The sequence below is a fragment of the Nycticebus coucang genome, chromosome 11 (genome assembly GCF_027406575.1).
Source record: "Nycticebus coucang isolate mNycCou1 chromosome 11, mNycCou1.pri, whole genome shotgun sequence".
Lineage (NCBI taxonomy): Eukaryota > Metazoa > Chordata > Mammalia > Primates > Lorisidae > Nycticebus > Nycticebus coucang.
Window position 1 is genome coordinate 26,376,545 of NC_069790.1, and position 121,896 is coordinate 26,498,440.

Consider the following 121,896-nt stretch of genomic DNA (forward strand, 5'->3'; position numbering starts at 1 on the left):
TACCTATGGTGCATCTTACAAGGGTACATGTGAAATTTACTAGGTGTAGAATATAAATGTCTTAACACAATAACTAAGAAAATGCTATGAAGGCTATGTTAACCAGTTTGATGAAAACATTTCAAATTGTATATAAAACCAGTACATTGTACCCCATGATTGCATTAATGTACACAGCTATGATTTAATAAATAAATAAATAGAAAAAAAAGTGTTCTAAGGGCAGAAAATGGCTATCACAAAGGCCCTGAAGTGGAAGAGTATGTTTGATGTCAAAGACAGAGTAAGATCAATGTTGCTGGAGTGAAATACACAAAAATGAAATGTTTGAGAGAAAATGTTAGAGAGACAGCATTGGACCAGATTGTATTAGACCTTGTAGAACATTTTAAAGACTTTGGAGAGTTTTAAGGAGAAGAGTCCTATGGAGTGAATATTATTCCCTCCTCCCCCAACAAATTCATGTGTTGAGGACTAAGTACAGCTGCATTTGAAAATAGTCTTAAAAACATAATTTAGCTTAAGCGAGGTCTTAAGGGTGGGACCCTAATCCAATGTGACTGACATCCTAATAAGAATAGGAAGATGTGCACACACAGAGAAAGGGCCCTGTGAGGACACAGGGAGAGTCAGCAACATGCAAGCTAAGGAGAGAGGCCAAGGTGCCTAGCTAGCACCTTGATCTTGGATTTACAGACTCCACAACCTTGAGAAAATAAATTCCATGTTTAAGCCAACTGACCTATAATATTTTTATGGCAACCCTAGCAAACTAATACAAGCAGTGACATGAGCTGACTTCCTCTCTCCTGTAGCCAGTCCTTTCCTGCCAGCCTTTCTCCTTCATCTTACCATATAATATCTTACTATTCTTCTGCCAGAATCTTCATCTCTCACATCCAGTGATTTTGGATTCCCTTGGAATAATCCAGACATGGATTTTGTTATTGTTGTTGTCTTCTTTTAACCTGGCATTTTTTAAAAATTTTGCAAAAAATTCTTTCATGTTTCTGGCATGGTTCTAACATAGTTCCCAGTACTATGGTATTTCTGCCCTCTTTTACATTTAAATAGCCATTTCACTGAGAACCTGCAAAAATGATCTTACCTAGATATGTTCAATTCTGCAACTCCCACGAAAGACTGAGGAGCAGACTTCCAAAATGAATATTGGCTATAGTAACATATTTGCTAAAGGTTTCTTGATGTAGCAAGGTTATGCATTTAGTCTTTCTAGTTTATGAAAATCTTCTAACCTACCTGGTAATGAAGCAGCAGACAAACAACATCTGGGCAGATATTTATCTTGTTAAGTTAAATATGCACCTGGTCCCTTAATTATCAACTGTAATTGACAACTTCATCATCGGAAAGTACTTTTCTGTCTGTGCCACAGTGGTGCAAGTAATTAGGTAATAATTAATGATTTTTTAAGTGCACTATTTCCTATGAGTTCAATTTTTACTGTAACTATATTTAAAGAGCAACAACTCTGTTTGTTTTACCTATATTGACAAATGTTAGAATGAATGAAAATTGCCGTGCTTATTAAGAGTATCTCCAAGGATCATCTATAATCACCGCTGACCTTTTCTCAACTCAATATACTGCTTGCTGTATTTACATTCAACCTCATCAAATAACCATAAAATGTAAGAGCTAATTATAGTGACCAACTGTATGTATAGGTACAAAGATGCTCATAACCATGTTGCATATTATAAGGAAATACATGTATATAAATAAAGAAAAGACAAACAATGGTAAAAGGTGAAAGATTTAGTAAAAGGAGAAAGAGAAAAGACCAACTTTGGGGAAATAAATTATGGTGTAATACTAAACAAAGTATTATGCAAAATCTGTAAATAATTTTGAAGGCTATATATGGATATTAAAATATTATTATACCAATAAAAAATAATACACAATTCTCTAATTTAATGAAATATATATTTTAATAAACAAATAATGAAGAAATAGGTGGCTTAGCTATGCCCAGAAGTAAAAATTATAACTCTGGATGGCAGTAAAATAAATGTTTTATTTTATTTATTTATTTATTCATCTATTTTTTTAACCAGGTTAAACTATTTTATTTATTTATTTATTTATTTATTTTTGGTTATTGTGCTAAGACATTTACTTCCCACATTTACTAAGTTTCACATATAACCTTGTAAGATGCACAGCAGGTATAATCCCACCAATCACCCTCTCTGTGCCCACCTCCCCAGTCCCACCCCTCCCATTCCCCCTTCCCCCTATTCTTAGGTTATAACTGGGTTATAGTTTTCATGTGAAAGCCATAAATTAGTTTCATAGTAGGGCTGAGTACCTTGGATATTTTTTCTTCCATTTTTGAGATACTTTACTAAGAAGAATATGTTCCAGCTCCATCCATATAAACATGAAAGAGATAAAGTCTCCATCTTTCTTTAAGGCTGCATAATATTCCATGGTGTACTTATACCACAATTTATTAATCCATTCGTGAATCGATGGGCACTTGGGCTTCTTTTATGACTTAGCAATTATGAATAGGGCTGCAATAAACATTCTGATACAAATATCATTGTTATGATGTGATTTTTGGTCTTCTAGGTATATACCAAGTAGAGGAATTATAAGATTGAATGGCATATCTATTTTTAGATTTCTAAGTGTTCTCCAAACATCTTTCCAAAAGGAATGTATTAATTTGCATTCCCATCCGCAGTGTAGAAGTGTTCCCTTTTCTCCACATCCACACCAACATCTTTTGTTTTGGGATTTTGTGATATAGGTTAATCTTACTGAAGTTAGATGATATCTCAAAGTAGTTTTGATTTGCATTTCTCTGATGATTAAAGATGATGAGCATTTTTTCATATGTCTGTAGGCCGCACACCTGTCTTCTTCAGAGAAGTTTCTCTTCAAGTCCCTTGCCCAGCCTGTGATGGGATCACTCATTCTTTTCTTCCGTATACGTTTGAGTTCTCTGTGGCTTCTGGTTATTAAACCTTTGTCGGACACATAACCTGCAAATATCTTCTCCCATTATGAGAGGTTTCTGCTTGCTTTACTTACTGTGTTCTTGGCTGTGCAGAAGCTTTTTAGTTTGATCCCGTCCCAGTAGTGTATTTTTGAAGCTGCTTCAATTGCCCAGGGGGTCTGCCTCATAAAATACTCGCCCAGACCATTTCTTCAAGGGTTTTCCCTGCACTCTCTTCCAGTATTTTTATAGTTTCATGTCTTAAGTTTAAATCTTTAATCCAGTAAGAGTCTATCTTAGTTAAAGGTGAAAGGCGTAGGTCCAGTTTCAGTCTTCTGCAAGTTGCCAGCCAGTTCACCCAGCACCATTTGTTGAATAGGGAATCTTTTCCCCACTGAATGTTTTTAATTGGCTTGTCAAAGATCAAATAATAGAAGTAGCTGGATTCATCTCTTGGTTCTCTATTCTGTTCCAGACATCTACTTCTCTGTTTTTGTGCCAGTACCATGCTGTTTTGATCACTATTGATTTGTAGTATAGTCTGAGGTCTGGTAGCATGATTCCTCCTGCTTTGTTTTTATTTCTGAGTAATGTCTTGGCTATTAAAGGTTTTTTTCTGATTCCATATAAAACTAAGTATTGTTTTTTCAAGATCTTTAAAGTATGACAGTGGAGCTTTAATAGGGATTGCATTAAAATTATATATTGCTTTGGGTAGTATGGACATTTTAACAATGTAGATTCTTCCTAGCCATGAGCATGGTATGGTTTTCCATTTGTTAACATTTTCAGCTATTTCTTTTCTTAGAGTTTCATAGTTCCCTTTATAGAGATCTTTCACGTCCTTTGTTAGATAAACTCCCAACTATTTCATCTTCTTTGGCACTACTGTGAATGGGATAGAGTCCTTAACTGTTTTTTCAGCTTGACTATTGTTGGTATATATAAAGGCGACCAATTTATGAATGTTGATTTTGTAACCTGAGATGCTGCTATATTTTTTGATCACTTCTAAGAGTTTTGTAGTAGAATCTCTGGTGTTTTCCAGATATACAATCATATCATCTGCGAAGAGCAAAAGTTTGATCTTTTCTGACCCTATATGGATACCCTTGATCACCTTTTCTTCCCTAATTGTGGTGGCTAAAACTTCCATTACAATGTTAAAGAGCAGTGGAGACAATGAACAGCCTTGTCTGGTTCCTGATCTGAGTGAAAATGATTTCAATTAACTCCATTCAATGTGATATTGGCTGTGGGTGTGCTGTGGATGGCCTCTATCAGTTTTTAAAAAGTCCCTTCTATACCCATTTTCTTAAGTGTTCTGATCATGAAGGCATGCTGGATATTATCAAAAGCTTTTTCTGCATCAATGGAGAGAATCATATGGTCTTTGTTTTTTAATTTGTTTATGTGCTGAATTATACTTATAGATTTACGGATATTGAACCAGCCTTGAGACCCTGTGATAAAACCAACTTGGTCATGATGTATAAATTGTTTGATGTGTTGCTGGATTCTGTTTGTTACGATCTTGTTGAATATTTTTGCATCTATATTCATTAGTGATATTGGTTTATAATTTTCTTTTCTTGTTGGGTCTTTTCCTGGTTTGGGGATCAGGGTGATGTTTGCTTCATAGAAAGTGTTGGGTAGTCTTCCTTCTTTTTCTACTTTTTGGAACAGGTTGAATAATATAGGTACTAATTCCTCTTTAAAGATTTGGTAGAATTCTGACGTGAAACCATCTGGTCCCGGGCTTTTCTTTTTAGTGAGGTTTTGTATGGTTGATGCTATTTCCGAACTTGATATGGGCCTGTTCAACATTTCCACTTGATTCTGGCTAAGTCTTGGAAGGTTACGTGCTTTCAAGTATTGGTCAATTTCCTTCAGATTTTCATATTTCTGAGAATAAAGTTTCTTGTAATATTCATTAAGGATTTTTTGAATTTCTGAAGAGTCTGTTGTATTTCATCTTTGTTGTTTCTGATTGATGAGATTAGAGAATTTACTCTTTTTTCTCCTGATTAGGTTGGCCAAAGGTTATCTATTTTATTGACCTTTTCAAAAAACCAACTTTTTGATTTATTGATCTGTTGTATAATTCTTTTGTTTTCAATTTCATTAATTCTGCTCTAATTTTGGTTATTTATTTTCTTCTATTGGGTTTGGGGTTGGAATGTTCTTCCTTTTCCAGTTGCTTGAGATGTCCCATTAAGTTGTTAACTTCCTCTCTTTCCATTCTCTTGAGGAAGGCTTGCAATGCTATAAATTTTCCTCTTAGAACTGCCTTTGCTGTATCCCATAGGTTCTGATAATTCGTGTCTTCTGTCGTTTTGTTTCAAAAGTTGGCAATTTTCTTCTTAATCTCATCTCTGACCCAGCTATCATTCAGCAGAAGGTTATTTAACTTCCATGTTTTTGTATGAGTATGCAGATTCCTGTTGTTACTGAGCTCAACTTTTATTCCATCATGGTCTGAGATGATGCAAGGAATAATTTCTATTTTTTTAAATTACTGAGGTTAGACTTGTGACCTAAGATGTGATTGATTTTGGTGTATGTTCCATGGGCTGGTGAGAAGTATGTGTATTCAGTTTTATTGGGATGAAATGTTCTGTAGATGTCTGCTAAATCCAAATGTTGGATGGTTAGGTTTAAATCTAAAATTTCTTTGCTCAGCTTCTTATTGGAGGATCATTCCAACACTGCCAAAGGAGTGTTGAAATCTCTGACTATTATGGAGCTGGAGAAAATCAAGTTGCTTATGTCTGTTAGAGTTTCTCTTATAAATTGAGGTGCATTCTGGTTGGGTGTATAGATATTAATAACTGAAATCTCATCATATTGAGTATTACCCTTAACAAATATGAAGTGACCATTCTTATCCATCCTTACATTTGTTAGTTTAAAGCCTATTATATCTGCAAACACAATTGCAACACCTGCTTCTTTCTGATTACCATTTGCCTGAAATATGGATGACCATCCTTTCACCCTGAGTCTGTATTTGTCTTTTAAGATAGGATGTGACTCTTGTATGCAACAAATATCTGGCCTGAGTTTTTGTATCCAGTCAGCTAACCTATGCGTCTTTAGAGGACAGTTTAAGCCATTCATATTAACGGAGAATATTGATAAGTCTGGTAAAATTTTGGGTATCACATTTTTCAAAAGTCCAGTGGACATTTTTAATCCTTTCACCAGTGTGAAAGTTGGAGTTTTATCAAAAGTTTCTGAGTGAGTTTACTTTTGTGGTAGAGGATTGGGTTGGTCATAATGGAGGATAGGTCTGAGAATATCCTGAAGAGCTGGTTTGGTTATGGCAAATTTCTTCAACATATGAATGTCATTAAAGTATTTAATTTCTCCATCATAAATAAAACTCAGTTTAGCTGGATATAGGATCCGGGGTTGAAAGTTTTTTTGCTTTAGGAGATTAAAAGTCAATGACCACCCTCTTCTGCTTGAAAAGTTTCAACAGAGAGATATGCAGTCATTCTAATATTTTTCCCTTTGTAGGTAATGGCTTTCTTACGTCTGGTTGCTTTGAGAATTTTCTCCTTCATATTAACTTAAGTGAAGTTAATTATGATATGCCTGGGGGATGTCTTATTGGGGTTGAGTCGTGCTGGGGTTCTGAAACTGTCTGCTATCTGAATTTCAGAATCTCTAGGCATGTCTGGAAAATTCCCTTTCATAATTTCATGGAGAAGGGCCTCTGTGCCTAGGGAGACCACTTCATCAGTTTCAGGGATTCCAATGAGGCGGATATTAGCCTTCTTTGAATTATCCCAGAGCTCTCTGAGAGAATAATTCATTTTTGCTCTCCATTTCTCTTCCTCTTTGGGAGTGTTCAAAGGCTTTGTCTTCAATGTCAGAAATTCTTTCTTCGGCTTGCTCTACTCTGTGATTGAGGGATTCTACTGTATTTTTCAGATCTTTGAAGGCTGCAAATTCTTGCTTCAGTGTGTCTCAATCTTTGGTGGTTTTGTCTTTAAATTTGTTAAATTCTTGAGACAATTTTTGAATTTCTCCTTGAATTCCTAATTCTGACTTTTGAATTGCTGCTCAAAGTTCTAATTCCAAATTTTCCTCTACTTTATTAACCTTGTTTGCACTCCAAATTCTGAATTCAATTTCTGACATCTTGGCCAGCTGTTTATGAATGGGATCTTCAGTTACATCTGCCATATCTTTCCTTGGGGGGGAGGGTGTTGATCTATTCTGGTTATTCATGTTACCAGAGTTTTTCCACTGATTCAGCCCCATGATTGTTTTACACCCTTTGATTTTGCCCCTGGAGCTTTGTCAAGGACCCATACAGTGCTATGGCCTGAGAAACTGGGGCCCTGTTCAGTGTGGTGGGGCTAAGTGGTTCTGTCTTGTTTTCAGCTGGTTTCTGTTCAACCCTAGTGAAACAGTTACTTTGGGTTGAAGTCTCAGCTGTGGGGAAATACCAGCAATTAAGTCAGTTGCCCACCACAGGCAACAATTGGAAAAGGAAAATCAAACCTTCCTACAACCACACACCCAGGGCACCACCTGAATAGTCCTCAGGCAATTGGCTCAGTTCAAAAGGTCCAAATCAATTGTCTCAGTCAGCACTTGTCTTGGGTTGGAGAGTTTAAGAGGTCTCTGGGAAGTGGATCACAGGGGTCTGGTGACTACTCTGATGTGGCTTGCTCCAGTGCTGCATGGAGTCTGGAGGAGCCACCCAGCCAATAGATCAGTCTGGGAAGGTTGATGCTTCCTTCCCCACCTTGCACCTCTGTCACACCCAGTCACTGATAGCCCTGCAGTTGGCTGAACCAGTTGCCTGTAGTGAACAGATACTCCAGGGGTTTGCACCTGCCTGCATCACAAGGAAATCTATTTTCGCTCATCCAGACCAGTGCACTCTGCTTATATCTAGCAGGAGGAGGTGAGACCTGACAACCTCGGGTGCTTGATGAAGGCTGGGGGGTGTTCACTCAGTTCCAGCCCCGCCCCTGATTGATGTTAGTGACAGAACAGAACAGAACAACTTTACAGGATTTTGTTTCTGTTCCTGCTAAATTCCCCTGCAGAAGAGAAGCTGTTTTGAGCTCCCAGAGCCTGAGCCTCAGGCCCTATCTTTGCTCCTGCAGGTTTCTATTCTGTTACCTGTCAGTTCTATCCTGTTGCCTTCCTTTGTCTATAGGCTGATGATCCCCTGAGGGCCATGTGTGTCTTAGGCTCAGTAAGCAGTCCTCTGGGTCAGCCCCGCTCTGGGAACTTCCTGGGTTTGTGAGTGGAGTGTGTTTCTAGTCCCTGCGCTCCACCCAGGTCAGTACTGCCTCAGCCCAATCCTTTACTCACGGGGCCTACATTTCCATCCCAGATCTGTTTGTGGTGGTTGCCGGCCTCTTCTGGTTGCCCAGGAAGACAGGGGGTGTGGCTTCAGAATATCCAGGAGTGAGCTGTATTGTTGCTAAAAGATGGCTGCTGCTCTGTGCCTCAGGGAACTGCTGCTCTGGTGTGGTTCCCTCTCAGCCAACCGTCCTCTCCTTGCTCCCATGCCCCAGAGTCAGCACTGACCAGCTGCAGTTTAGGCACTGTCCACACCCCTCAAAAAATCACCCAAGGATCTGGACTCCTGGGGGACAGGCCTCCAGACCTCAGAGTGAGAGTGGAGGGGAGTGCTGGGAGCTCAGATTTGCAGGTAGAGAATAAATACAGTTTTATGCCTGGCAGGAGAATGCCATGGCAAACTAGTAGGGGAGGTAGGTCCAGTTTTTAGAGGGTCTCTCCTGTGGAGTGTAGTGGGAGGACCTTTGAACTCTGCCCATTTGTTTGTGGGGCACTCTGAGCTGTTCTCATGGGAGAGGGGACTCCATCCTCTTGGTGATGGATTTTGTACCTTTTGTAGTATCCTTGTAGGTCAGCTCGCCTCAGCAGGGTTGACATGCATTCTTCAACCTTCTCTCTTGGTGCAGCTCAAATCCACCAGGTTACTTGCTAAATTTCTGTCCTTTAACTCTCATTCTGGATGGGAGCCTCTGTGGAAAGCTGGCTTCAGTCATCTTGTCTCCACCCCACATAAATGTTTTATTTTTTAAAATATTTTTATTTATATTTTTGAATAGGTAGAGCATGTTCACAATACAATATCCAAAAAATACAGAAGAATATGCATTGAAAATTTAATGTCCACCCTGGACCTGTCCCCTGGTGATTTTGTTTCATTTCCTAGAATTGGCTCTTCTAGAAATTAGTAATACCAGATTAATTTTTGTATATTCTTACAAACACAGTCTATACATTTATAAAAGTATGTGTGTGTATTCTTTTTTCACACAAATGGTAGCAGAAATATCGTACACATTGTTCTATACCTTGCTTTTTTTACACACTAACACTTGAAATATTTCCACATCATTACAAAGAAAGCTACCTAATTATTTTTATTTCCATAATGTTTCATTAAATGAATTTATCATAATTTATTTAACCATACTATATTTACTTCATTTCAGTCTTTTGCCATTTGAAATATTTATTCCTCCCAATAGCCAAAGCAATACATTCAAATTAAAAATGAGGTCAACTTTCTGTTACAAAGGTAGTATTATAAAGTTATGATTTCCCCATTCAGCTTCCTGGAAATATTAATAAAGTAAAAATAAGAGTGAGAAATATAAACACAGGAACCCTAAACCCTTTCTCTTTAGCAGTGGAAAAAAATAAAAATCTCACAGATGTCTATCCAGTTTACAGAAAAGAAAGATAGACAAGCTTATACACCAAAACCTGGGTCATAAATTTTCACCTCCCTTGATACAGAGCCCTGAATATTCTTCTACACAAGCGATATGGTTTGGATATTTGTTCCCTCCAAATCTCATGTTGAAATTTGATCCCCAGTGTTGAATGTGGGACCTAGTGAGAGGTGTTTGTGTCATGAGGGCAGATCCCTCATGAATGGCTTGATGCCTTGGCCAAAATAAAGAGTTATCACTTTATTAAGTCCTTACATAAGAGCTGGTTGTTTCAAAAAGTCTGGAACCATCTGTTCCTGCTCTTTATCCCTTTCTTGCCATGTGACACACCTGCTCTCCCTTTGCCTTCTGCCTTGGTTGGAAGCTCCCTGAAGCCCTCACCAGAAGTAGATGCTGGTACAATGCTTCTCATACCACCTGCAGAAACATGAGTTTAAAAAAAAACAAAACTTCTTTTCTTCATAAATTACCCAGTCTTGGGTATTTATTTTATAGCAACACAAAATGAACTAATACAACTATTTTTTTATAAGCAGTTGGTCTGGGAAATCTGTACATGCTTCAAAGATTTATTCTTCTGATAATGACAGTTTTAAACACTGTCCCACGAAAAAAAACAAAGAAATACTTGGTAATGTGTCTTTATAATGTGTATTTGAAAACTCTAGAGAGCAGTGATGAAGCAAGACAAGATCCTGAAGAGAAAGAATTTATAAAGAGGTGAACTTGGCAATAATTTCATCCTACTTTTCTGATCAAGGACTTTGATGATTCACAAGTAGTGGATAAGAGACAGAGAGGCTAAGCAAGGGTTTCTTACATTTTTATAAGACTTAAAGAAAATAATTGGAGAAGGCGTGGTAAACACCTCAGGATTTCAGCTAAGACTCCTAACTGACATACACCATAGAACTACTAATAAACCTGAAATAAACAATCCCTTACAAAGACTTAGCCCAGCTTCAAATAAACTCAATATCTTATTAGATGCTTGAACTAAAATTATTGTATCCTACCCAAATTGCCTACCAGAAGCAAAATAAGCCCTTTCTACACATGGATAAAACCATCCAGAGTATCTTAACAATATTTTTATGTTCAAAATAGAATTTATTTAAAAATTATTATTATTATATCAAAAATTAAACTACAAAATTTAGACTAAGAGAGAAAAAATAACAATCACAGACACACAGATAGTTCAATATTGGTTTTAGCAGACATAATCTACAAAATAAATTATTTTTACTGTTCCAGAAATTAAGTGAAAAGATAATATATTTCATTAGAGAACTGTAAATGATACCATAGGAAAAAATAGGAATTAATATAAGAAATTGATATTTAAAACTCAACAGATGTGTCTAATGTCAAGCCATAGGAATATACAAGGGCTGCTTGGAAAGTATCCAACCATGTAATATAAAAAATGGAGATATACAAGGCTGGATGTTTTCTGGACAAAGGCATCCAAAAAATGTACCTTTTCTCACTTTTTTTTTTTGAGACAGTCTCAAGTTTTTGCCCTGAGTAGAGTGCCGTGGCATCACAATTCATAGCAATCTCAAATTCTTGGGCGTAAGTGGTTCTCTTCCTTCAGCCTCCCAAGTAGCTGGGACTACAGGTGACCACCACAATGCCCAGCTATTTTTTTTTTTTATTGCAGTTGTCATTGCTGTTTTTGCTGGCCCAGACCAGGTTGGAACCTGCACACCTCCACATATGTGGCTGGTGCCCTACCCACTGAGCAGCAGGTGCCGCCTGTTTTTCTCACATTTTGATAAAGGAAAAGGGTGCATTAAAATTGCAACACTTGATATATACTAATAATGCTTGTTATCTTGTATCTTGTGTCTCTTGTAATTGCAGAAGTCAAGTGTCACCCTTCGTAGAGTGCTATAGCATCACAGCTCAAAACAACCTCGAACTCTTGGGTTAAAGAAATTCTCTTGATTCAGCCTCCTGAGTAACTGGAACTATTACCCACCACAATACTTGGCTATTTTTTTGTTGTTGTTGTAGTTATTGTTGTTTGGCAGGCCTGGGCCAGGTTCGAACCAGTCAGCCTTGGTGTATGAGACCAGTGCCCTAACCACTGAGCTATGGGCACTAAGTCAAGAGAATTGTGTTTTTAATACAGTTTTTTTCTTTCTTAAAATGTGTGTACATTTTTTTTGATCCTTAGTCTAGATTCATACGTGTGTGTAGAAAGAGAGAGATTATTATTAAACTAGTAATGAAAACAACATAAAATGTGAAGCATAAAATGAATGAGACATAGCAAAAAAGAAGTCTTTGTATAATTGTAGTCCAAGAAAGGATGCTGAAAAAGAATGGACTGAAGTAATACTTGAAAGTGATATCAGACAAAAATTCTCTAAAATTAACAAAAGACACCAAGCCACAGATTTAGAATCCAAATATATATATAATATTATATATTTAAAAAAAAAAAAAAAAACTAGGTTTATCATGGTAGAACTGCTGTGGCCCAGTGCATAGGGTGCTGGCTCCATATACTGAGGGAGGTGGGTTCAAACCCAGCCCCAGCCAAACTGCAACAAAAAAATAGCCAGGTGTTGTGGTGGGCACCTGTAGTCCCAGCTACTCGGGAGGCTGAGGCAAGAGAATCACCTAAGCCCAGGAGTTGGAGGTTGCTGTGAGCTGTGTGATGCTACCGCACTCTACTGAGGGCAATAAAGTGAGACTTTGTCTCTACAAAAAGAGACAGAGTATATATATACACAAAAGAAATGTGTTGAAAATAACAGAAGAGAAAGGAAATACTGTCTTCAAAAAAGCAAAATAAGAATTACAGCTTACTTCTCAGTGAAAATAATGGAATTCAGAAGACAATGGGATAACATCTTCAAAGTGCTGATAACTACTAAGCTAGTTTTCCCAGCAAAAACATCCATTAGAAATTTATAAAAAAGACATTTCAGACTATGGAAAACTAGAGCATTCAGCAGAAGCAGATCCACAATAAATAATTTGGCATCCAGTCCCTGAGCCTATGGAAAAGCCCCCCACCTGCTTGGCCTCGGCTCAACCCTCCAGGCCCCAAATGCCTGCTGTACATGATAAATATACACAATTTCTAATTTTCAATTCAAATCCATAAATAAATATTAAAATAAAAAAATAATAAAGAGAGGCAAAGGGAGGTTACACACACACCAGAGAAGATAATATGAAGATGAAGTCAGACACTGAAATGATGTGACTACGGTGGAAATACCGGCAGCCACCAGGATCTGAAAGAAGCAAGGAAATTATCTTTCCCCAGAGCCTCTGAAGAGAGAGCAGAAAAGCAATACCTTGATGTCAGCCACTGGTACTAATCTTGGAATCTGGCCTCTAATTCTGTGAAATAACAAATTTCTGTTGCTTGAGTCACCGAGTTTGTGAAAATTTATTACAGCAGCAATAAGAAACTAATACAATAGCAATGTGGAAAATTCTTTTCAATAGATGGTATGGGGTCAACTGAATAGCTATATGGAAAACAATAAACCTTGGTCTCAATTTCACGTCATATGGGATGTATTATTATTTGAGATGAATCAAAAACTTAAATGTAAATTACAAAAAAAAAAATATTAAAACGCTAACATAAGGGAAACATTTATGAACTTGGAGTAAACTAAGGACCATAAATAGTACTAACTGCCGAAGAAATGATTGAAAAGTTGGACTACACTAATATTTAAAACTTCTATTTATCAAAAGATTACATCAATAGAGTGAAATTGGAAACCATATAGAGTGGAAGATGTTATCAAATGAATATTGCTTCCAAGAGATTTGTATCTGGGAAATATTTTTTAAAAGAGCTCCAAATCAATGCTGGAAAGACTTTCAACTCAATAGAAGCATAGATAAAAGATTTGAGCAGGTACTTGACAAAAGAGAATATTCAAGTGTCAAAGTAAATGTATGAAAAGATATCCAATGGCACTATTCAATAGAGAAATGAGTATTAAAACTATATGCCACTGCATACTCAGGGATAGATAAAATTTAAAAGATTGATAATACTAAGTGTTGGTGAAGAAAAAAAGCACTTACAAATTTTGTATACTGCTGACTTGAGTGTGCATGTGTACAGACACTTTAGAATGATGTTTGCCACTATCTCCTAAAGTATAACATATGCATACTCTGTGGCCCAGGAATTCTACTTTTATGCATATGCTCAGCAGAAATATGTACATGTATACACACTAAAAGGCATGTGTAGAAATGTGACACTTCATTGGCCATTTTTTGTAATAGTCAAAAACTAGAAAAAACCTAAATATTCATCAACAATAGAATAGATTAATAAGTTGTGGTATATTTATAAAAAGAAATATTACCTAGCAATAAAAGCAAACAAACTATTTTTAGATGTAACATGGACCTGGTATATATAGTGTTGGGTAACATACACTAGACATAAAGAATATATACTATATAATTCTATATATAAATATCCAAAGTTTAAAAAGTCTATATGTTCAAAGTCATAGTAGTGCCTTCTTCTGGAGCGGAGAGAAAGGAAAGTTATTGCAAAAGAACATAGAAATGGTTTCTTAGGTGCTGGTAATATTCTTTTACATGAACTGAGTGGTGATCACATGACTATCATACTTGATCATATATACATTTGTGATTTATGTATTTTTCTATTGTGTTTGCTACATTTCAATAAATACTTTTTTAAAAAATAATAAAAATTACCAAGTTACAAAGGAATCAACAGAACAACTAAATATCTGAATAGAAAAAAAAGAATTTGAGGGGAAGGAAAAGCAGAGAGAGGGAAGGAAGGAGGGGGCAGGGCCTTGGTGTGTGCCACACCTTCTAGGGGCAAGACATGATTGCAAGAGGGACTTTACCTAACAAATGCAATCAGTGTAACCTGGCTTATTGTACCCTCAATGAATCCCCAACAATAAAATTTTTTTATCTCCTTACTCCACACATAAAAATTAATTTGAGGGATATCATAGACTTAAACACAAGGCAATAGGATTTGGAAGAAAATATGGGAGAATATCTTTGCAACTCTGAGTGGGCAAATATATCTTGGACAGGACAAAAAAGGACTAACCATTACCAAAAAAGAGGATAAATTGGACTTGGTCAAAATTTAAATTTTTCACTTTTAAAAGTACATTAAGAAAATGAATAGACAAGCCACAGACTGGTTACATATTTGTAGTACATATATCTGACAAAGGACTTGTATCTGGAATATGTAAAAAATATTATATAAATTACAGTAAAAAGATGAATGATTCAATTTTTAAATGGGCCAAAAGTTGAAAAGACACTTCATAAAGAAGATACAGGAATGAGTAATGGGCTCATGAAAATGTTCTCAACTGTATTTGTTATCAGGGAAGTGCAAATTAAAACTGTAGTAAGAAACTATTTTATACCAACTGGAATGGTTAATATCAAAAAAACTGACAACATAAAATGTTTACAAGTATGTGAAACAACTAGAAAGTTCATGCATTGCTGACAAAATAGTATTATTACTTTGGAGAACAGACTGGCACTTCCTAATGCAGTTAATCAATTATTGATATGGATAATAAATACAATATCTCTGCATTTTGCTGTAAGTTATTTACATTGCAATTAAAGAAAAACAAGAGTAGAATGAGGAGGAAGGGAGAATACACTATCATGAGAGAAGAGAATAAAGAAATACAAAAAAAAAAAAAAACAAAAAAAACAGCAGGAGAAGAGTACTCATCAGAAGAATCTTCTTTTCTAACCTTAATAGAAGGTAAGCAATACAAAGGCAGGAAATTTAGACTTATTCTTTGCTGTAATTCTCCATTCTATTACCTTATTTATGAATAACCGATCACATCCTTTCTTTATTTTCTTACTAGTTTGTAGAAGTACCTTATATAGTAAAGAAATGAGCCTATTACATAGTAAAATTTGTCATTTGAACTGCAAAATTTTTCTCACTTTAATGGCTGTTTCTCTGTTTATTATTTTTCTATACAGAAATGTATGGTTATTATGTTGTTACATTTATCTACATTTGCCATTATGAATGCTGGCTTCTGGTCATAATTAAAAATGATACTCCAAGAATGTAAAACGAAATTATTTCATAATTTTCTGTAGTTTTGTTACCTAAATATTTAATCTAATTTATTGCAGTGGAAAATGTGAAGCAATGATCCTCCACAGGAATACCCAACTGTCCCAATACTCTCCATTGCTTAATCCATCCCCAGCCCCCAGTAATTTGTAATACCTGATTTAAAATATACTAAATTTCTATACTCATTTGGGTTTATTTTTCACCTTCTGTGCTGTTGTATTATTGATTACTTTGTGAACAAGTACCATGCCATCTTAATTACTATATTTTTACATTTGTTGTCTTTTCTAGAAATTATTCTAGGTAAATAATGAAATCATCTGTAAATATTGATAATTTTACTTCTACCCATATGACTTTTATATTTATCATTTTTTTCTGTAAAATTTTATTAACTGACACCACTAAGAAATCAAAGAGCTGGGACCCTCCCACCTCTGGAACAGCTGCGCCTACCCATACCCCAGTAAGAGCTGCACTGGGACCCGCTACCCCACCTGCTGGGCCATCTCATTAGCTGCACAATCCCGCATCCTGCCTCCCATACCCTCCCTGCCTCCACACCCGCCTGCTCATCTGGCCAGAAACTTTGGTAGCCGCGTGCCCTCTGGAGCCCACCCTGCATCTGTGTGGAGCCTTTCTCCTGGCCAGAGACTGCTGGAGCCTTGGGCCCTCTGTGCCAAAGTCACTGGGCAACAGGCACTCCCACCCTGTTGCTGGATGCAGGGGTGTCACACTATGTAGCTGCTTCAACAACCAGAACTCCCTGGCTGGGGCAGCCCCAGAGGAACTACACAGGGTCACTCACTACAAAGATCCAGCAACAATAAAGAAATCCTGCTGGGATCTAATCTTGGAGAGACACCTCCCCAACTCTGAGGATGGCCAGAGGCAATGCTGAAAAATAATCATGAGCCGAAATCAAGGGAAAAACTCTGGCAATATGAATAATCAGAGTAGATCGATTCCCCCAAGGAACAATGGGGCAGACACAGCACAAGATCCCATGCACAAACAAATAGCTGAGATGTCAGAAATCAAATTCAGAATCTGGATAGCAAATAAGATAGAATTAGAATTCCAAGTAGTAACCCAAAAGATGTCTCAAGAATTCAATGAATTCAAAGACCAAATGACCAAAGATTTCGACACATTGAGACAAGAAGTTGCAGCCCTCAAAAATCTGAGAAACACAGTAGAATCCCTTAGTAACAGAATGGAACAAGCAGAAGAAAGGATTTCTGACATTGTAAGACAAAGCTTTTGAACGCTCCCAAACTCTCAAAGAGGAAGAGAAATGGACGGCAAAAACAGACCACTCTCTCAGAGAGCTCTGGGATAATTCAAAGAAAACCAATATTCATCTTACAGGGATCCCAGAAAGCGATGAAGTGGCTTCACAAGGCACAGAGTCTCTTCTCCATGAGATTATGAAAGAGAACTTTCCAGACATGCCAAGAGATTGTGAAATTCAAATAGCAGACAGTTTCAGAACTCCAGCATGACTTAACCCAAATAAGACATCCCCCAGACACATCATAATCTATTTTCATAAAGTTAATATGAAGGAGAAAATTCTGAAAGCAGCCAGATGAAAGAAAACCATCACCTAAAAAAGGAAGAATATTAGAATAACCGCAGATCTCTCTGCTGAAACTTTTTAAGCTAGAAGAGGATGGTCATTGACTTTTAATCTCCTAAAACAAAATAACTTTCAATCCAGGATCCTGCACCCAGCTAAACTGAGTTTCATTTATGATGGAGAAATAAAATACTTTAATGACATTCACATGTCGAAGAAATTTGCCACAACTAAACCAGATCTCCAGGATATTCTCAGACCTATCCTCCATAAAGACCAGCATAATCCTCCATCACAAAAGTAAACCCACCCAGAAATTTTTTATCAAATTCCTCCATAGTCGCAAAAGGATTAAAAAAGTCCACTGGACTCTTGATATGCTTATTAATACTCTCAATTAATGTGAATGGTTTCAATTGTCCTGTAAAGAGGCACAGGTTGGCTGAGTGGATACAAAAACTCAAGCCAGATATCTGCTGCATACAAGAATCACATCTTACATTAAAAGACAAATATAGACTCAAGGTGAAGGGATGGTCACCTATACTCCAGGTAAATGGAAAACAGAAAAAAGCAGGCGTTGCAATCCTATTTGCAGATGCAGTAGGCTTTAAACTAACCAAAATAGGGAAGGATAAGGATGGACGCTTCATATTTGTTAAAGGTAATACTCAATATAATGAGATTTCAATTATTAATATTTATGCACCCAACCAGAACGCACCTCATTTTATAAGAGAAACTCTTATAGACATGAGCAACTTGATTTCCTCCAGTTCCATACTAGTTGGAGATTTTAACACCCCTTTAGCAGTGCTGGATAGATCCTCCAAAAAGAAGCTAAGCAAAGAAATCTTAGATTTAAACTTAACCATTCAACATCTGGACTTAACAGACATCTACAGAACATTTCATCCCAACAAAACTGAATACACATTCTTCCCATCAGCCCATGGAACATACTCTAAAATCGACCACATCCTGGGCCACAAATCTAACCTCAGCAAATTTTAAAAAATAGAAATTATTCCTTGCATCTTCTCAGACCATCATGGAATAAAAGTTGAACTCAATAACAACAAGAATCTGCATACCCATACAAAAACAAGGAAGCTAAATAACCTTACGCTGAAGAATAGATGGGTTATAGATGAGATTAAGAAGGAAATCACCAAATTTTTGGAACAAAACAACAATCACGACATGAACTATCAGAGCCTCTGGGATAATTCAAAGGCAGTCCTAAGAGGGAAATTTATAGCACTGCAAGCCTTCCTCAAGAAAACGAAAAGAGAGGAAATTAATAACTGAATGGGACATCTCAAGCACCTGGAGAAGGAAGAACATTCCAACCCCAAACTCAGCAGAAGATAAGAAATAACCAAAATCAGAGCAGAATTAAATGAAATTGAAAACAAAAGAATTATACAACAGATCAGTAAATCCAAAAGTTGGTTTTTTGAAAAAAATCAATAAAATAGATAAACCTTTGGCCAACCTAACCAGGAAAAAAAAAGCAAAATATCTAATTTCATCAATCAGAAATGGCAAAGATGAAATAACAACAGACCCCTCAGAAATTCAAAAAATCCTTAACGAATACTACAAAAAACTCTACTCTCAGAAATATGAAAATCTGAAAGAAAGCAGCCAATACCTGGAAGTACACCACCTACCAAGACTTAGCCAGAATGAAGTGGAAATGTTGAACAGGCCTATATCAAGTGCTGAAATAGCATCAACTATACAAAATCTCCCTAAAAAGAAAAGCCCAGGACCAGATGGCTTTACATCAGAATTCTACCAAACCTTTAAAGAAGAACTAGTACCTATATTACTAAACCTCTTCCAAAATATAGAAAAAGAAGGAATACTACCCAACACATTCTATGAAGCAAACATCACCTTTATCACTAAACCAGGGAAAGACCCAACAAGAAAAGAAAATTATAGACCAATATCACTAATGAATATTGATGCAAAAATACTCAATAAGATCCTAACAAACAGAATCCAACAACAGATCAAAAAAATTATACACCATGACTAAGTGGGATTTATGCCAGTGACTCAAGGCTGGTTCAATATACGTAAATCTTTAAATGTAATTCAGCACACAAACAAACTAAAAAATAAGGACCATAAGATTCTTTCAATTGATGCAGAAAAAGCTTTTGATAATATCCAGCATCCCTTCATGATCAGAACACTTAAAAAAATTGGTATAGAAGGAACATTACTTAAATTAAGAGGCCATCTACAGCAAACCCACAGCCAATATTGTATTGAATGGAGTTAAATTGAAATCATTTCCACTTAGATCAGGAACCAGGCAAGGTTGCCCATTGTCTCCATTGCTCTTCAACATTGTAATGGAAGTTTTAGCCATTGCAATTAGGGAAGAAAAGGCGATCAATGGTATCCACATAGGGTCAGAAGAGATCAAACTTTCACTCTTTGCAGATGATATGATTGTATATCTGGAAAACACGGGGGATTCTACTACAAAACTTTTAGAAGTGATCAAGGAATACAGCAATGTCTCAGGCTACAAAATCAATACCTATAAATCTGTAGCCTTTATATATACCAACAATAACCAAGCTGAAAAAACAGTCAAGGACTCTATTCCTTTCACAGTAGTGCCAAAGAAGATGAAATATTTGGGAGTTTATCTAACAAAGGACGTGAAAGATCTCTACAAAGAGAACTATGAAACTTTAAGAAAAGAAATAGCTGTTAAGAAATTTACAGCTTTTCTTAACATCTTTAAGAAAAGATGTTAACAAATGGGAAAACATACCATGCTCATGGCTGGGAAGAATCAACATTGTTAAAATGTCTATACTACCCAAAGCAATATGTAATTTTAATTGTCATATTTTAAAGATCTTGAATAAATAATACTTCAATTTATATGGAATCAGAAAAAAACTCAAATAGCCAAAACATTACTCAGCAATAAAAACAAAGCTGGAGGAATCACGCTACCAGACCTGAGACTGTACTATAAATCGATAGTGATCAAAACAGCATGGTACCAGCACAAAAACAGAGGAGAATAGAGAACCAAGAGATGAATCCAGCTACTTACTGTTATTTGATCTTTGACAAGCCAATTAAAAACATTCAGTGGGGAAAAGATTCCCTATTTAACAAATGGTGCTGGGTGAACTGGCTGGTGATCTGTAAAAGAGTAAAACTGGACCCACACCTTTCACCATTAACTAAGACAGACTCTCACTGGATGAAAGATTTAAACTTAAGACATGAAAGTATACTTGAAGAAAGTGCAGGGAAAACGCTTGAAGGAAACAGCCTGGGTGAATATTCTATGAGGAGGAGTTCCTAGGAAATTGAAGCAGCTTCAAAAATACACTACTGGGACTGGATCAAACTAAAAAGCTTCTGCACAGCCAAGAACATAGTAAGTAAGGCAAGCAGACAGCCCTCAGAATGGGAGAAATATTTGCAGGTTATACCTCCGATAAAGGTTTAATAACCAGAATCCACAGAAAACTCAAATGTATTAGCAAGAAAAGAACAAGTGATCCCATCTCAGGGTGGGCAAAGGACTTGAAGAGAAACTTCTCTAAAGAAGAAAGATGCACAATCTACAGACACATGAAAAAAAGCTCATCATCCTTAATCATCAGAGAAATGCAAATCAAAACTACTTTGAGATATCACCTAACCCCAGAAAGAGTAGCCCACATAACAAAATCCTAGAACCAGAGATGTTGGCATGGATGTGGAGAAAAGGGCACACTTCTACACTGCTGGTGGGAATGCACACTAATACGTTCCTTTTGGAAGGATGTTTGCAGAATACTTAGAGATCTAAAAATAGACCTGCCATTCGATCCTATAATTTCTTTACTAGGTATATACCTAAAAGACCAAAAATCACAATACAACAAAGACATCTGTTCCAGAATGTTTATTGCAGCCCAATTCATAATTGCTAAGTCATGGAAGAAGCCCAAGTTCCCATTGACCCATGAATGGACAAGCAAACTGTGGTACATGTATCCATGGAATATTATGCAGCCTTAAAGAAAGATGGAGACTTTACCTCTTTCATGTTTACATGGATGGAGCTGGAACATATTCTTCTTAGCAAAGTATCTCAAGAATGGAAGGAAAAGTATCCAATGTACTCAGCCCTACTATGAAGCTAATTTATATCTTTCGTATGAAGGCTAAAACCCAACTATAGCACAAGACTATGAGGAAAGGGCCAAGGGAGGGGAGGGGAAGTGAGGGGGGAGGTTAAGATGAAGGGAGGGTAATGGGTGGGGCCACACCTACTGTGCATCTTAGAATGAGTACAGGAGAAACTTACTAAATGCAGAATACAAATGCCTACATACAGTAACTAAGAAAATGCCATGAAGGCTACATTGAACAGTTTGATGAGAATATTTCAGATTGTTTATGAAACCAGCACATTGTACCCCTTGATTGCACAAATGTACACAGCTATGATTTAACAATAAAAAATAAATAAATAAAATTTTATTAACTAACACTTTCTAAATAATGTTTTTTAAATGCCTGTTCTCTATTTTCATAGGAGAGTTCCTACTATTTTTCCATTAATCATGAAGCATTGTTTTGTGAAGATACAAATACATAATGTTTGTGTGTATTTCAACATGTTAATAAAGTGTTTTATTTTCTTTTAGTGGGATTTTTTTGATGAAGAATAAATTGTTGATTCTATCAAGATTTTTCACTTTTGATCTACTAGTAGGATTAATTAAATTATTATAATAAACTTCCTGAATCAGTCAGAGTTATCAAGAGAATAGAATCAATAGGGTTTGCGTGTGTGTGGTCTGACAATTAAGTTTGTGAACTTGCCACCATACATTAGCAGCACTATACAAACAACTCAGTAGGGTTTCATGACCTTGATATTTCAGTGCCTTACAGCTATGTTTGTGTCAGTGAGTAGCAGTGTCTTCCTGAACAGTGTTCTTTTTTTCTTTTAAGTAAATTTATTTTAGGTTATTGTGAGGGTTTGAACAACCAAGTCAAAATATTTGATTTTTTTAGGTATAATCCCTCTTGTGGTTATTTCCCACATACCAAAAGTATGCCAAACACCCACATCCCATGCCCAATCAGTGAGAGCATCCAACCTCCCCCCCCCTTGTTACCCCTCACAACCAAAGCAAATAGACAACCTTCAGAATGGGGAAAGATACTTGCATATGATAAATGGTACAAAAGCTTGATAATTAGGATCTACAAATTAATCAACAAAATAAAGAGCTAACAATCTCATGTATCACCTGGCAAGAGACATGAATAGAACCTTCTGTAAGGAAGATAGATGAATGGCTAACAAAAGTGAAAAAAATGCTAATCATCCCTAATCATCAGAAAAAATGCAGATCAAAACCACCCTGAGCTATCACCTAACCCCAGGAAGATTAGCCCACATCATAAAGCGCCAAAGCTGAAGATGCTGGCACCAAGTGGAGAAAGGGGAACACTTTAACACTGTTGGTGGCACTGTAATCTAATACAGCCTCGTTGGAAAGAAGTATGGAGAATCCTCAAAGATCTCAAAGGTAAATGATGCCTATTCTGTCACTAAATATTTATAAGGCACTGTAGGTCCCACCAATGGTTCTGAGTGCCCCTTACAATAAAGCCTCCAGTGGTCCTATTGGCTTCAGGAGGGAGCCCAAACTCCTAAGTGCAATCCTGTGGCCTCTACTCACATCTCCCATGACGCCTTCCCATTTTAATAACACTCTTCCACACAGCTCTTCAAAAAACCATGTTCTCCCTGCTGCTTTCTCTATCACAGGACTTCTCAAGCTCAGCACTATTAATATTTTAGGACTAAATAATTACTTGTTGGAGGAGACATCCTGGGCATTATAGGATGTTCAGTGGCATCCTTGACGTCTACCCAATAGATGCCAGAAGCAAACACCTGTCCCCTTCTGATTTGTAACCGAAATATCTATGGACACTGCCAATGTTGCCCCATGGGAACCACTACTCTATCCGGCATATTTTTATTCCTATCTGCCTAACTAACTTCAACTCATCCTTAAAATTCACTTGGATGTCTCTGCTGTGTCTCCACTGCCAATACCAGAGCTTGATAAACAAACTGGTGATCCAGCAAATGGCAGCATCATACAGCGCACGTGGAGAGGAGAGGGAGCGCTTGCCGCAAACACGTGGGGCAGCATCCTGGTACCAGGAAGGATAAGGGGTGAGAGTTGCGCAAGAAAACAGGCTGGGTTTTAGCTTCCAGAAATGAGCAGTTTAAAGGGTGTCGCAGGCGAAGATAGAACCAGAAAAAGAAGGGTGTATTGAGGTATGGGAGGCTGCCCAGAAAGGAGTCCGTTTCTGCAGAGATGGTTCCAGGTGCCTATACAACCTCCCGACGGCGGTGCTCAGGGCCTGGGCCTGGATGTGAGCGGAGGGGGCAGCTGCTGGGCCTTCCTGGCGCTAAACATCAGACCTGGAGGGGCCACCCAAAGTTCTCGCCCAAACCGCAAACTCCCTCTTCTGTCCGCATTCTACTGCCCCAAACCACACACACGTTTCCTGCATCTTCAAGATCGCGCAAAAACCGCTGCTGGAAGGACTCTAATTTTAAGTGGGATGAGAATAGGGTGAGAAGACAGAGAAGTGGGAGAGACGACCACGGTGGCAGAGAGGAGAGACTGTCTTCAGACCCCGGCCAGCCTCGCCCAGCGCCTGCGCAGTGAAGGAAAGCTCTGTAATCCGAAACGCTAGTGCCATCTCGTGGCGGATTCTTATAACTAGAGGACCCGTTTCCTGCTGGGAGGACCAAAGAGGGTAAAGGCAGCCTGGAGAAGAGGAATGGGGGGCTTCAGGAAGCAGGAAAGGAGACGAGGAGGAGTAGTGATTGGAAAGACAAACGTGAGCTGTTCTTCTGGGACCCAGGATGCATGCCTCCCACTCGGAACTGGGCACATGAACTGCGGTCACTGGCAGTCCTCCCTCTTCAGTGGCCCCTCTCACAGACGCTGGCTTCTCAGAGCCAGGTCCCTACCTGCAACGCTTCCCAGACCCCTGCATCTTTTTCTTTGCCTGATCAGAAGAGCCTTCAGGTCTAGTTGATGGTGCTCCTTGCTGTTATTTTCTCCTGATTATTAGCGATCTTTATTACCAGTACTTTGCTATATTATTTCTTCTTTGTAAATCCAACAAGCTTTTAATTAGAGAAGCAACCGGAAGAGATATTAAGCTACAGTAATGCGCCTGAAAACCCAGCACAGCTAAAAGAAAGATAATCTCATAGATAACAGCACTGTTGAAAATTAGGGGAACAGCTTCCAGGAAATAACTGGAAAATCCCAGAGAAGGTCAATTGTTGTTGCTTAATATTTGTAGTAAAGTATGGCACTTGATAATGCCGCTGCTTCTTATCTTCCTGGGAAGCAAATAATGAGAGATGGAATTTCCATCTTAGATTCAAATCGTGGTTCATTTTAAGCACCCTCCCCAGTCCTACAGCAATGAATTTAATGAAGGTTTGTCTTAGAAATAATTCCTTCACCATCAACTCCCAGAAGAGGGGTCTCTAGGATGCTTTTCTTTCTAAGGAATGTCACCAAAATGACCATAGCCCAAATGAAAACATAGGCACTGAAATATATTGTTTGCAAAAATGACCATGATTATTCTTATCTCTGTATGCTCTCCTTGAACCTGGGCTGCCTTTAACTTATTTGGTCCAATAAAATAGTAATGTGGAAGACATTTGTTAATTCTGAGCCTGGGCCTCAAGAAGCTTTGCATACTTCACTTCTTGGAACCCTGACAGCTGCTGAACAAACAACCCCAGGATGGTCTGGTAAAGGATGCAAGAAGGCATGGAGTAGGGAAAGTCATCCTAGTCAGGGGAACATCTGAGATAACTCAGCCAAGATCAGCCACATAAGAGGATCCAGAATAGCCACCCAGCTGATCCCAGCCCAAATAATCAATCTTCAGAACCATGAGCTAAGTAAATGATGGTTATTTTAAGACCCGAAATTTTGGTGGTGCCTTTTGACATAGTAGTAGATAACAATTATAAGCAATATGGCTAAATTGCATCTAGAAAATGTATACTTCCTAACTGACAGGGAAACTATGATGCAAGAGAAAGACCCACATTTGAGGGATAGGCCAGGTAGAATTAGGAAGATTGGGCATCATCAAAGGGCTCTTGATTTTCCTTTGGAATTATCTAACCCTAAAAGTCTGTTCAATCTTTATTACATTCTAGTTCAGTGGAGAGATAAAATTTTCATAAGCTATACTTTTAATTTTTACCTCACTTACCTAAATCTTCATTTATTTCACACCCCATTTGTTGTTAACAGCTGATTATTTTTACTGTAGATTTATTTCCACATCAATTTGTATTGTTGGCTACAATTAGACCAATTTTTGTTTCAATGTCTTTTTTCAATATGTTGCTCTTCTCTCCAAAATTCTTCAAAATCTCCCTATTTCTTACTGCACAACAATAGTCTCTGAAAACAGAATTAGAAAAAAATTAATAAAATGAACTTTATAGAAATGTAAAATGTCAGTTCTTCTAAACATACTATTAAGAAAATGACAAGCTACAAACTGGGGAAAATATTTGTAAACCACATATTAAAGGACTTGTATGAAGAATAAATTATTATATATATTCTTTTTTTTTAGAGACACAGTCTCACTTTGTCTCCCTCAATAGAGTACTGTGGCATCACAGCTCACAGCAACCTCCAGCTCTTGGGCTTAGGACCTTAGGTGATTCTCTCACCTCAGCCTCCTGAGTAGCTGGAACTACATTCTTTAACTTTTTAAAAAACAACTTTGTTGATACATAATTCATATAACAACCAATTCATCCATTTAAAATGTACAATTTAATCTTTTTTCATATATTCCCAGATATTTGCAACCATCACCACTGTCAATTTTAGAACATTTTCATCACCTCAAAAAGAAATTCCACACCCTTTAGTTATCATCATTCCATCCATCCTCCATTCTCCCTCCCTTAGCCCTAAGTAACCATGATTCTACTTTCTATATCTAAAGATTTCTCTGTTCTGAACATTTTATTAATATAAGTGTTGGGGGTCAGGAATCTCAATTCCCTCAACCCAGTTGACCTGGTTGGGTCAGTCAGCTGAACTAGAAAAGTTCAGCTTAGGCACAGTGGTAATTGAAAGCAAAAATGAATGGAAACAGAAAATAAAACTGGAGCAATACAGGCTACTTGAATAGAGAGCAAAAGTAACCTGGAGTGATTTTATTTAAGAACAAAGGGAAAGTTTAGAGCACTTCCAAAGAGAGTTGTAAGTCCCTCTTGTGATGGAGAAGAGGTGAGAGAAAGATGGAGGCACAGAGTCCATGAAGAGGTATGAATACCCTCTTTCTCTCTGTTTGAAATTGGTTGTAACTCTTTCATTGACCTCTCTGCACCTCCAAGCATTATTGCCCTTTACTATTGATCATTGATTATTGTCTCTTCCTATTGGTCTCTGGTTACCTAGGTTACCACACAGCCACATTCTTTTCCTTTTTTATTGGGGACAATTGCTGAGGGATGAATGTTCCTAGGGGCCCTCCAGACTTCCTTGTTCACCAGGCCAGGCTTTCCTCCCTTCCCTCTTGAAGCCCCTTTCTTTGTGTCCCTTCTCAATAAGAATGGGATTGTACATTAGCATAGTGTCTTTAAGGTTCATTCATGCTTTTGCATGTATCATTTACCTCATTTCTTTTTTCTGGTCAAATAATATTCCATCATATGACTATACCATATTTGTTTATCTGTTAGTCAGTTATTAGCATCTAGATTGTTTCCACCTTGAGACTATCAGGTACAATGCTGCTTGAAACATTCAAGTACAAGTTTTTTATCTTCCTACTTTCTTAAATAGGCATTTATACATATAAATTCTCCTCTGAGCTTTGCTTTAGCTGCACGTTATGAGTTTTGGTATGTAGGTCTTTATTTTCATTGATCTCAAGATAGTTTCTGACTTATCTTTGGTTTCTCCTTTGATCCATTGGCTTTTTAGGAGTATTACCACATGTCTGTAAGTCTCCCAGTTTTTTGTCTGCTATTGATTTTCCATTATGCTATCAAGCCACTTTGCTATTGATTTTCTGTTATGCTAATTTTATTGCATTGTGACTGAAGAGTGCACTTTGTATTACTTCTACTCTTTTGAATTATTGAGATTTATTTTATGGCCTACCACACGGTCTGTCCTGGGGAATATTTCATGTGCACTTGAGAATAGTGTATATTCTGTCCTTGGGTGGCATGTTTTATAGATGTTGTTAGGTCTAGTTGGCTTATAGTTTATTCAAGTCTTCTACTTTTTGCTGATCTATTTAGTTTTTCTATTCATTCTTGAAAGTGAGGCATTGAAGTATCCAACTGTTATTGCTGAATTTTTTATTTTTCCTTGCATTTCTGTCAGTTTTGCTTCATGTATTTTGGTGCTTTGGTGTTAGGTTCACATGTTTATAATTGCTATATCCTCCTAATGAACTAACCCTTATTTTTTTTACTTTTTTTATTTTATTAAATCATAGCTGTGTACATTAATGCAATCATGGGGTACAACATGCTGGTTTTATATACAATTTGAAATATTTTCATCGAAATAGTTAACATAGCCTTTATGGCATTTTCTTAGTTATTGTATTCAGACATTTATATCCTGCATTTAGTAAGTTTCACCTGTACCCTGGACTAACCCTTTTATTGGTGTAAAATGTCCCTCTTTCTTTCCATTTTGTCTGATATTAATATAGCCAGTTTAGCTGTTTTATGATTGATATTTGCATGATATACTTTTTCTTCTTTATTTTACTTTTAACCTACTTGTTTCTTAGAATCTAAAGTTAGAGCATGTTTTTTAGTCCAGCCTGACAATCTCTGCTTTTTGATTGGATCATTTAACTTTTTACTGCAAAATAAATACATATGGAAAAGCTAAACAAAAATTGTATAGCTTTAGTGAATTATTATAATGTAGAAACCCTTGGAGACAGCACACAAGTCAGGAAATAGAACTCCTAGGCCACTTCAGAAGCTTTGTCATGTGGCATCCCACTTTCCTGTTTCTGTCCCTAAAACTAACCACAATCCTGACTTTTATAATAATCACTCCCTTAATTTCTTTAAAATTTTATTATGGCAGTATATATCTATAGGCACTGTAGTTTGGCCTCTCCTATTTCTCTTTACTTTAGTAAGCTTCTTTATGAAAGTAATATGTTTTGATTCAAGCAGGCCTACCTGAAATAAGAGTGGAAACAGGATTCCACCTTATTAAGAAGGTCTTGAATTCAAGAATCAGAGAGTTGAAGGATTGCAGAAGTCAATTGGAGAAATTTGATTCAAGCTAAAACTTGTATGAATAAAGGCAGAAAGTGAAAACATGACAGGAAATAAGATTAGAGCCAGAGAGGAATCAAAAAAACGGGGGAAATGAGATATTCCCTTCCCATCTCCTGTTGTGTGCCAGAGATAATGTGTGTTGCTGTCACAGAGTGCCCAAAAATGAGGTCTGGGGCAAGCAAGAGATGGATCCTACTCTCCCCCTTCTATTGTGTAACCTTCAGAAGCAGAAGTCAGGAAAGTAGCCACCTATCTGAGACCTAGGATAAGGGAAGGATGCTGACTCAAGGACCACAATGCAACATGATTTCTGAAATTAGAAAGTAGAGCAGAGTTCCTGAGAATCAGATTGACAATCAGCTTTTTAGACAATCCCTAAAACTGGCAAATGGAGAGCTGGAATTATTTATCCCAGAAACTATCTCCTGGCTCCCCAAACAGTTCCAACAGGAAATAAGTTGCTGGTAGAAGAGAGTCCCCCTGAATCCTGCTCTCACATGAAACCACAGAGAGCAATGGATGAAGGAAATCCCTTCAGGGCCAAATGTAAGTTTGGTGAGCACTGGGCTAGGGAGGAAGTGAGCACAGAGGGCCACACCATCTTGAAACACCATCCTTTCAGGGCCGCGCCTGTGGCTCCATTGGTAAGGTGCTGGCCCCATATACTGAGGGTGGCAGGTTCAAACCTGGCCCCTGCCAAATTGCAACAAAAAAATAGCCAGGCCTAGTAGTGGGCACCTGTAGTCCCAGCTACTCAGGAGGCTGAGGCAAGAGAATCGCCTAAGCCCAGGAGTTGGAGGTTGCTGTGAGCTGTGTGATGCCACGGCACTCTACCGAGGGCAATAAAGTCAGACTCTGTCTCTACAAAAAAAAAAAAAAAAAAGAAGAAGAAGAAGAAAGAAACACCATCCTTTCCAGAAGCAGCTAAGAATATGTGCTGCCTGTGGTGTGCTCCTGTGCCCCATGGACAGTTTTTCTTAGCTGAGCCAGCCCAGCTCATATACAACCAGCTCCTGAGTTAAATTTGGGCTATCCAAAACTGGGAATGCTATGAAGGCACTGAGCTGGGGTGGGGACCCCATAGACTATCACAGGAGGTGGGGGAAGGATTTGTGGGATGAGTTCTGACAACCAAGTGAGGAAAAGTTAGGTATGCCCAGGAAATATCGATGTGTATTTAAAGACACTGGCCCAGAGAAATCTCTGTGTATTTAGAGCTCTGAGTAGCTGCTGTGCTGTCCTACAACATGGGCCCAAGAGCCATCATCAGAAATGGAGTCCTGGAGAATCAGAGAATAGGAACAATCCCTCAGCATGTATTGATAAGGCAAAGTCAGCTTAATAGGTCATCTTGAAACCACTGGCTCAGCAGAGTCAGAAAGCCACTGTTAACTTGGCCCTGTTCTTAAGTGCTATTAGCATAGCATGGAATCCTTCAAAAGGCTTCAGTGCTTTTCAAGGAGGGAAAAACTAGCCTCTAAGAGCAACTTCAGCAACTTGGGGGCATTTTTGACCATCACAACTGGGGCTGGGGTGTGACTGGCATTTACTGGGTAGGGACCAGGACAGTAGACATTCTGCAACATGGAGGTCAGGTCCACCCTATGAGCAATTGTCTCACATCTTGCACAACTTTCCAACATCACAACAGACCTTCATGTAGCCAAAAACATGTAGGTTTTTACTCAAAACCTGGACTAGGTAGGTTTTAAGGGTAGTTTCACATTTAAACCTAGACCAAGAATATAACTCTTGTTTATACTTAAGTAAAACATATTTGGGGCATCATTTCAAAATACATCGTGTTTTCTCAGTGATGTAACTTCTTTGTCCATTGAGGGAGGATTAAACTCTCTCTCCTGTCAAAAACTTTCCTGAGAGTTGTTCATATTTTTAGACAATCATGTCAGTGACCACAGCACTGCCATTGGTCTCTGAGTCCTTGGCACATCAGCAAGAGCTTACATTAGTAGCTGCTGTATTGAGGTGAAACGTGTAGATGTTAGTGGCCTCTGAGTGGAGGTTTTCTCCAGGTTCTTGGTGGCTGTTAGGAAAAGAATTTTGGGACACAGCACATAAGCAAGCAGTGACAACTTTTTTTAATTGAAAGTGAAGATACACTCCCAAGAAAGAGAGCAGGAAGGCTTGAAAAGAGGAGCTACAGTGGAGGAAGTGGTTTTAGGTCTTTTGAAGTCTTACTAATTGAAAGGAGGAATATTCAAGGGTAATGGGTTGGTTTATAGTAAGGATTTGGGTAGTAATTTCTAGAATTAGATTCCCTCTCATTTTTATGCTTTATGTGGTTGTCTCAGAACTATCATGGTGATTTCAAGGGTGGAAAATTTTTGAAACCACAATGTAAATGGTATTATAACTAGCTAAGGTGACAGAGATAGCTGACAAGCCAGTTAAAACTAGTGCATGCCTGCAGTTATCAGCCCTACTTGTTAGCATAGCAATCTGCAGCCCATGGGCCACATGTATTAATTTGAGGCCTGTTTTACTTATCTGTGGTGTCAGATATCACCAAAAGTATGCACAGACCTTTTTATTGATCATCAACTTTCATTAGTATTTGTGTATTTACCATATGGCCCAAGACAACTCTTAATTCTTCCAATGTGCAGCAAAAAAGAAAAAAAGGTATGAAGCCCCTGTGAGGATTATTTACTTTAACACCTGCACCCAATCTTTGAGTTCTTGCATTTGTCCTTCCACCTGTCTCTTGGTCTCCTACTCTAACATTGTCACAAGCATCTACTTCTTAATGTCTTCTGATATAAAAGATAGTTGTACCAAATCCACCTGGGTCCGTTTGCCCAGGTACAGTGGACAGCCAAACACCAAAGCATCAGGTTTTTGCAGTAAGATAAATTTTACTGTGAGTTGACTAGAAAGAAAGCAGGAGGAAATGGTCAAATCCATCTCTCAACTAGGAATTGGGTCAGGTTTCATAGGCATTGGGGTTCCTACACAGGCCTAGCTACCCCCGAAACCCAGGAGTTTCATTCAGTTAACCCACCAGCCTCTAAGCTGCAGAACTAGAAGACATTAAGAAGTAGGTGGTTGTGCTTGTTCTTTTTAACAGTGACTGCAAAGGCCAAAAGGCTTTGGGATAGAGGGAAGACGCTAGCCTGGCTTCTGGAGATCCTAAGGAGTGGGGGTGGAAGGTAGTGGGCTTTGTACAGGTGCCTGGAATACACTTATTTCCACTAGCTCCACTGGGTAACTCCTGTGTAAGGGCATTTTATTGTGCCCTCAGGGCCTAGCAAGATGCATAAAACACACCTGCCTCTGAGAGCTTACAGGCCGGAAAGAGGACACTTTTTTCCTAAGCCTGCAGGTCTTAGGTCTTAGGAAGATAGATTAAAGGGCGGTATGGCTCTAAGACATTGGCATGGAGAATGGAACTGGCAGAAGGATTCAACCCGGAGCTCCCACTCCCGTCCCTGGTGCCATCTGTCAGGTGGTCATAGGTATTCATTGCCAGCAATGGCAGGGACTTGTTTCCTGTCCCTTTACAGCATCCTTAGTCCTTTGGATGGCCTCTCTACTCTGAGTCCAGAGCCTAAATGAAATGCTCTAACACTTTGAAGGGAGGAAACACTTCAATGCATTTGGAAATCCCAGAGACTGTCCAAGATATAGGCTGTGGCAGTGCTTGGAAAACATTTAGTGGTTCCTGCCATGGTAAGAAGAGTGTCCACAGCAGAAACTCAATGGAACCTGACACTGACTGAAATTGTAACCATTGGAGGTAAAGAATTACAACTGTTGGGAGAAAGGTTCTAATAGTTATAACTGGATAAGTGGATCATCTGGTACGTGCTTGGAGGATTTTTGGCAAGAGGAGCTGCTGATGTTAACTGGTTGCCATATTTTATTTTCACTATTGAATTTAACTGAATTCATCCTATTGTCCATTGTTTGTTTCCTGTTTGTCCTTACCCACTAGAATATAAGTGCCAGTGATAACACCACTGTCATATGTGCTACTGCTTCTCCAAGACCTGGAAGAGTGCCTGGTTTATTGAAGGTGCTCAGTCAATATCTGTTTGTGAAAACAATAGATATCCCATATATGCCCGTCCCCAACCTGACCTTCAAGACAATTGCTCCCTGAACTTGAAACTGGACCTCATCTTTTCCAGGCACATATTTGATGACACAGGATTTTTGTAGCAACAGAGCCTGCCATGGAGATTCTTGAATAGGCAACTGGGGAGACCCGGGGGCAGGAGGGAGCGAGTCTTGAAAGAAGGGGTGGAGGGAGGAAGGAGCTGGGTGAGGATACTGTTTCCACAGAGACAGCCTCTCCCTGATCCAGCAGGAGGCGCTGGTAAGCACCACAGAGGCAAGGTGTCTGGGCAGTCTTACCTCTACACCTGTCAATCATTAGCTACAGGTCAAGCGGGAAGTGGGGGTTGTTACCCCTCCCCCAGCACCTGTCAGCAATTGTCAGTAAAAGGAGGCAGGTATAAGCCATTAGCAGCTCAGCCTAGAGCTGCTGAACAAGTGCAGGAAGCTAGCTCTAACAGCTTCTGCCAGGACACATTTCCCTGTTGTCTTCTTAGAGTATTTTATAACTTCCCTGCAAACAATAAAACAAGATGCTTATCTCTTTCACTTTTGTGTCCTCTTAAGCTTTGCATGCTCAATGAAAATCTGATAAATGAATGGATGGATGAGTATTGGCATTTACAATTAAGTGTGGAAATTATTAAACACATGTTCACTTTCTAAATGACACCAAAAGCATTTTTTTATATTTATGTGGCCCTGAGAAAATTGCAAATGTAAATATGTGCTTTATCAGTAGAAAATACAAACGATTAAACCGCAAAATTCTGTGTAGGTCACATTCTTTCTACAGACAATGTAAGATATTAAGTTTTTCCTCCCGATGTTAAATTATAGTAAATATTTTAATTTGTTCTTGCCCCGCATTATCTCATTTATGAGTCACTGTGTGGAAACAAGGCTTGTTGGCAGGAAAGTCCGGGTCTGGGAAGAGCTTCTGTGATGTCCTGAAGGGAGCTCGAGGCTGCCCGTGTTAACCAAGTGCCCAGCAGAGGGCAGTGCAGACCCACGCGCTGAATTTTGCGGTAAAGAAACTCAGGGGAACTTGATAGACATTTTGGCTACAGAGAGGGACCATTCTCAATTCCTAGACCTAGGGGGTCAGACTGAGTGGCAGTGCTTGTATCATGAACTGTTTTAAGTACTTCTTTGCTTGTGATGCAAATGAATGAGGAGGCAGTGCCCTTCCAGGGCACTCTTGCACTTCTGTGCTTCCCTGTCTGTGCTCTTCTGAGCCTGGCCCAGCCCCACCTCAGGCCCTGGTGTCTCCAGGAGGCTCCATGGAGCCTGGGTCTCACTAGGCCCACAGGGCATGCAGGTCTCACTTCAGAACTGAGCATGTGGTTCCAATCAGCCTGTCCTGTGGAGCCAAAGCCAGGATAGGGACCTCTTAAGAACCAGGGCTGGGTCTTTCCATCATTTTTGGTAGGCACTTGGGGGAGTATTTCCTTAAACTTGTTGAGAGATAGCACTCCTTACATCTTCAACCTAACTCTTTCCTCTATATCTCTTCCCTTCCAAAGGACAGATTCTTTTCCAGCAAAATTTTCTTACTTGGGGGCAAACAGGGGTTGCAAAATGATAGAGCCTTCTCCAGAAAGGGGTCTTCTGACCTCCACATCTTTGTTTCCAGGGCTTGTCTGTCAGGAGAACTCTACATGGTTTCTGCTATCTCAGGGCCCTAATCCAGATCAATCCTGGAGGCAACAGAAAACTCTCAATGGAGCCACCCCATCCCCACTCTAGCCCCAGGCTGGCTGCCAGTTCTTCCCCACTGAAAGGTAGAAGGAGTTAGGTCACAGGTGTTTTAATTAAACAAAGGTAAGTTGTACTGTGAGTTTACATCCTTGTTTCCTGTTTGATGGTTTATTTTCCTCTGTTAGAAAAGTTATTAGTAAGACCACCTTTTACCTACTTTGGCATTTTTCAGCCTGGTGCCCACAATGGAGCCATAGCATGAGCTTGGGTGAGGCCTGGGCTTTGGTGAGAGAGGCCACGTGGTTCCTAACAGCTGAGATAAATTAGGACTGCAAAATGGCCAGCTGGCTCCCTGTATTGCCATTATTAGGTGACTTCTAGGAGAATGAGTCCTGGGCCTCATGGGAAAAGCCAGTCTGGTTCCTACAATGCCAAAGTATGCCCTTATCAGTGTGGGGCAAGAGTTAATGAAAGTCTCTGTGAAAAAAACTTGCTTCTGATCTGTGAGAAACACTTAAGAGAGCCAGAGGCCACTTCTTGCGAACCATCCACTTTACTGCTACAAACTGACATAGTCCCTGGCTCTTCTGGGAGTCCTTTGAAATTAAAATTCTATTCTCCATGAGCTCTTGCAAACCACTCACTTTGCTGCTGAGAGCTGAGGGTATCAGGAATGTTTTCTTCAGGCTTTCCAATATTCTGTAATCCTCTACTTCCAGCTATTAAAATCCTTCATATTTGGAACATGAAGAATGGGTTCCCCTTTTTCTGACCAACGCCTGACTTTTGAAGGTTGACTTTCTTATAATAGCACTTTAATGTCCCCTCCCCAACCTATGCTCATCTGTCTTCTCCCTATGAAAGAGTTGGATGGCTTTTAAAATAGGTGTATTTGAAAAATATCTATAGGAATTTATAAAATGAAAATGCAGTCTTTGAAATAAAGCACTCAGATTGTTGAACAGTAAACTAGACAAGGCTGTTCATAAAAATAGCATATGGGAGGACATGGCTGTGAATATAACATAAAATGCAGCATTAGAAGGGGAAGGTTACAAAAAAAGAAAAAGGACAGTTAAGAGACATGGACAAATAAACACCATATATCTAATAGACATTTTAGAAGATGAAAATATAGAAAATGAGGCAGAAGCAATATTCAAATATACCTTGGTAAAGAATGTTGCAGAATTAAAAACCCAAATTGTCAGATTGGAGAAGCATATCATGTCCAAAGCAAGGTCAGAATGAAACTCTACAGTGGTGGTCCTCAGCCTTCCTAATGCCTCCTAATGCCTCCTAATGCCGTGACCCTTTAATACAGTTCCTCATGTTGTGGTGATCCCCAACCATAAAATTATTTTCATTGCTACTTCATAACTATAATTTTGCTACTGTTATGAATCATAATGTAAGTATCTGATATTCGATTTCACTGATATAAAGGGGTTGTGACCCACAGGTTGAGAACTGCTGCTCTAGAGCATCAATAGAAAGACCAAATCTTAAAACAACCAAGGAAGGGGAGAGAACCTCATATTATTTCTCTCTTTAAAACTGAAAAATGTCAGTAGCAATAATAGTGAAAATGCTGAAAGAAAATACCTTCCTAACTAGAATTATATATCCACTTTCTGAACATATATATCCACTTTCTGAAATTATATGTCCACTTTCTGAATTATATATCCACTTTCTAATCTATAAAGATTAAAAGGGCTCTTTTATATATAGAACTACTTTAAAAATATTAATTTCAGCAAAAAGGAAAGATTAGGAATCAAATATTATAAGAAATATATTGAAATAGTTTAATAAGCACTAACTGCAAAAAATGTATTTACTATATTTGGATTTTCAAATAAGCTATGTCTAAAATTAAGACAGCAATAACTGATTCTGGAAAGAGGAATCTTAAAGAAAAGTTAAACACAGATAAGTATATATCTTATTTAGGAGGAAGAAACAGGTATGATCAACTTTAATATTTTTTTGGAAAAATATAAAATTAGGTGTTATGTTAAGGTTATAAAGTTAAATGCTTAAACAAAAAGAATAAAACATATAGCTGGACACAGTGGCTCATGTTTATAATCCCAGCCCTTTGGGAAGCTAAGGCAGGAGGATTATTTAAGGCCAAAAGTTCAGGTCCAGCCTAGGTAATATAGCCACACCCCATCTTTATAAAAATATTTTAAAAATTAAAAAAAGAATAGAATGTACAATTTCCATATCAATAATATTTTTAAAAGGGAAGCTCAACATAATGGACGGCAAAATAAGAGGCAGGTGGTGATGGAACAAAGAAAATGCAAGGCATATAAAAAGTAAGATGAAAGAAATAAGCTCAAAATGTCAGCAGTCATAATAAATGTAAATGGACTAATTATGGCCATTTAAAGATGGGCCTTCAATTTGGATTAAAAGAAAATTTTCAACCATATGGTGATTTAGCCTAAGATATACCTAAAATACAAAGAAACAAAAAATTTGCAAGTGAATACATGAAAATAGACACATAATGTGTATGTTAAACAAAACAAAGCTGTTGCAGCTATATTACCATTAATCAAAATAGAATTTATGGCAAGAAAAGATAAGCATTAATAGAAACATAGTGAGACATCCCTTAGTAATAAGTAAAGTGCTATCTACCTCCCCTTCCACCAAAGGTTATCTACTTACAAACTTATGTTAAAAATTTCATACCTTAGAGTCCGGGTCTTCAACTTGTAAGTCCAGAAAAACTCTCACATGTACAAAAAGAAGATCTTTATAAGGCATTACTTGGAATAATTTCAAAATGGAAACTACCTATGTAGTTCTCCTTAAGGAGAACAATGGCTATCTCTAGCAAGTTCCTGTGATGTAATATTGTACAACAGTTAAAAAGGAATAATCTAGATCTGTATATACCAACATGGATAGATATCTAACACATAAGATTACTTAAGAAACAAATGCAGAATGGTATATCTAATATGATATCACTTGATGTAACCTTAAAAGTACATAGCCACATACCTGAACATTAATGGTTATTTAGTATAAAAAAAGAAATATAAATAGGAAGGTTACATGCTATGTTCCTGCCAGTGGATGCCTCTGGAAGGAGAGAGAATGAAATGGAAAAATATCACAATGCAAATGTCAAATTCTAACTGTAATGTTTTCTTTTCTTTAATAATAAATTAAAATATCTGAATCATGCATGATAGCACATTAATATTTGTTAATTCTTGGGTGGGCACGTGATGATTTGGCATATTGGTCGCTGTGCACTTATTTTAAAAATTCATAATGAAAGGATACCTTTTCTTTATCTTGACCATTCAAACAACTCTCCCACCCATCAACCCCTAGGAAAGTTTAGAAGTAGATTAACCTGTTGTCATTTGATCCAGTGAATCAAATGACAACATCAAAATGACAACATCAAAGAACCTGTTTGTCTTTTTATTCCCCTCTATCTTCCTTGTGTCTTGATTCATCTTCAAAGACCCCTGCCAGGTTCTGCAAACAGCTATTATTTTCCTCTCAGAATTGCAAATGGCTGTGGTACCTGCAAGCCTCACATTTCATGCCACATTCTCCAGGGGAAGAGAGAGGGTGGCTCCAATTCACTGCCTCATGAAAAAGCAAACTCTATTTCTCTAGAAATAGACTTCTCACATGGCTTGTGTGCCTCTCCCTGAACAGTCTACAGCCAGAGGAGTTTGCTAACCTGAACCCATCCCTCGGCTAGGAGCATTGGCAACTCTACCCAAATCTTGTGCTTGGTCACAAGGGAGCAGTTTTCATAAAATACAGTCAGGGAACTCTTGGTGGGAACTGTGAGCCATGGAGGTTGACATGGTAAATATTACAAATATTTACTTTATTGACCTGCTCTGGGAATTCCTTAATACCTTAATAACATTATCACACAATACCTGGTTGATTTCCTTTTTAGTTTTCTTTACCTATTAGGGCAATTCCTGACACCAGAATGTGCCCTCAGAGCCCTTATGACATAGTTCAGGACTAGTAGGAAAATGTGTCAATAGGCTGTTCAATCTACAGGCAAACTTGAATGCCTCATAGACATGGCATCATTGAAAACATGGACCTCTGAAGTTTCTGGATCTCTGCATAATTGTCTTAAGTCCCTTAAAACTGAGATTGGACTTCCTATGATGACAAGAAGATAAACTTGGGTCACATTCAGTGCTTGGTTTCCAAGCCCCTCATTCATTCGGACCTCAGAAATGTGTTCCAAAGGTCTTATGTTTTTGGAAAATTTTTTTAAAACTAATACATTTTCTCCTAATAGGTTAGTAATAAAATTTCTGCCCATTCTATCTACCCACATACTGGTTAGTATTAACTGCTATGAACATTTGGAGGCAAGAAGAAGTTAGAGATACATTCACTTTGGGTTCAGCGGATTATAAATTAGTGGTGTGCTATTGCTCCGTTATATAATTATATTATTACTAGCCAACCATAAATACCCCATTGTCCACTCAGCATTGTGTACAGTGAGAGAGGGTCAGAGATCATATCATATAATGAAATGATGAAACATCCTACAGAGCCTCGCAGTGTGTATAATCCTGGAGAAACAAAGTTGGACACAGATAGAGCCGAGTGCTAGTCTGTGAAAAAAAGTCTTCCAATCATCAGGTGTGTCAAATTTTAATTGGAGGACTCTGTTCTCATTGGTGATAAGTCCAAATGTTCAATAATAAAGCATGCATTTTGATTAACAATGTGACTAAATTTATGAATGTTTCAATAACATGTACAGAAAATGACATAAGAATTGTTGCCCCACCCCCCCAAAAAATCAAAGATCATGCAGCCAAAAAACAAAAAGTAAGGCAAAATGAATAAGAGAGCAATTAATAGTATGTTATTTTTCTGGATTTTTTAATCTATATGATAGTTGTCAACTTTCCTCATTCATTCTTTAAAAAAAAATTATACATAATTTTGAACATAAAATTTTGCATTTTTGTATTAAAGAAGATTCTCCCAGAAAACTGAATTTCATGCTCCATAAAACCTAGTTCTGCCCTTGGTAATATCAGATAAATAGGCCACACAGACTCTCAAATAGGTGCAGGGTCTTGGAACTGTCCATGGTGCTGGATCTGAAGTTCCCTTCGCTCTCTCCATGGTTCTTAGTGCACAAGCCAATAGATTGTGCTCAGAGATGAACAGGTGGGTTTCTCAACTGAAGTCATAGTTAATATCTTAAGGATGTATGTTTTGCCCAAAGAGAGAGTATCTTTTAAGAAGATACTTAAGAAGATGCCCAAAGGGAAAAGGTTGAGGAGATCATTACAGATGACTCACAAGTGTTAGGGACACCAAGAGTGTCAGCTCAAGGAAAACATGAGCTAAGCCATGCCTTAGTCTAGACCAGGGTCAGAGAGAAGGAGAATATAGTAGGCTGGAGGTGGGAGCTATGTGGGGTGGGAAGAGAGAAGATAGTGACTGAGAGGTGGTCCTGAGGATCCCTGAAGACCAGAAGAAAGGCCCTTCCTAGTGAGTTGGTGGAAGATCTGCAGACTAAAACAGGAGTGTCACTCCCAAATTCCTGCCTGAGAGTCTATATGAGTTGGAATATATAAACATGAAAGTTTTTTACAAGTCTGTCACCTGCTTCTCCGGCCTGGAATGAACATACGAGAGACTCCTTGGCGACTAAATTTGTTTCACACATAGAATTCATAATCTTGCATCCAGAATAGTGGGGTGGGACAGCACTGTGTTCACAGCAGAAGAACTATACCCACCCCCCACAAGGGGGCAGTTCAACAGAGTTGGGATGCTCATAGGCATCTAAATTGAATTTGTTTGATAATAACTGACAATCAGAATTTCAAGACTTCATTTCCCCCACACCCCAAAAAAGACTATGTCACTACTCTGAGCATTATCCAAATTAAAAGGGGACTAATTAAAAGATACCAAAGCATAGAATCCACTCAGGAAATATAGGCATGAGACAGCACAAAGCATGGAAGAAACTAGAAACGATACCCTCACCCCTTGAAATTTGATGAGTAGGAGTAAGCAGTTTCCTCAATTCTGATCAGGGGACTCTTCATTCTATGGTACAGGATAGAGAATACATGTCATACTTCATTCCCAAAATGGGACTTTTTATGAGGACAGCTATTCAACCTCTTGTTTTCCACAAGCCCAGTGGCTACTATGGGACTGCTCAAAGATTTGGGGCCTGGATGTTATAACACAAAATACTGTTTTCCAGTTAATTATCCCTTCTCTCTTTCCAAGTTTTTAATGTGTTTTGCATTGCCTGCCATGCAGTGAGGTATGGCCATGTGACTAAATGATGGCCAATGAGATGTAAGTGGATATAAGGCTTCTTAAAAGAGGATGACTAAAAGAGACATCTTTTTCCTTCTCCCACTTCCTCCAAGTCTAGTAACATACAGAATTTGAAGAGCCATCTTGGACTTTAAGGTGACCTTGAGACTGGAACACACCTGCTAAGGATGAAGGAGCAGAAACAAATTTAAGTCCTTAAGAGAGTCTATGAAGCTACAATACCAGCTCTGGATTATCTCTGGAGTTGCTATGAGAGAAAAAAAGTTTTTTATTTAACCCACTTTTTCTTCATTGGGGTTTTTCCCTCTGAACTCAATCCCAATTTATGTAGAGATGGTCTAATACTTTTATTGAGACTAAATGGACATCTATAGGCTGATTTCCTCGTGAATCTTTTTGGATCCTGTTTCTAAGACATTGGTCTGAGTGGAAAAGTAAATGAAAGCTTACATCACTAAAATCTATGATTATTCTCTGCCTCCTGGGAAGTTAGTCATTGCCCAGGCCCAAGGCTCACAAATAGGGACTGTGAAGCCCAGGGACTGTCCTCAGTTAGGACCCCTAAAGCAAGCAAGTTCTTAAACTTTTGCCTCCAGACCAGAGAAGACAGCCACTCCTAAGAACGTTTTATAAATGCAAATTGTCAAACCCTACCTCAGACCTATTGAATCAGGAATTCTATGGGTCCTGCAATCTGTGTTTTAATCATCCCTTAGGTGACTCTGGTGCAGGCTAAAGCTTAAGACGGATGGGGTTCCCAAGAGGAGGGACTCACAGTACCGGTAGAACAGGCCATCATCAGGAACAGCCAGAAATCAAGGCGTTCTTTTGAGGGGCTTGGGAGAAAAGAGGGCTTACCTCATCAACATTGGGTAGTAGTCAGAGGAGACAGAATTTACTCAATGCTCACATGGACAAAGTAGTTGGATGATCTTCAGTTGCCAAGAAATTCAAGCCTTTCAACTTTCTTCTGACTCTTTACATTTTCATCTTTCTAAACATGAAACACATGGAATCTCAATTGATGGTCACATCAATTAGAGTAATATTTTTCCAAACACTAGGGAACTCTTCTGTGGGAGATGCCAGCAGAGTCTGACACACAAGGAGATTAATTTTCAACTGTTGAGCATAGATTTTATTTTGGAAGCAGCTCAAGATAGCTGCTAAATAGGTCACATGACCTCTCCATGTAATCTCCTTTAGGATTGAAAGAAGAGGTGAGCTTGGAGAGGACAGAGCACGGGAAGCCTCAGAAAGTAGAACAAACCAGCCTCCATGCCAGGGAACCCCCCACTGGACATCTGGGAGCCTTTCATGAGTGACTAATCTGGCCTATCTGGTTGGAGGCTCACATTCCATCAGGTCAGGATTCACCTTTCCATTGACTTGACTTCTTCAGAGTGGCCCACATGACCAATAGAAGGAACTGGCTCTGCATTTACTGCAGACTGCAGGCCTGTTGTGGTGGGCATTTATTATACCCAGCATTTTTTAAAAACACTATTGTTATGTTTAGAAACTCTCCAGACTTGTGAGCCTGAATTCCCCTAAGTCGAATCCAGAAATGTCAATATCCAATTTCCTTCATATCTAGGACACAGCCAATCCAAGGGTGTCATGTAAGACTTTGATTTGGAAGTGAGTTAAAGGAAGAGGCCGCAGGTAGGATCCAATCTGTGGTGAGAATGGCAATAATGCTATCTACTTTCAGCAGTGGCAGTAATGGTGAGGTTGGGACCCTGCCATGAAAGAGATATCACTGTGGCTGGCAGTGGCAAGTGTTAGCAGTTCTGTCCTCAGTTCTGTAGCATAATATGGCTTCAGATACCTTTTCTGGTTTCTCCTTACAAGAATCCTATGACCTGCCCAATATTTTTTCCATAAATTTCTCTTCTGATTTATCAGCCAAAATTACCTTTTTTTTCTAACAACTAAACATTATGACTAATTACAAAAATGGACTGGAGTTGTGCAATCAACAGAACCTCAGGGAAATTAAACTTACCTTGAATTGGTTATCTGGTCTGGCAGGGATTGATGGCTCAGAATATCCAGAAGTAATGTCAATGGGCTGTAGTAGTCAAGCATGTGCCTGTGGCTACCTGGGAGGAAATGCTCCCTGCAGTGGAGGTTTTGGGATATCTGGTGGGTGATCCCTCTGAATAACGTGAAGCCTGGGGGATGAGCTGCTCCCATTTCTAGGAACCCAAGTCTTCCAAGTGATTGGGATTCCACTCAGGTTGTGTGGTTCTTGCACATCCTTTTGAGGCCAAGACTTTTCATTTACTTTGCCAAGTTTATTCCTAAGCTAACTATGGCCCATTCTCATATCTCTCCCCTTGGATCTAAAAGGCCACTGGACCACATAGACTGGATTACTCTGAGATGATCAGATTCAGATGGAGTTCTCTCCTCTTTCACCTCCTATTCTCCCTTCTCATTGCTTCTGCCAAGTTACAGCCACCAGGAAAAATGGTAACACATTTATTTATTGAGTAATCTACAACAGTTTGACATCCTTAAAATCTTGGACAAGATTGTGAGCACAGCATTAACAGAGGCAGCAGTAGCAGTGAGGTCTGGGGGGGCTGATCTTTACTGTGGGAGATGAAACCCAGGCAGTCCAGCCCCCTCCAGTGAGCTTGGAACTAAGTCAGGATGCCAGAGGCTACACCACTTCAGCCCCAACAGGGCAAAGCTACAAAAGATAGACATCAGACAAGACATATTGCTGAGAGCAGACACATCCCAGGACCTGGAGGTCAGGGAAGGAAGGAATGGGCAAACAGCCCATTTGAGGAATATCCCAAATCCTTGAAGGATTCCCAGGGAGTTGGCAAGGAAATGCTGACATCATCCACATCTCTTCACCCTAATCCCAACAGCAAACTGAATTTGATGAAGACAAAGCTGAAATTCTGCGTCAGTTAGTCTCTAGCCTCTTCCTTACCGCCAGTACTGGTAGTTTTACAACGTGGGCAAAGATTAACTCAGGAGGCCTTGAAGTAATAGATATACAGCAAAGAATACCTTTCAGGGGTCTTCACCCCAGTAAAGAGCCCAGATCCATGTAGTTTCCAAAACCTTTTCACACATAAGGGCATCTCACTTGAAACTCATCCCTGGCCTGTGGGGCTGATAGTGCAAATCCTGTTCTTCCTATTTCTCAGATTAGGAGGGAGAGGCCCAGAGAGGGAATCCCCTGGATCAGAGAGCAGGTCCTCCTCTGCCACACTGACCCCACTGTTTCTCCTACAGACTGGAGTCCTAAAGAACCTTTTCTAGCCAGAGCTTGTCTCCTGCACAAGGTGAAATGTTTACCACATGAATGCTTCGAGTGTCACATCCTAGCTCGTGTGCAGACTATGCACATATTTGCATGGCCACACCTTCATTCAGAACTATAAAACATACCAGATCCCAACATGGTGGCAGGCACCACGCTAGGCCCACCTGTTTTTTCAGCAGACTCTTGGGGAGGTTTGACCCACAAATTCTCAAGTTTTTTACCAGCTCTAGTATATGGGGAGTGAGTCAAGGTCAACAGCAGACTAGTAGACTTAGCCTCTTCCAGCTGACTTCCATGGTCCCAGTGTTCAAGCAGGAGTTTATGACAAAACACTCACTGCTTTCACTTTGAAGTGGCCCTGAAGTGGGGCATAGGTACTACTCAAAGAAAAAGAGAGGTTCTTTGAGCTTTCCCTTTCAGGAAGAGAGTCAGGGCAAGGAGGTGAGTCGGCACCCTTGGAAGATGATAATTTACGCAGGTGTATTTCAAGCCTTGGGCTGCTCTCCAGCTCCCTGGCCCTATTACCCAGAACACCCAATTTGAAGAGGGCGGGGTTAGAGGAATGACAGTGTCCCTGTAGGCCAGTCCATGCCCACTGAGATGGAGGGTGTGGCTTGACTTCATGTACGGCAGGTAAGCATAATGCCCACAGGGTGGGGCACCACAAAAAACTACTGAGCCACCTAAACCAAACACCCTTGTCCCCTCCCTGGCTCCCTGACAGCCTCCTCTGCAATCTGGGCTTAGAATCCCATTTCCCCCAGACTAGAGTCCCTCTCCTGGCACTGTCTGCCTACTTCATGACTAGATATCATGACGGGGAATAAGACTACTTCATCCCAAGGACAATTCAGCCTCCCATGGGTAACTTTTGTCCTTCATGATTGTACAGAGGAAGAAAAACTCAATTCCCAGGAGAGATCACCCCTACAGTTAGGGAACTGGCAGTCCTGCTCCTCCCCAGCCCCACTCTGCCTGGGCCTCCTAATCCCTCTTCACGTGACCCAGGTTCTTATCCTTGCTTGGTCCAGGCAAACACCACAATCCTGGGGCCCCTTCCAAGCAGACAGCTGGTGTTTAAACAGAGAATTCCAGAAGTGCATGGGGCTATATACAAATCATCTAGTCTTATTGCACATTTTATGGATTTGGAAACAGAGGGTCAGAGAGGGATGGGTTTTTCCTAGCCCTCATGCTACACCCCTCCCCACTTCCTGTGACTGTGAAGGTCAGAACCTTCTGGAACATTTTGCAAACATCAGGTACATATGCTCACAAGACTGGCAAAAATTCATTCCAAAGGAAAAACAAGCCAACCAACAAACTAGAACCCGGAACCTCTATGAGGATGCAGGCCCAGGGCTCAGAAAGCAGCACAGTGTGTGGGGTTCAGGATTGATTTTCTTTTTGTTGTTTGATGTCATCTCTAAAGTCTGTTTCTTCTTTCACAGTGAGCAGACCTGCCAGTAGGGTCAGTGAAGAGTGAATGGGGTCCATCCTTGGATGTGGAGGTGGCCACTGGAGGTGGCAGTCCTCCTCAGCCAGGTACACATGGCTGGGTCTACGTATCATGCCCAAGGCACCTATTCAAATGTCCGTGGCCTGACCCTTCCTTTCAGTCCACCAGCTTCCATGTGGTGTCCAAATGGAAGAGACAGAAGCTCTATTTCTAAGAAACGGAAAATAAATGGCCTTCCCTCCATATACACACCACTTACCCCAAAAAACTTTAGATGATGCTTACCCTTTTACCTGCCTTAGCTTTGAATTGCAAAATTACAGAGCCTGGAAAAATAGTGCCTCATCTCACAAATGGGGAATCTGGGGCCCACAACAGGGAGCACCATATCCACACTCAGCAGTCCGCACTCGCCTGGAGCAGACTCTAGGCTTTCTGAATTCTGGGGCTCTTTTTGAGCAGCTCAGGCCCCCAACAGTGTCCAAACTATGAAATGGCCAGGGACCACTTGTCTTGATAATAATGTACACCTGGCTCTCAGTGCCACACTCCATCATCTGTCTAAGTCACCAAATGTGCACAGGAAAGGGCGGGTAGCTCCTTTCTCCCTCTGTTTTTGCCAAAGACCCAGGGACTTACTTTATGGGCTGAGGACATGGGGCTCCTCTCTAAATTGCAGCAACTGGCACCCTCGCCAGTCACTCTGAAGGCCTCTCTAGAAGCATTTCCCCATGTCCATGAGGCCCCTTCCTCTTCACAGAACCAAGTGAAACAACATCCCAGTCCACCTAAATTCCCCAAGCATTTCAAAACACAATCATGTAACAAGTCTGCAAACACACCAGGAACTGAAATGAAATAAACTGGGCCTGCACAGGGCACTTCCTCCTCCCTCCCCAACATGGCACTGCCCTCTTTCACATTCTTAGGTGGTAGCTGTGCACTTGCAGCTGAAGGTCAGAACAGGTATTGGAAAGCACACCCCTTATAAGAGTCAGCTTCTGCTGGTGGGCGTGGTGGGTGTGGCTTCTCCACTGGACACCCTGGTGGCCCATGGTGACTCAAGGTGAAGGGCACAGAGGGAAGTCTTTGCAGAGGCCTCAGAAAGATTTCAATAGTTGAGTCCAAGCCCAAGGAACTGGTGTTTGGGGCTCTCCATCATCATGGGGAAGGGGAGTGCACCCTGGGCCTCAGATGGGAGGTGCTTCATGATTCACTGACTTCACAGGCAGACGGCTGGTTCATCCTAGTCATGGCTTTGACTTATGGAGAAATTGGGAGGGGGTGCTGAGGGGTTCTCTGTGGTGGGCGTGGTTAGAAAGCAGCTTGTCTGGGGGCATCTAGTGGTGGCAGGAGGGGCAGAAAGGAGGCCACAAGATAAGCCCTGCTTATCGTGAATTGGGGGTAAAATAATGGAGATGGTGAAGATCTTCCATGGGTCTCTCACACTTGTTCCATTTTCTGTCTTAATCACATCCACATTTCTGGCTCTCAGCTCTTCTTGGATCAAATGAAAAGCACCAGAACTTTTCCTGACCCACAGTCCCCCATCCAAACTGAAATCTTTGATTGGAAGAGCCTTCAAGCTAACACACTGCCCTGAGATCCAGAAGCTGAGCACCTGGACACCAAGATGGCAGGTGGGCACTGGGGAGCCACGGACTGGCCTGCCCTGAAGGGCACTTTGGCCACACACACTGGACCTCTGGTAGGCCTCAGGGACTGAGCCTAGACCTGAGAAGGGCCCTATGGTGGTATGCAGACCCAGGGAGGTAACTATCCAAAGTCAGACAATACAGGAGTAGGCACCTGTAGCCACCTGCCTTTGGGCAGGCACCACCCCGGCCTCCCAAAGCAAGGTCTCTCCAGCCTTAGCTCACAAGGCCTCACAGCTGGGGTCAGGCCATCACTGAGGCTGGCTGAGACACAGTGGGGTGGAGCCGAGGCCTGGTTTGAGGGGATCAGGGCACTGGGCCAAGGGGAACAGAATGGGACTTTCCCAAATTCGAGGAGTATTTACATGTCTGAGTCAGGACCCAGGGGACCAGTCTGATGGGGTATTGGGGGGGGGGCAGTACCAAGATGGGAGGGGCAATACAGTCTGCTCTTTCTCCTTCTCCCTCCCTGGAAAGCCAAGCTTCCAGCCCAGGACCCACCCAAGGGGAGAGAAGAGGCACAAACATGCGTGGGCCAGCACCTGCCCACAGCCCCAGCCTGTGGATGCAGGAGAGGAGGGGAGGGTGGCTCAGGTGGCCAGGTTGTCAGCCGGGAGGCCAGACATGCGGATCTGGGAGCTGCTCTTGCTCAGGATGGAGAGCTGGGTGCCCCCGTTCACCCCGCTGCTGGCCAGGGATGGGTGCCGGTGCTTGAAGTCCATGGCAAAGTAGCGGTTCACCTTCCAGCTCCGCCACTTCCGCTTGATCTCCGCCTGCACCTGCAGGGAGCAACTTAGACAGTCACTTCCGGGTGGACATCCTCTCCAGTCACCAGGCCTGGCCCTTTTCAGGCAGGAGCTGCCACATCTGGCAGTCCCCTGCCACAGCCTGCAGCCCTTGAGATTTCCAGAGGTGGCTTCTACCCGGCGTAGGCAAGAACAAGCCTGAGAAGCTGACCAGAACAGCCCTTTCCCACTCACTGGTCACTGAACAAGGCCTGCTAAGGGGACCCTATTGTCTTCAGGCCAGTGAGAGCCTAGTCCATCAATTCTATCAGGAAAAGAGTCCCACAGCATAGGCAGGTCAGCAGCAGAAGGACCCCACTTTCACAGCCCATGAACAGTGTACAGGAGAGTCACCTAGGGAGCTTTGAAAACTCCAGATGCCCAGACCATACCCCAGAACAAATGCATCAGTATCTTTGAGTAAGACCCAGACAGCCATAGTTTTTAAAGCTTCCCAGGTGATTACAACGTGCAGTTCATCTGAGAACCACTAAACAATGCATCCCTGGTGCATGTAGCCCTTAGCATGGTGAGGAAGGGCCATATCAAGTCCCAGCCTCCACGCACCTTCTAGGCTTCTTTGTGCAGTGCACAAACTGCACAACTGAAAGCAGCACCCACACCCACCCTTTCCAGTTCTTGCCCTTACTTCCACTGCAAGCTCTGGACAACCTGCACACATTCCACTTCTTGGCTCTCCCAGACATTGCCTGCAAAGCCCTTGCTGTCTCTCCTTCTCTGTCCTAATCTGACGGTTCAGTAGACTGTGTTGGTGATGACAAGCCCAATCTCCTTGTTTCTCAGATACAGAAGATGGGGAGGAGCCTGCCAAGGTCATGAGGTCATGCAGCTAAGACCCCAGTGCTGGTGCACAGATTACTGCCCATTCTCAAACCCATCCCACCCTGTCCTCAGCCTTGCCCTGGCACCTCTGTTCTTAGGCTCTACTCAAGGGCATCACCTCAGGAGGATACAGAGGAAGCCCCCAAACTAACGGCTCTCAAAATGGAGGATTACTGGAAGACTCCAGGTCTCTCCCTGGGGTCTCTTCAAAATCCTCAGTCCCCAACCTACCAGGGGACAGTCTGGGCCATGCTGACTGGCCTGCTGGGGGCAGCACTGAAGGCTGGGTAGCTCCTGACTCAGCAGCTCTGCCCAGCACAGCTTATGACCTGTAGGCACTATGCCCCATGCCTGGCTCTTCCTCATGTCAACTCCTCCTCACTAAAGAGCATCCTATAGAGAGCCCCCTCAGGTAGACCTGCACTGAGACACCCCCACTCCCCCCAGGGAGATCTGTGCTCAGCAAAGCTTATGCCTTTACAAGGTGGAGCTCTGCTCTTGATGGGGAGGAGCTGCCAAGTGGGAGAGATTTGGGCACAGGGTGGAAGGTGTAAGAAGGTGAAAGAAGGTCTCCTCTTTCACAGGAGACATTAGTACCACCCGATGTTGGCAGCCATGTGACCAATCACACACACACACACACACACACACACACACACACCCAGTGCTGATAGCCTGCCAGAGCTCTCCCCTGAGGGATCAGCCCAGTGAGGCCAGCAGGCTGCTCCCTGAGTGCTCCTCTGTGAGCCCCACCTGCCTGTTGAGAAGCTAGAGAGCCAGGGTCTTACCTCCCCATTCAGAAAACAGTAGAGAACAGCCACCACGAAGCCCTGCAGAGAGAGGGAGAATGAACCTGAGAGTGCTAGCGAAAGAACTCTGAAATGCTGCCTGGGCCATGCAGGGATAGCACAGGAAGTAGAAAGACACCACGACCCTGGTGGGGGGACCTGCTCAGGGACCCGGGGTGAAACGGGACAAGTTCTGCTCCAAGATGGGCACACCCATGAAGCCAAGTGGCTGGCTCCCACTGATACACTCTGGCTTAGGGTCTCACCTTTACTTAGTCAACTCCTGCCTATTTCCCAAAGGCTAGCTTCATCCCACTTCCTATAAGAAGCTTCTAGAATGTTCTCTTGGTTCCCAACCTATCACAAGGCTCCTGAAGGCAAGAGCCCTTCAGGACAGAACAGGCCTTTACTCACCACCACCTCCCTACTGTGCCCTTGGCTGGTACGCAGCAACGCAGAACCAGAAATGGAGTGAACACATGGCAGTACGTGTTTAGCTGTTCGACATACATCCTTTACATCTATGCCGAACAAAGCAACAGCATTTTCTTGAATGTTGCAAGTCAGGAAACATTGGGAAACATTCCTGAATGTTTGCAATCCCTATGCCCTACACTGCCACTTGAAGGGGCCAGAGGAATAATGGTTCAAGGCCCCCAGAATCTGTCAGTAAGCAGAGATAGGAACCCTGGGATATGACTCCCCAGCTAAGAATCTGAACCAGGTGAAATAGCCTTTAATTAAAATGGGTGCAGGGTAAAGTCAAATCAGAACTCAGAGTAACTTTCTGATAATCAGGATCAAATCCTAGTGTGAGTGGCTAGCTGAGGGAGAGGAGCTCTATCCTGGTGCCCTCAAGGGAATCACCCCAGCCTTCACTGGCCCTCTGCTGCTCCTGTCTGCTCCCGTACTCATTGTGATACACCCAGCCCTTCCCTCACTCATTGCAGTCCCTTCCTTCATGCCCAGAGGTAAGAATGACTACCTCTACTCTCTCATCCTGCCGCTTACTCACCAATGTGTCTGTTTGCTCACACACCTCTCCAGCTCACTCAGCTCTCTGTGGCCAGGTCCTGCACTACAGACCTTGACTTGGCTAAGACCACTCCAGCCCTCACCACTTCCTGGTCTAGCAGGAGGTCAGGATGAGGACAAACCAGGCCACTCCACCCACACTCCAGGTGGATGAGAAGATGCCACCTCAGATCACCTGAGGAACCCGGCTCAGGACACCCGTCACAGGGATAGCCAGACACTGTGTGGCTTCTTCCAGGAGCTGAGTGATAGACAGCTGACAGGGCTCTCCCAGCTCACTTCTACTCTAGTACTCTTATTTCATAGGCAGAAACACTGAGGCCCCGAGCCTAAGTTGAACAGACTCCAGAATACCACCAGATGAGAGGCCAGGGTCCAGGCTGCGGATGAGCTCTGCACTCCACATGCACTAGGCCTACCTGGAAGGAGCCCAGCCCAAGTTCAAACATGAGTCTTTCCTTCTTGCTGAAGTTCTCTGGGGAAAAGGCGAATACTGTGTAGTGTATTCCAAATAGCGGGATGAGCAGCAAGGTGGACCGGGCCAGCCGTCTGTCAGGAGAAAGCAAGACGCCTGCTTTGTTCACTGCCAGGGGTTGGGACCCTAGCCACATCAGACAGGGAGCTCAGCCCCAGCCCCTCGCTTCCCCCCAGAGCTAGGGCCCTGTCCACAGACCCCTCAGCATGCTCTCCTAGCACAAGCAGCCTGGGAGAGATGGTGGCCACCTGGGCTGAGATGGTGGCCCACCTGGGCTGCCAGGACTCCCCAGGATATGTGGATGACATCCCCAGTTTTCAGGGAACCCAGTCAATGTCCTATAGAACCACTAAAAATGTACAGGTTGGTGCACAAAACCATGAGAAAAGCAAAGCCCGGACAACACTGGGACATTATTCAGAAGGCCTGAGGGTTTCTCCCGGGAGCACCCTCCTGCTCTGGAAGGAAGCTCAAGTGCATTCAAAGAACAGCCACCAAGGGCCATTAGAGTCTAGGCTTTCCTGAGTCTAGGGACAGTCACTGAAAGTCATGGGAGCTGCCGATGACAGGGAGGGAGGGAGGACACAATGGGTGGAACATAGAAGAGACTTGGGAGGGGTGTCTGGACACCCCTCTGGGAAACTGAGTCAAAGGCAGAGGAGCATGTCTGCTCTGAGATGGGATAGATAAGGGAGAAAGAGCCCCCTGGGGCAGCTCTCCCAGGGCTCCCAGCCTGCCACTGGCCCCTAGGCCAACAGTGGGTGGGGTTGTGTTCCTAGGGTACAGGGCACAAGGTCCCATGACAAGACACCAAGGGCGTGTGCACTTAGGGGTTCTGCTCTATGAGGGTGGTGCTCCTGAGGTTCTTCCAGAGTGGGACACCACCTCCACCCGGCCCTGCCCTGCAGAAGAGGTCTGCCCCTCAGTACACCCTGCCAGCCCCTCCAGGGGATGGGCCTCGCCCTCTCCTGGCAGAGTTCCATCCACAGGGGCAGACAGCAGGTGTGAGCGCGGCCATTTGATCTGGGGAAATTGCACCGTGTAACCCCCATACAGCACTTCTGGGGGAGAATGTTCTTTTGGATGTGGGAGCTCTGGGTTTCTAGAGAAGTCCGTGTGAGGCCCCTGGCTGCCTCACTTCTCCTAAGAGAAGAGAAGGAAGGACGAGCCAAGAGGAGATGAAAAAGGAGGGAAGGAGACATGGAGGGAGGAGGAGGAGGCTGAGAACACCTTTAAAAGGAGGAAGCTCAGCAGAAAAGGAAGAGGCCCTGGAGTGGGGCCCCCACCTGTTCCTTCCCTGCTCACAGGCAGCACATGCTGAAGGCCCCTGGGTTCCCAGACCACACAGGAGCCCACAGGCCTGAGCAGGTGCCTGCTTTAAGCTCAGATGTGTAGCTGAGTGGTCCATCCTCTCAGCTTTCCTGTTTTGTGTCAGCCTCTGCCTCTGTTACCATCCATGGCAAGCACACACCCTGCATGGAGGGGCTGTGTGGAAATAGCCTGTTTCACAAAGGAAAGGATGGACCACACAGGCCTGCCATGAGAGCTTCAGCATCCCCAAAACTGAACACCTCCCAGGAGCTTGGATCTCGGTCATCCCTAGGGGTCCAGTGCCTGGCACTAGAAGGCAGCAGGGAATGTGTATAGAAGGAATAAAAGTCAGGAAGCAGAGGCAAGTGGCCAGAAATATATACACATGTCCATCTTGGGACTCCTTGGTGGCCCTAACTGTAAGACCTATGCTGTAAAGGAGACGTGTATGGAAGGCACTGGGGAAGGGAAGTCAGCCCTGAAACATGCCCATGGTTCCTGCCTTCCTCTTCCTGGCCACCCTTCCTACAAAAGGTCCATTTCCAGGTATTTGTCCCTGCAGCTGGAAAAAGAGGCCTAGAAACCAAGAGGTCAAACTTCTCCAGCCTTTGTGTTGGCACTAGACGGGATGGGTTCAGAGTGAGAGGAATAGCAGCCTTTCAGGCACAGGCTCAGCCCTGTCCAGTCACAGGGTGGGGGTGTGATGACATCAAGGCATCCCACAGTGCCACCAAGTTCCTCTCCCACAGCCCTGCACAGCCCGGCACAGTCAGGGAATTCTGCTAGGGATCTAGGGCATCCCAGTGGCCTCTTTGGCAGATGGAGCAATGGGTACAGACAAGGAGGTCTCTAGAGCCCAGGAGTCTGGGACTTCTGACTTTCAATGGGAACTTAAGACATGAGCCTCACACTATGACCAGATCAACCCAGACAGATAGTGACACAGGGCCTAAGCCTATCCTTCTGCCCCAAGGAACCACCAATGGGCAGAAGAGTCCTAAAATACCAAGAGCTTCCAACATCAGAGCTGCCCCAATTACAGTGTGCTGCCCAGAGGGAAGGAGCAGCAGCACCCTCACTGAAACATAAGTCCAAGTTGAGGCTGATAATCTGGGCAGAAATACCTTGGGGCATAGTGTTAGAACTCCCTGGGTTCAAATCCTTGCTCTCTGCTTCATTTTTCTCATCTGTAAAACCGGGATCATACAATGACCCACCTTATAAGGGTGTTGTGGGGATTGAGTTAATGCTGATTCACAGATGAAGTGCTACAGACATTGAAGTAAGGATCCCTGCCCCATGCAAGGGGACAGTACAGATGAACTTAAGTCCTAAGACTCATAGAAGTTATTAGGCAATTGCAAAGGCTAAAACCTAGAGAAGCAGAGATTGGGGAAGGCCACACTGGAGGCTGCAGAGGCAAAGACTGCAGAGCTGCTTCACAGAGCTCCATGAGGTCCACAGCTCCATCCCCATGCCCTCCCCCAACAAGGGTGCAGAGAACTCACGAAACACACGGGCATCAACATGCAACAGCTGGGGAGACAGAACAGGACTGGGAGGCACAGGCTGGCTCTCCACTGTCCTCCAGCAGCAGCAGGGGCAGCATGCGTCCCCCACCCCTCCCGGCCACAGCCACGGCCAGGCACACTTACAGAGTAATGGTGGACAGTTCTGACATCTTGCAAGAGTGCTGCTGAGCCCGCTGTGGCTTGCAGTAGCATTTCTGCACGCAGCTGCTGGGTGTGACAAGATTAGCACTTCTGTCAGCTGGGGGCATTGGGCAACCCAGATCACAGGGAGGGCAGAGGACAGAGGAGGGGGACACAGGACCAGGGCAGTGGAGGAGAATGAGGAAGCTGAGGGCTGAGAGACAGGCAGCTCTGAACAGAAAAACGCATGCCTGTATGTGGACATGTATGTGCACAGCCACACACACACAAATGAGCCCTCAATGCTGGGATCATTTAGAGCAGCAGTTCTCAACCTGTGGGTTGTGACCCATAGGAGCTGTGTTAAAGGGCCACAGCATTAGGAAGGTTGAGAACCACTGACTTAGACAGAAAGTGTGTGCACAGAACATGGGTGGGGCCTGGACTGGGTCTCACACAGGAAGCTCCTCCAGAGTCAGTTCCAAGTTCAGAGCATGGCCTTGTCACTTGGCAAGATGAGAGCTGGAAACTCACACCATGAACCTCACTAGAAAATCAGAACATGTACCTCACACACTGCCTTGAAACAGGCCAGTGCTGAGCTTGGCTGTGAAGGGTGACAAAACTCCTTCCCCTGTCTTCCCACTCCCCTCTGCTCACCGCTTCCTCTCACTAAACAGCACCCCCTTACCTCAGCATCAGCACACAGGGAGCAGAGGGAGGTCAGATTAAATGGCTTCTTAATCTGTTTAGACTTGGACTATCCGATACAATAGCCACTCCTATACGTGGTTATCTGAACTAAAATTAACCACATTAAAAATCCACTTCCTCAATTGTCCTGGCCACAATTTTAAGGCTCAACAGCCACACATTGCCAGTGGTTAACAGCTGGGCATTTCTATCATGGTGGAGCATTCTGATCGGCAGCACTGGGTTGCGCTTCTCGATAAAAATTTAATGGGCAGGGACTGAGGCTAAGAGGAGCACATAGGCTCCTGCCATGTGGCCCGCAAAAAGAAGCCACCTCAAGGAGGCCTAGCTCTACATCCTTGCAGGGTAGGGACAGAGCTTCAATCCTCTCAAGAAGGTCTCAGGCTGAATCTCCATATCTCCAGCCCTTCCTGGTCCTGCCTATGCTTGGACCAGCACAAGCTATGGACACTTCCTTCTCTAACAGACATGTCAGAGACAGATTAAGAGCTGTGTCATCTTGCTACCCTGAAAACACAATGTTGTTTCAGAAACCCTTCTCAGGTGCTACGTGGCGCTGGGGCTCCTGGTACTGGCTGGTGAATTAATAAATTGCCTGCGGACTGACACAAATGAGGACAGATCCACATGTTGTAGCACAGACCCTAGGCACTCACACATTAGCTTTTGATGATTCCAGCTCTCTGAGAGTAAGTCTGAGTACCTGACAGGTGGTCATATGTCATTCTGCTAAGGCTGGGATTTGTATTTACACACTTCCAAGATGGGTCAAGTGCAGGCCTGCCCAGCACCTGTGTCTTGTGGGGTTTGGGGTTCTCATTTAATAAATAGCATCTTTCAATTCACACCACACTAACAGGTGGGCACTATGGGTCCCAGTTTCCAGAATTGGGAGGCTGAGGTTTGGTTTGATTCTTTGCTCCTCAGGCTATGCTATGGACCATTAGCACCAGCACCACCTAAGAGCTTCTGAGAAATGCAGATTCTTGGGGGCCACCCCAAGCCCTGGCTCAGAATCTATATTTTAACAAGATCCTCAGGGGCTCCTTATGCACATCAGAACTTGAGAAGCACCATTATGGGATATTCACGTATCTGAGAAGTTCCTTCATGAGTTCTCAGTGAATGTTGAAAGTCTGTTTTATATGTACACAAAGAGACAGGCAGACTCAAATAAGCATGCTTTTCTTAAAAATTACAAAGGCTTAACTAGGTATACAGGCATGAGGCTTATTCTATTCTTCAAATTTGCTGTCTGCCTCTTGCATACTGAAAGGTTGTTCAGTCTGTCCTATGGCCAGTGACCCCTCATACCTTGGCCTGGGTGAACTAGAGAAACCAGGGTCCAGCTTCAGTTGTTCCCTCCTGCACATCAAGCTTAAACCCTCACTTCAAATTCCAAAGCTTCACCTTGTCTCCTCTGCAAAGCCTCTTTCTTTAGTTCCAAAACTGCTCTGCCTTTCTTGGACTCTAGACATTTCTAAAGTACACATAGACTCCTCTGAGTTTTTAAACAATTTGGGGGGAGTATTCTAAAAACTACGTAGTGACAAGTTAGCTGGGAATTTCTGCTCCTGGTACAGGGCAGATGAAAGGGCAGTTCAGGGGAGGACTGACCCTAAGAGGGCCCCCAGGGATAGGAGTCTAGGGAAAAGGCCTTCTCCAAACCTTTAACAACTCTGTGCAAAAGGACTCTCTGAAAAGAAAGAGAACAGGATTGGTGGCAGGAAAGCCAGAGACAAAGGCAAGAAAAAGAAAGAGATGTAGAAAGTTCTGAAAAGTCAGGACGATTAGTGAAAAGGCAAAAGGAATTTAATGAAAAGGAACAGATGACCCTAGGCTGGCAGATGAGATAAATTCTGAGTTGGATCCAAAGGAGGATATGAAACTCAGATGAAGGTGTTGGGTGGGGACTGTCTGGAGAGCAGCAGCAGCCTGAGTCAGAAGGTGGGAGACCTCATAATAGGTGCAGGGCCCAGGCACACCCACAGCTGCAATGTGGGGAGCCTCAGCCTGTAGGCCTGGCTCTGCCCTGGCTCTGCTGCATCCACAGGAAGCTCCCAGCTGCACTCATGTCACCCAAGGATCCAGCACACACAAAAGCTACCGCCTTTGTACACAGGACTGCCTGGGCTGCAGCCCCCAGAAGCACCTAGAAGGACACTAGACAAATACCTGTCTTCTTCACCTCTATGACCCTACTGATGGGCACAGCACTGGATTCTGGTGGTCCACAGAATGTGTTGGACTGAGTTGAACCTACTCCATAGGGTCCCTCCTGATACTAAGATGCTGTGCACGCCCACAACCTCACCTAGTCCCCCAGAAAGCCCTCCCTACCACACTGGCACCCCAGCTAGAGGATCAACCGGGCAGATCTGGGGAGCTTCCCTGCCCACCACCACTTCCTCCTCTGCCACAGGATGAGCCAACCCAAAGTGCTCCCTGCCAGCCTGGAGCAGCCTAGCTAGGAATTGGGGCACCTGAGCTCCAGGCTTTGTTTGGCCACTGACTTGTTGGTGATCTTAGGTGATGCCACTTTCCTTCCCTTGGCCTCAGGTTCTACATCTGCAAAGTGAGGTAACAATTCCCTGCTGCTAACTCCTACCAGAAACTATGAAGATCAAGTGCTCCCAGGTTGGGAGGAGGTACTTTGAGAGTGAAAGGTGAAGCCTGTGTGAACCAGAAGCCTCTGCCTGTGGGGAGAGCCCCTGGGCTGAAAGCCTCCTCTGAGGCTGCACTCTACCTAGACACAGCAGGGCCTGTCTTCAGAGGGGTATGCCATTCCGCCTATGGAGCTGAGGAGAACCTGATGGGGTGCAGATGGGCTATCCCTCTCCAACTCCAGACCCAGGATACACCATCCCCTTGGCCACTGGGGCCAAGGCAAGTTCACTCCAGGGCAGGGGCAGAGGCTCTCCCTGCACAGCCAGGGTCTAGTCTGGAAACATTGCCCCTCCCCTTTCAGAGCTAGTTGGGTGCTCACAGAAGGGAATTCTGATCCCCACACAAAGGCAGGCTACTCTTGGCCTTGGATAAATGCCAAGCTCAGACCAGGTCCCTAACCCCTACCCCATACCAAGTTGACCCTGAAAATGTGCTAAGCCGGACTCAGCCCCTGCCTCCATCTCTGTCCACTGCCCAAGTCCTGACCCACCCACTCATTCTGCCAGGCTGGAGAGTGTAGGAGGCTCAGAGCACCATCCACCTGTGGGGGCCCAAGACCCCTATAGGTCCTTCTGAGGCAGGGTCAGGAGTGCCGTCTTGATCTACGGAGGACAAACCCTTATCATCTGAGTAACTGAAACCAACCTACAGGAAAGGGAGTGAATGCTGGTCTGAGGGCACAGGCAGGGGGTCTTCTCGGGCTTTCTTGGGAGCTCCCAGGCCTAAAACTGTTCTGGAAACAGAGGAAAAAATCAGACAGCTGTTGTGGGCAGATCTGAAGGGGCTCCTTAGCCCCACACAGAACTCTGGTGCCCAGAATCTCCCTCTCCCAACAGAACCTGTCCCCTCCACCACCCCGCTGCCAAACATCTCCCCTCCTCCCAGCACAGGCACCTCCCAGTTCAAAGCCAATTCCTGTTCAAGCACTCTGGGGTGGGGGTACTTTTACACAAGGCTGGCACCCACCAGGGGCCTCTTCCAGAAAGCCTATGTTGCACACATGTTTAATGCTGTCTTCCCTTCTGTAAATCCCTGGGTGCAGAAAAGCTGGAGTAGTTGAGAATGGAGTGGAGGGCCAGCCTGTACCAGAGCCGTGCCTTTACTCCTTCCCCCCAGAATCATGGCACCAGTAACTAGCTCCCTTGGCTGGAAAATGACGGTTCCAGCTAATAGTTGCTTACCTATCCCACCAGATTCTCTGGGTGTTTGTGCATGGACTGATTTATAAGTGTTTTTAAGTATTCTGCAGAGCCTAGCAGCATCATCAGTTGGACCACCACACACACTCATCAACAGGGTCTCCTTGACCCTGGAAGCATTCAGAAATGTTGATAAATTGCATGGGATCCAGCTGACCCCTTGTCCTGTGCCAGAATTCCCACTTGTGCAGACCTCATCCACCTGCTTTCTTATTCTTAGGGTCTCAAGATCAAGAGATGTTTGGCTTTCTCTAAAACAAGGATTTGCTGAGATTGCAAGGGGATGTTTTACTAGAAGTAAGCCAACTAGCTGGTTCTTTAAATGTCCTGGATTAATGTGGTACTTAAATTTATAGACTATGTCCTAATTCCCAGGGGTCCTTATCTGTCACTAGGAAGGTCTGACAGGGCAGGCAACTCCTGGTCTGTGATGAATGTAAAACCCCAGCCCAGGCCCTGGTTCCTTGCCCCTAGACCCTGGGGGTTCTTGCTGCCTGGAACAGAACTTCTGGGGTGCCAAAGTGTGTTCTGGCTTGAGCAAAGTGTGTTCTGCTAATAATAAGTGTCCTTATTTAGGCTGAGGCTGACCCCTACATGTGTCACTGCACAAGCAGAGTGAGAGGAAGCTGAGAGGACCCCCGGAGAAGAAGTTCTGGGGGCCCTCAGAAGAAGAAACTGATCCTACCAGGAAGAGAGGGAAATGTCTACTAGAGCTCAAGTGAAAGAGGAGATGACTCAGCTACCCACCAGCTTCAAATTGGAGCCAGTCCACAATCAAGCAGAGGAAACTGAGACCAGACACAAGGACACAGTTTCTGACAACAGACAGGAAGGTGAGAGGAGCAGCAGGGCCCTATTTGTGAATCCTTAGAATGAAGGCTGGAATGACTTCTCTAGGGCAGGTTAGGTAAGAGCAGAGGGCTGGCCACACTGGCTCCCCAGTTCAGGGCATCTGGCACTTTATGACTTACATCAGTGAATGATTTTCTGCTGCATAGTATACACGTACAAGCAGGGGTTAGTAAAAACTTGTAAAAACATAAAAAATAAAAGACAGTAAGTGGCTAACAAAAAAAAAAAAAAAAGCGTTTGTTCCGATGTAATGTAATCACTTCATAGGCAGAGAAAACATGGCCCTGTGCTAACCCTCCACCTCAGGGGAAGGGCTCCCACAAGCGAAGAGACTCAGGCTGAACAGACAGACCAAGAGTAAGGTCCACCTTCTGGGGAAGCCCAAAAGAGCCTTAGGAATGGAACTGGGATTTGGGCTCTGAAGTTTCTGGCTCTCCTTCTCTCTGGGAGAATGGCTGGTGGGGGTTGAGGGAGGCTGTCTCTCTCATTGTCCACTGAGCAATCATCTGGTTGTAAGTCCTGGGATGGGGTCTCTGATGAAGCAGGACCATGCACCCAGTGATGCAGTGAAGGCACCTTGGCTCCTTCTAACCTGCTTTCTTCTGGAGGATCTGAGGAAGCAACACATGTGGCTTGCCAACAGACAGAATCCAAGACTGTCCTCAGAATCAGATAGTTCCCATTGGCCCATTCATCCAACCAGAGGCGACCACTGACCTTCCTTTCAGCATCAGAAATGTCCTCATACCCCACATACCCAGCTGGTCATGCATTCATGAGGCCAGAAGGGGGAGGTGGAAGGTGCTTTGTCTGATTTCAGAATGGGACAGGTCTGGGACAGAGGTGGGTCAGGGCAGGCAGAAATAAGCTGTTTGGGACATGATTTTTAAAAATCCTTCTCAGATATCAAATGGCCGTGGAAGTGGAGAAATCCCTGTGGTCAATGGTAAGAAGCTGCCCTCGAACCAACAGCCCTAAATAAATCACCCATTCTTCTACTTGGGAAGGAGGGAATTAGGGAAGTAGGACCACATGCAGAGGGTGAGCATCCCTGAGGGAAGATAGAGAATAAAAGGAAATCCCCTTCCAACAACTGGACCCATGAGAATGTCCACCTGACTTACTGGTGGAGACTGAGTGACTTCCAGAGGTGGGGCCAGGGGTAGGGATAGCAGGTGATGGAGTATCCAGTAATGTTCACAAGCTTCTCACAGAACCAGCATCCCTAAAGGAAGCCCAACTTCTAACCTCAACCAAGACCATAATCACCCTAGGGAATCTGGCGTTTTCCTTCCTGGTTTTCCTGGTGTCACACAGGCCCCATCAGCCTGTCTCTCTCTTCTCCATTTTTGTGATGAGCATGCAGATGAGAAGCTCCTCTGTTGACTGAAGGCTGAAGGGGCAGCTATGTTTTAAAGGCACTATAATCAGAAAGAAAACTTGCAAATACCCATGCTAGGTCACCCTTTCAGCAAAGCCCAAGCTTTCTCTTGGCTATGACCTGAATGCAGAACTTGCATGGCTGTTGGAAATGGCTGTGACTTCCACACAATGGCACTTACAAGTAAATGCTGGACTCATTGCCACCCATGTCCGGAGACTGAAGTTTCTGCACAAGGATAATGATGATGCCGATGAAAAGCACAAAGTTAACCTGAGGAGCAAAGAAAAAACAGGTGGACATATGACTCTACACAAATATTTCTATACCCCTGCCTCTGCATAGGCTATTAGACCCCCAACAGCACCTTCCCTCTTTCCAAACAAGATCCCGTCTAGATTTCTAATCCAAGATGGTGACATGAGCATGCTCATTTAGCTCCCCAACCCCTCACAGTACCATTGAAATGAAGCAAGAGATAGAAGAAAAAGAATCCCATAAGAGTACTGGGTAACAGGCAAGAGTAACATGAGTGAGCCAAAAAAATGAGCAATTTATGGAAGAGGAAGAGAAATAGAAATAGGATGGAAAAGCTACAATCCAAAAGAGGCAGAGAAGAGGCTATAATAGAGGTGAGAATTGTTCCCTGGAGAAATTCCAAGTTCAGAGTCATTGAATATGGGGAACGGGCATGGAAAGCCATAAGCGTTATTAATTGAAAGACTACCTGAGAGTAGCGGCAGGATCATTTGCCTTCAGAAAAGGCTCAGGGACAAAATCTTTCTATACAAAGTGGGAAGCTGCATGAATGGTGAGAAAGGAGGAAGGGGGAGCGAGTAAACAGAAACAAAGCATGGGGAGAGGACACATACCAACATCCCTGAGAGAAAGCAGCCCTCAGAGAATAACATGGATAGCCTAAAACTCACTGATTAAAAAATAATAAATACTGGGCGGCGCCTCTGGCTCAGTCGGTAAGGCGCCGGCCCCATATACCGAGGGTGGCGGGTTCAAGCCCGGCCCCGGCTGAACTGCAACCAAAAAAAATAGCCAGGCGTTGTGGCGGGTGCCTGTAGTCCCAGCTACTCGGGAGGCTGAGGCAAGAGAATCGCTTAAGCCCAGGAGTTGGAGTTTGCTGTGAGCTGTGTGAGGCCACGGCACTCTACCGAGGGCCATAAAGTGAGACTCTGTCTCCACAAAAAAAAAAATAATAATAATAATAAATACTGAGAAGGAGCAAGATGGCGGCTGAGTAAGAGCTTCCTTGTAACAGGGCATGGTGAGTCTGGGAAGACAAAACTCCAGGAATCTCTGGCTGGTGGGATCTGCCCATAAACATCCCTTTAAGGACACAGGGAGTCAGTGAGAGACTTCTTGACCCCATGAGGAGGACAGAAGCAGTGGAAAACTGGCAAGTGGTTGCGTGTGTTCATTTGGACTAATCCTGCTGGCAGATATTAAGCTCAGCAACAGTGAGAATGCAAACTGGAAAGGCCTTACCTGTGAGCAGCTTTGGTTATTTTGGACTTGGCATTCAGTTGCACTACCTTGGGAGAACTTGGGCAAGCGTGCAGAGGACTTTAAACTTTGTCTAGGGCCCAGACTGAGCCCTAAGCCAGATGGAGCTAATAGGGTTCGGCTGTGGGCCGCAGGGAGCCATTGTGGGAGAAGCGCCCCAGCAAGCTCTGCCCTCAGGGTCACAGAGCAAGTAATGGGGGGGAGCTAGTAATCTAGTGACTGAGCAAGCAACCTAAAGACAGGGACCGAGACACCTTACAGCCTTAGCCCTCAGAGGCATAGAGTGAGACCAGTTTTGGCACACTGCGTAAGTGGATAGCCACTTCAGGAGTGATCCCAGTGACAAGCACTTTCCTGGGAAAGCTTCTGCTTAGCCAACGTTAGCAGTTTAATGTGCCTTTTAAGAGGGCTGAGGAGAGATTTAAGCTCTCCACCCTGTGGGGTTTGAGAAAGCAACAGAGGCCTCCAGTCTCCATTTTGTACAGATGTATGAGCATTGTGATTAATATCTCATACCCCAGAAGATCACCTGTTGCCCAGATAATATTCAGCAAAATATATATATACTCCTTTGTTTTCAGTTCTTTGTTTGTTTGTTTCTTTGTTTTTTATATTTATTTATTTTTATTAAACCATAGCTGTATTCATTAGAATGATTGTGGGGCACCATACACTTGGTTCATAGATCGTTTGACACATTTTCATCACATTAGTTAACATAGCTTTTGTAGCATTTTCTTAGTTATTTTGCTAAGACCTTTACATTCCACATTTACTAGGATTCACATATACCCTTGTAAGATGCACCGCAGGTGTAATCCCATTAATCCCCCTCCTTCCCCCTCCATCCCCCCTCACTCCCCTCCCTTTCCCCTTTCTCCCTATTCTTAGGTTGTAACTGGGTTATAGCTTTCATGTGAAGGTCCTACATTAGTTTCATAATAAGGGTGAGTACATTGGGTACTTTTTCTTCCATACTTGAGACACTTTACTAAGAAGAATATGTTCCAGCTCCATCCATGTAAACATGAAAGAGGTAAAGTCTCCATCTTTCTTTAAGGCTGCATAATATTCCATGGTGTACATATACCACAATTTATTAATCCATTCATGGATCGATGGGCACTTGGGCTTTTTCCATGACTTAGCAATTATGAATAGGGCTGCAATAAATATTCTGATACAAATATCTTTGTTATGGTGTGATTTTTGGTCTTCTGGGTATATGCCCAGTAGAGGGATTACAGGATTGAATGGCAGATCTATTTTTAGATCTCTAAGTGTTCTCCACATCTCTTTCCAAAAGGAATGTATTAATTTGCATTCCCACCAGCAGTGCAAAAGTGTTCCCTTTTCTCCACATCCACGCCAACATCTCTGGTCTTGGGATTTTGTGATATAGGCTAGTCTCACTGGAGTTAGATGGTATCTCAAAGTAGTTTTGATTTGCATTTCTCTGATGATTAAAGATGATGAGCATTTTTTCATATGTCTGAAGGCCGTGCGCCTGTCTTCTTCAGAGAAGTTTCTCTTCAAGTCCCTTGTCCAGCCTGCAATGGGATCCCTTGTTCTTTTCTTGCTAATGCGTTTGAGTTCTCTGTGGATTCTGGTTATTAAACCTTTGTCGGAGACATAACCTGCAAATATCTTCTCCCATTCTGAGGGCTGTTTGCTTGCTTTACTTACTGTGTTCTTGGCTGTGCAGAAGCTTTTTAGTTTGATCAAGTCCCAATAGTATATTTTTGAAGCAGCTTCAATTGCACCCGGGGTCCTTCTCATAAAAAACTCGCCCAACCCAATTTCTTCAAGGGTTTTCCCTGCACTCTCTTCTAGTATTTTTATAGTTTCATGTCTTAGGTTTAAATCTTCAATCCAGTGAGAGTCTATCTTGGTTAATGGTGATAGGTGTGGGTCCAGTTTCAGTCTTCTACAGGTTGCCAGCCAGTTCACCCAGCACCATTTGTTAAATAGGGAATCTTTTCCCCACTGAATGTTTTTAATTGGCTTGTCAAAGATTAAATAATGGTAGGTAGCTGGATTCATCTCTTGGTTCTCTATTCTGTTCCAGACATCTACTTCTCTGTTTTTGTGCCAGTACCATGCTGTTTTGATCACTATCGATTTGTAGTATAGTCTGAGGTCTGGTAGCGTGATTCCTCCTGCTTTGTTTTTATTTTTGAGTAATGTCTTGGCTATTCGAGGTTTTTTCTGATTCCATATAAAATGAAGTATTATTTTTTCAAGATCTTTAAAGTATGACAGTGGAACTTTAATGGGGATTGTGTTGAAATTATATATTGCTTTGGGTAGTATGGACATTTTAACAATGTTGATTCTTCCCAACCATGAGCATGGTATATTTTTCCATTTGTTAACATTCTCAGCTATCTCTTTTCTTAGAGTTTCATAGTTCTCTTTATAGAGATCTTTCATGTCCTTTGTTAGATAAACTCCCAAGTATTTCATCTTCTTTGGCACTACTGTGAATGGGATAGAGTCCTTAATTGTTTTTTCCACTTGACTATTGTTGGTATATATAAAGGCTACGGATTTATGAATGTTGATTTTGTAACCTGAGACACTGCTGTATTCCTTGATTACTTCTAAGAGTTTTGTAGTAGAGTCCCTAGTACTTTCCAGATATACAATCATATCATCTGCGAAGAGCGAAAGTTTGATCTCTTCTGACCCTATGTGGATACCCTTGGTCGCCATTTCTTCCCTAATTGCGGTGGCTAAAACTTCCATTACAATGTTAAAGAGCAATGGAGACAATGGGCAGCCTTGTCTGGTTCCAGATCTAAGTGGAAATGATTCCAATTTAACTCCATTCAATATGATATTGGCTGTGGGTTTGCTGTAGATGGCCTCTATCAGTTTAAGAAATGTCCCTTCTATACCAATTTTCTTAAGTGTTCTGATCATGAATGGATGTTGGATGTTATCAAAAGCTTTTTCTGCATCGATTGAGAGAATCATATGGTCACATCTTAGGTCACAAGTCTAACCTCAGCAAATTTAAAGGAATAGAAATTATTCCATGCATCTTCTCGGACCATCATGGAATAAAACTTGAGATGAGTAACAACAGGAATCTGCATACACATACAAAAACATGGAAGTTAAATAACCTTATGCTGAATGATAGCTGGGTCAGAGATGAGATCAAGAAGGAAACTGCCAAATTTCTGGAACAAAACGACAATGAAGACTCGAACTATCAGAGCCTCTGGGACACAGCAAAGGCAGTTCTAAGAGGGAAATTTATAGCACTGCAAGCCTTCCTCAGGAGAACGGAAAGAGAGGAAGTAAGCAACTTAAGGGGACATCTCAAGAGACTGGAAATGGAAGAACACTCCAACCCCAAATCCAGTAAAAGAAAAGAAATAACCAAAATCAGAGCAGAACTAAATGAAATTGAAAACAAAAGAATAATACTACAGATCAATAAATCAAAAAGCTGGTTTTTTAAAAAGGTCAACAAAATAGATAAACCTTTGGCCAACCTAATCAGGAAAAAAAGAGTAAAATCTCTAATCTCATCAATCAGAAATAACAAAGACGAAATAACAACAGACTCCTCAGAAATCCAAAAAATCCTTAATGAATATTACAAGAAACTTTACTCTCAGAAATACAAAAATCTGAAGGAAATCGACCGTTACTTGGAAGCACGTCACCTTCCAAGACTTAATCAAAAACAAGTGGAAATGTTGAACAGGCCCATATCAAGTTCGGAAATATCATCAACCATACAAAATCTCCCCAAAAAGAAAAGCCCAGGACCAGATGGTCTCACGTCAGAATTCTACCAAACCTTTAAAGAAGAATTAGTACCTATACTACTCAACCTGTTCCGAAAGGTAGAAAAAGAAGGAAGACTACCCAACACATTCTATGAAGCAAACATCACCCTGATCCCCAAACCAGGAAAAGATCCAACAAGAAAAGAAAATTATAGACCAATATCACTAATGAATATAGGTGCAAAAATATTCAACAAGATTCTAACAAACAGAATCCAGCAACATATCAAACAAATCACACATCATGACCAAGTCGGTTTTATCCCAGGGTCTCAAGGCTGGTTCAATATACGTAAATCTATAAATGTAATTCAGCACATAAACAAATTAAAAAACAAAGACCATATGATTCTGTTTGTTTTGTTTTTGTTTTTGTTGTTGTCATTGTTTGTTTTTTTTTAACTTTTTTTTTTTATTGTTGGGGATTCATTGAGGGTACAATAAGCCAGGTTACACTGATTGCAATTGTTAGGTAAAGTCCCTCTTGCAATCATGTCTTGCCCCCATAAAGTGTGACACACACCAAGGCCCCACCCACCTCCCTCCTTCCCTCTTTCTGTTTCCCCCCCATAACCATAATAGTCATTAATTGTCCTCATATCAAAATTGAGTACATAGGATTCATGCTTCTCCATTCTTGTGATGCTTTACTAAGAATAATGTCTTTCACGTCCATCCAGGTTAATACGAAGGATGTAAAGTCTCCATTTTTTTTAATGGCTGAATAGTATTAAATGGTATACATATACCACAGCTTGTTAATCCATTCCTGGGTTGGTGGGCATTTAGGCTGTTTCCACATTTTGGCAATTGTAAATTGAGCTGCAATAAACAGTCTAGTACAAGTGTCCTTATGATAAAAGGATTTTTTTCCTTCTGGGTAGATGCCCAGTAATGGGATTGCAGGATCAAATGGGAGGTCTAGCTTGAGTGCTTTGAGGTTTCTCCATACTTCCTTCCAGAAAGGTTGTACTAGTTTGCAGTCCCACCAGCAGTGTAAAAGTCTTCCCTTCTCTCCACATCCACGCCAGCATCTGCAGTTTTGAGATTTTGTGATGTGGGCCATTCTCACTGGGGTTAGATGATATCTCAGGGTTGTTTTGATTTGCATTTCTCTAATATATAGAGATGATGAACATTTTTTCATGTGTTTGTTAGCCATTCATCTGTCGTCTTTAGAGAAAGTTCTATTCATGTCTCTTGCCCATTGATCTACGGGATTGTTGGCTTTTTTCATGTGGATTAATTTGAGTTCTCTATAGATCCTAGTTATCAAGCTTTTGTCTGATTGAAAATATGCAAATATCCTTTCCCATTGTGTAGGTTGTCTCTTTGCTTTGGTTATTGTCTCCTTAGCTGTACAGAAGCTTTTCAGTTTAATGAAGTCCCATTTGTTTATTTTTTTTGTTGTTGCAATTGCCATGGCAGTCTTCTTCATGAAGTCTTTCCCCAGGCCAATATCTTCCAGTGTTTTTCCTATGCTTTCTTGGAGGATTGTTATTGTTTCATGCCTTAAATTTAAGTCCTTTATCCATCTTGAATCAATTTTTGTGAGTGGGGAAAGGTGTGGGTCCAGTTTCAATCTTTTACATGTAGACATCCAGTTCTCCCAACACCATTTATTGAATAGGGAGTCTTCCCCCAGGGTATGTTCTTGTTTGGTTTATCAAAGATTAGATGGTTGTAAGATGTTAGTTTCATTTCTTGGTTTTCAATTCGATTCCAAGTGTCTATGTTTCTGTTTTTGTGCCAGTACCATGCTGTCTTCAGCACTATGGCTTTGTAGTACAGACTAAAATCTGGTATGCTGATGCCCCCAGCTTTATTTTTGTTACAGAGAACTGCCTTAGCTATACGGGGGTTTTTCCGGTTCCATACAAAACGCAGAATCATTTTATCCAAATCTTGAAAGTATGATGTTGGTATTTTGATAGGAATGGCATTGAATAGGTAGATTGCTTTGGGAAGTATAGACATTTTAACAATGTTGATTCTTCCCATCCATGAGCATGGTATTTTCTTCCATTTGTTAACATCCTCTGCTATTTCCTTTCTGAGGAGTTCATAGTTTTCTTTATAAAGGTCCTTCACCTCCTTCGTTAGGTATATTCCTAGCTATTTCATTTTCTTTGAAACTATGGTGAAGGCAGTTGTGACCTTAAATATCTTCTCATCTTGACTGTTATTGGTGTACACAAAGGCTACTGACCTGTGGACACTGATTTTATATCCTGAAACATTACTGTATTTTTTGATGACTTCTAGGAGTCTTGTGGTTGAGTCTTTGGGTTTCTCTAAGTATAAGATCATGTCGTCAGCAAAAAGGGAGAGTTTGACCTCCTCTGCTCCCATTTGGATTCCCTTTATTTCCTTGTCTTGCCTAATTGTATTGGCTAGAACTTCCAGCACTACGTTGAATAGTAAAGGTGACAGAGGACAACCTTGTCTGGTTCCAGTTCTAAGAGGAAAAGCTTTCGGTTTTACTCCATTCAGTAAAATATTGGCTGTGGGTTTGTCATAGATAGCTTCAATCAGTTGAAGAAATGTGCCACCTATGACTATACTCTTCAGTGTTCTAATTAAAAAAGGATGCTGGATTTTATCAAATGCTTTTTCTGCATCTATTGAGAGGATCATGTGATCTTTATTTTTGCCTCTGTTAATATGGTGGATAACGTTTATGGACTTGCGTATGTTAAACTAGCCTTGCATCCCTGGGATGAAGCCTACTTGATCATGATGAATGACTTTTTTGATGATAAGCTCTAATCTATTGGCTAGGATTTTGTTGAGAATTTTTGCATCTATGTTCATGAGTGAGATTGGTCTGAAATTCTCCTTTTTGTTTGGGTCTTTTCCTGGTTTTGGTATCAGGGTGATGTTTGCTTCATAGAATGTGTTGGGGAAGATTCCTTCCTCCTCAATTTTTTGGAATAATTTCTGCAGTACAGGAATAAGCTCTTCCTTGAAGGTTTGATAGAATTCTGGAGTGAAGCCATCTGGACCAGGGCATTTTTTGGTTGGAAGATTTTTTATTGTTTCTTTGATCTCAGTGCTTGAAATTGGTCTGGTCAGGAGCTCTATTTCTTCCTGGCTGAGTCTAGGGAGAGGGTATGATTCCAAATATTGATCCATTTCTTTCACATTGTCAAATTTCTGGGCATAGAGTTTCTGGTAGTATTCAGAGATGATCTCTTGTATCTCTGAGGAATCAGTTGTTATTTCCCCTTTATCATTTCTGATTGAGGTTACTAGAGATTTTACTTTTCTATTCCTCGTTAGTGTGGCCAATGGTTTATCTATTTTATTTATTTTTTCAAAAAACCAACTCCTTGTTTCATTAATTTTCTGAATGATTCTTTTGTTTTTAATTTCATTGATCTCTGATTTGATATTGGATATTTCTTTTCTTCTACTGAGTTTAGGCTTAGATTGTTCTTCTTTTTCCAATTCCATAAGATCTCTTGTGAGATTGTTGATGTGCTCTCTTTCTGTTTTTCAAATGTAGGCATCTAAAGCGATGAATTTTCCTCTCAAAACTGCTTTTGCAGTATCCTACAGGTTTTGGTAGCTTGTGTCTTCATTGTTGTTATGCTCAAGGAAGTTAATGATTTCCTGTTTTATTTCTTCCTTCACCCATCTGTTATTCAACAGAAGATTGTTTAATTTCCATGCCTTTGGGTAGGGTCGAGCATTTCTGTTAGAGTTGACTTCCACCTTTAGTGCCTTATGGTCTGAGAAGATACAAGGTAAAATTTCAATTCTTTTGATTCTGTTGATATTTGTTTTGTGTCCCAGGATATGATCAATTTTCGAGAATGTTCCATGGGGTGATGAGAAGAATGTATACTCTTTATCTTTGGGATGGAGTGTTCTATATGCATCAATCAAGCACTGTTGTTCTAGGGTCTCATTTAAATCTCTTATATCCTTGTTTAATTTCTGTTTAGAGGATCTGTCCAGCTCTGTAAGAGGAGTGGTAAGGTCCGCTGTTATTATGGTATTATCAGATATCATATTGCTCAGACTGAGTAAGGTCTGTTTCAAGAATCTGGGAGCATTTAAATTGGGTGCATAAATATTTAGAATTGAAATGTCTTCTTGTTGTATTTTTCCCTTGACCAATATAAAGTGACCATCTTTGTCTTTTTTGACTTTAGTTGCTTTAAATCCACATGTATCTGAAAATAAGATTGCAACTCCTCTTTTCTTCTGAATGCCATTTGCCTGAAAAATTGTCTTCCAACCCTTGACTCGGAGCTTTAATTTGTCTTTTGAAGCCAGGTGTGTTTCTTGCAGACAGCAAATGGATGGCTTGTGTTTTTTAATCCAGTCAGCCAATCTATGTCTCTTCAGTGGGGAATTCAAGCCATTAACATTTATTGAGATAACTGATAAGTGTGGTAGTATTCTAATTGTCTTATTTTGTGAGAGTCCATTGCTTAGTTTTATCTTTTGCATCAGTGTGGAGGTTAGGTTCTGTCCTTTAATTTCTGAGTTTTTACTTTGCTGCTGATCCATTGTGGTGGTCAGTGTGCAGAACAGGTTGAAGTATTTCCTGTAGAGCTGGTCTTGTTGTGGCGAATTTCCTCAATGTTTGTATATCCGTAAATGATTTGATTTCTCCGTCAATTTTGAAGCTTAGCTTAGCAGGGTACAGAATTCTGGGCTGGAAATTGTTCTGTTTAAGTAGATTAAAGATAGATGACCATTGTCTTCTTGCTTGGAAAGTTTCATTAGAGAAGTCTGTGGTCACTCTGATGGATTTGCCCCTGTAGGTCAACTGGCGCTTACTCCTGGCAGCTTGAAGAATCTTTTCTTTTGTCTTGACTTTGGACAGGTTCATCACAATGTGTCTTGGAGAAGCTCGGTTAGAGTTGAGGCGACCTGGGGTCCAATATCCCTCTGAAAGCAGTGTGTCAGAATCTTTGGTGATATTTGGGAAATTTTCTTTTATAATATTCTCTAGTATGGCTTCCATTCCTCTGGGACATTCTTCTTCCCCTTCTGGAATTCCTATAACTTGTATGTTGGAACGCTTCATAAAGTCCCATAATTCTGACAGGGAACGTTCTGCTTTCTCTCCCTTCTTTTCTGCCTCTTTTACTATCTGAGTTATCTCAAAAACTTTGTCTTCTACCTCTGAAATTCTTTCTTCTGCATGGTCTACCCTGTTGCTGATACTTTCCATTGCATCTTTAAGTTCTCTAATTGACTGTTTCAGTTCCTTCAGCTCTGCTATATCCTTTTTATATTCTTCATATCGTTAATCTCTTATTTGATTCTGTTTTTGAATTTCCTTTTGGTTATTTTCCACTTTATTAGCAGTTTCCTTCATTGTTTCCATCATTTCTTTCATTGTTTGCAACATGTGTATTCTAAATTCCCTTTCTGTCATTCCTAACATTTCTTTATAGGTGTAATCCTCTGCAGTAGCTACCTCATGGTCCCTTGGCAGGGTTGCTCTGGACTGGTTCTTCATGTTGCCTGGAGTTTTCTGCTGATTCTTCCTCATGAGTGATTTCTTTTATCTGTTTCCTTGCCCTAATTTTCCTTTCACTTCCTCTTGCTCTTTAAGTTCTTGTGCCTGTGGACTAAGGCTTACAGGACCAGAAGGGTGAGAAGGTTGAAGAGCAAAAAAGGGATGAAAGAAAGGAGGACCGAGTGATAAGAAAAAAAAAGAAAAATAGAGAAAGGAGAGGGGGTGGGTAAAAGGAATATTGACAAAAAGAAGAGAGGCACAGAAAGAGGGAGACAGAGCAATATAGGTGTACCAGTAAGGTACTTTGATACAACCTTAAAAAAAAAAAAAAACACCTTCTGGGGGTGCCCAGTTGGGTGGTTCCCTTGAGGTCAGCAGCTCTTTGCTAACCTGATCAGACACACTACCCCACCTCCACTAAGTAGAGAGGAAAGACAAAAATGCTATAAATCAAACCAAAACAAGCAAACAGAAAACTTTACGGGATAAAAGTGGCTGGAAAAACCAAATAATAGTAGTAAGAACCCTAACAAAAATGATGTTCTAATTATTGAAATAGGCAGCAATGGGAAATTATAATTAAACTAGCAAAATTGAGAAAGAAAAAGGATCTGTATGGAAAAGGTTGAACTTAAAAAACAAAACAACAATCTACAACATCAAAATAAACAAAAAAAACCCAACCAAACCAAAAAAAAAAAAAAACCAAAAACAAAGCAGTATGTATATGTTATTGAATATTGTCTGGGCAACACGTGGTCTTCTGGGGTATGAGATGTTAATCACAGTTCTGATACGACTGGAGGTTGCTAGTTTCTCAAACCCCAGCAGGTAGACACCCTAAATCTCTCTTCAGCCCACTTAAAAGGCTCTTTAAACTTGTTCACTTGCTGAGCAGAAGCTTTCCCAGGGAAGTGCTTGTCGCTGGAATCACTGCTGAAGTGGCTATCCACTTACCCTGTGTGTCCAAACTGGTCTCCCTCTGCCCCCGAGGGTTAGGGCTGCAAGGCGGCTCAGACCTCACCCTTAGGCTACTGGTCGCTGGATTACCAGCTCCCACCCAATTCTAGCTCTGCAACCCTGAGGTCGGAGCTTGCTGGGGCAGATCGCTCACAATGGCTGCCTGTGACCCAGAGCCCAACACTATTAGCTCCGTCTGGCTCAGCGACTCAGACTGGGGCCCTAGACAAAGGCCAAAGTTCTCCACACTCCTGCTCAGGCTCTCCCCAAGGCAGTTCAGCTGAGTGCCAAGTCCAAAGACACCAAAACAGTTCACAGGTAAGGCCTTTCTGGTTTGCAGTCTCGCAGCTACTGAACTTACAGTTGCAGGCGGGTTTAGACGGATTGAACACACGCGACCACTTGCTGGTTTTCCATTGTTTTAGTCCTCCTCTTGGGGTCCAGAAGTCTCTCGCTGACTCCCTGTATCCTCTCAGGGGTGATGATAGGCAGATCCCAGCAGCCAGAGATGCCTGGAGTCCTATCTCCCCAGACTCACGGTGCCCAGATGCAAGGAAGCTGTTACTCGGCTGCCATCTTCCATTGTTTTGTTTTTTGATTTCAACATTTTCCCTAGAGATTTTCCTTTTCTTTTTTTCTTTCTTTCTTCATTTTTCTACTTTAAATATAATTTCCTACTGTTGCCTTTTTCAACAATTAGAACTTCATTTTTGCTAGTGTTTCTACCCTATTATTTGGTTTTTCCCTCAATTTTATCCCATAAAGTTTTCTGGTTGCTTGTTTTGGTTTGATTTATAGCATTTTTGTCTTTCCTCTCTACTTGGTGGAGGTGGGGTACTGTGTCCAAACAGGCTAGCAAAGAGCAGCTGACCTCAAGGGAACCACCCAACCTGGCACCCCCAGAGGTTAGGGGTTTTTAAGGTTAGGTCAAAGTATGCTACTATACACCTATATTGCACTGTCTCCCTCTTTCTGTGCCCCTCTTCTTTTTGTAAATATTCCCTTTTATCCACCCTCTCTCCGCTGTCTTATTTGTTTTCATTTTTTTCTTTCTTTCTTTTTTCCCTTCTTCCTCTTCAACCTTCTCATCCTTCTGGTCTTGTACCAAAAGGACTCACTGAAACCCTAGTCCAGAGGCATGGCAACTTAAAGAGCAAGAGGAAATGAAAGGAAAATTAGGGCAAGGAAACAGATAAAAGAAATCACTCATGAGGAAGAATCAGCATGAAAATCCTGGCAACATGAAAAACCAATACAGAGCAACGTCCCCCCACCACCATGGACTGTGAGGTAGCTACTGCATGTGTCAAATGGCTTATGAAGTGAGTGTATGATGCCCCATAATCATATCATTGTATACAGTTATGATTTAATTAAAAAAAAAAAAAAAGAAATGTCAGAAATGACAGAAAGGGAATTTAGAATACAGATGATTAAAATAATGAAGGAAATGATGGAAACAATGAAGGAAACTGCTGATAAACTGGAACATAACCAAAAGGAAATCCAGAAACAGAATCAAATAAGAGATGAATGACATGATGAATATAAAAAGGATATAGCAGAGCTCAAGGAACTGAAGCAGTCAATTAGGGGACTTAAAGATGTAATAGAAAGTATCAACAACAGATTAGACCATGTAGAAGAAAGAATCTCAGTGGTAGAGGACAAAACTCTTGAGATAACTCAGATAGTTAAAGAGGCAGAAAAGAAGAGAGAAAGCAGAATGTTCACTGACAGAATTATGGGACTTTATGAAGTGTTCAAACATACAAGTTATAGGTATCCCGGAAGGGGAAGAACAATGCCCCAGGGTAATGGAAGCCATGCTAGAGAATATTATAAATGAAAATTTCCCAAATAACACCAATGATTCTGACACACTCCTTTGAGAGGGAAATCGGACCCCAGGTTGCCTCAACTCTAACCAAGCTTCTCCAAGACACATTGTGAGGAACCTGTTCAAAGTCAAGACAAAAGAAAAGATTCTTCAAGCTGCCAGGAGTAAGCACTAGTTGACCTACAGGGCCAAATCCATCAAGGTGATTGCAGACTTCTCTAACAAAACTTTCTAAGCAAGAAGACAATGCTCATCTACCTTGAATCGACTTAAACGGAACAATTTCCAGCCCAGAATTCTATATCCTGCTAAGTTAAGCTTTAAAATTGATAGAGAAATCAAGTCCTTTCCTAATATACAAACATTGAGGAAATTCGCCACACCAGCTCTACAGGAAATACTTCAACCTGTTCTACACATTGACCATCACAATGGATCAACAGCAAAGTAAGAACTCAGAAAATTAAGGGACAGAACCTAACTTCCACAATGATGCAAAAGATAAAACTAAGCAATGGTCCCTCACAAAATAAGATGAATAGAACACTACCACACTTATCAATTATCTCAACAAATGTTAATGGTTTCAATTCCCCACTGAAGAGGCATAGATTAGCTGACTGGATTAAAAAACACAAGCCATCCATTTGCTGTCTGCAGGAAACACACCTAGCTTCAAAAGACAAATTAAAACTCCGTGTTAAGGGTTGGAAAACAATTTTTCAGGCAAATGGGATTCAGAAGAAAAGAGGATTTGCGATCTTATTTTCAGATACATGTGGATTTAAAGCAACTAAAGTCAAAAAAGACAAAGATGGTCACTTTATATTGATCAAGGGAAAAATACAACAAGAAGACATTTCAATTCTAAATATTTATGCACCCAATTTAAATGCTCCCAGATTCTTGAAGCAGACCTTACTCAGTCTGAGCAATATAATATCCGATAATACCATAATAACAGGGGACTTTAACACTCCTCTTACAGAGCTGGACAGATCCTCTAAACAGAAATTAAACAAAGATATAAAGGACTTAAATGAGACCCTAGAACCACTGTGCTTGATAGATGCATATAGAACACTCCATCCCAAAGATAAAGAATATATATACTTCTCATTGCCCCATGGAACATTCTCCAAAATTGATCATTTCCTAGGCCACAAAACAAACCTCAACGGAATCAAAAGAATTGAAATTTTACCTTGTACCTTCTCAGACCATAAGGCACTAACGGTACAACTCAACTCCAACAAAAACGTTCACCCCACACAAAGGCATGGAAATTAAACAACCTTCTGTTGAATTGGGTGGAGGAAGAAATAAAACAGGAAATCATTAACTTCCTTGAGCATAACAACAATGAAGACACAAGCTACCAAAACCTGTGGGATACTGCAAAAGCAGTTTTGAGAGGAAAATTCATCGCTTTAGATGCCTACATTTGAAAAACAGAAAGAGAGCACATCAACAAATTCACAAGCCATCTGATGGAATTGGAAAAAGAAGAACAATCTAAGCCTAAACCCAGCAGAAGAAAAGAAATATCCAAAATTAAATTAGAGATCAATGAAATTGAAAATAAAGGAATCATTCAGAAAATTAATGAAACAAGGAGTTGGTTTTTTGAAAAAATAAATAAAATAGAAAAACCTTTCTAACTAACGAGGCCAGACTAACGAGGAATAGAAAAGTAAAATCTCTAGTAACCTCAATCAGAAATGATAAAGGGGAAATAATAACTGATCCCACAGAGATACAAGAGATCATCTCTGAATACTACCAGAAACTCTATACTCATAAATTTGACAATGTGAAGGAAATAGATCAATATTTGGAATCACACCCTCTCCCTACACTTAGCCAGGAAGAAATAGAGCTCCTAAACAAACCAATTTCATGCACTGAGATTAAAGAAACAATAAAAAAGCCTCCAAGAAAAAAATGCCCTGGTCCAGATGGCTTCACACCAAAATTCTATCAAACTTTCAAGGAAAAGCTTATTTCCGTACTGCAGAAATTATTCAAAATATTGAGGAGGAAGGAGTCTTCCCCAACAAATTCTACAAAGCAAACATCACGCTGATACCAAAACCAGGAAAAGACCCAACTAAAAAGGAGAATTTCAGACCAATTTCATTAATGAATATAGACGCAAAAATTCTCAACAAAATCCTAGCCAATAGATTAGAGCTTATCATCAAAAAAGTCATTCATCATGATCAAGTAAGTTTCATCCCAGGGATGCAAACTTATTTAACATACACAAGTCCATAAACGTTATCAACCATATTAACAGAGGCAAAAATAAAGATCACATGATCCTCTCAATAGATGCAGAAAAAGCATTTGATAAAATCCAGCATCCTTTTCTAATTAGAACACTGAAGAGTATAGGCATAGGTGGCACATTTCTTCAACTGATTGAAGCTATCTATGACAAACCCACAGCCAATATTTTACTGAATGGAGTAAAACTGAAAGCTTTTCCTCTTAGAACTGGAACCAGACAAGGTTGTCCTCTGTCACCTTTACTATTCAACGTAGTGCTGGAAGTTCTAGCCAATACAATTAGGCAAGACAAGGAAATAAAGGGAATCCAAATGGGAGCAGAGGAGGTCAAACTCTCCCTTTTTGCTGACGACATGATCTTATACTTAGAGAAACCCAAAGACTCAACCACAAGACTCCTGGAAGTCATAAAAAAATACAGTCATGTTTCAGGATATAAAATCAATGTCCACAAGTCAGTTGCCTTTGTATACGCCAATAGCGGTCAAGATGAGAGGCTAACTAAGGGCACAACTCCGTTCACCATAGCTTCAAAGAAAATGAAATACCTAGGAATATACCTAACAAAAGAGGTGAAGGACCTCTATAAAGAAAATTATGAAATCCTAAGAAAGGAAATAGCAGAGGATATTAACAAATGGAAGAACATACCATGCTCGTGGATAGGAATAATCAACATTGTTAAAATGTCTATACTTCCCAAAGCAATCTACCTATTCAATGCCATTCCTATTAAAATACCAACATCGTACTTTTAAGATTTGGAAAAAATGATTCCGCATTTTGTATGGAACCAGAAAAAAGATCATATAGCTAAGGCAGTTCTTAGTAATAAAAATAAAGCTGGGGGCATCAGCATAGCAGATTTTAGGCTGTACTACAAAGCCATAGTGGTCAAGACAGCATGGTACTGGCACAAGGATAGAGACATAGACATTTGGAATCAAATAGAAAACAAGGAAATGAAACTAGCATCTTAAAACCACCTAATCTTTGATAAACCGAACAAGAATATACCTTTGGGGAAAGACTCCCTCCCTAATAAATGGTGCTGGGAAAACTAGATATCCACATGTAAAACACTGAAACCGGACGCACACCTTTCCCCACTCACAAAAATTGATTCAAGATGGATAAAGGACTTAAATTTAAGGCACAAAACAATAAAAGTCCTCAAAGAAAGCATAGGAAGAACACTGGAAGATATTGGCCTGGGGAAAGACTTTATGAAGAAGACTGCCGTGGCAATTACAACAACAAAAATAAACAAATGGGACTTAATTAAACTGAAAAGCTTCTGTACAGCTAAGGTGACAACAACCAAAGCAAATAGACAATCTACACAATGGGAAAGGATATTTGCATATTTTGAATCAGACAAAAGTTTGATAACTAGATCTATAGAGACCCAAATTAATCCACATGAAAAAAGACAACAATCCCATATGTCAATGGGCAAGAGACATGAATAGAACCTTCTCTAAAGAAGACAGACGAATGGCTAACAAACATATGAAAAAATGCTCATCATCCCTATTTATTAAAGAAATGCAAATCAAAACCACCCTGAGATACCATCTAACCCCAGTGAGAATGGTCCACATCACAAAATCTCAAAACTGCAGATGCTGGTGTAGATGTGGAGAGAAGGGAACACTTTTACACTGCTGGTGGGACTAAAAACTAGTACAACCTTTTTGGAAGGAAGCAGGGAGAACCCTCAAAGCACTCAAGCTAGACCTCCCATTTGATCCTGCAATCCGATTACTGGGCATCTACACAGAAGGAAAAAAATCTTTTTATCATAAGGACACTTGCACTAGACTGTTTATTGCAGCTCAATTTACAATCGCCAAAATGTGGAAACCCACCAACCCAGAAATGGATTAACAAGCTGTGGTATATGTACATCATGGAATACTATTCAGCCATTAAAAAAATGGAGACTTTACATCCTTCGTATTAACCTGGATGGGAGTGGAACACATCATTCTTAGTAAAGCTTCACAAGAATGAAGAAGCATGAATCCTATGTACTCAATGTTGATATGAGGACAATGACAATTAAGGACACGGTGGGGTTGGGGGAAGGGGAGAACAGAGAGAGAAAGAAGGAGGGAGGGGTGGGAAATGAAGAGCAGAGAGAGGGAAGGAGGGAGGGAGGTAGGGCCTTGGTGTGTGCCACACCTTTGTGGGGCAAGACACAATTGTAAGAGGGACTTTACCTAAGAAATGCAATCAGTATAAGCTGGTTTCTTGTACCCTCAATGAATCCCCAACAATAAAAAAAAGAAAGTAAATTCCATACCTATATCAAAATAATAATAATAAATACTGAAAAAGAAGCATTCACATCAAAAGCTAGGGAAAGAATCACAAATTGAACTTGCATGGAAAAGCTAAGTAGTGCAAGAGCCTCAAAAAAAATTAAAATGTAGTCACAGATTAAAAGGCATCATCCCCAGATAATTTTAGGAACCAATTTCAGAATGGCATTAAGAAAGGTGAAATTTACAGGATATTTAATTATTTCAAAGAAAATAAAAAGAAAACCTTGAAAATAACCTATGAGGCTAAAAAAATTCCTCTACAAAAACAGAAGGACAGAAAAACACACACACTACACACACACATATTTAAGACCTTAGAATTTATGAAGAATAATACAAAACCTTTACACAAAATATGACCAAATAAAATTGAGAAGAGTATTAAAATAATAACGAAATGGTCATGAAGGTTTAATTTCAGAAGTGCAAAAAGAAATCTACTGATATTTGTTATAATAACAGAATAAAACAATAGGCTTACATTAGTTCCCATAAGTTGGCAATTGCTCAGTAATAGAAACATCAACAAAGACATGGGAAATAACCACTCTTATATCTTGCTCATAGAGGGCAATTTGATACCCTTGAAAATGTTAAATGTACATATACTTTTGTCCCAAAATTCCACTCTTAGAGATTTATTCTAAAGACATACGAGGTTGGGCAATTATGTTCTTGAATTCATTCCAGAAAAAGTGCTACATACCTCATTGCTAAATAGCACTAGGGTCACCTTCAAAGTACTCCCCTTGGGAAGCTATGCTCTGATGTCAACACCTAGCCCCCCCTTCAAAGCAATTTTGGAACTCTTTTTCTTGAATGGCCATCAGAGCTATTATTGTATAAAGTCTGATAATTAATTTCATGAACTCATCCTAGAAAAATGGCTTTGAAGGGTGAACTAGGTGCTGGCATCAGTGTGTAACGTCCCAAGGGAAGTACTTTGAAGGTGACTGAAGTGATATTTTTCAATGAGGTGTGTAGCACTTTTTCTAGGATGATTTTGTGAACTTAATTGTTCTACCTCATATTCACACGTGTTTAAGTTATGCCAAATACATTCATTACAGCATTGCTCATAATGAAGACAAATTAGAATGCTATAAATGTCCATTACTAAGGGAATAACGACTTCAATGAATGTCTCCAAAACACAATTGATAAAATTCAACCCTCATTCCTGATCTAAAAAAAAAAAAAAATACATAGTGAAACAAGCTAGGAAGAAAAATTTTCCTAATTCAATGAAGGGTAACTGTTAAAAGCTAAACCAAACATCATCCTTATGAAAACAAGAAAAAAAAGATATAAATTTTGGAAAGGAAAACCAAAAATTATTTTCATTTGTATATTGTATAATTTTCTACTTAGAAAATTCACAAGAACCAACTGAAAAGGGATAAAAACTAGTAAGAAAGTTCAGGAACATGACTTAAGAAAAGTATATAAAAGCTAATAAATACATTAAAAGCTTCCCTATATACTGACAGCAGGCCACTAGAAAATATAATGAAAGAATGATTCCTAGACCAAATAAAAGGTCAAACTGGAAAAGCCCTTAGAGATAAACATAACAAGAACAAAGAAGGAAACTAAAAAACTTTACCAAAATGATGCTATAAGAAACATGGAATAAATAATCATGCCACATTCTTTGAGAGGAAAATCCACTCTTTTAAGAAAATCAATCCTCCTCCAAATTAGTCTTTAATAAATTCAATGCAATTCCTATACAAATCTCACCAGACCATTTTTGCAACTTGACAAGGGTATTCAAAAGTCTGCCTACAAGAGTAAATGTGTAAGAAAATTTTGAAGAAAAGAATGATGAAGGGGAAATTTGCAGAGTAGAATCTATAACAAGGTTATACATGTAGTAACTAGCACAATGGGATATCTGCCATGAGAACAGACAAGTAGATTAGTCACACAGAATAGAAAGTCCAGAACCAAAGATGAGCTTATTGAGTGTTCATAATAAAATGACATTTCAACATAACAGAGAAAGGATTCAGCAAAAGGACTGAGAGGGTGGAATATTCATTCATTATAACAATATAATAAAATTAGTTAAAATTAAATATCATTTCAAACAAGATCAAAATTGAAATTTCAGCTGGATTAAAGATGTACATGTTAATACTCCAATCCATGAAGTGTTACATAACAATTAAGAAAAATATTTTTATATCTTAAGTTGAGAAAGGCCTGTGTAAACAAGAAATAAGGTTTGGAATTCATAAAGAGAAAGCTGATGATATACTGTACAAAAGTTACAAAGAAATGGAAATACACTTACAAAATATGCAACAAAGGAGGTGCTCCTGTCCTTCAAACAGAAAAGTCGATAGAAAAATGAGCAAAAGAAAGAAATAGAGTATACAGAATAAAAACAAACTGTCAATAGATGTCTAGAAAAAAAATGCTCAGTCACACTAGCAAGGTGGAGAAATGAACATTAAAAACAATGAGCCACCATTATCCTCCATAAGACTGTCCAGAAATTAATATAATTGATACCATAAGTGTTGACAAAACCATTGGAAAATGAACCACCCTCCCTAGGGAGGTAAAAATTGTTAAAGGTTTTTGCAAGATAATTTGGGATCTTAAATTTTAAATGTACATCCTTTTGGACCCAGTAATTCCACCTCTAAGGATTTCTTCTAAAGAAATATTTGCACATGCTCAAAATTATGCACGAAACTATTTCTATTGTTTGTAATGAGAAAATGGAATAATATGAATGTGCAACACTAGGGGAACAGCTAAATAATTGGTGCATCACATCACAGAATATCATGTAGCCATGATAAAGGACACTCACCATTATAGAGCCAACTACAGGGCCTTTGATCACCCACCATAGAGCCGTGCTGTCATTCATATCCCAGCAGCTGAAAGACCAACAGAAGAGAGATCACACTGGGGGTTGACACAAATTCCTGAATGACACTGCCCCACCCAGCTGGGAGTTCAACATATTCTTCCCCTGCAACTCCCTGAGAAGGGGGCTGACTGCAAGGAGGGGTCTCTAGTGGGCTGCAGATGTCAATCTGGCTCTGGTTCTGAAATTTCCTTCATTTACACCTTGGTCTTTTCCCTTTGCTTCCCTGTCAAGTTGAGGTCACCAATGGGCTCCTGAGAAAGGGCCACAGTTCTCCTCCAGACCCATGAATCTCTGGATTCAACCTCACCCTTAACCCTCTTCCTCACCTCCCTAAAATGAACACAGACACTCAGAACTGGGCCCAGAAGGGAGAGGAGCTCAGAAACCTTGAGCTCACCTATTCTCTGATAGGTTTACCAGCTGAGACATGGCAGGGTGGGTCAGTTGCTTGGGGTCAGGGATTGGGCTGGGCTTTATGCTAGGTCTGGTGTAGGACGGTTTGTTGGGAACAGGTCATGTGAAATCAGGACAGCCACTGACAACCCATCTATAAGAACCTACTCTGTGCTCTGACCCTGACTCTCAGGTGTGTACTCACCCCGTGTCATCAAAGTAGAGCCTCAGTGTAGCCCACACGGAAACACACACAGTTGGGGACCCTAGGAAGACAAGTGAAGGAGGCCTGTGATAGCAGGAAAACCAACATGCCAGTGTTTCCCTCAGACTTGGAGCTTTCAGGAGCCATCACCCCTCACCCAGACTCAGAGTTCCAGGGTACCCTAACTGTTCCTCACATCCAGTCCTCCTGTGGGTCTCTATCTTCCCCTAGGACTATCTTGCCTCTCAGAAGGACTCCTGAGCATAACTTCTCCCTCAGATGGTGGACTTCCCACAGGCTGAAAGAGTAAGAAAAGGTCTGAGAAAAGGCCTTTAGTCTAAGAAAAGGCCTTTAGGCCATTAGCCTAGGGCAGGGCAGTGGCCCTGCTCACCTGACACTCCCTGAAGGCAGAACCAAGGACACACCTGGCCATGAAGCCTGAATCTGGCCAGGCCACAGCCAGTGACCTACCCCAGCCAATAATGGTGTACCAGTAGAAGTATCTCCTCTCAGGGAAGAAGGTTTCCACCAGCAGGGTGAAGAGGTACAGCCCCTCAATGAACAGCCAGAAGTAGTTGGACACGACACAGTAGTGGAAGAAAACCATAATGGCCTTGCATTCCACCTGCAGGGAGAAGCACCAGGTGGAGGAAGGCATGAACTCCCCTCCCCTGCCTTCACACATGAACCCTGAAAATCCAGCCCGATGGAACCAGGGGAGAACCCTGAGCCCTTCAGCTCAGGCATGCTTAGGCTCAAACATCCCAAGAATATAAGGGAATCAGCATTCCTGTCAAAGAGTTGAAAATCACAGCCACCATATGATTCTGAGTCAAAGCTGCCCATGAAGGCCAAATGGCACATGCAGAAAAAGGGCAAGTGGCAGGCACAGAGCCCTCTCCAAGCCCCCTGACTCATTCTCCCCTATTTTCCTGCCACAGGGTAAGTGAGTAGGGACAGATGTAGCCAGAGATCCCTGCAAGAGGCTCCCTGGTAAAAGGAATTTGGACACCTCACAGGCAGAGGTTATATACTCCTGGGCCTCAGAAGCCTCCTCTCACAGATCCCCAAGCACACCTCCTGGTCACAAGACTCGAAGCTGTTCTTCCTGTCCTACCTCATCAAAGCCCCGCTTCTCTGCATGCCACCTCAGAGGTATGAAGCTTGGGAAGGTGTCTGGGAAGACCCCTGGACAAACAGTGCCTGTGTTGGACAACTTAAAAGACCAAGGGCCAAGAAAGCCCTCTCTGAGCCTCAGTTTCCTTCTCAGCCAACTGGGTCCTGGCATTCCCAGCTGACCTTTCTCCAACTGTTCTACCAAGTACAATACCTAGGCCAAGGGACAGGAAGCATTTTGGTTGGAAGTGACATACTTTGACCATTAGTAACTTCATGGCAATTTTTGAATTGCCTGTGGGAAGACATGGGACCTCTGGGGTGCCAGGCAGGGAGACTGTGACCTGGAGGATGGAGGGAGGGTGCAGGGCCTTGCTAACAGGGGTCCTCTGGACCTGCTCTGCTCACTTACTGTGGAGATGAAGCAGTGGTTGCTGTCCTGTTCCGCATACAGGATCCAGTCTTTTATGAAGACAGAGATGGCTCTCAGCATGAATGACACAAACAGGTTCATGTGGATGAAGTTCCGTGTGCAGTGTAGCTTCCTACACAGGGGCCAGTGAGAAAGAAGCCTGGACCCCACAGCAGTGAGCCCCAGTGCATTTGATACCCTCCGCGCGTACATGTGCTCTGGGCCAACTCCATGGCTTTATCTTAACAGGCTCACCTCAGCCACTGCCCTTCTTGCCAACTCTCCAAATCCTCACTGACTCTCAGGGCCTGTAGCTGGCCCCATGACTCCACAGCCAGACTTCTCCCTCCTCTGACCTCGCTCTGTCTAGACCAGGAAAATTAATGCCAGGAATGGAGGTCTCCTTCCTAGGCTCTGCTGGCTGTGTGGCCCTGGACAAGTCAGTTGTCCTCTCTGGGGTCAAGTTTCCCATCTGTTACCCCAGGGGTGGGGAAACCACCTTATGAGGGGTGGCATCTGGAGTGGGAAGGGGTGAGACAGAGCAATGTCTCCAAGGCCCCACCCAGCTCTAGGTATGGGTGGGCTGCCCTAGCACAAATGTTGCTGAGGGATCTCACCGGAAGCGACACAGGATGACCATGGCAGTGGTGAGGGTGACAAGAGATGTGCTGTAGCCAACTGTGTAGAGGGCCTTCACCGACAGGTAGTAGTAACCCTATTGCAGAGCATAGGACACACTCAGGGCTCCATGTGGGGCTACAGCCAGTCTCCCAGGCTAAGACCTGCCACCCCCAGCCAAGTTCCTCCTCCCCTGCTTCTGTTCCTGCTAACATGACATCTACCCACTATTAGCCAGCCTGAGCTCTTATACTCCCCTGCACAGCGCCAGCCATTTACATGTGCTCAGTAAGTGTTTATTGAAGGTATGAGCACTGACCACTGAGAACAGACAGCAGCATCAGCCTGAAGAAAGGTCTGGAATCTCCCCACTGGGCCTGGCTAGCTCAGAGTCCTGGAGGAGGTGAGGTGGGAGGCTCAGGCAGCATACCAGCTGCCCCTTGGGTGCATGCAGCCTGGGTACACAGCAGGTGCTCATGAATGCTGCCAAGAAACCCAAGTTTCCTCAGCCTCACCCCCAACACTCCTGAGGGACATGGTAGACACTCACCTGGTCTCCAGGCTCAGATTCATATTCATCAAATCCACAAGCATCAAAGTAATGAGGGAAGGGCTCTGACCAGCCCTCCTCCGTGCAGTTCCGGCTCACCACCCCCATGTCTGCAGTGGAAAGAAAACTCAGTGAAGTGCAGAAGTGACTGAGAGGGCCCTGCAATGCTAACGCAAAAATTGCTTCTTAAGTGGGAATTCCCAGAAATCAATACATTCAACTGGGAAGTATGGGGACAGAAGATTCAAGAAATCCATGATTGCTGATGGGGGAGGAGGCAGGGAGACAGGGATAAGTTGATCTCTCAACCAAAGATGAAGAGACTAAGCTAGCCGCAGCCAGAATCCTTACAGAACTTCCTCTCTGAAACCTTCCCATATACGCATCAGGCAAAGGCCTGAGCCTTGGGCCCTGGATCAGACTGTATCAAATGTTAATGTCACCTGGGAGACTGCTCACAAATGCAGATTCCAGGCCCACCTCCAGGGGTTCTGTGTGGGTCTTTGGCACACCTCCAAAACATACCTCTTGGTGATGCTTCCTTTCCAAGCCTGGACCTCCCAGCAACTGCAATATCCCACACTAATGGGACACATGGCTTGCTTAATTCACAAGTACCAGACCATTCACCTACAGCATGATCTTTGATTGACTTTAAGGCTATTTTGTTAGATACCTGGGGGTGTCATAGCCATTGCCCACATCAGGGGGGTGGGAAGAGGAAAGGGAAGCTTCTTTGAAAAACAATTTCTTTAAAAACGTGTCCTAGATGGAAAAGCCACTTCCTTTCTTTTATTTCCCTTCTTTCATTTTTTTTCTTTTTATAACATGATGTAGGCTCAGAGAAGTATAAACCTCTTTGTTCAGAACTGTTCCATGAATGTGCCACTGTATTGTTCCGATAGAAATCTCCGGAAGATGGAGTGTTCTTGAGATTGTTAAAACCCTGCAGTGACTGTGCCTACTTTACAAAGCTGTTTTGCCCCAGCAACTGCAGAAGGATGCAAAACCTTAGGGCAGCAGTTTCCAGAGTGGATACCTGGGAGACTGGACAGAAATGCACATTCTCAGGCCCCACCCTACGCCTATGAAGGCAGAGATTCTGGAAGGGGAATCTGATACTGATACACAGTTAAAAGTTTGAGAACCACTGTTTGGTATGCTGAGGTTCAAAAACCATCAGAGACCAGCTAATCCAGGAATCATTTACTTTACTGGATCCTTTTCTGGATCCTCTGAAAATCTATGGGTATGTTTTATCTGCACACTTTTCCATGGAGACAATCGGTGGCTTTATTAGAAAAGAAAAACGACCTGCCAAAGATCACAAAGCCACCGAGGGGCAGAGTCCAGCCTGGAATGGGTCTCAAAGTTCAGACACCCACAGACACCCTCCCTCCAGCCAGCCACCATGGACCTCGGCCTGCAGCTTACCTGAGAGATCCAAGGAATTACTGTCAGTAAAATCAAACTCTCCTGCAAAATACAGACATGGGCATGTGTCACAATGCTTAGTGTATCAACTTGCCAGGGTTAGGCACAGCTTGCTCTCTACCCTGGAAGACCAAGGCTGCCTGTAGTCTGGAGAACTGAGGGGTGGGGTCCTAGCTGGTGAGTATTATCCTCCCAAACAAGCAAGTGGGAGCAACCACAGCAACCACAGGCCTTTGTACCATACCACTGCTAACACCAGTCTCCTTGGGTTTGCATTTCTATGCTGCTCAGGATGACCCATGACTCAGTCTCCCATCACCAGATCACTGCCAAAGGGAATACAGGGCCTTCCAGAGTGGAGCAAAAGGGGCCTTCTCAAGAAAAGGGCAAAGAACATCAACATGGACCCAGAGCTTGTGATTATTTTTTTGGTGCTCAACCCTCTACCCTGACCCTGACCTTGGCTGGGTCTCCCATCCAAGAGAACCCAGAACCCCAAAGATTTCATCCTTAGACATTTTTCTCCTTCTCTCTCTACTCTATTCTCATTTCTACCCTTTTCTCACGCTGAATCCCAGGCTAGCAATGAACCCCCATTTCCACTCTACTTTCCAGCTGACACACCATCTCCTCCAGGAAGGCTCCCCTGACTCTTCACTATTCCACCTGCGCATGGCATCACTGAATCTCTTCTGTTCTCTCCCTGGCTGTGCATTTCAGCTTCCTAGCCAGCCATCGGGGATGTCGGCATCTGCATGGACTCCATGCACATTCAGACCTGTCGGTGTTCACCTGCATGTGCCCACGTGCATGTGCGGGCTTGTTTTCTAGCCCCTCCGCTGCCGAATCTCATCCTCCCAAACAAGCAAGTGGGAGCCCTGAGATTGAGGTCTGTGTCCTGCATCTTCCTGTGCCCTCACCTCCAGGATGGCCAAGATGGGGAGGGGGGCAGGGAGGGAGGCAGGAAGAACCTGATGCCTGCCCAGCATCTCATTCTACTCCCACCTATTCCCCACAGCCAGAGCTTGGGTTATCCTGAGGGTAGGCTCCTACTTGATGGGCAGATGGGAAGATGGACATTGGTCTGTCCTCACCGCGGTTCATCTTACCGATGGTTTCAGTCTCCCAAACTAAAACAGAGAGAGAGAGAGAGAGAGAATGCACAGGTGAGCAGGGGCTGGAGTCGTGGGCTGCTCCCAGTGTGTCCCACTGATCACGTCCTCCCCCAGCCCCAAGCTCTGGAGAGAGGCTCTGCTGGGGTCCCAGAAAACATGAAAACCATAAGCTGAAGACACTAGAAGCATCTGCTTCCACCTCTAGACCATAATGAATAGCAGTGTTTGAGAGGAGGAGAGAGGCCAGTACTCCCTCCCTCATCTCCATAGCCATAACACCTCAACCAGCTCCCAGAGCCAAGAAATAAAATGAGGAATTCCATCCTCTCCCTTCCAAGTGTTCAAGGCAAGTCTCACCAATCAAGCTTTGTGAGCAGAGGTGCTAAAAAGGCCCTGCCTTAATGAACCATTAAGAATCAGAAGTGTAAACAACACTCCCTGGTACCATTGCCTGAGGGAGGGTGGAGGGGAAGGAGGCTGGAGGAAAGCATATCTTAGGGAAATCTCATTTTACTGTTGATTCATTTTGCCTTGTGTTGTTGTTATTGAAAAGAAGCAGTCTGGCATGGAAGCTGACCTGGAGTAGATGTTCAATAAACTTGAAATAAATGACTGAATGAAGCATACACACATTGAGGAAATGATTAAGTTGGTTACTGTAGGAATGAATTCAAAATTGGGGCTGAAACATGGGCTGCTGCAGCCCTACATCCCACCACACAGGGCACTCTCACATTAGCACTCTCCTACCTATCTCCTTGGGCTCGGAGTCACACCAGTCCTCAAGCCCTGGGCATGGCAGAGTTCACCCCACCCTCTTCCTGTGCTGTCATGAGGTCTGGAGGCTGGTGGGCCCCAGAAGGTAGGAGGGGTAAAGAAAGGTGGGGTGCATCTTAGACACTCTACATCTGTCCTTAAGGGGAACCAGAGTGGGCCTGTGACCCTAACACATATCTCTCTCTCTCTCTCCCATCACCGCAAGCCCCTCCCCACTCCAGGGCAGAGTGAAGGTTGCTGGCAAGTGAATTTGCCTTTCTCTTCTCAGAGAGAACAGGGGACTGTGGGAGGCAGTACCCCACCCTGGAGCAGAGCTTGGAAACTGGCCCTTCTAGAAAAACATCAGCCTCAGCATTAGGCCCGTAAAGGAAGAAGCTGAGGTCAGGTCACAAGAGACCTGTGCACAGCCACACATGACTCAGACCCTGCTGAACCCTCAGGAGCCACTGGCCAAGGCTTAGGGAGGCAGCTTTTCAGGAAATCTCCCACCTGGGGTCAGCCCTGCCCACAGAGGGTAGTGGAGGGACAGGGTGGGCTGGACAGATACCAGCCTTCAGTGGGAGCTCACAACCTTTGGCTGAAAGGCAGGAACTCCCCTGGAAGAGCCCACCAGACTCGCATCCAAAGGAGCCATCAAAGCCACCCCTTCCCCTCAGACACCCTCCTAAAGGAAATGGTGCCATTAGGACTTCACTTTTCTGGGCAGGGCACTTCTTTCTGGTGCCTGTCTTCACCCCCACACCTCACCTTGCAAAACTCAGCTACTCTGCCCACCCTACAGACTCCCACATTGGTCTGGGCCCCTGGATACCTCCACAGCATTTCAGTGGCCCCTGGGGACCTCAATCAGACACACCCCAAACTAAGGTCATCATGACCAGCCTTTTTTCACAGAGAGGGTACCAGCATCCCCAAGTCATAGATGACACTGTCTCTGAGTGTAGTGCCCTCTCTGTGAGCAGCCAGGACCCCAGCTTCACCTCACCTAAGCCCATGTAACTGCCTAAGAGCAGCAAGGACTGTTTTGCTTAGCAAACATGAGCATGCGCCAGCCTGCAGTAAGGGCTGGGCCCTGTGACCATTTCCAAGTGGGTGAGAGTGGGTGAGGGTGTCCTGAGTCCAGCTGTCTGCCTCTCATGGCCCACTCTGCTGAGGCTGTCTGCTTGCGTGTGCCTCTCCAAACATCCTCTGGGGGGTCTCTGAGAATCTTCGTGGCCGTGGGAGTGATCGTGATCACAACAGCTGCCAACATTTACTACTGAACATTCAAAATGCGTCAGGCCCTGCGCTGAGGGCCATCCACGTGCATCACTTCATTGTACCCGCAAAAAGACACCTCTGAGGGAGCCAGAGCACATGCTTCTGACAGACAGGGATCTAGATTGGAGGGAGAACTGCCTTGCTCAAGGAGGGAAAATGACAGAGCCAGGATAGACCCTGCCTGAGAGCTCAGCCTTGGACCACCCACAGTGATGTTCCCCATGTGTGCCCGTGTGTCTGTGGTTCCATCCACCACTTCAGATCATGGGCTCTAGAGCAGGGCATATCTGACCACAAGAGTGGCCTCCCATCTCTGGTGCTTGTTCCCTCAGGAGGGCCCTGGCCCAGTTTGGGGAGGGGGCTAGACCAAGCATGACCTGAAGAGACTCTGGGCTATACCCACCTTGGTCTGGGTTGAAGATCTGGAAGAGTTCTGGGCAGCTGACCAGGACCATCTCACCCACACGGGCAGGCTTCCAACATGTGATGTTGTCCCACATCCCAGGGCAACCTGTGGGGAGGACAGCCATGGTGAGCATGGGCCCAGCCACACACATATACACACACCCACACACACAGTGTGCCCCATTGCTCACAAGCCAGGCCCTTGCAAGAAGAGCAGGTGCAGAAAGGGAAGGCAAGGCTCACTGAGGCAGGGCCAGCCCTGCACCCAGAAGACCCTTCAGAGAAAGACGGGACAAAGTCATTTCAGGAAATCTGGGGATTGAGAGGGAGACCTCACCTGATTTCACCCAGCACCACAGCCCTGCAGTTCTGGCAGGAGTGTGGAAAAGGGTCATGCCAGGGCAGGGCTGGATCCCTGGGATGCAGGGTCTCTGTGGCAGCCCCTCCTGCCTCTAGACCTCCCGCTTCTTCCAACAGCTTCCACTACCTCCCAGTGCTCCTGCTTCAGACCCAGCTCCTTAGGGGGGCCCTCCACCAGCTGGCAGAGGCTGCTGCACCTTCACCCCTCCCTCCCCAAGGGTAGGCACAGATCAGGGGAGCTGGGAGGAGGGCACACATGCACCATGCATCAGAGGGGGCAGAGGGGAAAGCCACTGGGCAGATGCCTGCATATGCCAAGAGGAAACTGAAAGGACTCAGAGCAGGGGGGAAAGGTAGGAGGCAGGGACACTGTGGAGTCCACTGCAGTGTCATGGGGATTAGACTGATGGACAGGAAGAGAAGGACCAAGTGAGAGGCATTCAGGAGTCACCAAGATTTGGTGACATGAGCTTCAAGGAAAGAAAAGATGTTGAGCTTGATGACCAGGGTTCAGATCTAGGGGACTTAGTGGTCCCTCAGACTCCTCTCCCCCTCTGCCCACCTCCCCCTCCAGCCCTGCCCAGCTCTCTGTGGAGTTCCCTGCGCTGGATGCTGCCACCTCCTCCCACACTCCATCCTTGCTGTCTCTGTCCCTCCTCCACACTAAAACGCCTCTCACCAAGGTCACCAGTGACCTCTTCGCTGCTAAATCCAAGGAACAATTTCAGCTCTTAGGAGGTCATGCCCTGTCTGCCCTGACTAAGTGCACGTGCTGGTGGGTGCCCTGCCCTTGGCGGCATGTGCCACTCACCCGGGCTACAGACTTAGCAGGCAGAATTGCATGCGGACAACCCCCAGTCCTTGGTCCATGCACTCCCTGGGGGCTGAGCCCACAGGCAGCTTCCTTGCCCCATTCTTCACCCCAGGGCAAGCACTCAGGATCTTCACAGGAAGTAAGGCACAGTGTCCTCACTGACTTCTTCACTCAACCCAACACAGATATAAGCACAAATTTTTCAAAAGGAATGTCTGGCCATGTCATTGACCCCCCACACACACAACCAATCTCACACTTTCAGTGCTCCCAGCATCCTCAATTCCTTAGCACGGCACCTCCAGTTCTGCTCTCCCCTCTAGCCCCAGATCCACCGCTCACTTTCCATTCCACCTTGTGAGTAAGTGGTTGAGGCCACGGGATGACAGCACTCACCCGGGGAAAGGAGCACATGGAGGAGGGAGCCCTGAGGAACCCCCATCCACTGGGTGGGCAGAGAAGCACAGGGAGTGATGCAAGAGGCTCAGTGTGGGGAGGCAGCAGGCGTGTGTCAGACAGCAGAGCTGCAGGAAAAGGACCCACACCTGGTGACCTATAAAGACCAGCCACAGAGAGGGCTTCTGTGCAGTGTAAGGGACATCAAGTGACTGGCAAGGCCCTGCCACACAGGGCTGCTGTGAGGGTTAACCAGCTCACTCGCTGCAGGCTCACTGACGCTACCATCATTCACTTCATTAGTCCCACTATGTGCCCATGGGAACTGTTCCTCAGAGACAGCCCCCCCACCCCAGGTAGGGAGATGAGGCAGAAACCTGCAAGGTAAAATGAAGGCAGGAAGGAGGCCCAAGAACAGGGCTCAGAAGACACTTGGGCAGGTGCCAGGCAGTGGAGGCCCCGGGGTCAGCCTCAGGAGTTCACAGTCTCACTATCGGGGTCCATGATTTTGGGGTGCTGTTTGGACCAGAAGTTACCCGCAGCTTCTGGTCACTAAAACCTGTTCTCTTGGCATCGAGATCCCACTGTTTTGGAATTCATATGCAGGCACATTATCCTACATAGCATCCTGTTCATGGAATGACAGTTTGGGAGCCAGAAGCGCCTCAGAAAGCTCTGAGAACAATTAACCAAAAAAGCAAGGACACTGAAGGCCAGATGAGGGGAGCAGGCCCCAGATCTCACAGCAATAGGTCATTTAGCACCAGTTCCTGTCTGACCATGACCGCAGGAGTCTAGCCAGCATGCACTTGGCTGTGACATCATGTTCTTGAAAGAGACCCAACAGCACATCTTTGGTTGCCGTGGCCCATGTTGACCGTGGAGTGGCCATGAAGCATGGCTGTGTCTGGCCTACACCCTGGAAACCCCAGCCAACAGATGTTCCCTTAATGTGGAACATTAGGCCCTAGCAAAGCCAGCTATTGCTGCCAGCTGATGTTGCTAAGGTCACAGAGCCACTTTAGATAGAATGAGCAGGTCATGAGGGCTGAGGGGCAAGAGGGCTGTGGGGCTACCTGGAGGAGGCACAGGAGAAGGGGGCTCTTGTGTCACAGGCAGAGTGTGGAACACACTCTCTTAACAAGTATTTACTGAGTGCCTACCTACCCTGTGCTGGGGACCACTTAGGCAGCAGGGTTCTGGTGGTGGAGAAACAGAGCTAGCCGAGGTTACACTTGAGGGCAGAGCTCGGGGAAAGGCAGGTTTCCTCTCAGCACCTGCCCTAGAGACCCCAGACTTGAGTCCTGATCTCCCTCTGCACAGGCTCATTCATGGCTCAGGGTAGTCACCACCCCCTCCACCATGACTCATGTTTCCTGTGTGCACTGTGAGGGCTCTGGGTGTCTCTGGGTACTTTCAATTTTGAGAAATTCATCCGGGACCTGAAAGTGTCCAGAGGATGACTAGAGTGGCTGGGGGTGCCTTCCAAGGGGCACATCTGCCAAAGTGCCCCACCTCACACCAGAGCCTGAGGGCTCTCAGAATCCATCTGTCACCACTCTCAAAGCCCTCCTGGTACTTCTTTATGTCCCCAGCTTAGGCCCTTTCCAGAGTCCTAGGGACAATTCCTGCAGCATTAGGGCAGGTAGGAAGCCTAGAACTAGACTCCATGACCCCGAAGACCCAAATCCCAGTGTCTGAGTCTGGGGACAATATCCCTGACCACACTGGGAGCTCACAGCTCTCTGCCTACCCCTCTGGCCCCCATCATTAGGGTTGCAGAATGCCCTCACGCCCACTGCAGCCCCCACCTCCCAGCCTGGCTCAGACTGATGGCCGGTGGGCTGTCATCTCTTCTCCACTTCTGGATGGGAACTGCTCTGACCTCAGAGGCCCTGGAGCTGAATCCTCCCAGGGGCCCTTCCCCCGGAGCTTGGGAAGATGGGAGTTGGGCTCCTGAGAGAGCTTTGGGTATTTCTAACTAAAAACAGTAACTTATTTTCCTTCCACATACAGCTTCTATATCCCCATATGTTCTACACTCCAGTCTCAACAAAGCTTAGTTTTGTTGGGACTGGAAGATTTCAAAATGCCTTTTCTCCTTCTCCCCCCTCCCTCCTTTTACTCATTTTCTTCTTCTCACTTTCCTCTTTCCCTCCTCCTCATTTATTCATTTATTCAAGAAATAGTAAGTTCCTATTATGAGTCAGACACTGCAAGGCAATACAAGAGTGAGTAGAAAGGAACTTAGGCCCCTTCCAGAGTCCTAGGGACAGAGCCTATAGTCTGGTGGGCCATGTTAATGATTTAGATTTTATACTAAATGCTTAGAGAAGCCCCTGCGTGTTGCATTGGTTCCCTACTGCTCCTGTAAGTTTGTAAGCAAACAAGTGTCTTAAAATGGCATGAGTTATTTTCCAATTTCAGGGGTCAGAAGTCAATAATGAGTTTCACTTAGCTAAGATTAAGGTGTCATCTGGGCTGCATTTCCTCTGGAGGGTCTGGGGACACCCATTTCCTTGCTTTTTCCAAATTTAAGAGGCTGCCCACATTCTTTGGCTCATAGCTCCTTCTTCCATCTTCAAAGCCAGCAGCTCAGTGTCCTCACATCTCTCTCCTCTGAGCCTACCACCTCCTTCTTTCATGTTATAAGGACCTGATGATTATACCAGGTTATACTAAATAACACAGGATAATCTTTCCATTTCAAGATCCTTAGTTACAAATGCAAAGTTCTTTTTGCCATGTAAAATAACATACTCCGGGTTTGGGTGATTAGGGTGTAGGCATCGGGATGGATGGTAAGAGCATCATTCTGCCCACCACAGAGGGGTTTTAAGACAAAGAATCCCGTGATCTGCCTGGATTGTGTGGGGAAAACAATATATTCTAAGAGCAGAAAATCTGGCATGAGAAGACCAGCTAGGATACAGCAACAGTCCAGCAGGGGGATGAAGGAGCTTGCTTTGAAGTGATGGCAGCAGAGATGGAGAAGAGTCCCCATTGGACAGAGTCTGGAGGCAGACTGACAGGGCCTGGTGACACACGGATGGGATCTGGCAGGTGGGTGGCCAGGGACTATCAACGCTCATCCATGTCAGGTGACTCCAGTGCTCCCCAGTGGCTAAGTGCATAGAAGTGAAAAACTGGCCTTCTGAGACATCCCTCACAGGCATCCACAGCTGTCTTCTCTCCTCCCTTCTGTGAAGCACCCTTGGAAGCCACATGTTGAGGGTGGCAGCATTCCAAGACTGTGCATGATCAAGCTCCACCTCCCACCTCTGCTGACCACACTAGCCTGTGACATATGCAAGCAAGAGATGTCATCATGCAAAGTCCCTGAGATTTTAAGGCTTATTTCTTGCTGCAGCATAGTCTAAGTCATCCTGACCAATAAATATAGGGAAAGGGGAAGAGGTGACACGAATGTCACCCACATTTCTGGCTTGAGCGCCTGGATGGATGGATGTGTCATTCACCAAAGCAGAGAAGGCCGCGTGAGATAACGGTGGGGGAATCAAGAATTTAGTCTGGGATACATCCAGTTTGAGATGGCGCTAATAGCCAAGTGGAGACAACTGTCAAATAAGCAGTTGGATAAAAGTCTGGAGTCCAGAGAAGTCAGAGCAGGAGAAGAGGGCTGGAAGTGGTCACCACAGAGGTGCTATTTAAGCCATGGACAGGGATGGTTTGTCTAGCAAGAGAGCGCAGATTAGAGAAGAAGGAAAGAGAAGCAAATAGGCCTGGCCCCAGAAGAACAAATGCCACAGTTAGAAAAGGCGTTGACAAGGAGGACTGAGGATAAGCAGGACAGGCTAGCAGGACATGGCAGCCAGGAAAACACATGTCAAGGAGATGGCCCAGTGTGGCCGAGGCCCCTCCTCCCCCAGAGGAGGTGGAAAATCAGAACAGGTCTCCCCAAGACCACGCCCCTCTTGACAGCTCCCCAGACTTCCTTATCTACCTCTCCCCTTACCCACCATTCTACACTAACTGCCCTGCACCCTCCTGGCTCAATCTGTGTAGAGGCCACTACTGTGGAACTTGGTCGGAGGAATCCAGGGAGTGGAGGGTTCCCACGTGGTGCTGTGCACACTCTCTGGAGCTGCTTTCTCCCAAGACATTACACCAAAAGTAGCCCAGGAGTGGCAGTGAACTGCAGGAGCTGGGGGAAGGGTCCACCAAGGCAGGATGAACTGTGGGAGTGCACAGGGGCTACGAGCCTTTGACTGGAACAAAATAAGTAGCTAATCTCAGGTTGTCATGGCAATGATTGTGTCCAGTTCCACACTGTGTTCAAAACCCCTGGGACCAGAGGCACCTAAGAGACTCAGACAAAGCCATGGTCCTTCCCTTGAGAAGACCCCTGAGAAGGCTGAGGTACTGTCAGAACAAGATCTTCATTTTAGCACATAGTCCAAGGGTAAAAATGATTCCATTTACTTAATAGTCAATGTTTCTGTGCATAAACATCAGCTTTTTAATGCATAAAATGAGGGGTCCTTCCCACTGTGAGCTGAGTGGCAGGGGTGAGGGGTGGAAGTAAAGATGGCAATCTCCCCTTTGGAAGTCAGTGGTTCTCCAAGTGTTGGACCAGCAACACCACCTGAGAATGTGCCAGAAATGCAGGTACTCAGGCCCCACACAGTTACTGAATCAGAAACCTGGGGGTGGGCCCAGCAATCTGTGTTTTAACAAGCCTTCCAGGAGAGTCTGATGCATCTGTGTTCAAGTTTGAGAACAGCCAGACTCAAGGAAAATGCAGGTTTGGATAGATGAGAAACCCTCTGGCAGTTGTGGCTTCAAGCCACACTGGGAATGTGGACACCACCCCTTCCCCACACTTGGTGCCTGCTCAGTCTCAGAGCAACTGGGAGGCCAGACAATAAGCTCATCTTGCTCCAGCCTAACGGGGTTCCTCCTCTAGGTCTCTGCCCTCTGGCAAGGGTAGAGCGGACTGGCTCAAAGCACTTGGAACCCAGCCAGGCCTCAGAGATGGGGTCAGAATAGCAATGAGCAGGCTTTCACCTCCTCCCTCCGGGCCTTCTCTCTCCTGGCCCTGCTGCAGCTACCACAGGCCTCCTGCTCCATCTCCTCCAGAGTGTGGGGATCCTCGTGAAGGACCACACCAAGCCACACTGCTTAGATGCAGGAAAGGCATCCAGGCTGAGGGAAGCCCCCAGCCCTGCAGAGAGGAGGTGCTTGCCAGCCTCATCCTGGGCTGGCCACAGAAGGAACAGAGCCTGGCACTGCACCAGCCCAGGGATGCTGAGTGGAGGGTCCAGTTCCTAGGCACAGGAGTCCTTTGTCCTTCTCTTCTGGCTACAAGACCACTGCAACAGAAAGGACATTCCTTGACTAGAAGGGGAGAACTGGCCCTGTCCCAGAGCTGCCTCCAGGGTGGCTAGCCAGTGACCACCACCTCTGGCCTCAGCATCATGTGTGTCTGTCATACGACAGAGCTGGCCTGCTATTGGCTCAAGTCCCATTTAGAATTCAAGGCTTGGAATGAGGGACAAAATCAGTAAATATGTCTCCAGAACCCTCCTCCTCTCAGTAAACATCTTTAAGTCATGCCAAGGACACTGCGGACAAAATCACCTGCTCAGCAAGCTTGCTCCCCTCCCCATGCCACCTCATAGGCCTCTATCTTTCACCCGTTTGCTGAGCTCCAGTGCCTCCCCTCGGCATGTCTCTGTCTCCTGGCCTCCACTCTGAAGGCCACTCTGTGCATTAATATCCCAAGATTTCTTTAGAGTGGAGGTCGTAGGCCCATGAGAAGAAAGGAGCCCTCCCCCATCACCACACACACAGAGCCTTGGTCACACACTACTTCTAAAAGATCAGAGTTCTCACTCCTACTGACTCACTCTACTAGATTTGGAACATTATGAGAGACACACAAAATACATATAAATATATATAAAAATACATTAAAATAATACATATAAAGCATTGCCATGATTCACACTCATACACTGGAACAAGCTATTGGGCTTCATTTCACATTTTCAAGTGCATTTCAAGGACATCAGCTGACCTTTTATAAGTGTTCCATGCTGGGTGTGTGTGCCTGGGCACAGCATGCACAGGAGAGGCATAGGAAGGGCTGGCATGGATCAATGACATGATGTACAACTGACTCATTGTCAATCTCAGGTTTGACTCATGGCCAGGAGTGAGCTCCCCAGCCTGGGTGACCAGTGCCCTGGGGTATGCTCTCTGGCCAGTGGTTCTCAAACCTGCATACACTTTAGAGGCACCTACAGGCTTATAAAACATATCCTCTTGAAGGTCACCCCATGTTGATGACATTTGTCTGGGGAGGAGCCTGGACAGTGGGCTCTAAAGGGCTGCACGGAATGAGGACAGGGGTCACTGCCCATCTTTTACAAATACATTTAACTTGGATCCAAGAAGCCCAGTTCCAGTAAGGACGCCCCGAGGAGTGGGCAGGCACTCTTAAGGGGCCCAGGGGGACAATTAAGGCCCTCCCCTGGCTGCTGAGAGTAGAGTCCATACTTTTCCTGAACTTGAGGCCTGGAATGGGGCCCAGAGGCCGCCTGCTCTGAGGTCCTCTTGACCAGGGTCCTCCAATCTCAGCTCATAAAGCAAAGCTCTTCAGGCCACAAGTCCACTGCAAGTGTGGATGGACATGCCTTCTCAGGTCAGCCTTCCCTAGGGCCTCCCCTCACCCTGGCCTGCCTTCTCTCCTTCCCAAGCAGGTTACTAGAGGCTGAGAACTTAGGCTATCCTGGGCCAGAGCAAAACAAACACCCTTCTGCCTTTTCATAGCTTAAAAAAAAGTGCATGCCTTAGAATTTAAGGCTCTCCACTCCCAACTCCTCTTCCTAGCAGCATTTCCAATTCCTTGGGGAAATCTGAGGGTGGGGACAGCTCCTCATTCCTCTTCTAAGCTACAATGCAGCCTAGTAGTAAAGGGCAGGGACTCTGGAACCATCTGAATGCACATCTTGGCTTACTAGGTAGCAGGCAAGCAACCTAACCTCTCTTAGTTTGTACACCTTCACCCATGAAACGAGGCCCAACTCTACCCAGCCCATAGGTTGGTGAGGGTTCAATAAGCTCTCGTGTGTGTGTGTGTGTGTGTGTGTGTGTGTGTGAGAGAGAGAGAGAGAGAGACAGAGAGAGAGAGAAAGACTGAGCATTTGCCACCCAGTTTTTAAGCTATGGCTAGTCCAGTCCCCACCTGTCCTGCTGAACTCACACTCCCTCCCCACCTTTCCTCAGGTTACCCCCACCTTCCAATTCCTCCCCTTCTTCCCTATGAAGCCCAGATCTGGTTCCCAACCCCTCCCTTGCTCTTCCAAGAACCTTCCCAGATTGTTCAAGTAAGTGGCACTATTGACCTCCTTCCTAGAGATGTCTCTGCCCTCCCCAGAATAACTCAGAACTAGCAGGAGGTGGGAGGTCCCGGAGACCCCAAACATTGTAAGATGACAATTCTTTTTTTTTTTTTTTTTTTGAGATAGTCTCACTCTTATCACCCTGGGTAGAGTGCCTGGCATAATCATAGCTCGCCACAACTTCAAACTCCTGGGATCAAGCAATCCTCCTGCCTCAGCCTCCCAAGTGGCTACAGGTGCCAACCACACCCAGCTAGGTTTTCTATTTTTAATAGGGATGGGGTCTCACTCTTACTCAGGCTAGTCTCAAACTCCTGAGCTCAGTCAATCCACCTGCCTCGCCTCAGCCTCCCAGAGTGCTAGGGTTATAGGCATGAGCCACACACCCCTGGCCAAGATAACAATTCCTAATAGCTCAGTGCCTGTTGAATGCCTAGCAAATTCCACCCAAATGTTGTCCTTAGCATTTCTCACAGATTTTATCATTTAATGGAATAATCCTTTGTGGTAGGTATTATTTTTTCTTCCATTTTGTAGACAAGAAAATGAAGGTGTTAAGTGCAAGTCAAAGGTCCCATGACTGGTACTGGGGGACTGGGCCTCAGAATGTGCTGTTCTGAGACAATGTATCCAGTAGTCAAGGGCACAAGCTGGCTAAGTTCAAGTTTCACCTCTGCCTCTTAAATGGATGTGCCTTCAATCCAGGTATATAACGTCCTTGTGTCTCAGTTTCCATCTATAAAATAGGGGTGATAATAGACCCAACACCCCTGGCTGCTCTGGTGGCAGAATAAAGCTCTAGCATGGTGCCTGGCACACGGAAAGTCTATCAGAGTACTAGCTATTAATATGCTCCATCCTGCTCCCCTCATTTTAGCAGAGTTGCTCCTGAGGCCTAGAGTATGGAAAGCCTTGGAGTTGGTGGTCCAGCTGGGCCCTCAGTCTTTTCCTGTTTCCCACTTAATGTCTGACCTTTGCGACAGCCAACTGGGGTTGAGAACCACTGACCTAAATGGTGTGTGTGTGCATTGGTGGGAGTAGTGGGGGCAGGAGAGAGAGAAAGAGAGACAGAGAACTTGAGAGATCACTTATTTGCCATGCTAAATGAATCGCTGACTCTTTAATTGATATAAATATCAATTACATATTAATAATTATATATTAAATAAATATATAAATACAAGGGGAATAATTTTGAGTGTAGGGAACAGATGATGGGAGCAACGAAAGAAGAAACCCCTTCTTTCTAGTATTGTTGTGCTCTGTCCTCCCTCTGCACGGTCTGCTGTTAGCTGTACCAGGAACCCACCTGCACTTGGCGGCCTAACATCTAGAAAGAGATGCAGCAGAGATCAGGAGTTCTCAAAAGTACAGTCTAACCATTGGATGGCAGGAGCAGCTGGTGGGAAGGAAGATCTAGATCTGTTAGCAGAACAAGAGCTGTGCCGGGACCCACAATTGGCACCCTCCCAGAAATCCAGACGAGCTGCCCCGCGATCAGCACCCGCCCCGACCTCCAGGTGAGCTGCCCCACGACCTGCGATTGGTACCTGCCCAGACCTGGTAAGAGCTGAGCCAGGACCCACTATGCTGCCCTCCAGGCCTCCTCAGGCCCTGACCAGGACCTCTGGGAGCTGCGAAATCCCTTGTCCTCCCTCCTGTACCCTCCCTGCCTCCAAACCGGCCCACTCATCTGGCCAGGGACTCTGGTAGCCACGTGCCCGCTGGAGCCCTCCCTACCTCTGTGCCGAGCCCTTTTCCTGGCCAGAGACTGAGGGAGCCTTGGGCCCTCTGTGTCAAAGTCACTGGGTGCCAGGCACTACCTGAACCATGTGCACCAACTCCCACCCTGTTGCTTGATCCGGGGGTGTCACACTAGGTAGCTGTTCCCACAACCAGAACTCCCTGGCTGGGGCAGCCCCAGAGTAGCCATACAGGGTCATTCCCTACAAAGATCCAGCAACAATAGAGTGATCCTGCTGGGGTCTAATCTTGGAGAGACACCTCCCCAACTCTGAGGACAGCCAGAGGCAATGCTGAAAAACAATCATGAGGCGAAATCAACGAAAATACTCTGGTAATATGAATAATCAGAGTAGATTAATTCCCCAAGGAACAATGGGGCAGACACAGCACAGGATCCCATGCACAAACAAATAGCTGAGATGCCAGAAATCGAATTCAGAATCGGGATAGCAAATAAGATTGAAATAGAAATCCAAGCAGTAACCCAAAAGATGTCTCAAGAATTCAACTAAATCAAAGACCAAATGACCAAAGATTTTGACACATTCAGACAAGAAGTTGCAGCCCTCAAAGATCTGAGAAACACAGTAGAATCGCTCAGTAACAGCAAGCAGAAGAAAGGATTTCTGACATTGAAGAGAAAGCTTTTGAACACTCCCAAACTCTCAAAGAGGAAGATAAATAAACAGCAAAAACAGATCACTCTCTCAGAGAGCTCTGGGATAATTCAAAGAAAACCAATATTCGTCTTATAGGGATCCCTGAAAGCAATGAAGTGGCTTCACAAGGCACAGAGTCTCTTCTCCATGAGATTATGAAGGAGAACTTTCCAGACATGCCAATAGATTCTGAATTTCAGATAGCTGACAGTTTCAGAACTCCAGCATGACTCAACCCAAATAAGACATCCCCCAGACACATCATAATCAATTTCACTAAAGTTAATATGAAGGAGAAAATTCTGAAAGCAGCCAGATGAAAGAAAACCATTACCTACAAGGAGAAAAATATTAAAATAACTGCAGATCTCTCTGCTGAAACCTTTCAAGCTAGAAGAGGATGGTCATTGACTTTTAATCTCCTAAAACAAAATAACTTTCAACCCAGGATCCTGTACCCAACTAAACTGAGTTTCATTTATGATGGAGAAATTAAATACTTCAATGACATTCACATGCTGAATAAATTTGCCATAACTAAAACAGCTCTCCAGGATATTCTCAGACCTATCCTCCATAAAGACCAGCATAATCCTCCACCACAAAAGTAAACCCACTCATAAAATTTTGATCAAATTTCAACTTCCAAAGGATTAAAAATGTCCACCAGACTCTCAAAAGGCTTATCAATATTCTCAATTAATGTGAATGGTTTAAACTGTCCTCTAAAGAGGCACAGGTTAGCTGACTGGATACAAAAACTCAAGCCAGATATCTGTTGCATACAAGAATCTGATCTTACATTAAAAGACAAATATAGACACATGGTGAAGGGATGGTCATCTATATTCCAGGCAAACAGAAAGCAGAAAAAAGCAGGCGTGGCAATCCTGTTCACAGACACAATAGGCTTTAAAACAACCAAAATATGAAAGTATAAGGATGGACACTTCATATTTGTTAAAGGTAATACTCAATATGATGAGATCTCAATTATTAATATTTATGCACCCAACCAGAACGCACCTCAATTGATAAGACAAACTCTAAACAGACGTGAGCAACTCGATTTTCTCCAGTTTCATAGTAGTCAGAGATTTTAACACCCCTTTGGCAGTGCTGGATAGATCCTCTATAAAGAAGCTAAGAAAAGAAATTTTAGATTTAAACTCAAACATTCAACATCTAGACTTAACAGAAATCTACAGAACATTTCATCCCAACAAAACTGAATACAAATTCTTCTCATCAGCCCTTGGAACATACTCCAAAATCGACCACATGCTAGGCCACAAATCTAACCTCAGCAAATTAAAAAAAATAGAAATTATTCCTTGCATCTTCTCAGACCATCGTGGAATAAAAGCTGAACTCAGTAACAACAGGAACCTGCATACCCATACAAAAACATGGAAGCTTAAACAATCTTATGCTGAAGGATAGATGAGTTATAGACGAGATTAAGAAGGAAATCACCAAATTTTTGGAACAAAACAACTATCAAGACACGAATTACCAGAACCTCTGGGATACTGCAAAGGCAGTCCTAAGACGGAAATTTATAGCGCTGCAAGCCTTCCTCAAGAAAACAGAAAGAGAAGAAGGTAATAACTTAATGGGACACCTCAAGCAACTGGACAAGGAAGAACACTCCAACCCCAAACCCAGCAGAAGAAAAGAAATAACTAAAATCAGAGCAGAACTAAACGAAATTTAAAACAAAAGAATTACACAACAGATCAATAAATCCAAAAGTTGTTTTTTTGAAAAGATCAATAAAATAGATAAACCTCTGGCCAACCTAACCAGGAAAAAAAAAGAGTAAAATCTCTAATTTCATCAATCAGAAATGGTAACGATGAAATAACAACAGATCCCTCAGAAATTCAAAAAATCCTTAACAAATACTACAAGAAACTCTACTCTCAGAAATATGAAAATCTGAAAGAAATCAGCCAATACCTGGAAGTATGCCACCTACCAAGACTTAGCCAGAATGAAGTGGAAATGTTGAATAAGCCTATATCAAGTACTGAAATATCATCAACTATACAAAATCTCCCTAAAAAGAAAAGCCCAGGACCAGATGGCTTTACGTCAGAATTCTACCAAACCTTTAAAGAAGAACTAGTACCTATACTACTAAACCTCTTCCATAATATAGAAAAAGAAGGAATATTACCCAACACATTCTACGAAGCAAACATCACCTTGATCTCCAAACCAGGGAAAGACCCAACAAGAAAAGAAAATTATAGACCAATATCACTAATGAATATTGATGCTAAAATACTCAATAAGATCCTAACAAACAGAATCCAACAACACATCAAAAAAATTATATACCATGACCAAGTGGGATTTATCCCAGGGTCTCAAGGCTGGTTCAATATATGTAAATCTATAAATGTAATTCAGCACATAAACAAACTGAAAAATAAGGACCATATGATTCTTTCAATTGATGCAGAAAACGCTTTTGATAATATCAACATCCCTTCATGATCAGAACACTTAAGAAAATTGGTATAGAAGGGACATTTCTTAAACTAATAGAGGCCATCCACAGCAAACCCACAGCCACTATCATATTGAATGGAGTTAAATTGAAATCATTTCCACTTAGATCAGGAACCAGGCAAGGTTGCCATTGTCTCCACTGCTCTTCAACATTGTAATGGAAGTTTTAGCCAATGGAATTAGGGAAGAAAAGGCGATCAAGGGTATCCACATAGGGTCAGAAGAGATCAAACTTTCACTCTTCGCAGATGATATGCTCGTATATCTGGAAAACACTAGGGATTCTACTACAAAACTTTTAGAAGTGATCAAGGAATACAGCAATGTCTCAGGCTACAACACCCATAAATCTGTAGCCTTTATATATACCAACAATAACCAACCTGAAAAAAACAGTCAAGGACTCTATTCCTTTCACAGTAGTGCCAATGAAGATGAAATATTTGGGAGTATACCTAACAAAGGACGTGAAAGATCTCTACAAAGAGAACTACAAAACTTGAAGAAAAGAAAAAGCTGAAGATGTTAACAAATGGAAAAACATACCATGCTCATGGCTGGGAAGAATCAACATTGTTAAAATGTCTATACTACCCAAAGCAATATATAATTTTAATGCAATTCCTATTAAAGCTCCATTGTCATATTTTAAAGATCTTGAAAAAATAATACTTCATTTTACATGGAATCAGAAACAACCTCGAATAGCCAAAACATTACCCAGCAATAAAAACAAAGCTGGAGGAATCATGTTACCAGACCTGAGACTGTACTATAAATCGATAGTGATCAAAACAGCATGGTACTGGCACAAAAACAGAGAACTAGATGTCTGGAACAGAATAGAGAACCAAGAGATCAATCCAGCTACTTACCGTTATTTAATCTTTGACAAGCCAATTAAAAACATTCAGTGGGGAAAAGATTCCCTATTTAACAAATGGTGCTGGGTGAACTGGCTGGCAACCTGTAGAGGATTGAAACTGGACCCACACCTTTCACCATTAACTAAGATAGACTCTCACTGGATAAAAGATTGAAACTTAAGACATGAAACTATAAAAATACTTGAAGAAAGTGCATGGAAAACGCTTGAATGAAACGGCCGGGGTGAATATTTTATGAGGAAGAGTCCCCAGGAAATTGAAGCAGTATCAAAAATACACTACTGGGACCTGATCAAACTAAAAAGCTTCTGCACAGCCAAGAACATAGTAAATAAAGCAAGCAGACAGCACTCAGAATGGGAGAAAATATTTGCAGGTTATATTTCTGATAAAGGTTTAATAACTAGAATCCACAGAGAACTCAAATGTATTAGCAAGAAAAGAACAAGTGATCCCATCTCAGGGTGGGCAAAGGACTTGAAGAGAAACTTCTCTAAAGAAGACAGATGCACGATCTACAAACACATGAAAAAAAGCTCATCATCCTTAATCATCAGAGAAATGCAAATCAAAACTACTTTGAGATATCACCTAACCCCAGTAAGAGTAGCCCACATAACAAAATCCCAAAACCAGAGATGTTGGCGTGGATGTGGAGAAAAGGGCACACTTCTACACTGCGGGTGGGAATGCACACTAATATGTTCCTTTTGGAAGGATGTTTGGAGAATACTTAGAGATCTAAAAATAGACCTGCCATTCCATCCTATAATCCCTTTACTAGGTTTATACCCAGAAGACCAAAAATCACATCATAACAAAGACATCTGTACCAGAATGTTTATTGCAGCCCAATTCATAATTGCTTAGTCATGGAAGAAGCCCAAGTGCCCATCAACCCACGAAAGGAGTAGCAAATTGTGGTACATGTATACCATGGAATATTATGCAGCCTTAAAGAAAGATGAAGACTTTACCTCTTCCATATTTACATGGATGGAGCTGGAACATATTTTTCTTAACAAAGTATCTCAGGAATGGAAGAAAAAGTATCCAATGTACTCAGCCCTACTATGAAGCTAAATTACAGCTTTCACATGAAGGCTATAACTCAACTATAGCACAAGACTATGAGGAAAGGGCCAAGGAAGGGGAATGGAAGGGGGAGGTTAGGGTGGAGGGAGGGTAATGGGTGGGGCCACACCAACGGTGCATCTTAGAATGGGTACAGGCAAAACCTCCTAAATGCAGAATACAAATGTCTACATACAGTAACTAAGAAAAAGCCATGAAGGCTACATTGAACAGCTTGATGAGAATATTTCAGATTGTATATGAAAGCAGCACATTGTACCCCTTGATCGCACTAATTTACACAGCTATGATCTAACAATAAACAAACAAACAAAAAAAAAAGTCTGGGGCGGCGCCTGTGGCTCAGTCGGTGGGGCGCCGGCCCCATATGCCGAGGGTGGTGGGTTCGAACCCGGCCCCGGCCGAACTGCAACCAAAAAAAAAAAAAAAAAAAATAGCCGGGCGTTGTGGCGGGTGCCTGTAGTCCCAGCTACTCCGGGGGCTGAGGCAGGAGAATCGCTTGAGCCCAGGAGTTGGAGGTTGCTGTGAGCTGTGTGAGGCCACGGCCCTCTACCGAGGGCAGTAAAGTGAGACTCTGTCTCTACAAAAAAAAAAAAAAAAAAGTCTGACCTTTGCTTCTACTTAATTAGCTCCCAGCTCTGTCCTATTGATCCCCACCCTATGACTCAGGAAAGAGAAGAGGGAAGAGTAGAGAGAGATGAGGAACCCTATCCTCAGGCACACTGTGGGAAGGTACAGCCTCCTTTCTTGCCTAGGTGGTCAGGGTTAGAGGTGAGCTATTCCCTTCTCTCATGGAGAATCCTTCACACCCTGCCTTCCCATGGCCAGGGCTGATTTATGGGTTCCCGAGGAGAACTGTAGTTGTGGGGGCAGTTGCAAGGATGCAGGCACTATGGTAGCCAGCCAACCACTGCTGTACCCCCACCTTCACCTCCTGTGGATACGAGCATGAGATACCTGCCCCCTGGGCTCTCAGCTGCACACCCTCACTAGTTCACCCCACTCACTCTAATTCAAGTTTGCAGATAATGGAGTTATTTGCTACACCCTCCCATCTATGAGGCTCCTATGGTTCCCTCAGCCTAGAATGTTCTACCATCCATCATCCCTCAATTCTTACCTGCCTTCTATATGCCTAGGCCTTGGGCCCAGCTTAAGGGCTATCAGTATTAACCTCTCATTAGAATCACCTGGGCAGCTTTTAAAACTTCCGGTGACTGTGACAGACCTGAGGTTCCGATTAATTGGTTTGGATTGTGGCTTGAGTACATTTTTCTAAAAGTTCCCCTGGTGATTCTGATGTGTAATGAGGCTTGAGAACTGAGGATCTAGTTTCACTGCCACCTGCTCCATAAGTCCTTCCCACAGAGAACGCATCCCTTCCAAGGGTGAGGCCTGCACTCCAGCACTGGCATGCCCCCTCCTGGGATGGTGTTTGTCATTACACCCATCTCACTTGCTTCTGCCAGGACGTCCTTGTGGGCAAGTCTATCTTGCCATCTTTCAGCCCAGTGCTCAATGGATGGGTGTGCGATTAAACCGCAGGGCTTACCTGTGTCTCTGTCTCACCCATCCCCCACCTCTATCCTTTTCTACCCTCCTGGGTGCTTTTATTGCTCAACCCCAAATGCATCTGAGACATTCCATGTGGGAACAATGGCCTGGGACACCTGAATTCCAGACTCACCTCACCCTGACCCCTCCATGTGGTCTAAACAATGGCTGCTCTCAGGGCTCCATTTCTCATCCCCCAAATAAGATGCTTGAACCAGTTATTCTTCTTCTATTCTTCTGGTCTCCTCCCTGCAGCCATCTGGGCTCCTTGCCTCAGTTTCCCTCATTGATGGGGCCTAGAATCCCCTGCTGGCCTGGGCTAGAGCTGGGCAAGAGCTTGGCTGGAGGGAGAGGCTGATGTGGCCCGGAGTAGCTCTAGTTAATGTTCACTGAGAAGCAACTGGCCAGGGAGCTTAGTCCAGTGGGACCATTACATTTAACTGGGCTGCAGATTAATCAAGTGTTTAAACAGATGGTGCTCAGAAGAGCAGGAAGGATCCAGTGGGAAAAGTGAATCCCTTTGGCCTGAGCAGAGAGCCTCACCCGCAGGCAGACATTAAGCGAAGCCGGCCCTCCAGCAACTGTGCCACGGTAAGGCTGGAGAGGCCTCCGGACATCCGCACCCGCAAAGCTCCAACTCCCCCTCAGGCCAGAAGCTGAGAACACCTTTGCCTCTGTGAGCCTCGGCCCCCCATCTGCACAGTGATGGGATTAGAAGGACAGGGGACCACTCGTTCTTAACGGGGGCTGTGCCATTCTCTTGGGACATTTGAAATGTCAAATGGGCCTTTTGGGGTTGTCACTAGGATCATGGGCATTTAAGGGGAAAGGCTAAGCACGATGAATGTCCTGCAGTGTGTGGCCCATCCAGCATGAGGAAGCAGTCCGTCCGCATGTGCTCACAGCAGCCCAGGAGAAGACAGCAGCAGACAGTCTTCAGGATGGGCTTCCTACTACACTTTCTTCTCTGGCCTCTGAGGAGGTGGGAAAACACAACCTGCCCTGCATTGACCAAGTGCTCTATAGCTCTATAGCTCAGCCACCGCAACAGCTGTGTCCCTGCTGCCACCAGGCCTAAGCTGCCTGCTAACAAGCTCTCTATCAGCTGCTGCCCAGCTCAGTCCCACCACATGGGAGAGAAGGCAGACACATCCAGCCACTGGGAACAGCCCTGAGGCACCCAGAGCAGACAGGCCCCAAAGAGGGTGACCCCAGCATCACTTTCCAGAACAGGACACCAGTGCCCCAAAGGACTTTCTGAAGGTCCAAAAGACCTGTATCCTTGACTTCTCTTGGCATACTGCTCTTGGCAGAAAGGTGGGCAGAAGGTAAGGGAACCAGTTCTGATGACTGGCCTGCCTACGTGTGCTGGTGACATGGTACCCTCCCACCACCTTGCCTACCTGGGGAGGAATCATTCAAGCCCAGCAGGTCATTGGCCCTCTGGATCTTCTCCAGACACATGGCTTGCTCCTTCTTGAAGATGCAGTCAGAGTGCATGGTGGCGGCCTGAGGGAGGCAAATGGGACGTGGGGCAGCTGGTGGGAGCGGCACCCATGTACAAGCCCTCCTAGGGTCTTGAGGGAAGGGGGGACTAAAGCAAGAAGAGGGGAGTGATGAAGAATCAATGTGTGGCCTTGGACAAATCCCCTTCCCTCTCTGGGTCTTAATTCCTATATCTTATAATAATATTAGCAAACACATAGCACTTTACTAGGCACACGCATCATCCTGAGTGTCACGTGTGTATATATGTATATATCTGAAGTACTATAAAGTAGGCACTATTTTTATTATTTTTCTATTTTACAGGTGTGGCAACTTAAGCACGGAGATGTTAAGTAACTTGCTCAGAGTCACACAGCTTAGTGACTGTAGAGCCAGGCTGTGTGGCTCCAGAGGTCATGAGACTACTGCAGCACTTCAGGGGAACAAGCAAGTGGCAAGGAGAGATCAGGCTGAGAAGGCTCATTACCTCCCTCCCGGGGGCTCAGAAGGGAGGCACCCCTGGCAGCTGCCGGCAGAGGAGCTGTGGTCACATTCAGTGGGGCCTACTCACCACTTTCATTTATAGAAGAGGAAACTGGGGCTCAGAGAAGTTTAGAAACTCAAGCCCACAGTCACACAGCTAGTCAGTACCAGATATAGGGTTTAAGCTCAGGACCAAGTAACTTCACAGCCCTGCTATCATGCACTGCTATCATGACAGCTGCCTCAAACACTGTCACTTTAGCTCAAAGCCCCAGGGCAGGGATAGTTCCCTAAGGGATGTCAGTGAGTGGAGAGGCAGTCACAAGGCATCTGAGCTGCCAAGGGCCACGTTTTGGGGAAATAGTCCAATCCTGACTGTTCACAGATGTGCAGGCAGCTCCTGGGGGGAGGGTTAGGTTTATCCATGGTGTCCCAGTGAGTCAGGCAGAAGTAGCACTAAAACCTGGGACTCTGAGGGCAGCCTTACCCATTGCTTGTCCAGTGGTGGGACAATACCTGGGAATCTTCCCCAGCCCACTCCCACCCCCACACTTGCTCAGGGGGAGACATGAGGAGAGTGCAGGCTTCTAAGTGTTATCCTGGCAGCACCTTGTGATCTGCAGACTAGAAGATGGAAAGAGGCTTCTGAAGGTCCAACAAGGGCCTGTGCATATAGTAGAGCAGGGTGTATACCACACAAATCTAAAGGTTGCTGCACATCACTATCATAATAGATTTGTACATTTTGTAACAATTTCCAGTCAAATCAGTACAGGGTCCTAAGGAAAGGGCATCTTTTCTAATTCATACAAAGGTGCAAAGTGGTCCAGTTTAGCGCTGCCAAAGGTAACAGCCAGGTGGAGAGCTTAGCTGGAGGCACATGGCACAGGTTCTGTGGAGGGGGCTCAGTTAAGCTCCAGGCTTCAGCCAGTCATGGGCGGTAGGGGTCCTGGGCCCTTACCACAGGCAGCAGGAGGACAGCAGTCAAGGAGACCCACACAATGCAGGCCATGATGCTGCTCGGCCAGCACGGTGGCCTCCCAGTGACAGCAGCTGCTGGTGAACCTCAGGATTGTCTGCAGGCTAGAGAGGAAGAAAAGACATGAATCCTGTGAGCTCAGTGAGCAGGAGGGGCAGGGACCACCTCCCCTTCCTTACTCCCTGCAGCACAGCTCTCAGTCCCCAAGGGTAACCCACCTCCACGCCTGCACACGACCTGTTCCTTATTCTATCCTGCAAACAGGCACTGAGCACCCTGTCTGAGCTAGGTGCTGGGGATATTGTGGTCACACACTGGTGCAGCCCAGCTGATCTGCTAAGATGGTTTAGAGTGGCTTTCTCAGTGGCAGACCCGAGTTTTCTCCCCAAATCTTTACATTCTTCCCTTCCCCCACAGTGATGGCACATTCATGCCCACTTAAAGACATTTTCTGGCCTCTCTCTTATTCAGAGGTACAGACTACTGATGACGTTCATGCCTAAGGAACCTGGGTGGCAGTGGCATGGGGCCACATCTGCACCCACTGTCTGTGAGGGTACAGCATTCTCTCCGCTCCTGTTCTGTCGCCCTTCCCAAATGCTGGACCCAGCTTTGACAGTGCAGATAAGGACAGTATCTGAGGGGCTAGGGAGCAAGACTGAGTGAAAAAAGTGAACTTACAGAGCCCAGCCACCCCTCCTGCCTGGATAGCTCACCTAGCTGCAAATTGTATGCCAGAGAGAAAAGAACCTCTAATTAATTTACACTCTTAAACGGCCTCTTTGTTCCAGCTGCCTGGCCTGGTACCCTAACAAAAACACCCTCCTTTCATCCTACTTCGTCCCACTTTGCCTTCCAGATAAAGCTTGGAACTATGACATAGAAAACACAGTGACAGCTGAAGAGTGTGCTCAGGCCTCAGAGCTGCAGGAGCTCTAAGGTGGCAGGTCCACAAGGACCAGGCCTGCTGGTAGGGACTAGATGGGTTACAGGGAGCCAAGCCAGAGAGGAGACTGCGAGAACAAAGCCCACTCCCAAGGGAAGAGTCTACTCTGCTTCTGAAATTGATCACTAATATACACATCCTTCAATCCAGCAATGCCACATCTGGGAAATATTTGCCCTAGGACAAAGAGAAGCATATGCAAGGAAATTCACTGCAACCTCATTAAAATAGAATCAACAACAAAAAATGGGGCAGCAAGGCATTCATCACGCAGGCACTGCTAAAGAGGCCTGGCACAGCGACAGTTATTTTTAAATTATTATTATTAAATTGTTATAAAAAAGATTGAGTAGGCCCATATCAGGGGCAGTGCTAAGCCACAGATGCCTGGTCCAGGAGGCCATGGGATGGAAGATGGGGGACTCTGGAGCAAACTCTTCTCATGCACATCCCAGGCATTAGTCTCTGCACACCTCCAACTTCAGGGAGAGCTGCCATACCCTCAGGCCCTGGCTCTCTGCCTAACCACAACCCCCTCCCTCAAGGCTCAAGGTCAGGCTCAGGCAGGCACCCTTGCATGCTCAGGGCTCAGTCAGAGATGCTGAGGGAGGCATTGGGTATCCCCAAGATGCTCAGAGAAGGCCAGGGGACCATGGCAATGCTTCTTTTCCTGCAGGTCCGGGAAGATGGAGCAGGCTGAGAAGCACTGGCCCCAGCACTCCTGAGTGCTCAGGCTTCAGAAGTCTCTGTACCTGTTCTCAGGGTCCATCATATCCCTGATGGCCACAGGCTACCACTAGCGGAACCTGGAATTGGTGGTACTCTGTCACCTCCACCTGCTGGCAAAGAGATGGTCCGCTGACCTGCCTGGCTAGAACAAAGAGATGCCTGAGCCCAGCGACCCTCAGCAGAAGCTGGAGGTCATCTCTTCTGGCCAGCAGAGGGATGAGAAGAGCCATGCAAAGCTGAAGGTCTCTGAGATCAGGATTTGGTTCTCTTGCACCTTCAACAACCTCTAGCCAAAGAGATGAAAACAGAGCTCCTTGTTCTCAGCTCACCTGATATGACAGCAGCGCTACCCCTCAAGGATGGGGTGGCCCACCAGTGGGCACTCGCTACCTCCTCCCCAAACCCTGGCCTCAGGGCCCAGCATAAAGCCTGGGCTGCACACTGAAACCACCTGAGAAGCTTCCCAAAACACTCCCACCCAAATGAGTCGGAATCTCTCAGCTGTGGTCCAGACATCAGAGCTATTTAAAGTTCTCCAGGTGACATTCACATAGAGTTTGGATTCTAAGTTTCCGGTTTAACCTAATCAGAACCAAGGGGATGGCACAGAAGAGCAAGGGGCAAATGGCTCTGGGCAAGGGGCAGTGGGTGACGGGGGGCAAACAGGGATGGGTTTTATGTTTTAAGGGCTGGTCAATTTCTGACTCTCCCTGTCTTTCTGTCTGTGACACACAATACACAGAAACAGGTCCACAGAAATGAGGAAAAAGAGATGCCAACTCCACAGTGACGAAGAGATTATTTACTCTCAGGGCTCCCAGCTGAAAGTGTCAACACAACTCCCATGACAGGGCACACAAAATGGAGATTCTTTCAGGGAACAGCAGACAACTCCACACACATACTTCAGAGATGCAGATGCACACACACGCACGCAGCACAAAGATAAATGCAGATGCGGGCACTCAGCGGTGCAGACATGCTTATAAGTCTGTTGCTATCTATAACTACACACACGCTTACTCTGCAAGGCATTCAGATATACAGAGGCAATCAGATACATCAGGATTCAGATAAGGGACAGGCAAGGGCACAAAGCAAATGTGCACATACACGTAAAGGCATATACATGTACACATGTGTACAGGCACACACATATACAAGCACACACACATGCAGGGATACCCAGATGTGCAGGGTGCTCACCCTGCTCTATGTTTTCAGTCCACCACACAGCCATGGTGGACTGAAAACAAAGTCGAGCAGAGGCAGGACTCCCACCCACCCCAGCCCTCTGCTCTGTCACCAGGCTGCTCAAGCAGCAAGAGAGGCATGTCCTACACAGATAAAGGAGCCAGAGTACTCCACATGGCACCTCCTCTGGAACTAGGTGTATGTGCTAGGCACACTTCCAAGCAGCAAATATGTGTTAATTCTTCAAACCTATTTGAATCCTAGGAAGTAGTTACTGACAACTGGGCCTTCATGGTTGAGCTCCACAGAAAACACAGATGCCTAGGCAACTAGATGTGGACTCAAACCCTTGTGCACACAACCAGATGGGGATTCGAATCCTGTGCACAACAAGACAGGGACTCGAACCCTGTTGCACAACCAGACAAGAACTCAGACCCTTGTGCACAACCACATAGGGACTCAGACCCCCGTGCATAACCAGACAAGGACTCAGACCACTGTGCACAATCAAACGGAGACTCAAACCCCGGTGCACAACCAGATAGGGACTCAGATCTCTGTGCACATCCAAACAGAGACTCTAACCCCTGTGCCCATCATACAGGAACTCTAACCTCTGTGCACAACCAGATGGGGACTCACACTCCTACATGCACCTGGAATAAAAGTGAAAAGGATCTCTTTATAAATGTGAGGTGGTGACAGCAAGAACAGGAGGACACCACACCAGTTATTCCCAGAATAAAAAGGAGTGGCAGGGAGGCACATCCCAGTCTCACCTGTCTAGGCTGATCAGCAGGGCCCTAGGCGAGTCTATACTCACCACACTGCCCGGCTGATGGTCCCTTCATGTCGTCGAAATATGTTGCCGGAACAAGGAGTCCTTCCGTCTGTTATTTAAGCCAATTAACAGAGAGGCAGATGAGAGATTAACAGTTTCATTTTTATTTATAGAAAAACCAGTAATTTTGGAGAACAGTTAGGCTAGTTCCTTAAAGAGGAGCTGTCTTGTTGTTTCTTCCTGTTATTTTCCTATTTTTATAGTAATAGCATACATTAGTAATATTATTAATTAGTACCGTATACATTAAACAGATTCCCTCCTCTTAGGTTACAAAGTTTTACAATATCTTTCTCTCTTATACAGGATTTTACTCTAGACTAAATTGGTAATTAACACTTCACTGGGTGCAGAGTGACCTGGGTCTGTGACTGGTACTATGGAATCCAATTCCCAAACTTATCTATGACAGCAGGCCTTGGAAGTGAATAAACAATCTCCAGATTTCAGCCTGTAGGCTCCTCCTGCCTTCTTAACCTGACCAGCAGGGCCCCGCGTGAAATGGCTGTTCAGGTTAACAGTGGTACTAACACTAGCACCTGTGGGGACTGGTGAGGCCCTCTGTTAACCCCATCCACATATCTCTATCTAGTTTCCTTCTTAGGAAGAGTTAGTCACAGACAAAGCATTTCAGACTTTAAAGGGCACTTCCCATGGTGTGGATGGGGAAACTGAGGCCAGAGAGGCAGAGACACTTCCCAAGGTCACACAGTATAGAGCTCCAGAGGCTTGCCTAGCAGAAGTGGGATGTGTGACTGATACTTGCCCTGGAGTGGAGTTCAGGGGGATTCCAAAGGCACAGCATTCCACCCTACAGCTCAGGAAGCCCCTCTCTCCTTGCCCCATGAAGCCCAGCAACCCAACCTGGAGTGACACCGCGTACAGCAGCCACAACTTCCTGTGAGTCGCTGCACCAGGCAACTGTGCCCCCACACAAGAAGATGGCATCATCAGTTAGCACAACGGGATCGAGCAGTGACTCACTGGGCCCCACGACTCTCCACATCTCAGAGGGGGAAGGGACTCAGAGACCTTGCAGCCATGGCCCCACTGCAAAGCCCCAACAGGAGTGTGAGAATAGCACGTCCATCCTCCTCCCTCTTCTCTGGCCAGCAAAGTCCTGGGTCCCTCATTGCCTCTCAGGGGGCTGGAGCCATCCAAGCCACCTCCTACTGGAATCTTCTGGCCATGCAGCGTCCCTCGCCCTCCCAGGGCAGTACAGAGTCTGGACAGCAGACTGAAGACAGCCAAGGAATGTGCACTGTTGGCTCCCTCTGCTCTCCACACGACCCCATTTACTAATAGGAGAGGAGGAAGACCAATCCCCACTTCCTCCTCGCCCACCTAAGGCAGGGAAGCAGGGAGGGACAGCTGAAAGATAAAACACTGACCCTGCCCCACTCAGCCCTCAAAGGGAAGAGGGGGAACTTCTAGAACCTCTCCTCAGGGGAGGGGGATGGATGTGCTATTCTCACACTCCTGTGGTTCTCCTCAATGAGACCACAGCTGATAAAGGGCAGCGCCAAAGCTACTCTTTGGTGTTCAAACCTTCCCCTTTCAGAGCTACCAGGGCCTGACCCCAGTGCATAACAACAGACTGGTCACCCAATGGTCACCAGTTCAGGGCAGGGAAAGGCCAGGCTGGGGCACCCACACGCATGCTGGCAACACCATCCCACTTTATGGTGAGGATTTGAGGCCCCAAGAGACCAGAAAACATCCCCAAGGTCACACACTGCAAAGTCCTTCTCCCCCAAAATGAGGAATCCCCTTGGGTACTGAAGAGTACAGGGACATCTCCGATCCTTGAGGAGTCAGGAAGGCTCCTGCCAGGCAAGAGGAAATGGGGAAGGAGAACAGAAGATAAAAGGTGGGAGGAAGAGGAAAGTGAGGAGAGAAGGAGTAGAAGAGTGGGAGGGAGCAGGAGAAGAGGGACGGGACAGGAGGTCTGGCCAGGAAGAAGCATAGGCCGTGGGAGGTGTGCCTGGGGGAAGGCGCTCCCCAGTGCTGACAGCATCTCTCCCTTTGTGCTGACCCTTGTCAAGCAGCAGGCTTTCCTGAGGGGGTGTGAGTGCAGCTGTGATGTGCATGCGGCCCCAACACCTGCACGGGCGAGGCACACAGTGGGTGCCCAGAAGACTCAGAAGAGTGCCTCCTGGATGGGTTTGGGAAGGTGATTTCAAGGGGTATCCAGGAACACAGAAAGATATCAGAAGGTGGGGGTGAAAGAGAAAGTGGGAGGCTAGTGTCGGTCTGTGGAAGCCAGGGGACCAGGAGGGTTGATCTTCAAGAACCCTGGGGAGGGTTTGACCAATTCTCTTTTCTAACCTCATAACCCAGGAGTTAAGGACAGGCGGGGGACGCTGAGGAGTTCTGAGCACTGGAGTGGAGCAGAGTGGGATAGCCTCCCCTTTAGGAATGCCCCTCCAAAGTCTGGGGAGCAAAGAAGGAGGAAAGTGCAGGCAGAAATACACTGAGTCCCTTTTCTGGCTCCAGGGTAGAGGTGATGGGGGGCTGATTGGAAAGGCAGCTCTGATGGGAAGAGCAGGACAGAAACTAGAGATTTGGAGAAACGCAAGAAGACAGTCTCCTTGGCCTACACTTGGGAGGTAGCAGGAAAGAAATATCAGGAGGAGGCTGCAGGGAGAGGAAGAAACAGAAGGCAGGGCCTGGTTCCCTATACAAGCCTTAAGTCAGAAGCTGGGAAATTCAGAGGTGCCTAAAAGGAGTTCTCAGCCAACCCTCTACAGTACCCACCTGTCAGTAGAATGAGGACAGCTAAGGCACCTGTATGGACTCTGTGGAAGCCGGGATGACAGCATCCTCCATACTTCATGGCCTCCTAACACTTCTCCAAAAAGCCCACCCTGGCTGCACCTGCGCCTTCTGACCTCACTGTCCTCTGACCCTGGCCTTGAGATAAGGAGCCCCTCTCACCTCTGGGGTGCTTCAGGTCTTATCACGGTCAGTATGAGTTTCAAGTCTTGTCTAGAAATAAGGAGCATGCCCACGTTTCTGGATGGTCCCCTTCCAATGGGGGCAGACACAGACCTGAACACAGAGGGTAAGCAATGGACAGGGGGCTCGTAGACTATTTGGCAAGCTCAAGTGACATTTCACTTTACAGTCATGAACATCTCCAGGTGTCTTCAGATTGGGGATTTATCACATGGACACAGCAGAAGCTGTTCTGGAGTAGGGTGCTGAGGCCAGGCAGGGAGCCTGCCCTGGGGCAGACCAATTAAACAGACTAAACAGACAGAGGTGGAGGGGAGTGAGGCATCCAGGTACCTTCTGCACCTCAGGTTCTCAGTGAATGTGTAATGGCTTTGACCATTTCTCTTTGCTCACCTCATAATCCAAGGAGTTGTCAAACACTCCCAGCCAATTGGATCCAGCCTGTCACCTATTTTCATATAATCATCAAACCAAGAATTATTTTTTGCATTTCTAAATGGACAGAAAAAATTAAAAGAAAAATCATATTTCCCAAAACCTGCAAATTATATGAATTCAAATTCCAACATCCATAAATTAAGTTCAGAACACAACCATGCACATTTGTTGACAAATCATCTGTGGTTCCTTTCCAGCTACAACAGCAGAGTTAAATAGTTGTGACAGAGTATATGGCCACAAAGCCTAAAACACTGTCTGGCACTTTACTGAAAAAGGCTGTCACCCCTTGTCCTAGGTTCATGCAAAACACTTATGCACACACTTTCTCCCTTCAATTCAATATAGACACGGACTTTCATTAAAGAAGACTTTTGTGATCTTCTTTGGGCAAATATCTGAGGCCCAGAGTGTGCCCACATCTGTGTGAGGGCATGTATCTTGATGTCACTTTGTATTCCTGGTGCTGCTTGTCTCTATTTTGCCCCCACTCACCGGCAGGTGTCATGAGAAACCTATATGCCTCCCAGGCTATGTGTCACTCCCTCCCTGTGTGTCATCATGGGGGTGTCTGTCACCGTATGCATCTCATGGCATCTAAAGCTGAGTACAAATACATCACAACTGAGGAGTCTCCAGTCTCTATGTTGCCAGGCACCTGGACACTGGGCCCAACCAGTTCAGATCCTGGAATCTTATACTCCTCTACTCAGAAGTGGTCGAGCTTCCTCAGGTCTCTAGTCTATTCAGGGTGGAACGCCTCCAGACAGCCCCTATCTGGAACATCAGACCTCTGCTCACATACCTTCCTAGGACAGGAAACTCACTGTCACCCCAAGTGTGAGCTCCATGAGAGGTGGGTCGGTAAGCAAGGCTTCCCTGGCACTGAGCTGGACTCACACTCCATGCTTGACACACCTTGGTTCTTCCTCCCTAGCAGACAGCATAGGGTGTCCTCCACTTCTTCAGCACCAGCCCCAGATGAAGAAAATGTCTGTTCCTGGTGGGGGGACAACCTGGAATCTCAAGCCTAAGCCCCATCCCCAGGAGGAAAGCCACCTGTGGCCTGGGTTCCTGTCTTTCCTAGCCTTTCAGCCATATATACTGATTTGTAAACTCTTATTGTGTGTATTTACACAAACTGAGGGAGTGTCCCAAAGTAGAAGCATGACAAAGAGAGGTGGCCATGTGGAAAAGAATGGCTCCCAAAGCATTTCTCCTATCAACTCCTTGCCAGCCTGAACCTTACACAAAACAGGACCTTAATGCATCCTTTGGCCTGGATCAGTCCTTACAGTGCATAAAAGGGTCTTTCAAGAGGCTTCTCACAGACACCTCCCCTCATCACACACAGGGGCAGAGACTCGCAGGGATCTTTTCCCCGACCTCCAGCCATCAATAAACTATTGATGGCAGAAGAGAGAAAGGACCACATCCACCTTCTTGGTCATCCCACACACTTGTTGATGGATCAGTTGGAAGATCTATCCTAAGGACAGGTCCAGTGTATTCTGTCTCTAATTTGTACGTTCAAATTTTGGCTTGTGTTCAGACAGATGCCTCTGCGTGCCCTGCCCAAGGTCAGTGGAGAGAAGCAGCTTAAGACTGGGGACTCCACCAGTCCCACCTGCAGCCAACACCAAACTCATTTAAGTGGGGCCTCTGAGAAAATGGAAATGCTACCTGCTGCCCCCGACCCCCAAAGCCTCAAACATAGCTGTTTGCCCTCTTTGGAAGCCCACAGTCACTCAAAAGTCTCCACATTGACCTTCAACACAATTGTCTGCCACTGGCCAACTGCAGTCCCAGGGAAAGTTGCCCTCCATATGCTGTGTAGCCCCTCCCCATCCCCCAACACCCTCCCTGTCAAGAGGCTGCCCACAAGAAAAGCCAATGCTGTGTCTTTTCGGATTTCTTTCCAGTGGTTGGGGGGTTTTGTGGGACACTGCAAGGCTGAAGGAGGTAAAGAAAGGGAATCTGATGCACTTGCACTAAAAGCATAAAAATAGTCTGAAGAATTAGCCGGTGTCTGCCACCCCACCCCCTGGATCTGTGGAGGGGACCTGAGCTCCTTCCAGCTCCATGTGAAATGAAACCAGCTTCAGGCCAGACTCCCGCCTGGGGGGTCTAGCTCCATCCATGGACTCCCTGGTGTCTCTTTTCCCACAAACCACCAAGGTCCCACAGAGGATGTGGCACCTACCCGTCGTTCCCCCTCAGCTGCTGCAAGAGCCTGTGCCTTTAAGAGGGCCGGCAGGGGTCTCAGGCGGACCCACTTCTGCCTGGGAGGCCAGTGCCTTTCTCCCACAGGCCTTGTAGGGCGTTTCCTCTCTAGGACGCCCAGAAGCCCAGGCATCCCCAACCTCAGCTCCTCCGCGCCACGGGAAACCGAGAAACAGCTATGACACTCTCTCTCATTCATTCTCATAGTCTCTCTCTCTCTCTTTCTCTTTCTCTCTCTCTCTCTCTCTCCCTCTCCCTCTCCCTCTCCCTCTCCCTCTCTCTCTCCCTCTCTCTCTCTCTCTCTCTCTCACACACACACACACACACACACACACACACACACACATCTGGAATGTATCACCGTAGAGGGTCATTGTCCGCGCGCACCCACCCACACCCTCTACCCAGCATATAGGTTGCCCGCCTCTCTAACCCCTTGCGGAATGCGATGCCTTGCCGGGGCACCTCAAGCTTAGCCTTCCAGATCCACGTAGACACACGTCCGTCTGCCCTGGGACTAGGGAGACAGGTCTCTCTGGCCGCAGTACGTTCCCTGCCCATGGTTCTCCCTTCTCACCCGGAGGGGCGTCAGTTAGCTAGGCCGACCCCCAACCTGGCAGGCTGCAGGGATCGGTCGCCTCAAGCATAGCCCTAGACACTTGGGGATTGGGGGCTGGGGGCTGTCAGGCTGACACGCAAGAAGGGCGCAGAGGCTGGAGGGGACTTCGTTTCGGATTCAGGAGGTCTGCCGGGCGCTGGCCCTCACCGGCTCTCCATCCGTGGCGGACGCGGCTTGCAGAGACCGCGGAGCCAGAGGAGGGGGTGTGAGGTCCCTGTGGGTCGAAGATTCTGGAGATGAGAGAGGGCGGCCGGGGCGTGGAGTGGCAGAGCGGTGGGGCGGCCCTTACCTGCTCAGTGCGGGGCCTGGCCGCGGGGCTGCTGGGCTGCGGGTCAGCCCGGGGCAGACTCCCGGGGAGGGAGCGCAGCCGGGGGATGGGGAGCGTGTGCGCCGAGGAGCGCGCGCGCCGAGCCGGGTCTCCGCGTATGTCTGACCGCAGGGGTCCGTGTGTCCCTGCGCAGCGACGTGTGCGTGTGCGCACGCGGGGACCGCGCTCGCCCAGAGCCGCGCCGCTGTCAGTCACCGCTCGGGGCCCGAGTGCAGCGCCCCACGCCTGCCTTCGCCCGCCCGGAGTCCCAAGGCAGCCCAGCTGGGCTCGGTCCTGCGGGAGAGGCGCCGCCCCCGCCGCGGAGCCAGGCCGGGAGCGGGAGGGAGGCGACCGACCCTGCCTCCTCCAAAGACTTCGCTGGCTTGTGGGGGGCGGTGCAGGCCAATGAGCGTCCGGGGGCGGGGTTAGGCCGAGGGCCGCGCGGTCGCCAGCGCTGGGCTGCAGCAGGACCCCTACTGCAGCACAGACAGGAGCAAGGACTGAGGAGCGGAGATGGGCGGAGTGGGCCATGATACGGAGGTGACAGGCCCCTTATGTCTGGAGTCTTCCAAGACTCAGAATCAGGCCTTCTCTGGGGCTCACCTCCCTCTTTTCCACCTTCCCGACGAAACCCAGAAAGAGCCCTCTCCCTTTGCCTTCCCAGGTCCTCAAGATTCCTTGACCCTGCTCTTCGCCCCCCAGGGAGCCTTCCTTACTGGGCAAGTCCCAGACCCTTCTTGAGCTCTTCTTTGCCCCCAAGCCTGGGCCTAAGGGTCAGAGGGTCAGCTGGTTTGGGAGAGCCTAGCTGAATATCCTCAAATGTGACTCCCTGGAGAACACCTTTATG

The 121,896-nt window shown here is 44.2% G+C and overlaps 1 protein-coding gene across 4 annotated transcripts; it reads right to left on the minus strand.

Moving 5' to 3' along the window:
* Positions 1 to 43,406: 43,406 nt before the first annotated feature.
* Positions 43,407 to 121,393, minus strand: ADCYAP1R1 (ADCYAP receptor type I). 4 transcript variants are annotated; one of them, XM_053553627.1, is made up of 19 exons: positions 121,032 to 121,393; positions 114,487 to 114,553; positions 110,774 to 110,895; positions 109,245 to 109,350; positions 90,442 to 90,549; positions 87,996 to 88,016; positions 86,887 to 86,928; positions 85,453 to 85,562; positions 84,902 to 84,999; positions 84,285 to 84,417; positions 83,228 to 83,381; positions 82,757 to 82,817; positions 82,096 to 82,165; positions 61,222 to 61,313; positions 54,231 to 54,311; positions 51,209 to 51,338; positions 49,755 to 49,796; positions 45,932 to 48,117; positions 43,407 to 45,851 (listed from the first exon to the last, which is right to left on the minus strand). In XM_053553627.1, the coding sequence occupies exons 3-18, from the start codon at positions 110,822 to 110,824 to the stop codon at positions 47,929 to 47,931; spliced, it is 1,488 nt and encodes a 495-aa protein (XP_053409602.1). In that variant the 5' UTR covers positions 110,825 to 110,895; positions 114,487 to 114,553; positions 121,032 to 121,393; the 3' UTR covers positions 43,407 to 45,851; positions 45,932 to 47,928. The 4 variants fall into 4 exon arrangements, with proteins under 4 accessions (XP_053409602.1, XP_053409600.1, XP_053409601.1 ...); XM_053553625.1 differs by having other exon boundaries at positions 54,231 to 54,314; XM_053553626.1 differs by lacking the exon at positions 54,231 to 54,311 and adding an exon at positions 58,258 to 58,341.
* Positions 121,394 to 121,896: the final 503 nt, after the last annotated feature.

Bases quoted from the DNA above. Each gene is read 5' to 3' on its own strand.
- ADCYAP1R1 (XM_053553625.1), bottom strand. From the start codon at position 110,824: ATGGCCTGCATTGTGTGGGTCTCCTTGACTGCTGTCCTCCTGCTGCCT. The intron at 82,166-82,756 runs GTGAGTACACAC...TTGGTCTTTCAG, and splicing joins CTCTACTTTGATGACACGGG to CTGCTGGGATATGAATGACA. The intron at 49,797-51,208 runs GTAGGCCTAGTG...CTCTCTCTGCAG, and splicing joins TTGGGCTGGGCTCCTTCCAG to GGCTTCGTGGTGGCTGTTCT.